This window comes from Phyllostomus discolor, chromosome 4, assembly GCF_004126475.2.
Source record: "Phyllostomus discolor isolate MPI-MPIP mPhyDis1 chromosome 4, mPhyDis1.pri.v3, whole genome shotgun sequence".
NCBI lineage: Eukaryota > Metazoa > Chordata > Mammalia > Chiroptera > Phyllostomidae > Phyllostomus > Phyllostomus discolor.
The window spans coordinates 174396060-174540238 of record NC_040906.2 but is presented as its reverse complement, the minus strand read 5'-3'; the positions used below and the strand labels follow the sequence as shown (position 1 = coordinate 174540238).

Genomic DNA, 144179 nt, shown 5'->3' with positions numbered 1-144179 from the left:
CTGTTCTAGTCACTCTTGCTTAAAATTTTTCCATGGCATCCCATTTGGCTTAAGATAAAAATCCAAAGTCATTAGCATGATTTGTAAGGCTGGCTCCGACATGTACCAACTTAGATCATAATGAACTAATCAGAGTTCTTTGAATGTGCCTTAGTCATTTTTCTTATCATCCTTTCATCATTTTCATCAGATACGTAACCCAAGAAAGCTAAAACCAACTGCTATGCTGCAGCTTCTGAAGCTGTGTCCCTTTGGGCTATACAGATTAGTAATTGATACCAAAGTACTTTAAAAATGTAAAATAAAATAAACCATTAGGGTCATGGTTTATTTGATCTTCTAAATGGGCCATTCGTTCGTTCATGACTTTATGTCTTTTCAAGTATTATTAGATACATCAAATGGAAAAAGAAGATCTTTAGTCCGAGGGCAGAACTTACTTTTGTGCCCATTATCATGTAGATGAAGCCCCTTTAGGCAATGATTTCAGCATGACTCATTTTTATAGCTTATAGAACCACCATCCTTTTATGAGAATCTGAGAGGGCTTTTACACCCCCAGGTAAGATTTTATAAATAAATGTAGATTTTAAAAAGTATATTTACTGACGTAAACTTAAAACAGTGGAATAATTATAATCATTATTACCTTAACATAAGCATTTAAGAGATGCTGTCATAAGTTTTGACAAAACTTAATTCTAAAAATTCATCAAATGTTGCCAGTCAACAAAGGTCGTTGAACTTGTAAGATGAACTTCGATGTTGTAAAGCTTTTTGCAGAGTTAAGATATGTAAAAAGTCTTCAACACAGCGGCTCAGAACTAGAGTGATAGTAACCCTGCCAGAATATAAGTTGTTTTACAGGTCGAATAATTAAACCAAGTGAAATAAAAAGTTTAAAATTTTCTTGGCTATCATCTTTAACTCTATAAACACTGATTAACTAAAACGATGACTAGCCAAGAACATTTTGAATTTATAAAAGAAATAGAGCATTTTCAGCACCCAGTTTACTTATTTATAATCGGTAGCATGGGTCCATAAATAGTGGCTGAGGAGTGAATGTGTGTTGGGACTGTGCTCCACGTTTCTTTCTGAAGATCCGTCTAGACCCACACGGTACACCTGGAATGTAACCCCACGATCAGCAAATGAGTGACTTGAAATTCAAACTAGAGTAAGGAGGAAACAAAAGTTCCCAATGTATTTTTCTGCAGTTTTAAAAAATAACCACCTATATTTAGTTCCTAAATACCTATTTGTCTCCCCAAAGATTCGGTCACCAAGACCTCTATTCATATTGCTTATAGTGTAAACAGCAAGCAGCTTGTCAACCTGTACAGCAGAGGTTAAAAGCAGAACTTGACCTCATTAGACCAGCGATACCTGAGTTCCCTAGAAGCCCTGTTAATGTGAGGCATGCCCTTTGGAAGCCTTTTTCCACTTTCCTCTGGTCACTGAGGCTGGCACCTCACTTTTCAGGGAGGGCTGTCCATCTGGCCCATCTATAAAGATCTGCAACCCTGTACAGAGAGAGTCCTCCTAGGTGATGGGTCAATTAATTCACTCTCAAATTTAAAAGTGCACTGAAAAGTGACAAAGAATTGACTTAGAAAGGATAATAAATTCAGCCAAATTCTATAAGGTACTGCATCACTTTCTTGGCAAAACAGAGTACCGTACTGTTCCATTTCGTTGACAGTTCAGATCTTATGCCTTTTTTTTTTTTTGAGAAATTACTTTGCCTTATTCTCACTCCACTTAGCCTTCTAATCTATTTAGCATGAAGCCAGGTTAAGTGATGCCGGTGATGGGTCAATTTATACTTAAATATCAAATAATCACTCAGCAGAAAGCAAAAATCTTAGAGATCTACACTAGAATGTTGCTGCTGCTAAAACAGGCAAATCCGTAGAGATGGAAATCAGATTACTGGTTGCCAGGGGCTGAAGGAAGCAAGGGAGTGGGCATTGACAACTAATGGGTATGGGGCTGGGGCGGGGGGATGAAACATTCTAACATTAGACAGTGGTGATGCTTGCACAACTGTGTGAATATACTAAAAATCACTGAATTGTGCACTGTAAAAGGATGTTTTAAGGTAGGAGAATTATATGTTAATAAGATTATTATTTTTAAAAAGTAGCAACAACTCCTCCATAAAAGTGTTAAAACTTAAAATGAATTCAGTAAAGTTGCAGGATACAAAATCTATACACAAAATTAGTTGCATTTCTGCACACTAACAAACTACCAAAAAGAGAAATTACGAAAGTAGTCACATTTGCCATATAATCAAAAAGAATGAAATTCTTAGGAATAAATTTAACCAATGTGAAAGATCTTTACACTGAAATATATAAAACATTGGCAAAAACTGGAAGAAGATAGAAATAAATGGAAAGATATTCCAAGTTTATGATTTTTAAGAATTAATATTAAAATATTGCCCTGGCTGGCGTAGCTCAGTGGATTGAGCGCAGGCTGGGAACCAAAGTGTCCCAGGTTCAATTCCCAGCCAGGGTACATGTCTGGGTTGCAGGCCATGACCCCCAGCAACCGCACATTGATGTTTCTCTCTCTCTCTCTCTCTTTCTTCCTCCATTCCCTCTCTAAAAATAAATAAACAAAATCTTTTTTAAAAATCAAAAAAAAAATTTTGCTAAAAAAAAGAATTAATATTAAAATATTCATACTATCCAGAGAGATCTACAGATGTAATTCCTATCAAAATTTTAAAGGCATTTTTTACAGAAATAGAAACAACAATCTTAAAATTTGTATGGATTTGATTCCCAGTCAGGGCACATGCCTGGGTTGCAGGCCACAGCCCCCAGCAACCGCACATTGATGTTTCTCTCTCTCTCTCTCTCCCCCTCTCCCTTCCCTTTCTAGAAATAAATAAATAAATTTTAAAAAATAAATAAATAAATAAATCCCTTCCCTCTCTAAAAATAAATAAAATTCTGACATTTCAGAATTACTTAAAAAAAAGAATAAGCACATTTTTTAAAAAAGATGAGGTATATTTGCATTTAAAAAAATTGTATGGAACCACAAAAGATCTCAAGAGCCAAAGCAATCTTGAGAAAGAACAAAACTGGAGGTATTACACATTTTTATTTCAAACTACTTACAAAGCTACAGTAATCAAAACAGTATAGTATTAGCATTAAAACAGAGACAGAGACCAACAAAACAAAACTGAAAGCTGTTGCACGGGTCACCGGCCAGCAGTGATCACGGAACACTGTGGATGGCTCGTGGAAAAACACGTGAGAAAAAAACATGCACAGAGACAAACTAGTTTCTGTGGGGAAGTAGGGACAAAATGGCCACACCCCCTAGTGGGGAGCGCGCAAATTTACCGTCCAAACCTGCTTTTATTGGGCTCGTTTTGCATAATAATTCAGGTAAAGTACAGTACTCATTAGGGGGAAGTAAGGAACCATAGAAAACAAGGAACTCTGCCGGTCTATTGAGTCGGGGTCAAAGAGCTGTAAGACTTTGAGGAACAAACTAACTTCCTCCTTGGACCCCTCTCATTCAACTGAGAGCATTCTAAACAAAGAAGGTTTCACAGTAATTTACATATTCTTTCTTAGGCCTGATCACCTGGGGAATCCGCCCTTTTCAGCACAGAGCTGCATCACCCTGTCATTGTTTCAGACTTAGGTAGAGCAAGGGAACTAAGGCAACCAAGAGATAAGGAGATTTTCTCCCAGGCGATGAGAACTCAGGCTATGTCAAAGCCGAGGAGCGAGGGTCTCTCACCCCCTTTTGCTGCAGCCCCCCAAGTCCTTTTGGGGGCCTCCCATGTGATCATGCCTGTCTTAGATCGTTCCCCCCTTGGGGAATCTTACCCATCTTTGGCTAACCGACCAAGCTTTTTGGGGTTCAGTTATGAATGAAGCAGCAAAAGCAGCATTCCTGCCAGGGAGATAAGCTTTTGTCTCCTTGCTAGCTTACGGTTGCAAGGGCGTTCCCTTAGCCTTAGCCTAGGTGGGGGTTTCAGCTTCTGATACCAGTCAGGGTGGTTCCCAACAGAAAGCCCAGAAATAAACTCATGGATACACGGTCAACTATTGACAAAGGAGTCAAGAATGGTCAATAAAAAAGATTCTCAATAAATGGTGCAGGGAAAACTGGATATTCACATGCAAAAGCATGAAATGACACCTCTATATTACACCACTCACAGACTCACAGAAGTTAACTCAAAATGGATTAAAGACTTAGATATAAGACCTGAAACCATAAACCTTATAGAAGAAAGCACAGGAAAAAAAGCTCCTTAATGTTGGTCTTGGCAATGGATATGGCACCAAAAGTAAATATAGTGGGACTGTATCAGACTAAAAAGTTTGTGAACAAGAAAAAAAACTATCAACAAAAGGAAAGGCAGTCTTTGGAAGGGGAGAAAATATTTGCAAACCACATATCCAATAAGGGTTTTGTATCCAAAATATACAAGAAATTCATACAACTCAGTGCCAAAAAAAAAAGAAATAATCCCATTAAAAATGGGCAAAGGAACTGAATGGACTTTTTTTCTGAAGAAGATATTCAAATGCCCAATAGGTACATGAAAAGAGGCTAATTATCACATACACGTGTGACATCGCTAATCCTCAGGGAAATGCTGATTGCTGAAGTTCCCTCTTCCTCTGCCTCTACAGATAGGTCCTAAAGGTCTCCTATCCTGTTTTTAATCATACATTAATTACACAAATTAATTATACAATTTTAATTTTTTTTTAAATCCAAGCCCTGTAAAAATAAGTGAAGCTCAGTTATCTGCCAACAGACCACTTCCACTCTTGGGCAGTAGATGTCAACCACACTCACATGAGAGAGGCTGCAGGAAAAAACCATAAGATGACTAAGGGCAGAGACATATATTCTCTCATTTGCATTTTTGGTGCCTGCCAGACCTGCTGGTACAGGGTATAATATTGAATAAACGGTGAACAAATAAGCTGCCTGGAGGAGAATAGCAGCTTCCTGAGCAGGAGAAGCACAAGTTTCTCAGAAAATATCACTGATCATCAGAATCAGATTTTTTAGAGAGGTTTCCAGGAACTTGCTTTAATCCCTTGGCTTAGAAATGCAGCCCACTCTTTTCTTTTGCAGAAATTTCTTTCCCAGATTTTCTCTTCAGTATAGTTAATGTGCAGATGTCTTAAACTCAAGCACTTGCACGATTCTATCATGACTCTCCAAAGAATTCCAGAGGATACATCTATATGAACGCAGGCATGAATATAGGTGTATTTTCAAAGAAATTCTCACTGAAACTAGTATAGCATCATGCTGAAAATGAACAAATTGTCATGGTATGGGTTGCAAAAGGCGATTCCACAGGTCTGAGTCCAGACAGATGACTCTTCAGCAGCTGAACACAACACAGGACACTGTCCACAATGCTGCCCTTCTGCATAGGGGCTCACCGCAGGAATGTGAGGGATTTTCCATTTAAAAAATGTAACAGCATAAAAGGACAGTTAAAGAAAACTTTTACTATATCTGTCACTCTGACAAAACTATTTTCTTTTTTTAATTTATTTATTTATCTTTTTAGAGAGAGAGGTAGGGAAGAAAAAAGAGAGGGAGAGAAACACTAATGTGACAGAGAAACATCAATCAGTTGCCTCTCATTCATGCCCTGACCAGGGATTGAACCTACAACCTAGCCATGTGCCCTGACCAGGAGGCCTTTAGCTTTGCGGGATGATACCAAACCAACTGAGCCACACCAGAGCAACAATCAAACTATTTTCATATTGCATATTATTTTAATTCCTTACCCATATTAATACATATTTCATATTAGAAACTGCACTGTACATTTAATCACATATTAAATTATATTTCACATATACATTATATTAATTACATCATTTATTTTCTCATATCAGGTTATATTAGCCCATTTGTATATATAATCCACACATTTATAATTTTAAGTGATTTATAATATTCTATATATTCATGTATTCTTATTTTCTAATGTTGAACAATTATTGGAAGGGGATGAGGAATGATTACTATTTATGTTATTCTGCTTTGGCTTTCAATTCTATTGCATTGTTTCCATGAATTAGACCTCTTGGCCCAGAGGTATGTTTGAGCAAAATGGGAAATTGTGTCTCTCTTCCACTTAGCCCGTGATTATTTTGATTAGAACCGGGAACTGCCTCACTAATGCACTCAAACCATTCCAAAATAAGTGTCACATCCACAATTCATTGCAGCCACCCCCAAGCTTTCCTCAATCCAATAAGCAGAAGAGAGAAGAGGAGGCAAGGAGAGGATGATGCTGGCTCTGGCCTCAGGGCCTGTGATTCCTCACCTCCTGCTGTTTTACCCTGGGAGGCAGGTGGGAACCATTTCCAACAGGCCTTTCCAAGGACCAGTGACAGGAACCCAGGAGCCAGCCTGGTCAGTCATTTCCTGGTCTGTTTGCTGCTCCTTCCTCCCGAAGGAGGCAGATGTTAATATCCCCATACAGAACTGACAGACTGAGATTAAGGTGGGCAGTCATTTGCTTTTTCCCCACTGTAGAAATCCCCTTCCACCTCTGGGTTCTTGTTACCCTGGTTGAGTTTCATTTACTCAGTAATTATTCACTAAGCACTTATTATACCAGACACTGTACTATTCAGTGGGGATGCAATAGGGAACATAACAGACAGATCCAACTGTCTCATGGATCTTTAATTTCAATAAGCATTATAACAAAACACATAAACTAAAAAAAAAACAGCTGCTATGATGGAAATTAAAGGTGCTATGATGGAGAATACCTGGAGATGTCTACCTTTGGCCACACTGAGGAAATTATGCTTCAGGTAAACACGGAGGGAAGCCCTGGCTGGTGTAGCTCAATGGATTGAGTGCCAGCCTGCAAACCAAAGGGTCACTGGTTCCATTACCAATCAGGGCATGTGACTGGGTTACAGGCCAGGTCCCCAGTTGGGGGTACATGAAAGGCAACCACAGATTGGTGTTTCCCTCTCTTTCTCCCTCCCTTTCTCTAAAAATAAATAAATAAAATCTTTAAAATAAATACTGATGGGAGGCAGCCATGCAAAGAGCTGAGAGAAGGGTGGGGCAGGGTTCTCACGGGTGCTGTCAGACCAGTTTTGCTTCCTTTCTCTCTCTACTGTATCGTGTTAGGATAAAAGATGCCTGGTTGCAAGCCAGGAGGAACGCTCTCAGCAGACACCAGATTGCCAGAGCCTTCATCTTGGAATTCCCAGCCTCCAGACTGTGAGGGAAAAATATATATATAGTTTTTTAATTTAAACTACCCAGTCTATGGCATTCCATTTTAATAGCCTGAGCTGAGACATAGGCATTTCTTTCGTACTTCCTTAGATCCCCTCAGCCTTAGTTGCCGGTCTCCTGAACCCGCTCATAGTGTGACTTGCCTCAACCACCCAGTGGGTTGAAACTGTTCTGCCACTGAGATTGATCAACTAACCACGCACCCAGGGTCTCTGGCTTCTCCTGTCCCTTTGACAATGGGAGATAGGACATAGGAGAAAGTATGCAGATGAATTACCTCTCTCCTGACATTGGCCTATTCCCAGACATGATTTCTCCACCTGCCCAAGAAACTCCACATGGTCAAGTTCTGTGGCCAGGGAAGCAGCAGCATCCCTTCCCATGGCACACTGCTTTGCTTTCCTTTTCCTGCCACCTTATAGCTTAGCATTAAAACTTGCTGCAGGGAAGAATTAGAGTGCAGACAAAATTTAAGAATCCCTTCAGAGTGAGCATACAAAACTATTTTGAGAAGCTTTGATATAAAGTAACAAGGGCATGGGACAATATCTTCAGGAGCAATGACAAGAGAGAAGCTATGAAGTGGTGATCTCAGAGGGCAGGAAAGTCCATTTATGAGGGAAAAGTGGTAGAATTATGGGTGTTTGAATAGTCATATGAGGTTTATCATCATGTTGTCCTTGTCAGCCTGGCTTTCTGATTTTTCTTGAGCAAAACTCTGCTGCTGGGGTGCAAGCACAAAGAGTGGAGTGGGGTTGAATTTGGTTAAGTTAGAGCAATACAGGGAGAGAGGCAGGACATCTGCACTGGACAGAAAGGAAAGTCAAGTCAGGAGACAACCAACAAGTATTGAGAAAGAAATGATGTCAATGAATTCGAGGTCTCAATCAGGTCAAACAAGTGTAATGAAGAAAGTTTCTGCCCTGGCTGGTGTGGCTCAGTGGACTGAGTAACAGCCTGCGAGCAGAAAGATCGCTGGTTTGAATCCCAGTCACAGCATATTCCTAGGTTGCAGCCCAGGTCCCAGGTTGAGGCCCCAGGCCCCAGGTTGAGGGCACATGGGAAGCATCCAACTGATGTTTCCCATGTACATTCATGTTTTCCTCCCTCTCTTCTCCTCTCTCTAAAAACTAAGTAGCAGTAAATAAAATCTTTAACAAAAAAAAAAGAAGAAGAAGTTTCCAGAACAAGTCAGCATTTTCTATAGAGTATTAGATACTAAATATTTAGGCCTTGTAATCCATCTATAGTCTCTGTTACATATTCTTGTTTATAATTTTACTACTCTTTAAAAATGTAACAACTATTCTTAGCTCACAGGCTGCACAAAAACTGTTCTAACCGCATGTGGCCCATGGGCTGTAGTTTTTGCCACCTCCTGCTCTAGAACTCGTAAGCTAAAGACGAAAAGGCAGAAGTAGAAAATGTTTGTTTAAACTAATGTTTGGAGGTGGCAAAGTTTTGAGTGTGACTGTAGAAATGCCTGCTGAAGTGTAGTAGAAAGAAAGATCTTCTGAGGTTAGGAGCCTGGTAACCAAAAGGCCGGTGTTAGTGGGATTATCCATGTGGACAAGGAAACACTGAAACTGATGAGAGGAGTGAGGGAGGGTTGCCAAATTTTTTTAAAAAGTGTGATGTTTGAAAGTCAAATTCAACTGGCCATCCTGTGTTTTTATTTGTTCAAGCTGACAACACTAGGTGGTGAGAAATGCTGAGCTGGAAGCAGAAGTTTTCTGTGACTAAGGGATGACAGCAGCATGTATGGCTGTATAGCATGGGCTTCCCAGGACTGTGATTGGGTGGGAGGTGGAAGGAAGAAGAAAAATGGTTTCAGAAGAGTGACTGGGAAGAGAGGAGGATTCTTAGCCCACACCCTGACCCTGAGGCAGACGGCGCAGAAAGGTCACCAGCCTCCTTGCAGAAATGAAGGGGGAGGATGTTGGGAATCCAGAGAGATTTGGGGAATTTACAGTAGGTTGAACATATGTGAGCATTTGTTTGGAACACAGTTGCAGAATTTCAAAGGCAACAGTGAGAGCATTTAAGAGGGAGAGTTGTGTGAAACAAGCTGAAAGCAAGAGATCTGGGACGCAGGGCTGCTGACGTGGCCTGCAGTGAGGGGGAAAGCAGTCTGGGGCTGGTCCATTCCCCTCGCAGAGGAAGGGCTGACTACGGCATTATTGGCCTGTAGAGAGCTTGGTAAATTGGTGTGTCTACTGGTGTGAAAAGTTAACAGCAAGATGGATGAGATGTGTAATAGATGCATTAGGGGAAGGACTGGTAAAGGTAATGGGGAGAAAGCCGGAGTTGTGGGAGAGAGGCTTCAGAGGGCAGTGCAGGTCCTGCACCTGTGAAAGGAGACTAGCAAAGAAAAAAAAGTTAACCCTAGCTGGTGTGGCTCAGTGGATTGAGTGCAGGCCTACAAACCAAAGAGTTGCTGGTTTGATTCCCAGTCAGGGCACCTGCTTGAGTTGCGGGCCAGGTCCTCGACAGGAGGCACACGACATTTCTCTCCCTCTCTTTCTCCTTCTATTCCCTTCTCTCTAAAAATAAAAAAATAATAAAATCTTTTTAAAAATATTTAAATAATATTAAAAATACTTAGAAATAAATTCAACAAAACTAGAACAGTAGTTAATGCCAAGATTATAAAACATGGTGTTTGTCCTGGTGTAAGGCAGGCAAATATATGAATGTAATGACACTGATAACTAAAGAATTAACAGATTAAAAAAACTGCGTGAGAGTCTCAGAGCCCAGCACAGCTCTCAGGCCTGCCGACCCAAGTGCCCAGGAGAGCTGTGCTGCATCAGGGGTGCCTCTGCTCGGAGATGTCAGGGGCTGGGGGGGCTCTGGGGCCCTCAGCCAACTCTGCTCCCCTCCCTCATGATACTGGCAAGTAAAAGAACTTCCCCCTCTTTTTTTCAAACAGCTGCACTTAGCACTTCCAATAAGGAAATAGTGTTTTAAATGGCCTTTTCTGGCAGCTAGTAATTTCGTTGCTGTTCCCTGCAGAAGCCACTCTTCCTCTTCCCCACACAGACGAACCTCACCCGATGTCCTGGGTGCTGCATCGGCCCTCCTTCCTCGTTTCCAATATTTAAAATACACTTCTCAATTCACTTGCTATCTTTCCTACACCTGTCCTTTTTAAAAAAAAATAGTGTGACTCTCTCAAGCAATGAAACAGGAATGCAGTCAATTTCCTAATTTTATTCCTAAAAGAATAAAATTCAGTTTTTCTTTAGTGATGCCTGTCAGGTGGGCCCCTCTTCAGGGGAGCAGCTTCTTGCAACCTGACTCACCGTTGTGGGGTGGGACCCCATTAAACTGAAAGAGGAAAGGGAATAAGGAGACTGCTATATGTCAAAACCCATTAAATTTTGCATGAACAGAAAAGATATTATCTTAAAAGAGTTTTTAATGATTCAAGCATAACCTGGATGGAAGTCGTTATAGATGGCATGTTCAATTTGAAATATGATCATTCATGAATCCTACATAATAAGCCATTTCATGGGCATAGGAGGCCTCCACGTGCTTTATTTCTAGGAATAAATAAAATTCAGGAATTTTATAGTTTTTAACAGTTAAAATAATATATGCATAGCCATAGTGTTATTTTTGTGCTATGTTCTAAAACTACCAAACAGCCATAGGAAATCTTAAAAATATTTCTAGGGCTGTTAAACAGTCCAAAATCTATTTCTTGTTATGAAAATATTCAGCTCCATATACTAAGAAATGGCTTTTTTAGAGAAATATGAATTGCCCAAATTACTCTATTTGTCTTCTACCCTGAAGTTAATCTGCTGCACTGTTTTTTGTAGGACATTAAACTGCTGCATCCCTGATGCTGCCAAAGCTATTTTCACAGAGATCATTAGTACATGACAGTTTTCTCATCAGCAGGAAGGGACCTGCTATTTCAGGAGTAGAAGGAACCTAAAAGGCAGTGCCAGTCTGTTACTACATGGTGATACAAATTAGAATGTGCCCAGTTTCTGCTTTCCACAAAATCAGCTCACTTACTTCCCTGGAAAACTAATATTTAAAAAAATTATTGCGGTAAAATACAGTAACATAAACCTACCATTTTAACATTTATTTATTTACTTATTTATTTGTTTGTTTATTTTTCAAGAGAGAGGAAGAAAGGGAGAAAGACAGGGAGAGAAACATTGATCCTCTCATACCCCCTCACCAGGGGCTGAACCCACAGCCCAGGCATGTACCCTGGCCAGGAATCAATTGCTTTTGGGGATGATGCACAACCACTGAGTCACACTGGTCAGGGCCATTTTAATCACTTTTAAGTGTACAGTTCTGTGGCATTAAGTCTATGCACACTGTTGTATAACCATCGCCATCCATCTCCAGAACAATTTGCTCTTCCCTCAGCTGAAACTCTGTACACATTAAACGCTAACCCTCCCCCGCCCCCCGCCACCCGTCCCCACCTTCCCCCACCCACTGTTAACCACCCTTCTACTTTCTGTCTCTTTCTATGATGCTGACCATTCTAGGCGTTTCATGTGTTATTCCACAGCATCTGTCCTTTGTGACTGGCTTATTTCACTGAGTGTAGTGTCTTCAAAGACATGCATCTATAGTGTAGCATATGCTAAAATTTCCTTCCTTTTTAAGGTTGAATAATATTCTATGGTATGTATAAACCACGTTTTGTTCATTCATTCATCTGTTGATGGACACCTGGGTTGCTTCCACCATTTGGTTATTGTACAGAATGCTGCCAATAAGCTGGGAGTGCCAACAGGAAATTCAGTTTTGAATACATACATGGCTGTAGCAGTGGCAAGGACTCTTTCTTTGAAGTTTTCCTTTTTTTCACTTCTGGAGTCATTATACTCGTTACCAGTGATGACCAGGATGAATATCAGGTTTAAACAGTAGGTGGCAGCAAATATCAATTAACCAAACATAACAGTGGACTAAAAGCAAGTCTGCTTCCTGCTGTTCAATTTTGCCCTTCATCAGAATCAACAGTTTTCTCTAGGCCTCCTATGTTCAATGAAAGGAACACTTGAGACATTTATTTGGGTTAATTTGAAGTAATCAGTTATAATAAGGAGTACTTTAATTGCAAAATATGAAAGACTAATGATTCAGCGGCAGTATCTGGTTGCTTAAAGTTTGCTCAGGGCTTTCAGTAACCTTGCCTGAAATGTCTCAGCCAAGCACACACACATTATAATCTCCTCTCCACATCCTGGGAGCTTTGAAACTTAGGATTTAGTCATTCATGAATGACTTGTCTCTGTTTTTTCTGTGACAGATGCTGCTAGTTGTATCCAATATCTTTCTCTCCTTCTTTCCTAATAATTAAAAAAAAACATTTTTGTATTGGGCCCACATGTACCCAACCAAAACAAAACAAAACAAAACACTGCATTTCCTGTCTCCATTGCAACCAAAGGGGACCACGTGGCAGACTTCTGTCCTTGGGAAGCACACTGAGGTCTGCTGCGGAGCAAAGGGTTCACTTTCCTGATGTACGCTCTTCCTCCTTCCCTTGTCATTTTGTTGTTGTTTTCTTTGTTGTCCTGTTTCATGTGTTTGATTTGTTTGCTTCTTACCTAAAACTTGGATGGGAAACAAAATATGGGACAGCTTTCTGAAACCATGAGACTACCAGGAAAATAAAAGCTATATGTTCTGTATGGCAAAATAGGAAACGAAGCCTGGAGAAGTTGACTCAGGTTAGGTGCTCATCATCCCTACGCCACCTGGCCACCGGCCTCTTCCTCGGGCTCCTTACTCTCCAGTAGAACTTCCCACTTCCTGCTTTGTGAGAACAGCACTGCCCTATTGGGTTAGACTTACATAGTCGGATTTCTGTCAGATGAAGCAGAACTCAATCCCTAAGTGAGATGGATACTGTCTCAGATGAGTAGAAGAGTTAAAGGTGTATTTAAAGACAGAAATACTAGCCCTAGCCATGTGAACCAGGTGGTTGGAGCACTGTCCTGTACCCCAAAATGTTGCGGGTTAGATTTCTGGTCAAGGCACATTTCTAGGTTGTGGGTTCGATCCCCAGTAGGGTGCTGTATGGGAGACAGCTGATCAATGTTTCTCTGTCACATATCTCTCTCCCTCTCTCTCACTCTCTCTCTCTCTCTCCCCCTCTCCCTCTCTCTCTTCCTCGCTCTCTTAAATCAATAAAAACATACCTTCAGGTGAGGATTAAAAAAATATAAGACAGAAACACTAAGCATATTTGTTTTTTAATTGACAAAATGTGTCTAAAATATAGTGTACAATTACATTGTAATCAGATGTGCATCTAAAAATAATTGACTAAGGCAGATACTGTTTGATATTTAAAGTAACCAGTTAGTAAACCTTCAGGTAAATGAAGGAATGGTGTTTAGGAGTGAAAAAAAAAAAAAACAGAAGAAAATGACTTTTTAAATAATAAAAGTAGATTTAAGTTTCCTAATATTCTCATAAAAATACTCATGAATGGGGAGAGTCCCTATTCATTACAGAGTTCAATTTGTCATATTTTACCACAATGCTATACTAGTTCATTTATGAAATGCCACGCTGTCAAGATAATTCTGCTTCTACCCATATTCTATTTTATGAGAGCATTTGGTGGTTCACATACATAACTAATATATCCATTCTGTAACATGACCATTTATTAACATCCAAAAGAGAGAAAGAGAATGATTCATTTTCAAAAGTAAAATAAGGAAGTCTGGAGAAAATATTCCAGATCAGAGCACCTAATGGGACAGAACTAAACAGGTGGAAGATAGGGGAGTAGAGACAGAGGCTTAAGGACTAAAACCAGTTCTAAGTCTATGACCTTATTTCTTCTCTATACTAACTGCAGGTTTTGTGTTTGTAAAGTGAGAGGTATAGAATGTCTCACGACACTTATACTTGAGTTGGGGAATAAACAAACTAAGACATATTAACACTTTAGCAAATTATGTAGTCCAGTATGTAATTAATAGCTAAATTATGTACTTTGGAGGGTAAATACTATGGAAATTGAGAATAGTTAAGACCAAGAATAGTTGAGAAAGGTTTCATGGAGGAGATGGGAATGGAAAGAACTGATGAAGAAAGAAGGTTAAAAAAAAAAAAAAACTTTACAAGTAGAAAGGAAGGAAAGCCAAAGAGATATGAACACAATTGATTTAATTATGGGACTAGGAGGAATCCTGTTTTGGAAAATTGCAGAGAACAGATTTAGATTGCAGTATTGGGTCAATGTGTGGGTGCTCTCAAGAGCTAGGAAGAAAACGCCTTGAGCTGACTAGGAGAGGTCCATCCTATTTCCTGGAAAGCAGGGATGATTAGTTCCTGCACTCCCAGCTCCACTCCACCCTCTGATGACCGGAAGGCCTCGCAGCATCCCAGGGTGCCCTGGATTTTCCTGCATCTTAGCCCATGGATCAGCAGCTCTCTTCACTCTCCATCAAACTGCCCTATCAAGGCCTGGAGGGCCCCTTCCAGAGAAGGAGCCAACCCAACCTCCAGAGCTAGTCATTTTCAGTCCATGGAGAGGGGCCGGGAAACCAGCTGGTTTCTGCAATTTGAGGAGAAGTATACATGTGATACTGAAAAAAAAAAAATCAAGAAAAATTTTTCAAGAGTTAACAACGCCAAGTGGCTAGAACTTCGGCAGAGGCAAGACTAGCCACCAAGGTGTGCCTCCTCCTTCAGCCCCTGACCCGGAGGGAGCGTGCTGAGGTCCAGAGGAGCACAGTACAGCCTGCATGGGGTATAGGGTATGTGGCGTCGTTTTAGAAGAGAGAAAGGATGCCAGGTCCCTGGAAATGGTTCCACTCTGTTCTAGGCAAGTTCTTCAGTTCCTCACTTCCACCTCCATTGAACAAAAAAGTAACTATTTGGTAAGAGTGCCAATGGGAATTTACCCACCCTACATCAAGGCATCGCTAGGTCTGGATGAGCTACCTATATTAACCACAAATACAAAGAAAAGGAATGTCATGGCAATCATGCGAGAGCTCTACACCCAAAACCATCATCCTTCAGAGTGTTTCTCAGACCTCAGAGTACATAGGAATTATGTGAAGAGCTCATTACAAGAGAGCTCTGGACCTCACCCCCAGAAATCCTGATCCTGCTTTCTGGAGAACCTGGCCTCATGGGCCTTCTAATCCAATTCAGTTGATATTTGTAAAGAATGTTGCTAACTAATAATGAGTATGTCTTAAATTTCCTCAGACTACTAATACGGGGGGGCGGAGGATGATCAATGCCCTTTTTATTTATATCGCCTACTCAGAAGAAGAAAGTTAGGAAATTCTCTGTTCTGTGCTCTTTCCTGATCTGGGCTCTTCAGATTTGCCCTTGTAGCCTGCAGCGATGCAGTGCTCACCCTTTCACGTTCCAGCCCAACGCTTGGGTGAGCCACAAAATTGCTATCAAACCCTCGAAGGAGATACCAGTTCTATCTTCCCCTGGAGAGGTGTATTTACATTTCAAAGGGTAAGAGTAAGAATCTAGGATAATTCTCACAAATGTTTGTGTCCCAACCTTTCAGGAGGAGAGAGGAAACAGCACTCATTTCCTATAAAAACACCCAGTTTTATATTTTGGGGGTTCTTAGCCTACATTACAAATTTCACTACGTGTAGAATGACACAGATCGACCCCTCATAGTGTCATCATAGGGGTAAGAATTGGGGCAAATAGGGGCTGGCCTAGTTATTTCCCATAAGCAAGTAATAATGTGTTCTGCTTCAGAAACCTTGAGTTCATATTTAAGGTACGTTAAGAAATAGAAGTTTTTAAAAACTTTGCAATCCCATGATACCTAGGAAAGCAGTATGAACATAAATACCTATGAAAGAGGTCACTGGCCTTGGCAAACTGAGATCATACAGAAATTATTTCCCAAATGCAGTTTATATGGAAAATGTTTAATGTTTATTATATGTACAGAGGTATTTTCTATGAATTAATTTTATTACAGCTTTAAGATAATAGATTTACTCCCAAATTTTAATATTCTACTGTGAAAGGTATATAAAGAGTACAGAAATGTTTCACAAAGTAACCTGGGTAAATTAGAGTAACAAATAGATATGGTTGGAGAGTTTTATGGGGTTTTGTGGGGTTTTGGGGGGAAAAGTCCCAATTACCAATCCCTCTTTTTGTAGAATCTTTGCTATTCACCATAAGTTCTCAGAGATTGTTTTCAATGAATTCTGTATTTACAAAGAACTTTTAGTACTCTGAAATACACTTTACTTACCAAACACTTTTCATGCCTTATTACTTTACTTATTGTCTTCACAACTTTGTGTCCTATGAGATAACTACTATTTGTCATTTTTAGAAATGAAGAAACTGAGATGCAAAAAGATTAACTAATTTACCAAAGTTCATGCAGTTAATTAGTTTCAAAACTAAGAAAGAGCCAAGCAATTAAGTAGATACAGTTTACTCTGAGTAATTCACAAGACCTCTAATCACAGAAGTTAAATCACTAAAAGAACCTGGTGGCATAGTCTGTTCTTGGCTCACTTTTCTTCAAAATCATGAGGCTGTGAAAACAGATAAAAAGACAAAAGGTCCCACTTTGAGGAATAGCTATATAAATTACTGTTTGATATGTTCCTTCTTTAAATAAATCAGTTTGACTTTTTAATAGCATTTCACTTTTTGGTGATATTCAGTTCACAAATGGCCATTTATAAAAAGCATGCCAACTATCCAAGACAATTATGTGACCTTGAATAATAATACAATTTAAGTGTAGAATGGGTAATTTAATGAGCTATTCATGACTGACATCTTTAAGTTAGATACACATTGTTACTTAAAATTAATGCTTGCCAACTAACTTACTAGTACCTTGGCAATAAATATACTTGATATTTGCTATCAAAGCATAGATTATAATAAATTTATGTCATATGAATCTGTCTTCATGCATATTTCATTATTAAAGGGCAAACCAGCTTCCTTTAGATAGAAATTATTGAAAAAACAGAAAACATAGCTAGAGGTTTTTTAATAATTTTACTTTTGAACAATTTTAGATTTACATGAAAAATGTTAAGATAGGACAGAGGGTTCCCAATATCCCACGCCCGGTTTCCTCTATTGTTAACATTGTATATAAATGCATGATGAATTATAGTTAAATGAAGTCCATACTTCAGTCAGTTTTCCTGAGCTTTTACCCAACATCTTTGTGCTGTCTCAGGACCTCGTCCAGGACACCACATCACTTTTAATAGCCATGTTTCCTTAGGCTTCTCTTGGCTGTGGCAGTTTCCCAGACTTTCCTCAACTTTGATGACTTTCACAATTTTGTAGAGTCCTGAGATTTGCTTTATGTTTTCTCATAATGAAACTGGGTTTATGAGTTTTGGGGAGGAAGGCCACAGAGCTAAACTGCCACTTCATCACATCATATGAAAGGTACCTGCTTTCAAAATGACTTACCACTGTTGATGTTGACCTTGATCACTGGGCTAAGGTAGTGGTTGTCAGTTTCTGTACTCTAAAGCTACTTTCTCTTTCTTTCCATAGTGACCTTTGGAAAGAAGTGAGCTGTTCCCACCTAAGAAGTAGATACCTAAGTACATTTACCTGTAAATAAAATGTACTTATACAAATTATAAATGGAATTTATAATTTTGAAAGCATGCACCATTTAAAAAAATGAAATTCTGAAAGTCCTGATGAGTTTTGGCCTCTTGAAACTTTGCACAGTCAAGATCCTAATCTTGAAATCTTTGTGAGGATACTGTATGTGTTACCAAAGTTTCCCAGTTTTCCAGATTATTTGTTTGACAAATCTTTCTTTGTCAGGCACTATTCTGGATTCTAAGAATATAAATCTAAAACATCATCCTTGCCTTCAAGATTGCCCATCCTAAAGATTCCACATCCTGAAAGCCAAAATTTTCCTCATTTCTCTTGCTATGGTACTGGAATACAATATTTGCAAATTCAAATGTCTTTTAAAACTACCCTCAAATCTCCAGTTACATCATATCCAATGGTGAAATGTTGCAAGCTTTTCCTCTAAGATTAGGAGCAAGGCAAAAATGTGCCCACTATCAACACTTCTATTCAACATAGTACCAGAAGTCCTAGCTAGAACAATCAGGCAAGAAAAAGAAATAAAAATATCTAAATCAGAAATGAAGGAGTAAAATTGTCTGTTTTTACAGATGGCATGACCTTATATGTAGAAAATCCTAAAGACCCCACCAAAAAACAGTTAGACCTAATAAACAAATACAGTAAATTATATGACCGAAAACCAATATACAAAAATCAGTTGTGTTTCTATACACTAACAAGATTACTTAAACAAGAAGTAAAAACAAATTTACAATAGTAGCAAAAATAATAAAACACTTAGGAATAAATTTAACCAAGGAAGTGAAAGATCTGTACATTGAAAACTATACAACATTGATGAAAGAGCTTGAAGAAGACAGAAATAAATGTAAAAATATCCAGGTTCATGATTTGAAAGAATTGATATTGTTTAAAAATGTCCATACTAGATTCAATGCCATCCCTATCAAGCTTTCAATGGTATTTTTAAAAGAAATAGGAAAAGCATTTCTAAATTCACATGGAATCGCAAAAGACCTTAATAGCCAAATTCTGTGAAAGAACAAAGCTGAAGGTATCAAACTTCCCAATTTAAAACTATATTACAAAGCTACAGTAATCAAAGCAGTATGGTATGGGAACCCCCTTTGTGCTTTTGGTGAGATTATAAATTGGTACAGTCAGTATGGAAAACAATATGGAGTTTCCTCAAAAAAATTAAAAATATAACTACCACATGATCTAGTAATCCCACTCTGGTTATATTTTTGAAAGAAATGTAATATCTATTTTGAAGAAATATGTGAACCCCTACATTTATAGCAGCATCATTTACAGCAGCCAAGACATGGAAGCAACCTAAGTGCCCATTGATAGACAAATATAAGGAGGGACCCATAAAAAAAAACAGAAATTATTTATAAAACATTGTGTATTTAAATTTCACTCACCTTCAAAGTACTCTTCATTTGATGCAATACACCTGTCAAGATGTTTTTTACACTCCTCAAAACAGTTTTTGAACTCATCAATTTTCATGCCTTAAAGTGCTCCTGCCATTTTTTCCCTTCCACATCTGCAAAATGTTTCCCTTTGAGGACATTTTTCATCTGAGAAAACAAACAAACAAACAAACAAACAAATAGCTCGTGGTGAAATAGGATGAACAGGGAGGGTGGGGCACAGGAGTCATGCTGTTTTTGGTCAAAAACTGCCGAACCCTTAGCATGGTGTTGGAAGGTGTGCTCATAAATCACACATCATGAAATGGGTAAACGCATTGATAGATCCTTCAAAAAAATTAACTGAAGCCCAATGTAGCCTCTCACAACACCAGCTGGTACACTAATACACATGGGTTCCTAGAACACTCACCTAGTGGGGGAAGCCTGTACTATTGAGTTGGCCAAAAAGTTATTTTCATTTACTCTGTAAAACGGCTCTCGTAGTGCTTAATTGTCTTTACCTGTATTTGAAACAATGTTGTTAGATTGTATTGTGCAGCTGTCATATCAGCATGAATTTTAAAATAACATCAAAATTGGTGAATTTTTGTGTAGCCATTTTAATATTGAAGGTGAAAGAAAATACATAACATTTTTGGCATATTATGCTTTATTATTTCAAGAAAGATAAAAATGCAACTGACAAGCAAAAAAAGATTTGTGCAGTATATTGACATTTTGGCCAAATAATTCTTTGCTGTGGGGATGTCTTATGCACTGGAAGATGTTTGGCAGGACCCCTTCTACTAGAAGCCAATAGCAGGAGATGGCCAACATACTCAAAATATCCAAATCAATAAAGTTATTGGAAAAATGAAAAAAGTGTCTTTTATTTTATGGAAAAAATGTAGCAGACTTTTTGGCCAACCCAATACAAGTAGCTCACCTTCCAGAAAATAATTCTGGTTTTGGGGGTCCCCCATGTAGATAAAGATGTGATACACACGCAGGTATACTCACATATGTTGAAATATTTATTACTCAGCAATAAAAACAAAAGAAATTTTGCCTTTTGTGACAAAATAAATGAAACTTTAGGGCATTATGCAAAGTGATATAAGTCAGAAAGAGAAAGAAAAATCCTGAATGATCTTACTTAAATGTGGAATCTGAAGAAACAAAAATCATAGAAACAGAATAGGTGGGTGATTTGCAGAGGCAGGAGATGGGGGTGGGGAAATGGGTGACAGTGGTCAGAGGGGACAAACTCCCAGTTATAAGGTAAGTCCTGGGGTGCAATGAACAGCAAGGTAACCACAGCTCACAATATCCTATATTAGAAAGTTGCTAAATGAATAGATTTTAAAAATTCTCGCTACACACACAAATTGTAACTTTGTGGTGATAGATGTGTCAACCTTATTGTGGTAAACATTTGCAACATATACATGTACAGATTACTATATTATACACCTTAAAGTTACACCATGTTATATGTCCACTATATCTCAATAATTCTGAGGAAAAAACTACCCTCATTTTCAAATACATGGTACAATGAGTTATTACTGAGGAAAAGAATTATCATTTCTCCCTCTCTTATTAAAATTTTTTTTTCTGCTCTACAGAAACATGGTTGTGATTCCTGGGAAGGAAACTTTCCCTGAACCCTTTCTAATGAATGAACTGGACACGGAATACATTGTGCTGTCCCTAGTTTCATCCTGCTCCTCTTCTGCACTTGGAGGAGCGAGGTCTGCATGCTGGCATGGAAGACCTATCACTGCCGCCCCAGTTTTTACATCAGCTAAGGTGTCTTTGGTTGCAAGTTACAAAAATCCCTCAGTCAAATTGACTTGAATATTAGAAATTCACTAATTCATATCACCAGGGGTCCTGAAGCACTCAGTAAACAGGGTTTCAGGGGACTCACCAAGGTCATCATGGACCCAGCTTCTTTCCATCTCTCCACTTGCCATGATCCAGGCCCTGGCTTCGAGATCAGGCTGGTAACAGGATGCATGTAGCAGCTCCAGGTATCATGTATAGACACAGCAAGGTCCAGTGGCAGAAAGGGGGCTGTGTCTCAGCACAGGGAGCCTTACCCAGAAGCCCTCACCCACTGTTGTCACGATGATAACTGGATCCCTGGACCACACGCTCACAAAACAGTTCCTGGCAAGGGAGTAAGCATATCATCGCTGACTCAGACCCGTCAGGATTGCCCCTGAACTGGGATTACTCTGGAATCGTATGCAGGATAGATGGATATCTGAACAAAACTGGGGTCCTGTGAAGAGACACTAAGGGGGGAATGGATCTTGTGTAGGAAACCAAGGTGCCCTGTACTCTCTTTCCAGTGCTCCCTGGCAAATGAATTGGTTTGAACCTGCTTGTATAGTTCATAGTGTTTTTCTGACTTTGCTACTCTCCACCTTCTCTTAAGAACGTTTGCAAAATCAGTTTTTCTCCAAGCTAATAGCTCTCCATTTTCCTGATACATAGTGAAGCTCACGTTTGGTATAGTTCCTTTTATTTTGTATGCCTGATTCTAAAGATTATTTTAGGCACAGAATTCCTTTCTCATGCCTTCTTGGTATTTAGTTTATAATAAGTTATTGGATAATTTCCCACTTCATCTCAGCTCAAAAACAAGTACCTGCTTTTTAGTCTAAGGAGCCAGGTCCATTGAACTTTCCACAGATGAGACCCACCCCCTCTGTTTCTGTCTTCCACGAAGTCCACTCCTGTGGTCAGAACTGATATATGAAGATGCACTGAGCATTGTCCATCGAGGCTAAGAGAGGCATTCTGGCCATTCAACAGTGAAACATAAAACTCATTGTTACGTACCTTTAAAGACCATTCTGTGTACCTCTTACCTCTTAACTTTATATACTTTCTTAACTTTCCCTTAGTCATTCAGTGCAGTTGAGCCACAGCCATCTTGAGAACGTAGAAATGGCACCACCACCTGGCATCGTCTCCTTGTCCTCAACAGTTCTCACCCCCAGCGTTTCTCTCCCCCGCTTGTTGGTAATACTTGGGGGGATAAGAACTCCACTGACTGCTGGCCTACAGCACGTCCTACGTGGCCAGTATCTTGTGTTTATAATCAACTTGACTCTCCTCATGAAAATCCAGTGTGGGAAGGGAAATGGTCTGCGGCTCCTCTCGTGTGCACTGCCCTAACAACTGTTCCGTGTAGGATGTTGATCAGTTTCTTCCTAGCGTTTCTGTATTTTTAATGGATTTATATCCTTTATTCATGTCTTTATGGTGCCTCCTTGTCTTCTATTATGTATTCCACATGCACCAGCCAGAGACTTGAGTATGAAAGATTCATGTAAAGAACATTAGTCCTGGCTGGTGTGTCTCAGAGAATTGAGTGCTGGTCTGCGAACCAAAGGGTCACTGGTTTGATTCCTGGTCAGGGCACATGCCTGGGTTGTGGGCCAGGTCCCCAGTGGGAGACACATGAGAGGCAACCACACATTGGTGTTTCTTTCCCTCTCTTTCTCTCTCCCTTCTCCTTTCCCTAAAAGTAAATAAATAAAATCTTTTAAAAATATTTTAAAAAGGAACATAAACATGGTTTTTACTTAATATTTAAGCATTATTTGTATATTACATCCCAGACTCATGATCAAGAAATTTGAGCTATGATAGGAGACAAATGTGGACATGGTGTGAAAAGCACTAAGGTCAAAATCAAAAGATCAGGTTTGAGCATTAGCAACTTCCTTGCTGTGTGGCCTTACGGAGGAATATTTAACTTGTCATGGCCATGATTCTTTTATAGTAAAGTGAGGCTAATCATATTCATCTCAAGAACAGTTTTTAAAGTAGGTAAAATCACTGATAATAAAATGCATTGTGAGAAACATGAGACATTATAGGGTATATCTATTATCACAGAGCCTACAAAAACATAATCCAGATATAGAAAATTGTTTTTAATATTTTAAAAAACTAAAACAGTTAATACAGAGAGAAGAAAATTAAATTAGCAGATGGCTTTTTCAGACAAAAATATGCAATTCTGACATCAGTGCCCTGCTCACATCCCCTCAGCCCACCCTGGTGGTCAACTGTGCTTGGGTAGACAATTTGCTTACCTCCAATGACTTTTTACCTTGAGCATCTCTCTGCCTGGGGAGTTAATGCCCTGAGAGCAAACTTCAACCAATAATGGGTAGATATTGGTGGGTAAATGGTCCCACTTCCTTGTCCTTTGTTGGGACTATTTCATATGTGTTTTACAGTCTCTGAGTGTTCACAGTGTTGTGAACCCCAGTTGTTCACACAATAACCTGCACAGTAACGAGGTACCACCTTTTGTTGTCTCTCCCCATTTCTCTTCCCTCACCATGCTTTCTGTGACCACTCTCCTAATAAAGTGCTTGTATCCAAATCCTTGTTGCAGAATCTGCTTTTTAATTCAGTTAAGTGGGTATGTTTGCTATGGCTCACCTATTGTCATTGCTTCTCATTGTCCTTTCTTATGAATGTAACATGAGAAATTGGAGAGTAGGACAGGAAGAAGAAAAGAGGAAAAGAGGTGGAGAATTGAAAGCTAAGCTCTTTTATGTAAGTGAATAAAGATTTCTTAAAAGGGAAGTAACACTTTTCAAGCTGTGAATGGAACCAGTCAGGAGGCAGAGGTGAGGGAGAACAGTGTGAACCACCAGACAGAAAGGATGGAAGGGAGTGCCGTCATTGTTGTGACCCCAACATCCCTTTAGATACAATTTTCCCAAATCTGGACTCTTCTCTTTGTTGACTCTTCTGGCCTCCGCTCTGTGTACTCCCTAAATTCTTCCTTCTTAACCGCACTTCTCATCCTACAGAGTGACACAATCAAATCTTCAAATTAGGAAAGAGAAGGAGCTTCGAGCAGGGCTGTGCCAAAATGCACTGCTTTGTGTCTAAGTTCTAAACTTGGATGGGCTGCCTGGAGACCAGCCCATCATATACCAATGCCAAGGACAGGCTGGGACCTGAGAGGAGCAAGTATGGGGAAGGGGAGGGGAACCAAAGGAGGAATTAGGGGGATAAACACATTCTAAATATTTACCCAAATGCTGTCTCCCTCACACTGAATTTCAGCTTAGCATAAGACAAACAACACTAACAGCTCTTAAGTATTATACTTTTCTTTCTATTCTTTCCACGCTCTGAAGGATAGAAAGGGACCAGAAATTCACAAAAGATTAGACAAACCTGTTTTATCTCTTATCTAGATATTTTAATATCACCTCTGAGAGAGGCTTTCTCAGAGAATAGCATGAAACTTTCTCAGAGTAAAGCAACATTCTGTCTCTTGGGCAACAGGTTTGGGAGCCAGGAGCAAGGGGTTGGACATGGCAACTCAGAGCTCTAGGATCCTGAGGCAAGACCTGCATGCTGCTGCAGAGAACCACCTGCTGTTTGAAAAGCCATTCCTGGGATACTACAGTGTCCTGGTAGAGACTGAGCATTTGACTGCAGGACATCAGGTATGTGCAACTGGAAGTTTATTCTCAAGGTATCTAGTCATACGGTGAGTTTGCATAGCAGCAATCCATCATAGGATGTAAATGATACATATATGATCAGGACTGAGAAAGTCCAGAGACACAAGTAAGTTTCATAAACAGGTGATCAGATTCTTATGTCACCACCCTCTGTTGCATCCGTGTTCTCTATCAGTCCACACCTAAGGAAGGCCTTGTGAGATGTTCCCTGGGACCACCTGACAAAGGAGGGGAAGAAATCCAAGCCTTTTGTAAAGATGACTTGGCTCAATAGGTGGTACAAGTGCAAATGTCCTGCTATCACCCTGGGCTGCATTCTCAGCCAGCCCTAAGAGATAATGGTGAGGAGGAACTTTCACAGCGCTCTCTGAGCTTAGAGCAGGCATTTGGAATAGGGAGGAAGAGCTTGCCTCATATAAGGATATCTATGCTCTCCTGTGCAGTGGTGAATTACTCTATTTTGCCGTGTATAAAATATACTTTTATTCCCCCAAATTTTGAGGGCAAAATAAGGATGTGCATTATGCATGGGTATAATTATTTATACCATGGGTATAATAATCCTGTGTATAATGTGCACCAAAACATGGGTGTGTGTGCATTACACATGGCAAAATACGGGTACTTAGCCTAGAGACCTAGAATGAACGAGATTATATAACTCGCATAAAAAGATCTGGGGAAGAGGCACATGGAAATACATGTGCACATCTTTATGTTTCACACTAATGTGTATTAGAGAGAATCTATCACCAGGGAAGTTCTTACAAACCAGGCAGATAGGATTCTCCTCAGGTCAATGTTAGTGAGCTTCTATTTTTGACACCCCAAAACTAGTGCAATGGACCTGTGAACATAGTAGCCTTGTTGGAAAGTATGGAGGCTATGCATGATCCCAACACCACTGGCTCCTTCTTACTAAGCTAACATAGCTACTACTTCTGCTGAAGTTCTACTTTGTCCATAGCACAGACCTTTACTTAACATTGGAAAGGGCATAGCCAGGCAAATTAATGGCAAGTTGATTATATCAGATCACACACACACATGGGGAGGAAGTGATTCTTCTTTACAGGAAGCATCTTCTAGTCTGCATATGTTCTTGGCTTCCTTGCCCATAGAATGTCTTTTAAGATGATTATCTGAAGGCTCAGTTAGTTCAGGAACAACACTCAGCATGGTTGGGAGTCGTCATATAGGACATGGTATACAGCTGAAAGCTAAGGCAGGGAAGAAGGAATGACACTTCTCACCATCATACACACTGAACCACTTGCAGAATTTGTTTCCAATCCTCATGTCCTTCAGCTCTGTTAGATTGCAGATCTTGGTTACTGCAGAGGGTAGGAGGGGGAAATCACTTCTAGTAAGGGACACAATAAATTTTCACAGAACTAATAGATGTGAAAACCACCTGCTCACACTGGCTGTTCACACCAGAAGACTAATAGATAAAGAACGGCATTTTTAAACATGTTGGCAGGGTAATTCATCAGATCATCATAAACACCTAGGATTGTTGCTTAAAAATGGGGACAAGGAGTATTTGTTTTTTCTTTACTCTTTTTAGATGGAGTATTTCTAGACCTCAAAAGATTCACTGGGATCCGCCTTACTTTTCCACGACTAGTGATAGTATTGAATGAAAAACTGTAGCAATCTCAGCCTGATCCGAGCAAGCAAACCAGGAGCCTAGACTCCTTGAGGATAAAGTCCTGGGTCTCTTCACCAAGCAAATAACTTGGGCCAGGGGAGTGCTTGCCAAGGATGAGGAGACTGTAGAATGGGTGGTGGAGAAGGGACCTGATGCATATCAATTATGGCCTTTAGACAAGTTGCAACAAGGAACATCCGTTTGCTACACTTACTTTCTTGGCTTAAGTCATTTTGATAATTATCAGCTAGCCATCAGCTAAAACAAAACTAGCGACAGAATGGATTTTATGTAGGGCAAAAACAGAACTGAAAATTGGTGTCCCATGCCAGTTCCTTTGATTTCAGCAGCAGAGGTGTTGGACAGTTCCCATACAAGCCACAGTCCCCCTCAGTCCAACTGCATCTCGACCTTCCCATCCCATGACTCTCGCCAAAGCCTTAGTGGTTCCCTAAGTCCATTATGAATGACCAGACATACTAGCGAGCTACCCTTAACTAAGGAATGAATGGAGTCAGTGGATAAATGTACCAGCCTTTTGTCCTTGGGAGGGAAAATTCTGAGATGCATTCTGTGTGGTTCTTTAGAGAATCCCCAGTAGAATTGCATCCCAAATGATCAAAGTGGTAGCCAGCTCAATAAATCAAATCTACTGGCTTTTCTTTCTTATCTCTGTCAGTTTCTGTGCTTCCAAGGTCACCTGCCAAGTAAACTATTTGATTCAGTCTCTGCTTTCAGAGAAACCCAGGGTATATGTATAAAACAGTTAGCTGCTGGTTGATCATAATATTTAGAGAAAGGGCTGGCTTTGCTCATAAAGGAAAAGCAACAAAACCTGGAACCAAAGATTAAACTGTGGATTCACCACTCATGATAACACCCATGAAACACCTCTCACAAGGTAACTTCTGAACCCTTAACTGCTACTCCTTAAAACCCTGCCCTGACTCCTGGTTCAGGAAGACAGATTTGAGTCTTGCCTCCTGTCTTTTGGCCAATCAATGCACAAATAAACTCTTTCTTTTTTCAGAAACTGGTGCCATACCACTGACTTCTGTGCACATCAAGAAGCAAACACTTGTTAGGTAACAACAGTTTTTGATGGAGGAAGTAAAGTATTCCAAAATTTTGAAACAAACCCTTGTTAACACTTTTTATGTATTGAACATTTTAAAAGGTGTTCCATATCATTTTCAATTGACTGTTGTGACAATGAGGAGTTTTCTGAACTCATGGGAAAGAAATACACTAAAAGGAAAAACAAGAAAGGCGCGCATCGGAAGACATCAGTGAGTGACAGTCAGACTCCTCCATACTGATGTACACCAGCTTGCAGCCATCTGGATTTACCATTTAACTGCATAGGTCTACAACCTGACTTAGGATTGTCCTGCATATCAGGCTTTGGGTGTGTTAGGACGTGCAAGTGAAAGTTGGGACATGACTGATTTGTGGTATTTCCAAATAAACACAGCGAAATTACGTTCTAAAATAGGGAGTAATTCTTCATGTCATCCATCAGAAATATAAGAAATCATCAATGGGTGAAGAGTTTACAGGAACAACTGTAAAGGACACATGGACAATAACAAGGGGGGTAGAAACAGGGGAAGGAGTTGGGGGGTTGGGGGGGAGGGCTGGGGGGAAAAGGCAGAAAACTGTACTTGAACAATAATAAATAAATAAATAAATAAATAAATAAATAAAAATCATCAAGATCATTTAGGCCAATATTCTTACTTTACAGATGAAGAACACGAGGTGGCTGAGTGGCACAAACAGGCCTTGATACCAGGCCTGGAAACAACACCAGGATTCTGACGCTCTTTCTGATGCTCATACTTGGAGACTTGCACCAACAGAACGGTTGTCATTTGGAAAATGTTTAATGGAAATATATAATATTTTATGTATTTCTGTGAAGTCTTGAACAGATCTGATACGTGAATACATTAAATCTTAAGTTAAATTCTTGCGTTCAGATACTACTGCCTGGGGTTAATCTAAGTATTCTGAGAGACTTAATAGAAAAAAATGCAACAAATGTGATTTTATAACTTTTTATTAAATTTTGGAACCCATGTTATCCCTTCTTAGGACACCTCCTAGGAGGAGTCATGCAAGCTTTATTGGCTCCATCATTACTGCTTTCTACTTCCCTCTCCCTACCATTATGTTAATTGGTTAATCATTTTTTAACTTATTTTTAAGTATGTTTTTATTGATTATGCTATTACAGTTGTCCCATTTTTTCTCCCCTTTATTCCCCTGGGCCCTGAACCCGCCCTCTCACCAACATTCCTCGTCCCCCACCTTAGTTCATGTCCATGGGCCATACATATAAGTTCTTTGGCTTCTCCATTTCCCATACGATTCTTAACCTCCCCCTGTCTATTTTGTATCTACCAATTATGCTTCTTATTCCCTCAACCTCCCCCCCCCCCATTCTCCTTTCCCCTGCCTCGCTGATAACTCCTTTAACTACCTTATCAGGGATGAACTTTATCTGCCCTTTCATCCTAAATAATAGCTTTGTTGGATAGACTAATCTTGGATGTAGGTTCTTGCCTTTCAAGACTTTGAGCCCTTTCTTGCCTGTAAAGTTTCTTTTGAGAAATCAGCTGACAGTTTCATGGGAACTCCTTTGTAGACAACTGTCTTCTTTTCTCTTGCTGCTTTTAAGATTCTCTCCTTATCTTTAATCTTGGGTAATGTAATTATGATGTGCCTTGGTATATGCTTCCTTGCATCCAACTTCTTTGGGACTCTGAGCTTCCTGAACTTCCTGAAAGTCTATTTCCTTTGTCAGATAGGGGAAGTTCTCCTTCATTATGTTTTCAAATAAGTTTTCAATTTCTTGCTCTTCCTCTTTTCCTTCTGCCACCCCTCTAATTTGGATATTGGAATATTTAAAGTAGCCCCAGAAGTTCCCAAGCCTCTCCTCATTTTTCTGAATTCTTGTTTCTTCATTCTGTTGTGGTTAACTGTTTATTTCTTCCTTCTGTTCCAAATCTTTGATTTGAGTCCTGGTTTCCTTCCCTTCACTGTTGGTTCTCTGTATATTTTTCTTTGTTTCACTTTGAAGAGCCTTCACTTCTTCCTCTATTTTGTGAGTGTACTCAATGATTTTTGTGAGCATCCTGACTACCAGTGTTTTGAACTCTGCACCTGATATGTTATCTCCTTGTTGATTAGTTTTCTCTGCAGTTTTGATCTGTTCTTTCATTTGGGCCATATTTCTTTGTCTTGGCACACCTGTTGTGTTATAAGGGGTGGAGCCTTAGGTATTTGCTAGGGCAGGGTAACCCCCTTCACTACACTGTGGCAGTCTGGATGTATATTTCTTCTTTGACTCCTTGGTTGTTGGACTTCCAATAGTTTGATTTTCTGGCAGTTCTTTTTTTTAAATTTTTTTAAAATTTATTTTTAGAGAAGGGGGAAGGGAAGGAGAAAGAGAGGGAGAGAAACATCAATGTGTGGTTGCCTCTATGGTGCGAGGAGGCAAAGTATGTCTACATATAACTCCATCTTGGCTGGAAGATCCCTGCCCCTACCATTTCTAACAAACCAGAAAGTATATAGGGGACTTGGGAGCCTATGAGACATCACTGCAAATGTAAATCATAATCATAATACATTTTAGTATAAGAAACTGCTAATCAAAGAATTTCAAGACAGTAATTCTACTATGTATAGTCCTTGTCTCAGAGCCCTTGACTTTCTGGCCTTAAGGTCGTCTGTTTTACCCTATGGATGTTTCAGATCCATAATTTCCTCTATTCTCATTGCCATTTCATAAGTCAGTGGTCCATTCTCTTTCACCTGGACAAACACAAGAGCTGCCTAGCTAACTACCGTATTTTTCAGACTATAAGACACAGCCCCTTTCCCTCCCAAATTGGGGGAGTGCCTCTTATAGTCTGAAAAATATGGTAGTCTCCTCATCTATAAAGTTGCTTCTGTAATCCCTTTCCCACAGTCATAATAATTATGTTACTCAAGTGCAAATCTGATTATTTAATTCTCCTGCTTAAAACCCTTCAGTGGCCCATCATTGCCTTAAGAATAGAGTTTTAGCCTCCTTATCAAGGAAAATCAGTCCCCCACTGCCCCCAAATCTTGACATCTGCTCTGTTCTATGTCATATTTTGACATCCCATCAAAATCTTTGTTTCAGTCATACTACTTCACATACAGTTCTCTAAATGGGTTCTATTCTCTTTCATCTCCAGGGCTTTGCACATGCTGTCCTCAGAGCCTGCAGTCCACCTTCCCCAGGCCCCTTTAGGAGTCCATTCAAGCATTACCTTTTTGTGTGTGAGAAGCCTTCTTTGACACCCAAGCCTAGGCTAAGTGCCTCTCTTGTGATTTTTCTTTAACACTTATCACACTGTGTCACACCGTATTGTTTACTTGTCTGTCTTTTCATTGGACTGCTAATTTCTTGAGGACAGAGACTAATTCTTAGTCATCACTGCAGCCTCAGGACTTACCACAGCACCTGACACACAACTGGCATTCATTAAATATTTCCACATAAACCATGAGAGAAATGGGTACTAAAGAAAGATTTCTTGTTTAGTGTCTCCCATTTTTTCCCTGTTACTGGATTTTTAAAATGTAAGATTCTTGGTGATAAGATTCTGGATATGTTATATTATTCTTTATGTCTCTATGCATTACTTATAATTAAATAGAATTCTATATCAGATAACCTGTTTTTATCCTATTGTGATAGGGCAAAATAACAAATTGTTGGAGTGACACTGAATGACTTTTGAAAAAGGCTCCTCTTGAGCTATGCTGTATACCGATGGTGGAAACTCACATGGTAGGGTTCATGGTGAGCTACCAATGGATAAGGGTTGCATCTCACTCCCAAGTTAAAGTGGGAGGTGACTGATATCTCAGGGGAGATATTTAAGGAGGTTAGCAGGTTCATTGACACAGCTCAGATGACATCCTGGTCTCCTTGGTTCTAGTCCTATACTCTTTCCTGAGTGTGTGTGTGTGTGTGTGTGTGTGTGGCGGGTGCTTTTCAGCATACACATCTGCTTAAAATGCACAAGATATGAGAGTGCTAAAATGATTGTGACTCTTCCATGCCTAGAATTTGAAGAACACTAGCTTCTAATTCTCTTTAATTTCATTTAATCATTAGAGCTTAAGAAGCAAGCACAATTTGCCTGGTGTTTGTTTCTGGCCATCTGCTCTGTTCAGAATCTTGGTACTAGACAAGTTTCTGTTTTGGGGGTGGGTGGGGGAGGTCTATTCCAGGTTGGAGGGTTGGGAATGGGCTGAGAACCTAGAACATGGGAAAAGATGGAGCCAATTTCAGGTTTCCTTTGTGAAATTCCCACAGTTTTGGAAAATATTTCAAGATCTTAGTCAATCTTCATCTTGTTGGTATAGATTTTTATCACAACCACTTTGTTTATTTGGGTCCTGTTTGAATTTGTTAATAATCTTAGGTTTATATGATGATTAATTTCATGCTAAAGAGAAATCACATATCATAAATGGGGGAATTCAGTTCTGCAAAACTGCATGGGTAACAGGTATTTTAAAAATAGGCACGATTCTACATTTTTGAAGTTTGTATTATGATTGCCCCAAAATGACCTATTTACTTTAACACGGGGTACACTATAAAAGAAAAATCACTTGACCTTGGAGTAGAGGTTAGGGAAAAAATCAGTAGGAAATAAACACATTTAGGAAGGTGAAAATGCACTTCTAGTGACACGTTTTGGCCCAGTTGACATCTTGTTTCATCTTGTTTTTTCCCTTTACTTTGAGCTAAGTAGATTTTATATATATTGTTTTGGGCTCCATTGGACTGGGGAAAAGCGATGCTATACCAATAGACTCATGAGGCGTGCTCTCTCCACACATGGACACTTGGCTTTGAAAGAAGAGCAATGTGTAGCACCTAATAGGTCAGACTAAGGCATTGTAACAATCATATTTGTGTGAGTTTGGAAAAGTCGGGTCAGGGACTATTTAATTCTCCGTGATTTTAGTGCCCAGGTCTCCCAGGTCTCTAGTCGCAGCCGGGGGGGGGGGCCGGGGGGGGGGGGGGCTCGAGTCTCTTGGGGAAGAGCCAGTCGGGCCCATCGCACGCGATGCTGCACGTGGAAAGGTTAAGTACATCCATGGATCCGCGTTCTGCAAACTGAAGGTGACCACGACCCCATCTTCTCTGGTCCAATTTTTTTTACATAGAGCCGCACGCGCGGCCGCAAGGCCTACCACCCGCCGCGGGCTAGGGAGCTCCCGCAGCAGGAGGAAACACCCGGCGGGAGAGTCCAGGAGGGCCTTCTCGCGGCGCCCGTGCGGACCCTGGACTGCGCAGCTGGGGGGGCCGGGGCGGGGCTTGGCTGTGGGGAAATGACGTCGCCATCCCCGCGCGCTCCGCGGGCTGGGAGCCGCGCGCCCGGGTAACGGCGGCTCCGCGGCTCCCGCGTCCTCTTCCACGTTCCCGCCTCCCTCGCAGCAGCCCGCCCCGCCTCCTCCGCCCCCCGCCCTCCGGCCGCGGGGTCCCGCTGGGTCCCTGGTGCCCGGTGGAAGCGGGACCTGCGGGGACACGCTGCCCACGACGCCCCCGCCAGGCGCGAGCAGAAGAGTGGGCGCGAACGGGCCGGGCCCCGGCTTGTCGCTGCCGGACCCGGGCGTCTGCCCCGCGCTGGTGTCGTCCGCGGCCTCAGGTTGGCGGGTCCGCCCCGTCCCTGGACGGGGGTGACCCGGGGACCCCGGGCGGGAGGGCGCCTGCAGCTGCGGCTGGAGAGCGCCGGCTGTGGGGTCCAGAGGCGGCCGCTCCGGCTGCAGCCTACCAGACGGCGCGGCTCCGCGGGCCGCCGCCCGGGCGCGGGGACAGGTGTCCCGGCCGGGGTCTATCGGGAAGATGGCGACCCCGGGCATGAGCTGGCAGCAGCACTATTACGGCGGCTCGGCGGCCGGGACGGCCAAATTCGTGCCCTCGCCGGCCGCCGCGCAGCAGGCGGGGCACAGCATGGACTACAGCCAGGACCTGCACCTGAAAATGAGCAAGAAAATCGCCCAGCTGACCAAGGTAAGGGCGGCCTGGGGGTTGGCACCGCGGCGACCCGCGGGGGCTGCGCGGGGATCACCTTTTGGGCAGCGAAGCTGTGAGCCCTGCGCCCGGGACCAGTTGATGGGGGCTGTTGCGGGGATGCAACAGCGAGAGACTTATCTTCAAGAAGCATTCAAACTTCAGTAGAATGCTGGCGACATTAATTTAAACGAGACAGCACAGGGGCACGACCCAGTGAATGGGGCTGGCACCTCTGCCATTTACGGGTAAGCAGCACAGAACAACTCAGGATCGAATTCCTTTACCCCACAGTAATCAGTCCTGTTAGTTTTGCTTTCATGCATGTGCCAGGGCTCCACGAGGCATTACTCTACACTTATGAAGTACAGTACCGTATTTACCCAACATGACCCGAAATCTTCGGAATAGTCATTATCTCTTATTGGTTACATCGTTAACGGGAGTTTAAACGTTCTAAGCAGTGTAGGAGGGTGAAACATACCTTGCCTGACATTTTTTGTGATTTAGTAAGTCATTCCTTATCCTGACAGAATGTCAAATAAGGTTTATTAGATGAGTCATATGTCTGTATTTAGTTAACTGTTTTAACCTATCAGTAGATAATTATCAAGAAGCAAATAGCCTGCAAATTTGGCCACCTGTAGTTCAGGATGGTACTTGGATGGTGAGTGTTTATAGGTTTCGTAAATGTTGATATTGAGAAAGAGTTGGTATCTGTGAGGCAGAAGCAATTTAGATGGAGTATTGTGCCCTGTTTGAGATCTCAGGTGCAATCTTTCAATACCCATTAAGTGAGAAGAAGAGATTGGTGGTTTCTGAAAGTTAATTGAGGTAACAAACCTTGTTGCATTAAGCTGATTCAGCTAACCACTTGTTAGGAGTGTTGGTATGCTGAAGTAAGGTGGGCATTGTGGGGTTTATTACTAGGGAACCTCTAAACTGCAGGGGTGTCCGCCCTGCAGCCCTGCCTGCTGCATGCAGCCCTGGGTAGGTATGGATACGGCCCAACACAAAATCATAAATTTACTTAAAACATTGTGAGATATTTATGTGATTATGTGTCACAATGTATTTAATGTGTGGCCCGAAGCAACTCTTTTTCTTCTAGTGTGGTCCAGAAATGCCAGAAGGTTGGACGCCCCTGCCTGAAAGTCTGATTCTTTATCTCTAAAATTCTCATGCAATTCCATTACTGGTTGGCACTTTTGAGAGAGAGAAGTAAGATAGAGTTGGAAGAGAGGAAAAGAAGGAGACGGGAGTGAAAGGGGATGGAGAGGATAAAAAGATTTTGTTGAAGAGATGTGATTGAGGGTAGAAAGACAAATAAAATGAAAGAACTGAAGGACGAGGGGTCAAGAGGAAGAGCACAGGAAAGGATGCATGCAGTCGACCGTGCAGAGCAAGGCAACGTGTGGCAAAGTTTTGTTTTTTTGTTTTATGTCAGCACTGTCTTGTAGGTTGCTTATTGGCCCAGCTTTTACTGTTTCTTCTTATGACAGAGTCCCCAAACCCAGAAAAAGTCAGGCCCAAGAAGAAACGTTACTACACTGTCAGATCACGTGTGCATTTGGGAGCTGAAAGCCAAGCTTCTTGAAATTGTATTGGATCTTCAGAATATTGATGTCCAGAACGAAGCATGTGGCTATTTATTTATTCTGATCTTCTCTTACAGTGTGTCCACAACATCCATTGCTCTTATTTTATTGGACTGTACCCTGCAGAGCTCTGCTCTAAGTCCTAGAAACCCTCAGGAGTTGGTGGTGGAACTGTGTACCGTTCTATAAAAGAAGTTTCTCATCTCTCCAGTAAACTACTTTTCTCTTTACTTATGCTTTTTCAATTTCCTTTTCTTTTATCAGAAAAAAATAACATCGCACAATTGTTTAAGGTGGGAGTGTTGATAGAAGTTGCTGTCACTTTTGCTCTTTCCACTACCTACCTTGATTCTAAGGAAGCAGGCGGCTGCCCCCGTGCCAGGCATCTTGCCTTGAGTGCTGCACCCGATCTTTACTGATTGTGGCGTGGACTCCAGGTTCAGTGTTTATAGTTACAGACGCTACACTGGCACCACCTACCCTGCTATGTGCCTCAGATATTCTGTTACACTGGAGTTTCTCAACTTTGGCACTGTTGGCATTTTGGACTGGATAATCCTGTATTGGAAATGGGCGGGGCTGTCCTGTGCATTATGGGATGTTTAGCAGATGCTACACAGTAGGTTCCAGTAACACCCTCTCCCCACACACAGTCATGACAATAAACATTGTCCAGATATTGCCAGATGTTCCTGCAGTGAGACTGGGGGGGTCATCCCAGACTGAGAAACACTGAGTTGTACTGAAATATCTAGAGTTTCTCCCACCCGGTCTCTTGTCTTTATTTCTAAGATAAGGCGTGAGAATGAAACAGTCTGGTAAAAGGACTCTGTTGCAGCTAACACCCTTCACCTTCTGAAACCTACCGTAAGACCTGCTTCTCTAATGCACCATTTTGGAAACTGTCAAATTTGACAGTTACATACACATTATAAATAAATAGTCTATCATAAGAATGGTAGCTTTAGTATAAATAAATCAGCTGTTAGACTTTACTGGTATTTGCTATATAGGATTTTCACTTGTAATGAATTAATAAATTCACATCAGCATAGGTTTGTTAATAGAACTGTGGTTGGAACTTGACAATAGCTTATGTTTCAAATAACTGCAAACACGATTTTATTTCTTTTGGAATAAGTTGGTAGAACTCAACTCTTCAGCATTATAGTCAGCGTGGCTTGGGAACCTGACAAACTGTCTTGAGTTAAAACTCCTGCTCTGTGACCTTGGGCAGGTCACTAAACTCTGAGCCTCAGTTCCCTAGTCTTTAAAGAGGGGCATTGCTTCTGTAACTCTCTGAGGTAGTAGGCTCTTGATTCAGGCTGTGACTGAGAAGAGATGCCAACAAAGTACAATATTAGTAAAACACTGGATAATATGTTTTTAAACTTTTCTCTCTTTTTAAAATAAGCCATTCTGTATTTAATAGCCTTATGTGAGATTGTATTTCTTTGGAGAATTTTCTGCTACACTTTTAAAAAATATGTATAATAATTTTTTTCTGTTTGAAAGTTTAAATTTTTCATATTAACTTGCTTTGTTGTAGCACAGTACTGAAAAAGACAACATGCATTCTGTGGCAGTTTGGCTGGCTATTTAAGGATAAGGATGAAAACAATGTATATTATAATTTTACACACAGTAGGCTTAATGTATTTTTATCTAAAAAGCAGTCTCGTCTCAGCTGCAGACATATTTGTTGAGATTCTCTTTCCTAAGAACCCAACAGACCCGCTGCCACATGGAAGGGAGAGCAGCAGCTCTTGAAGCACCTTCTATGCCGAAGGCACTTTGCTAAGTGTTAGAGACACAGCAGAGAGCGAGACAGTCTCTTTTTTGAAGCACGTCAGTTATATTTAGGTTGTTCATGTTGAAATTCTTGAATCACGTTGTGTCAGATTTCTGGATTTGTTAATGACTGAAGCATCTCAGGATTGGCAGAGAAGCTGGGTGGAGTGAATTCTGTTTTATAAGATCGCTCATGTACTTTTCTACACTACACTGTTGGCTCGTTAATGCATTCTGTTGAAAAGCAGCCCTTGTGGGATGTAATTATGAAGCAGCTTTATTTTTTGTCACTCACTGTCCCTTTCAGTTTACTCTGTGAGATTGGTTTGTCCCCTTCCCGTGGATCAACCTGACTTTCTGGTTGCTTTTAGATAATGCAACTTGTCCTTGGGTAGGTAAGTTGCAAAGGTCTCAGCTTGATTATTAAGATGTCTAACACCAAGGAATAAACACTGCACAGTAGACTGAGTTGGGGATGAAGCTTCTCCCCTGCCCACTCCCTAGCTCTGCCAGTTGCAAGAGGAAAGCCAGAAATCCGGGAAGGGGGCATCAGTGACTTTTTTCTTCTGACTGGGCATTTCTGCTCCTCCTTTGTCTTGCCATCCTGGGTTCTGACCCCTCCCAAGGTGGGCAGGGAAGAAGGGAAGAGAAGAAAAAGGAGCAGCAGATGTGGTTTCTCTAGTTCCCACCTCAGTTGCTCAAGATTCCTCCCCTCAACTTGCTTGGAAGTGAGAATGTGTCTAAACTCTGTCTGGTTGCTTACTCCTTCCTCAGCCCCTTGGATCTGGCAGGACCTTCACGTTATTTTGCTGAGGTCCATTCAAGCTCCAGGTAACCCTCTGGGTGGACCCAGGTGACTCTATGCCAGCTTGCTCTGTCCCTTTTCCATAGGACCCATGGTGCTCCCTACGTAGCACTCCTTTGCCCAGGCAAACTCTGGAAGTGGTCCCTGCTCAGCCATCTTTCATTTGCCCTCACTTACCTCTTCATCCAGCTCCTCATCTTTAGATTTCCCAGGGATGAATCAGGTCCCAGTTTAGTTTATGTCCCTCATTGTGTGTGAGACACAAATCAGGCTCTTCAAGTGGTTCCATCAAAGCCTCTCCCCCCAGGCTGTAGGTGAAGGACACGCACCCACCTCTACCCGCCCCCTTGAAGGCAACACTTGTTCCCAAAGCACTCCCCAAGGAACCCTTCTCCAGGACCCCCTCTGTGATCTTGACGCTTCCCACTGGTGTTGGGGGTAGAGGGTAACACACCTAAACACTCCTGTCTTTAGACTGCCCTTGGAAAGTTTGAGACTGTTCTGGCACCTGCTTTGGAACATCGGTTGTCTTTGGTTCTCAATAGAAACTTCCTTTTTAATATCCTGTTGTGTTCTCTGCTGACCCGGTGCCTCTTTACTTGACTGCACTTTCAACGTAATTCAGTCCGTTTATCCCTTTCAGGCATAATTAGTATGAGGAGAGTACTGTAAGGTTCCGAACAGCAGCAAGGAGCTTCTTCGTGTTCCCTAAGCTTAGCGTTAGGTCTCCCTCCTCTTTTACTGCCCAGCTTGCGTTCCTCCTCCTGAAGCTGCCCTGACCAAGTAGGCCTTGTAAAGCTTGCCTTACTCTGAATTACTATAACATACATTACCTATATTACTTCTTTGATACTTAATAATACAAATTTGTAAAATACTGTTTATTGTGTTTATAAATATACCTTGTTTCTCTAATTTGACTAACTTCCTCAGCTATAGAGACTGTATCTTATATTTTTCTGTAATTTTAATATGAGTGCTTTGCATATAGTATAAAAGCTTAGTAAACACTCATTGAAGATGATGATGGTGATGCTGCTGATGTTGTATCAAGTAATTTTGTTATGGAGTGGAGAAAGGCAGTAGTAAAGAATTCTGAGGAATTGTGTCTGCTTGTCTACTGGGTTGATGCTAGATCATTTCAGCTGAGTTAAATTACTCTTAAATATTTAAATATGTATTGGCCTCCTCTTAAACTGCTTTCATAATATACTTATATTTTTGGTACAAAAATAAAAATATAAAGTACTCTGTCTAAAATATAAGTATCATTTGTCATTTCAAAAGGTAATTGATATGTCAGATTTTTAACAAATATTCTTATAATAAATTATTTATACTAACTCTTACTCTTTTTACTATATACAAAATCAGAATGTGTTTAGATAATACTAAAACCAGTGAAATTTTCTAATAGTCCCATTTTCTGTACATTAAATACAACTGTTCACTAGTTGGCTTGTTTGAATTATCTGGGTACTGTTTCATAATATATTTAATTCTGGTTATGGCTTGTGTTGTTTTAGTTTAGAACACACTAAATGCGGTATCTTTTTTCTTTCTTTGTTACATTGTAGCTTTGCCATTTTATTATGCCTCAGCTTAAGTGTAATCTTTTAGTCATAGCTGAGTGGTCTGTATTGATTTCTTGTATTTTACTAATGGCACAAAAGCCTGATGTGCTATTTATCAGTTGTCCAAAATTCTTAGAAAAGGACTAACTTGATTTAAAAGGTTTAGAGTTGGAAGAAACCGTAGATTCTGACCAGCCTAACCCTCTCATTTTATTAGGTGTGAAAGCCGGAGGCCCAAAGACATTTGAAGATACACAGCTTGTCACTGGCAGAAACTGAACATGAACCCAGGTCTCTGGATTGGTTTAGGAGAGGGGCAGCTATAACAGCAGGCTTTTTTTCTCTGTGTCTGCCTTCTTTCTGGCTTATATTACTCACCCAGTTCCTAAGAGGCCACAGAGTTGGTGGTGGTGGTTTTTCCCTTCATCTTGGAGCCATGTTTTGTGAACCATCTGAATCACAGATGTCTGATGAGAGTGAAACCATTGTCCCTCTCCCATCATGCATTGCAGGACTTCGGGATTTATAGATAGTAGAGAATGTAACTGTGGCTTTGGTAAACTTGGAACAGAGTTTTTTTATTTGTATTTTCAGATAAATGTCATAATATTTTCATGTTTTTATTAACAGCTTTAGTCATTTCAGACTTAAAATATTTTTAATTGCATTGATTTAGAGACTATCGTACTTGTCAAAATTACTACTGTGTGGTTATTTTAAATGTGTTTCTTTTGACTGCCTGCTTTCTTAATTGGATTTTTGCTTAGGCCCATTCCTGAACTATTCCTGTACTCGGGTCAGTGGGAAGTTTTCCAGTCTCTTTCTCTCTCTCTCTGGTTTCTGGAAATACTTTGTGGTCTTCTAATTGACAACCTTTTAAAAAGTGGAATGAAGGGTAAAGTTTTAGCCAAATACTTGAAGCAATCTGTTCGTTTTAATTGAATTAATAAGTAAATTACTATATATTAATTCTTGAATTATTAGTATTTCTGAAAATTTTATCTATCTTAAATCTGATATAAGAATGAAAAGTAGCCAGGGTCTATAAAGCCAGTTAACTTGGTAAAATATTGATAACCTGCACTTTCAATTTATCTTATGAGATTTAAAAAAGAATTTACTTGTGAACATTTAGATATTGTGCCATGACACAGGATTGATGTGAATCTTGGAAATTCTCAATGCCATACTTGTGTGTGTGTGTTTCTTTTACCACAGAAAGTGCCTGCCCTGCAGGCCACTTTTCAGTGGAAAGGACCCTCAGTGAGGCTTTCAGAATTGGCCTTTCCCTGCCTTCTTGGAAATAAACTCTTGAAGAGACGTGGGAGAAAACTGCCAACTGAATACAGGAATTTTGGGGGAAATAAATATAGTGTTACAAATGTGGGAGAAATATTATTATCAAATTTCTATTTTATGTTTCAAGTGTGGTCCGAGCCATAGAGACTTTTTTAGATTGACGTGGGAACTTACCAGGTCTTTAAAATGTTATTGGAAAGTAGCCTCGTGCCGCCAGTCTGTTAATACCTGACAGTGAGTTTTGGAAACACCATTCTGCACCATTGGGGATTACCAGGTGTAGCCAGTATGTTGGTATACATAACGCTTGAGAGCTGAGCAAATATTTGAGAAAAGAAACCTTTTATTCTTAGTTTCCTGTTAAAACTACAGCAGTGAAAACTGTCATTTGTAGGCCTCAAATTTATTTCACTAACGATTATAATTTTCTTTCCTATCAAAATTTTTACCAGAGTGTATAAAAAAATAGTGAATTTGAATCTGTAAGCTTATTGTCCTGTGTCTTGTACTACTGTCATTGGAGATACAACGGGAGGCTGAACCGCCCAGGACCAACCGATGGGAGATGGAAAAACGGAGACAGAGACCAAGCGAATACTCGGGGTTTGGGTGTTAGACTCAGCTGCTGTTTACCACCTTGCTTATTAGAAGGGAGATAGTCTTTTTGACGACTTAAAAATTACTAATCTGTGTTTTCCTATTGATATGTATCATTTCTATTTTTAGGCTTAAGACAGTTTAAAAATAGAAATTGGACCATGAAGTACACTTAATACTTAAGTTATCAATATAATTGGTCATTTTAATGAAATATTAGGATACATTCCTATTTATTCTAAATTGTTGGAGAACGAGTTAGTTAACTAGAAGTTACTAAAAGGATTAATAATTTTATACCTTCCGAAGCACAGTAACATGCTTATATTGAAACCACACTATTCATGAATTACAGGGAGTCCTTCGTCACCTGCCAGTCATTGTCCTATCAGGGTGCATGCCTGGGAGATGAGGCCACACCCCTGCTAATCCCACGGCAAACACTGAAATCTTATTTCTGAATAAATTCTGTTACTTTTTTTATTTGTGTGTCTCTCTTATAAAATGAAGTACAAAGTTTGAATATTTACATATCCTAGATATTGAACTTTCTGGTTGGAAAGATTTTGTTTATTCTGCTGAGTGTGTCTGTGGGTTCATAGGTGTTTGCATTTTTCATCCTTTCTCCTTCAGCACAGTCTTAACAGAATCTCATTTCTGTTGAAAACATTCATAACCAAAGCACTAAGTAGTAGTTCATTCTTGTTCCTAGATCTTTTGCCTGGTGGAACACTATATAAACAGAATGTGTGTAGTTTTGAGAAGAAGTTGTGCGTGTTTGTGTGTGTGTTCAACTTAATGGTCTGCTCAGAGTAACAAAAGAAGACATACTTAAATATGACCAAAATAGAGTATACTTTTGTTGAATGGCTAGTCCATGAAAGATACTATACAGGTACTGTTAGTTCACAATATTAATTTAATATTCCATTTTTAGTCTATACGTTTTTCTTTTTTTAATAGACTTTTGAGAAAATGTGACTAGAATAAAGCAGGTGAACATTTTAAAAAATTAACTAATGATTATTACATTATTTTTTAATCCTCACCCGGGGATATTTTTATTGATGAGAGAGACACAGAGACAGAGAGAAACTTTGATAGGCCACCTCCATACACACCCCAACCAGGGATGGTACCCTCACCCTTTGGTGCCTGGGACAATGCCCCTACCAACCGAGCTTCCGGGCCAGGACTAAGTAGATTAATTTTATGCAACAAATTTAAACTCTTCAGTTATGAGCAACTTTTTCTGTGTGGTTTATTTTGGATAGAATTTATACATCTGATTTTCTTAGATTAAAAAAAAAAAACTAGGCCAGTGCCTTCCAATTTCTTTAATGAGGGTTTTAAGAATAATTTAAAGAATAGTGTTGACACCTGCTCTGTAACATCTTTGTCTGGGGTCCAGAGGGGAATTCCAGTTTTCTGAACCCCAGCAGGTCACAGGTCTGTGTTAGGTAAGGTCTGTCATGGGCAGTCAGAGCCACTGCCCAGAGCCCCGTGACCCGGTGTGGCGGCAGCGCCCAGTGGACGACGGGCCAGAGGTGTGGTTCGCTGGGTGAGAGACTCTGGTTTGGATTTCAGGCCCCCTTAGTTACCAGCGTGTAATCTTGAGTGTTTTAACCTCTCAGAACCCCAGTTTCCTCATCTGTGAAATGAAGGTAACAAAGCCGATGTCATAGAATTATTGTAAAGATTAAATGAGATAACTTGTGTAGGAGAGGAGGTTGGTAAAGGTTAATTTCTACCTATTCTCCAAGGCCCACCCCCTTGGTTCAGCCTGTGCTGACACAGTCTAACAACTGTGTTTTGTATTGTTTTTCTGTTTTGATGGAGATATAGTCTACAGTGTTAGGGACCACAGCTACCAAAAGTAAATTGGAGCAGCAAATATAAAATACAGTTGATTCTGCCCTGGCTGGTGTAGCTCAGTGGATTGAATGTGGGCTTGCAAACCAAAGGGTCAAGGTTCGATTCCCAGTCAGGGCACATGCCTGGGTTGCAGGCCAGGTACCCAGCAGGGGGCATGTGAGAAGCAACCACACATTGATGTTTCTCTCCCTCTCTCTCCTTCCCTTCCCCTCTCTCTAAAACTAAATAAATAAACTTTTTTAAAAAATACGGTTGATTCTCATTATTTGAGGTAGTTAAATTGTATCAGATTATTTTAGGGAGGTACAGGGTTATGTTTCTGACACTCTCTGGTCACCTCTTCATCAAACAATATGTAACCTTGTTTTAGGTGTGTTTCTGTTTAAAGACACCTTGTTTAATACAGTTTTGATTAACAGTGAACTCACAGCCAACAACACTGTAACTCATGCCAGAATGAAGCTTATCTAACACACTGTGAGTGTTAGATTGTGAGGTTACATATAAATTTTAGCAAGTAAGTGGATTTGGTATAGAATCTGTGAATAATGAGGATCCACTGCATCTAAAAATGGATGCAGAACTATGCACCTGCTGTTTCCGGAGCCCCCACTCTGGCTGTCAGCTGTTGCCACGGCCTGTGTGACTGTGACTCTCATTACCACCTTAAACACTCTCACATGAGTGTGACTGTGACTCTTGTCTCCCTAAAAAAAAGTCAGATGAGAGGGGTGGGAGGGACAGTGGGGGCGGGAATACTCATCTTTTGTGCGAGTTGCCAGTCACCTAGCAGCCACCCTGCAATCATAAGCCTGGGATAAAATTGCGAACAGATTCTCTCCTTGTATGTAAATTGTAATCTTCATAAACTGAACTTGAATCTACCACATTGCCCTAGGTCATACAAAAATAAAGTCTATAAATTATTCCACGGGGTGACATGAAACCTTTAAAAATATAATGTTGACATTTTAATCTTGTTAAAGTTTTTTATGTTTATCATTTGCTTAAAATATGTTTGCAGTTACCTCCTTCCTAGCACACACTGTCAAGTGTGGGAGTTGGTTTTGTTGAAAGTCTTTGTCTAGGTACCTAAGATAACTGTTAGGAATCTTATACTGTCTGAAGCTATATTATAGCACATTCAGTTGGAGGTTCTGGGTTAATTTATGCAACATAAAGACAGCTTTTAAAAAATCTGTTTGAATATAGACTGTCTTTGGCAGATAATTAGTCTTATTGTTTTCTATCCCTACATCTATTGCTGTGTAATAAACCACCCCTAAGTTTAGCAGCTTAAAACAAATATTATTTCCCAGTTTCTGAAGATCAGGTGTCCGTTTAGCTGGTGGCTCTGGCTCAGGGCTTTTCATGAGTTTGCAGTCAAGCCGAAGCTTGACTGGGCCAGAGGTGCCACCTTTGAGCTCACGGGGCTGTTGGGAGGAGACTTTGCACTGCATGGGCTTCTCCACAGCAGGTAATCCAAGGGGGTAGGGGAGAGAGACCAAGGTGGAAGTCGTAGTCTCTCCATAACAGTCTCATAGTGATGTAGCATCACCTTTTTTGTGTTGGTTGCATAGACCACCCATGGTATAATGGAGGAGGCGGTTGTGCAAGGATTTGAATATGAGGAGACAGAGATTGTTGGAGGCCATTTAAAGCTGGTTGCAGCAAAAGAGAAGCAGAATTGATGGGGGAGCTGCAAAGAGCTGAGATTTTGAGATGACCGTGTATATTCAGTTAGAAATATTTAGCAAATATTTGGATATGTGTCTTAAGCTAAAGAGAGAGATCTGTACTAGAAGTAAAAATTTAAAAGTTCTTAGCATGTAGGTGGCGATTAAAATCATCAGTGCTTGAGGCCTTAAGCAGAGTAGAAAACATGAAGAATAATTGCTGGGGGAAGGAGGAGAAAACAGCTGACCAGAGGCAAGATAAAAGATCAGTGAGACGTGTGGTTGTCCCAAGGAAAAATTAGATGTGACATTTGGTATCAATTTGAATGCTTTGCAGTTTTCCGCAAAGTCCTATGCAGTCCTGTGGTGGGGAGCATTGTTCACCAAATGTGGGAGAGGAGGCAGGCCGCTGAAGGACTAGTTCAGAGTCGGAGTTTCGCCTGCCGGATAGAGCAGAAGGTCGAAGAGAGTTAAAGAGCTTTGATAGAGAGTAGTCTGGTTAATTTACCTTTAGTTATGTGCTGCCCGGGAGGAAGCAAGGTTAGAATGGAGCCAGCAGATTGAGGAAAACTGAGGAACTGACAGGACCATTGGTGTGTAGATAGACAGTTCCCAGAGGTCCAGGGATGACAGGGACTAGGTTAAGACTTCTCAGGTGGAATGCTGTATCAGAAAATCCAGGGCACAGTCTTAAGAATGTTTATAGGACAGAGAAGGTTACCAGGCTTATGTATCCCAAAGAACTCAGTCTGGTTTTGCAGATTTCTCACGCATTGTTCGAAACCTCCGAAGACAGTACTGTAGCAGGCTTGGGATCAGAGGGAAGCTCGTGAGTCCCTGCCCAGGCCTACACGGAGTGTGGGCAGTGATGGGGTTATTACTGCGGTGAGTCAGGTCAAGTGACAAAACTAAATAATAGGATGAGCCATCAAGCAAGTGGCATTTTTCATTATGGGGGAAGGATAATGATTTGGAATAATAACAGTAAATACTTTTTAAAGCAACCGTTACATGCTGTTTTCTTACAATACTTAATTTAGTTCTCGTCAGAGCCCTATGAGGTTGATACTAGACTTCGTGAGGAAGCTGGGTATTAGAGAGTTGAAGGGACTCGCTCAAGGCCATGCTGCTGGAAGAGCTGGGACTCGAACCTCAGTGGGTCTGACTGTGCTAGTTGCCCTTGTTAGAAGGCAGCATTGGACATCTAGGTGAATGCCCAGATCAATTCCGAATCCCATAAAGACTTAGGCACAGCATGAAGTACAGCTTCTTTTGGAAGAGAACTCATGTCTTTGGCTGAGACAGGCAGAAATGGGTTTCTGACGATGTAGGGAATCAGTTTCATTTGTGTGTGTGTGTTGTGTTGTGTTATGTAAATACGGGCTCAGGGATTGCAAAGGGCACAGGCATACCTCAGAGATACGGTGAGCTAGGTTCCAGACCATCACAGTAAAACAAACCGTAATGTTTTTGCTAGTGGAGGGTCTTGCCTTCAACTTGTGAAAAACGTCTGTGAAGCGCAGTGAAGTGAACTGCAGTAAAGGGAGATGTGCCTGTGTAGTAGGAGGGGTGTCAGTGGTGGAGGAACCACGTGATGAGGAGGGATCCTGGATTTAACTTGCAGTGTTCTGTGATCAAATGGCCAAATAAGGTGGGATAGATGGTCTTAGAATCCAGAATCTTACTATGCTAAAGTTTTGTCTTTAACGGCAACAAGGACATCATAGGTGTTCAATAAATGTCAAACAAAAACTAGGCAGGGCACATGCCTGGGTTGCAGGCCAGGTCCCCCATAGAGGACACATAAGAGGCAACTTCACATTGACATTCTCTCCCTCCCTTGCCCTCTCTTTAAAAATAAAAAAATATATAATTTTTAAAAAACTAGAATTTTTAAGAAAAATGGGATGTACTTAAGTGAGTTATTTGATCTCTCTTTTCTAACTTCTTTATTAATTTGATAATTTGTTAATACAAAATATCTGCATAGCCTGTCACCCTAAAAATAATGAATAACATACATGAACATTCCAGGATTCTCCTATTCAGTGGGTGCTCCGTATATGGACTTATTTCTTAGGTTGTCACCTTTTTGTTGGTTGATACTTCATCTTCAATCTGGAAATGACATTTTATAAAATCCAGACATCTTTGAGAACACTACCGTAAGCATTTACCAAAAGAAGAGATCCTGGGCTAAATGTAGCCTCTGGAATTGATATTTCTGAGGAGTGGAACTTGGCCCGTTCCGTTTTATCTCTGTGTGGGTAGTCGTGCAGCGGGGATTCTGAGTGTCTAATAAAGACTAAGCCCCGTGGGGAATGGCAGTAAACGGAGGAGCGTGTCCTTCAGGAGCCTGCGGTGTAATAGGTGCACAGGGAAGAAAATACCTGGGACCGAGATGTTCGGTAGACCCCTTACCACCTAGTGCTGACTGAGTGGGACTCAGGCCAGATTAGGAAGAGCATTCTGTGCCCTTTTGTTTCCTCTGCTCAGCTCAGCACCACAGCTTTTACCACAAGGCGAGAGGCGGTGGGACTGACCAGTCTGATCCCCTGGGTACCTGGTCACGATTTCTTGGGAGGACCAGAAAAACAAACCGAAAAGTGTATTGTGGGCTACTCATGTCAGACACTGTACATTGTGTTGTTTCATTATCATAAGTTCTTGATGTATACTTAATTCACTTTATAGAAAAAAACTGAGGCTCAAAGAGATTTAAGGTACTTTTTCACAGTTGCACTATTGGAAGTAAGAAGACTAACCCTGGTCATGACTGTTAACATATTTGGAATCCTGTGTAAAATCCACAGTCTGTCTTGTCCAAAATGGCAAGACCAGAGTGCATCTCAGAAGGTTCCAGCAGGCTCCTGTCTGAATGCAGAATGCAGTCCTCTGCAGTATCTAGCTTATCCTCAGGTGGAGGTGGCTTCCCTTTCCCCAGTGTTCAGGTTTTTATACTTGCTCTCTAAACCTCTTATTCCATGAGGAACAAATGTCTCTGCAGCCACATCTCTTCATGAACTACTCTTATCTCCTTACTTTAATTGAAAACCTGGCTCTCCTCCCAGGATACTGCTTTTTCTGCTGCCTTTCTTTACAGGTGACCACTCTTTTCACACATCTCATTACCCGAGGTCCTAGAGATGACATCTTTCTTCCAGCTCTCATTGCAGCTCCAGGACCGTTGCTCCTGGACTCCTGTGAATATAGCTCTTGAGGCTGAGGCCACTGTCTGTTCCACCTGCACACCTTCTTGTTGCTTCCCACACTCCACGGAGAGTCCCTGTCCTTGCGTGTTCCATCTATCATCCGAGCCTCCCAGTTCTTGACCTCTTCACGCTACTCAAACACTTTTCCTTTTGATCTTAAACTCCAGAATAACCACATCAGAGGTACTCTGCAAATAGTTGATTAAATGAATGACATTCTTAACCTTTTAGCTCTGTCTTCCTCTTTCAAACTTCACCTATCTCCAGTCCTTTTGGTTCTTTGTGCCTTCATTTTTCTCCCTGTTCATCAGCCCCCTCCTTTCTTCACTTCGTTCTCTCTCTGTCCCAGATGCTCAGGCTCTTATGTCAGCTACTGTCTTGCCAGTGCCTGTAGCTTCCTTGCCCCATGATTTTCTGCTACATCTTCCAGAACCAGGCAGAGGACATATTGACCAGGTAGATGTACATCCTGCTCACCCTAAATATGTGCCAGTAAAAAAGCATCCCCAGGCAGCTGCGCTGCCTTCCGTGGGGGGCACAGCTGGGCAGGGTGGAAGCAGTGACCCTAGGAGGGGAGACCTTTGGATGGGGAAGAGCTTAAGAAGGAAGCTTTGAATTATAACTGAGGGGATTATACCTGATTTTAACAAAATATCTTCTGAAAAGACTAAACTTTAATGCAGAAGTGGCTTAACACTTAGAAACAACAGGCTAAGTTTTTCTGCCAACTAGTTACAAAACTGCAAAGAAAACAAATCAGGAAAATGAAGAGCTTGATTTTTTACACTGTTATTTGCGAGTGGCCAATTTGTACCTAGTAAATACAGTAGCAAGTTATAAAATAGGCTATATTTATGAAAATACAATGGTTCAAAGAGTTTATATAAAGATTATATATCAGTCCTGGCTGGTATGGCTCAGTGGCTTGAGTGCTGGCCTGAGAACCAAAGGGTTGCTGGTTCAATTCCCATTCAGGGCACATGTCTAGGTTGCAGGCCAGGTCCCCAGTAGGGGGCATGTGAGAGGCAACCACACATTGATGTTTCTCTTCCTCTCTTTCTCCTTCCTTTCCCCTCTCTCAAAATAAATAAATAAATTTTAAAAAGATTATCAAACAATAGAATTTTTGTTAAAAACATTAAAATATGTGCTCTGTCCAGCAAAGCTATCATTTAGAGTGGAGGAGCAGATAAAGTGCTTTCCAGATAAGGTCAAATTAAAGGAGTTCATCATCACCAAGCCCTTATTACATGAAATGTTAAAGGGACTGATCTAAGAAAAAGATGATAAAAATATGAACAGTAAAATGACAACAAACTCACAGTTATTAACAACTGAACCTAAAACAAAAACAAACTAAGCAAACAACTAGAACAGGAACAGAATCACAGAAATGGAAATCACATGGAGGGTTATCAGTGGGGGCGTGGGTGGGGAGAGAGGGGGAAGAGGTACAGAGAATAAGTAGCATAAGTGGTAGGTAGAAAATAGACAGGTAGAAGTTAAGAATAGTGTAGGAAATGGAGAAGCCAAAGAACTTATATGTATGGCCCATGAACATGAACTAAAGGCAGGGAATGTGGGTGGGAGGGGGTGTGCAGGGTGGAGGGGAATAGAGGAAAGAAACTAGGACAACTGTAATAGTATAATCAATAAAATATATTAAAAATGTGCTTTCTTGGTGCTTTGGTTGTGTATGTGCTGAGTAATTTGTGTAGCCAACAGAGTGTTCACGTATCATGGGAGTTCAGTGCACGGCATCTTGCTCCAAGTCCTGTCTTTAGATGTGACCTAATTCAAACACAGATTGGAATAAAAGGGTGAAAAAACTGAAATAACTCCCATAAGTAAAGAGGATGTTAGAAAGAAGGTTTTAAAGCAAATAAGCCAGAGACCAAACCCTAGGAAATGTTTTATTGGATATGATGGTTTCTAAAGTTGAATGTTCAGAATAAATGGGGAAATTAACAGTGGACATTTATCCTTGGCAAAAAATTTTGTTTGGGGATGAGAGTTTCAGTCAAGAGAAAGGAAAAGGTAGACTCTTGTCAATAGAGAAAAAGGATGGCCACGTTAGCTAACACAAAAATTCCAGATATCAATGCTTTTACACCCCCAGAAAGCTAGCATAAAACAACCACCATTTTATTCTCACAAATGCTTGGGTCCAGAATTTAAAGACACAGGAGAGGGTGCTTTTTCTGCTCCACAGTATCTGGAGTCTCAGATGAGACGACTAGATAGAGTTGGCGGGGCGTGACTTGAGCAGTTGGGAGCTGAAATAGCTGGGGTTGGAGAATCCACTTCCAAGATGACTTTTTAATCATCTGGTGCCTGGACTGAGACGGCTTGCTCTCTCCATGTACTTGGGCTTTTCACCCCATCGTGGCATCTGCAGACTGAGTCTTCCAGAGACTGAGAAAGAAGCCCTGAGGTCTCTACCAATCTAGACTCAAGAGTCATTTGTTATCACTTTATTGCATGCTACTGTTACAAGTGAATCAGTGAGTCCAGCCTAGATTTGGGAGCAGGAGAATTGGACCTTACTTCTTGTTGGGGGAGTGGCAGGGTCACATATTAGAAATGCATGTGGGGTGGGAAACACTGTGACCACTTTTGGAAAATACAGCCTAAGTCTGCCAAAATGTATATGTCCTGGGGACAGGTAAAAATTTAACCCTCATTTACATCTTTTTCAATAATTAGCCACAGAATTTTAAGGGAGTAAAATAATAATAATAAAAAAATAGATGATAGCCTAATATATATTGTCAGGAAGGAATTCTGTCATTTTGAACACAAATTTAGAATCTCCAGATTAGTACAGACACTTTCCCTCAGCGTTTAACAAAGGTATTAATAGGTATATGGTGATATATCGTACTAAGAAGGCTTTTTTATTATAAACTTAGCGGGTGTTAGAGCTTACCCTGTGCAATGGTGTGCCCTGTGGCTATATCACTGCTGAGCCACTTGCCGGTGTTTTACCTGTTAGGACCAATAAGCAAAGGATCATACTATCGAGGCCTTTGGAGATTAATTCTAAGATGTTGGATCTTTGCTTGAATGGTTAATAGTGTTTATGTGAGTATTTGGGCAACAGCCTTTATTGGTTTCAAGTTACACTGCATTAATTTTTAACCATATTGTGGAAGAAAATTTTCAATCTGATTAAGCTCTTATTTCTATCCTCTTAGCCCCTCTGAAAGAGAGGCAGGTGGCTACAGAAGTGGTGGTTTTGTGGTGAAGGAAGAAACCCCAGTCTTTAGCACATTGGCGAGTTGTACACCAGACCAGGCTTGTCAGGACGTAGTCCCACCTAGGGGGATTTTGAGAGGGTAATGATCTTGTAGTTCCAGTGCTGAATGTTTGCCATAGTTGGGCTCTTCTGTTTTTGTCTCTTGGCATCATTTTACCACAGTGTAAAGGCTCAGGATATGTGAGTGCCCAAATTTTTATCGCTTCGGAAAGGAAGGAAGTTCTCAGTAGATTATCTGAATAGCTTTAGTGTGGGAGGTACCTTGTATTTGAAGATTTTAGTGATGGAGCTAATAAACTAACTGTACGGTAGAACCGTGGTTTAGTGGCCAGTTACTTTGGTGCCCAATGTCAAGTGATGCCCTTGAATAAGACAAGACATATTCTGGTGAGCATAAAAGGTCACCATGGGATGGTAGAACTCTAAATTAATTTTAGGAAACTTCTGTCCACTTCATCTTTGAAGACGGTCATCTGTACCTGGATATCTGCCATCACCTCAAATGCCACATGTCCAAAATTGAATTAATCTTCTTCTCCATCAGACATCTCCCACATGCCAAAGAATTAAGAGATACCGCCCCCCCCAGAACCTACTTTCCTTTCTCAATTCTATCATTTCCATCTGACTCTACCCTCCTTTTACAGTAGAACGCTGGAATTAAATTTTCCTCTTTGTTTTTCTGCCTTTCAAGTAGCTTGCCTCCTGCCTCCCTCCCTCCCTCCCTTCCTTCCTTCCTTCCTCTCTTTCTCTCTTTCTCTCTCTCTCCCTCCCTCCCTTCCTTATCCTTTAGGTTTTCATTTTCATTCTCCCAGGGAGGATCACTGTAGACCTTGCTTTTGTAGTCTCTTTACTTTCATGCTCCCTCATTTCAGTTTGTCTTGCTTAGTGCCATGGTGCTCTCAGTAAGTATGTAATCCCCTGCGTAAGTGCTCATTTGTCTTTGTTGTCCACTAGACCAGGGGTGTCAGACTCATTTTCACCAGGGGCCACAGGAACCTCACAGTTGCCTTCAAAGGGCCAAATGTAATTTTAGGACTGATAAATGTAAACCACCCCTTAATTGTTAAGCAAGAGCTGGTGATGCCACCGGGTAGAAACCAGGTGCCGGGTTGGATAAAACAAGAAGGAGGGCAGGATTTGGCCCTTGGGCCTTGTGTGTGTCACCATGCACTAGACCAAGTCTAAACTCCTCTGTGTGTTTTTTGCTTGCTTGCCTGTTTGTGGGGTGAGGGGCTTCCAGGGCTTTAGCACCTGTGTTAGAGTTCTCCGCAGAAAGAGAGCCAGTAGCAGAGAGAGAGATTGATTAATTGCAATTGTTAAGTTAATTAAGCAGGGTGGCCATTAGCCTGAGCTGGCTCTGACACCATGGTACCCTGTGTAAGCAAACCAAAATCTAAAGCTTAAAATGCCTCAAGGTTACAAAATCTAAACCTAAGGACACCCAGTCACAAACAGCCAATTAGGCATTACGCTGTAGACAGTCAAATAATTTCCTTGTTTTGCTTCCCCCTCTCCTCTGTGACAGTCTTTCCCCTCGCTCCTGTCAACCACTTTGGGTGGTGCTGCCAGATTCTAATCAGTTTTTGCTCAAATAACTCTTAAAATTTTAAATATGCCTCAGTTTTTCTTTTAGCAATACATCGCAGGATATATAAATATGCCTTATTGTAAGAGATTGGCTCATGTGATGGTGGAGGCCGGAAATCCTGAGGTCTGTAGTTGGGTAGCTGGAGACCCAGGAGCGCTGATGGTGTAGCTTCAGTCAGGACAGGAGACCCATATTCCAGCTTGAAGGGACAAAGAACTTCCCTCCTAACTCAGCCTTATTTGTTCTATTTAGGTCTTCACTTCAATGGATGAGGCCCCCCCACATTAGGGAGAGCAATCTGCTTTACTCAGTCTACCAGTTCAGACATTAATCTCATCTCCTGTTAGACATGAAGTCTGGGTACCGCACTACCTAGTTGGGCAAACATACCTTAGCCATCACAGCGCTTCAGTTGGAAACAGTTTTCTTCCATCATTGCTTCTACTCACAAATCGAAGGGCAGACAGAATTCAGACCATGTTGGGAAATGGAGGAGTAGACGAAGTGAATGGGATAACATGTAAGGGTGCTAAGGAGAAAGGACATGCTAGGGACAAGGCCTGTAGTGTGTGTAGCCTCAGACATACTAGGAGGAAGTAGCATGGAGAGGACTTGAGGGGCAGGACGAGTCTGGGGTCAAGGGGAGAGGTGGTTTGGCATGTGGAAAAGCTAGAAAGGACGTAGGAAATGTGGAAATGAGACTGAGAAACAGAAAAGAGAACTGAGAAGAAGGGGAAAGTTGAAGTCTGCAGAGGTAAGGCTGTCAGAGGGAGGCTCCTGGGGTGAGGGCAGGGCTGTGTGAGAACGAGCTGGGTAGGTAATCTCAGGATGGGAGCAGGGACATGATCAAGGCCAGACCTCAGAGAAGTAGGGACCGCAGGCTCTGTTGGAGGAAGAAGAAAGGAGTCTTAATAGTCAAAGTGCATGGCTGTTGGGGAGGTAACTGAGGCAGAGGCTGAAATGGGTGGGAGGAACCTATAATAAACCACACCCATCGCAGAGAGTAGCAGTGGGTTAAAAAGGCACGTAATGCCCAAAGAAATGAAGTATATGAGATTGGACACAGGAGATATATATTATCTGCATTGTGAATACTTTCAAAGAATTAGGTAGCCATTACTAGTTATTAGGGAAATGCAGTTATTAGGTGAAAACTGCATGAAATACCACTTTACATCCACTAGGATGGCAATAATAACAAATAATAATAATAATATAAAAGGATAACAAAAGCATTGGTGAAAATATGGAGAAATTGGATCCTCAGGCAGTTCTGGTGGGATTCTACAATGATACAGCCATATTGGAAAACTGTGTTTCAGTGTCTCTGTCGGCTAACACACATAAATGTACCAAATGATTCGTCAAGTCTACTCTTCAGTATATACACAAGAAAACTGAAAATATGTCCGTGTAAAAACTTGTGCAGAAACATTTATAATGGAATTACTTATAATAGCTATCACTTCAAATACCCATTCAGCTGATGAATGGGGAACAAAATGTGCCATGTTCATGCAACGGAATCTCGTGGGCTCTGAAAGGGAGCGGAGCAGTGACGTGTGCTGAAACGTGGAGGCACCTTGGAAACATGGCAAGGGAAAGGAGCCCAACACTAAAGGCTACCGATGTGATATGATTCAGTTCCTCTTGAATGTCCAGGATAGGCAGATCTGTAGACAGAAAGTGGATTAGCGATTGCCAGAGGCTAGGGAGAGAAGGGATTGGGAGTAACAACTAATAATTAGTAACTACTAATGGGTTGCTTTTTAAGGTAGTGAAGATGTTCTAGAATTACAGGTAGCTGCTGTACAACCTTTTGAGTATACTCAGACCACTGAATTGTACACTTAAAAGGGTAAATGTTATGATATGTGAGTTATGTCGGAAAGTTATTACTTAATTTATTACTTAATTAAAAAAATGGTTGCAAGGGTCAGTTACCCAAGGCTCAAAGCCAAGAGTATTCCTGAGTGTAGGGTCTATAAGACAAGAAGTCTCTGAACTCCTCTGCCTGCTTTAATCTTATCTTCAGCAGTAATAAGTAATTCACAGATGTGGTGACTTACTTGTGTTACCTCTAGTGACCATTGAAGTAAACGTATTGGTTACTTAAAGTCATCTCCATGCCACACTTTGGGAAACTATGAATTATTTTATATAACCGCCAAGCTAGCATACTCTATTTTTTATTGTAATTCCTCCTCTACCTTAACTTCCCTTTCAAGGTTATATACAATATTTTCTTTAAAATTTTCTGTAAAAAAGTGGAGATGGGATAGTAGAAAGAGGAATATGTATTTTTTTGGCCATTAAATATGATATTTATTTCTCTAAAGAATTTGAATATTGACAGCATTAAAGCTCTTCCCTACAATTTCACTACCTTAACTTTGGGTTCTTACAGAATGGCACTGAGGTTTTCTCGGTAGGGAGCACATCATAATATTTATCTCATTAAACTATATGTAGTTCCTGCTGAGAAGTAGATTGAGACCTGAAAATGTTTATCACCGTAGGAAACAGCAGAAAAACATTTCAAAAGCACAGAGTAACTTCTCTTAGAATTCAATATGGGATACCACTGTATAATTTAGAATTCTTATTTGTATAAAGTAGGTTGGCAAAGTATTTCTTCTTTTTCTTTGCTGAATTAATTTTATAGGCCCTTATTTTCGTATTTAAGTAAAGCAGTGGGTGGTTCTCAACCTTTTTTCCGCTCACTGAATCCTCTTGGTGCTTGTGTGGGTGGCCATCATAATGGAGGGAGCTGAACATGTAGTTTTTATAAAAGGCCACTTGGTGAGTCTTGTATCACCTCCTACCCCACATCAAATTGAGGTTGGCTGCCACAGTATCGGAAGTTATTAGTGTAGTGTAAACCCCCTTGTTTGTTGGGCAGAAAAATGGCTAAGCACGATTAGCCTTGGAGAAGACTTGTGAAATTTGGGGTGATGTGTTTTTAGAAGTGTCTGATCTGCTGGATGAGATAGGAGTGAAGAACAGAACAGTAGACCTGGAAGTCAAAGGCTCCTGAGTTACATCTGTCCATCCCAAGTCTGTTTGAAACAGCAGTCACCGTGGGGATTGCGGGGATGTCAGTAGCATGTGAGTAATCTCAGTTAGTGGGTGCTATAAAACCCCCCTGTGACTCATAGGTACGAGCCCTGGTTGAAGACTGAATGAAATTGGTAGAGATACATGACCTCCTTGAGAGGCTGAACAGCTGGGAGAGGGTATCTCTTCTGCTTTTGGTTCTCAAGCTGGTGCACAATCCACTGAGCCACACCAGCCAGAGCAGTATCTCTTCTGCTTTGAATCAACCACCAGATTCCCTTGGCCATGACTGACCTCCTAAATATCTCTTCACTCATGTGTCCTCTGTCCCTGCCAAGGTTTGTGTTAGGAACCTCAGGACTGCTTCCTGAGTTATTTCAGTGCCTTTTCACTATTCTTTATAGTTTTACCTCATCCAACATATCCTCTATAGTGCAACCAGAATTTTCATTCTAAAGTGCAAGTAGAATTAAGTTACTTCTCTGCTTAAAATCCTCCACTCATTCTCATTACCTACAAAGAAAGGCATATTTGTTGATTTCAGTAGAAGATGCTGTTATGATGCTACCTTGACTTTTGATTGATTTATTATATATTGTATTACGCTTATTTATTGTATGGAGAAAATTCAATGTATACAAATTCAGCTTACCCATGGGTTTTGCACAAAGCCCCTCTCAACACAGCCTGTGTGGTGCTGGTCTCTCTCAGCTGGTGCTGCTTCCATCCTGCCTGTGATGGTATGGTTGTTGGTTTATTCTGCGAAAGTCCCTTTAGGCTTTGTACGGGGGGGGGGTGGGGGGGGCAGATCAGGTACAACTCTGAAGGCCACAAAAAGGGTCTTAGCTTTTCTGCCCCCTGTATGCATATGATCGAAACTATTGTAGGGTTGTAAGCAAGAGTTAATGTTGTGATTTATATTTTGAGGTGGCCACTTTGGCTGTTAAGTGAGGAATGAATTGCAACACAGCTCAAATGGAAGCAGGGTGGTGGGTAAGATCTCCACTGCAGGGGCCCTGGCCCTGCAGCCAGAGACACTGGTGACTTTGCACTAGGGTGGTTGCAGTGGAGACGGAGAGATGTACGAAGGTTCACGACATGTTTTTTGGAAGTATAACTGATAGGACCTAAAAGGGTGAGGGAAACAGAAGGAAGAACTCTTAGGCGACACATTTGTATATTTTCATTCTTTAACAGCACATGTAGGTGTGAAAGGAGGAAATGAGAAAATTAAAATATAGGTGTCTGTCCAAAAGAGATAATTAAAGTTATTTTAAGTCTTTGAATTACGCTTCAGTTAGGTAGCAGGCCTCAGGGACTGGAAGGGAATGTGTGACTTGGAGAACATGAGGGCTAGTCAAAGGCTGACATAGTAGAGGCTGCTACGGTCTGACGGACTGTCTCAGGAGCTGTCCAGGGAGTCTGGACCTCAGCTCGGGGCCTGAGTCTTGTGGGCTGATACTGGTGTCTGGGAACCTGGGCCTCTGATGCCCACGGGCTCTGAAGGCTCTGGCTTTCCAAGGAGGGTAAATCACCAAATTCACCAGACTATATTATATATGTTGCACAGAATAATCTTATCCAGATCCTACCCTACTTAGCTTGGTAAATTTTGCTGACATCCAGGCACTTATCCTTGCAGTATAATGAGGTAACACATTTTAGCCCTCCCGTTCTGACTTCACCTCTCAGCCTAACGGCAGGATGTTCTCACCAATAAAGATTCTACAGTCTTGTGGATCCTGTGATGTACCAGGTAACCGTTGCAGTGGCATTTGTTCCTCTTAGTGCCCGTTCTGCATTACTGGCTGTCCAGAGGCACAGTATCAGGATGTGTAAGGGCAGGGCTGGCGTCCGAGATGGCCTCCCCCAAACACTGTAGAAATTCCAGGCATAGTGGCTTCCCTCACTTGGTCTGTGGTTGCACACGGAATTCATGCTTTGTTGCACTGCCTCTTGAAGCCAGAGGCAGGAAAGTCACAGAAGAATTGGCTCCCTGCCTGGCTTCCCAAAAGGAAGGTGCCAGTCAGCTGTTGGAACCTTACATTGGCTTCATCTTCCTCCCTCCTGACTGAGGACCCTTTACTCTCCATCTTGTTTCAGTGGCATAGGAATTCTGGAATGTTAGTGTCCTCTTGTTTTGTTTATCCAGTATAGAACCTTGCAGGGGTGTCCGGGCTTTTGGCATCTCTGGGCCACACTGGAAGAAGAGAAGTTGTCTTGGACCACACATTAAATACACAAACATTAACAAAAACTGATGAGCAAAAAAAGTTTTTAAGTAAATTCATGATTTTGTGTGGGCTGCATTCATAGCCATCCTAGGCTGCATGTGGCCCGTGGGCCGTGGGTTGGACGCCCCCAATCTAAGCCTTGTGTAAAGTGTTGGCTGACAATTCGCTAATACTGCCCAATACATATTTATATCTACAATATCCTGTTACTGCAAAGACACCAAATATAGAATAAAAATAGATGCATATGGGGATGGAATATGTTATAGCTTGTTAAATATGTACCATAGGTAGAGATGTGTTCAAAGTATTATAGGAACCCACATATTGTGGGTCTCCCCAGACTTCAAATGCTGGTTGGAACATAGATGATGTTACAGATTTTAAAAAAATATTTTTACATCATCTTACAGTTTAGACAGTATTGATTGGTATAATTATATATTATCACCTTTCTGAATTTCCTTTGAAAAGAAAAATAGAAGTGGGCAATAGCAATAATACTGTCAGGGAATTGGATGAGTAGGATAAAAATTATGGTGCATATTTGGTTATAACAATTACTTCAAAATTGTTCATCTGAGGATCAACTTGGTGCAATTATGTAACTTTCCAAAGCACACCTTTTTCATCATGGACACAACTGTTTTGCTAACTTTTCAGATCACAGATATTGGTGTGACTTTTAATTCTTTTTATTTTGTTCCCTATGTCCAATCTCATTAAGTTGTCTTATAAGGAGAGAGATGCAAAGAAAAAAGGAAAACAGTGGTAATAAGACAGATGGTGACAAATATTTTTTCCTTTTTTTGTTGTTTTTATCTATTTTCCAAAGTTTCTACAATGAACATCAATTAGTAATCAGAAAATACATAGAACATATAACTTTTTAAAAAGTAGTTTTAGCCCTGGCTAGTGTAGCTCATTAGATTGAGTGCAGGCTGCAAACTAAAGCACCACTGGTTCGATTCCCAGTCAGGGCACATGCCTGGGTTGCCAGCCAGGTCCCCAGTGGGGCCACATGAGGGGCAACCACACATTGATATTTCTCTCCCTCTCTTTCTCCCTTCCCTTCTCTCAAATAAATAAATAAATAAAATCTTTTAAAAATTTTTATTAAAAAAAGGTAGTTTTAGATAACTGGATATAATAAAAGGAGGACATTTCAGGGAGAACACTAGTATTGGCATAATTGGTTATAAAATACTTTCCTTCTTTCCTAATCCATATTTTTTCAGTATAAATTTTTTTTTACTTTATTGCATTTGAGAAGATAATTTGACTTGAGCATGGAAATAGGGGAAATCTTTGTTATTGCAGCTTTGAATATTTCTACTCTCGTTACTAAATTCATTGTGGTAATGATGCATCAACTGTTTGCGAATGAGGATGGCGGGCAGTCTGGTCTCTCCTGCCACTGCCATTTCTGTAGCCTGCGCCACACTCTCTCTCTGCTTACTACTCTTCTGCCTCCTCCTACTCTGAGACACAACACCAAGAACAGAAGTCTCCTGTTGTAAGTCACTGTGTCACTGTTGCTTTGGAGATGATCCCTCTCCTGGAGAAATCGGGCCTGATAGGGCATACAGTAATGCCAGAGTGGCTTTTTACGGGATCTGCATGTGACCTGAGCCAAAGCCAGTTCCAGCAGTTGCTCTGGTAAGTTGCTTAGCAGCTAGGAGGAGGAGGGACAATGCCAGTAAGTGTTTAAAAACAAAACAAATGTAGCTCCTATTAGGGTCCCTTTCCTTGACTTAATGAGAAGAATAGAACAATAAAAAAGCAAAGGGGTTTTGGGAAACTGATAGCATAGCATTTTGTTCTGGTGGGTGGAAGTGAAGAACAAGCCCTCCTTTTTGCTTAATCTGGTTTTTTTGGTGTTTTGTTTTGCCAATATGGCAGGGATTTCTCAACTTCTTTGTAATTAGTGGGTAATTTTCTTTTGCATAGTTCTTTGATATCACCATATAGCCATGGACTGACTACGTAAGTAGATGAACAAAGGAATGCCATTTCTGGGTTCACTTCTCTCCCACCTTAGATCAGAAGTCCTAGAAATGGTTGGAGGAGCAATAATCAGTTGGGAAATTATATAGCTTTGAAAGCAGACAGAGGTTGTTAAAATAGTCTGGATTAGAAGAGTTCATAGAATTATGGTCCTTGTCGATCTCTTTTCTGTCTCCACATGCATGATGGATGCTGTTCAATAGACAGGGCCAGGTTCAGATCAACCCTGTAAAATTTTGAGAGAAAATAAAGCACTCTAATTTCTAATCACCATGCACATTAATGATATAAGTAAATATCATTCTTTACAAATTGCAACATAGATGAGATAAACTAAGAGTTATGTGCAGTTCCCAAAGCATTGTCCAAAAGGCTTTCTTTTTCTTTACTTTTGTAAACATCATACTCTTAACAATTAATATTAAATTATTTGGGGCATGCAAGTCACATCTATAGAACCAGTGCAAAGGGAACTGTTTCCTTAATTTCCTTTGAATATTGTTCATTGTTGGTTCACAGCTGATTTTGTATGTTAACCTTGTTTTCTCCAAATTTGCTCAATTCATTTATTAACTCTAAAATTTTTTTGTGGATTCTTTGGGATTTTCTACATATATAAATAATGATAGTTTTACTTCTTCCTTTTTAATTTGGATGCTTTATTTATTTATTTATTTTTTGCCTAATTACTCTGGCTAGGACTTCTAGTATAATGTTGACTAGCAATGGTGAAATGGACTTCCCTGAGGCAGATCAATTTTGTTGACCATTTCAAAGAGCCATCTTTTGGTTTCATTGATCCTATCGTTTTCAGTTCTCTATTTCATTAATCTCCACTCTAATCTTTATTATATTTTCTTCCTTCTGCTAGCTTTGAGTTTAGTTTGCTCTTCTTTCTCTGGATCTTTGAGTTGTAAATTTAAGTTATTTATTTGAAATCTTTTTTTAATGTAGCAACTACTCATTTCTACCATTACCGTGGAAAGCAGTTAGTAGATAATACAGTATGTAGATAAATGGTTATAGCTGTGTTATAAGTAGGTGCAATTCCTTGTTTGTGCAGCATCCATGGGTTCTGTATTCTCATGCTTGCCCGCGGTTGTGACTTTGTCAAATTAACATTTGTTAAGTAGAGCCCTGGAGTGTCCAATGGTGAGCCTTAGCTCAACAAAATGTTGCTCGCAGGCTCTGAAGTACCTTGGCAGGCTGCTCAGGGAGGTTAAGGCAGGGTACAGGCAGAGGCAGCAGGGTAGGACTTGGGGCACATGCCTTTATTGGGGTTCATGGGTAGAATGTTTTGGAGTGCCTTGGCTAAGTCCACATAGGTCCATTCAAACTAAAAGGAGCTGAGGTTTGGTAGGCTTTGTGGGGTTTTAATCTAAGCACTATGCACAAGCACAAGGCCTTGGGAGATGGGGAGTGTGCTTATCACAAGGGCAGCTGGGGTAGTCCTAACAGGCTTCGATCCTCTTTGGAGTGATCTTCGATCACTCTTTGGACTGTTATGTAGGACATGAGCACTTGAGGGAGGGGCTGGCGTCATTTTAAGGCCCCTTGGCTACACAGAATGGCTGTCAAGGCAGCAATATGGAGTAGTTTCGCTCAACTCTCAAAACAACCATGATTTATTTACCTTTAACAATTTGTCATAAATTTTAGTTGAATTCTTCTTAGCCACTTGTATGAGAGACTCATCTTCCTTCTGTGCTCTGCCATAGTGGAGCCAGTGCTTATAAACCACCTGACCTTGGAGGCCTGTCCTAGATTTAAAGCCAGGAGGTTGCGTTGTGATCTCAGCTCTCAAATGGGTCCAAGAAAACTCAAGATTGTGTAGGTTGTTGGATATTATTTTTTGTTATTGTAGAGCATTGCTACCTTCATCCTTCTACATTCTAGGTGGAAACTGGAAGTCCGTCAGAGTTTTTCTTTTTAATTCAGTACACCTAAATGTCAATATGAATAGGTCTTTTCTTTAATTTGCCACCTGGAACCAATAAGCCTGACCCCTGGTGTTTGGAATCTGGGCGGTTGAGAAGGACTGGGGACTCATTTTTCAGGATGCAGGTTTTTAAAGACTTTATATTTTAGAGCACTTTTAGGTTCACAGAAACATTGGACAGACAGTACAAGCTTCCCATATACCGCTCTCCCCCAACAAACATGAGTTCCTCCACTATCACGGTTCTATGCTAGATAGGTACATTTGTTACACTGGTGAATGCATAGTGACACATCATAATTACTCTAAGCCCGTAGTTTATTTTACATTAAGGTTCAATCTTGGTTTGGACATTCTGTGGATTTCGACAAATGTACAACGTGTATCAACTTACAGTCACAAAATACTGTCACTGACCTAAAACTCATCTGTGCTCCACCTATTCATTCTTTTTTCATCCTTGGCAACCACTGATTATTTTACTGTTTCTATAGTTTGGCCTTTTCCACAATGCATATGCCTACAGTATGAATCCCTTTCAGATTAGCTTCTTTTACTTAGGTTCCTCCATGTCTTTTCCCAGTCTGATAGTTTATTTCCTTTTAGCACTAAATAGTATTGTATTGTCTGGATATACCACAGTTTATCATTTCACTTAAGGACATCTTGGCTGCTTGTAAATTTTGGCAATTATGAGTAAAGCTGCTATAAACATCCATTTGCAGATTTTTGTGTGGACATAACGTTTTCAAGTCATTTAGGTAAAAACCAAACATTATGCTGGATCACATGGTAGGAATGTGTTTAGTGTATTAAGAAACTGCTAAACTGTCTTACAAAGTAGCAGTTTTGACCATTCTGACGGGTGCACAGTGGTATCGCATTGTTTAATTTGTGGTGGTATCTCATGTTCCCTCAAGATGTGTGATGTTAAGCGTCTTTTTATATGCTTGTTTACCATCTGCATGTGTTCTTTGTTGAGGTGTCTGTTCAACTCTTGCCCATTTTGCAGTCAGGTTATTCATTTTCTTGTTGTTGAGCTTTAAGAGGTGTTTGTATGTTTTGAGTAATAGTCCTTTATCATATGTGTCTTTTGCAGATGTTTTCTCTCAGTCTGTGTCTTGTTAGATTTTTTTCACTGAATCCTCTGCTCTTTGTCCCTTGACTCATTCCTGCCCCCTCTGTGCCCACTGTCCTCAAGCCTAGAGCTCTTCCTGGTCACTTTTCTCAATTCACTTCCCTTCCATTTCTTACCAGGAAAGAGGACAGTTAATTGTCTGCCTGCTCGAACTGATAACCTGGGGGCTTAACTGCTCTTGACAAACTTGGAAACAACCTCATCAGGCCCAGATTTTACCCCATGCTTTCCAGCATTTGGCTAGTCAAATCAGCTTTCGTATTGTCAATGGCATTTCTCCCTCTGTACACAGGTTTTGTTTCCCAGCTTCTCTACTCCTGGCAAACTGTTTACTGTTTCCGCATCTTCTGGTCTCTCTGGCTTGAACTCTTTGCTTTGTATAAGGACTCAGTTTACATGTTCCTTCTCCTTCCTGCTCTACGGATCTGGTCTCTTCTATTCCTTGTGAGTGAGAAATTGAGGCAATTTTTTTGTAGAGTTCAGAATCATCCTCTTCCTTAATTGTAAAAACACTCTACGTATCCATTCTTTCTAATGGTTTCATAGTGCTTTGTATTCATAATAGCAATTGATTTTCAAGATGCATCTTTATTTTATAATTTTATGTCCCACTAAGGGAGAAAAAAGGCTGTCAAACTATAATACACCATTGATTATAAGATGCATTTAATTTAAGAGATGTTTAAATGTGATAAAATATATCTTAGAATCATTCAGTATTCAGCACCATTGTGATCATACAAACAGAAAAAATATATATAGGTTCTAATCTCCTAAAATTCCTAGAGAGATATATTTCTCAATTAAGTTGCAGGGACAAAATGTGTCTCCAGGAACTTTTTAACTTCCACTGGCTTTCCCTGGCACTCATCCTTCAGGATTATGTGACCACACCAGCCACTAAAATCATTCTTGTCCCGTGCCTGAACTCGGGTTGCTTTCCTCACAGTTCTCCACAACACCCTTCTGCTCACAGCAGTCTGCATCCAGTCGTCTCCACTGAAAACTTCTGGTGCTTGGTACAGTATTCTGTACTCTACAGTTTGACGCTTAACGTATATTCTCTGATATTGTCTGCTGTTGTTTTGTGTTTTACTTGAAGTGGTTATAATATTTAAGTAAGTTCTATTTAAGTGAGAATATTTATACTTTTTTTTTCTTTTGGCCATACTGCATTTTGAAAAGTACTGAGCACATTATAAGGCATTCACTACAAGTTTGTTGATTGATTTTTTTTTATGTTTGGTAGCCAAATCCCATTGCATTCTTATAAGCCTTATAAGAAGACTTCTGTTTGCTATTTTAGAAGTTAAATTAAATTTTCTGGCGAAACAGATATATTCTACATTACCATAGAGGGCAATACCTATCTCCAATAAGAAAAAGTTTCTGCTAAAAAGTTTCATTAAACTCTTTTAATTGGCTTTATTGTATTTGAGAAGATAATTTGTTTCAGTTGAACATGGAAATATAGGAAATATTATTATTGCAACTTCGATGTATTTTTCAGTAAGACTTTTCCAATAATTATTATAGAAACTCAGAAAGAGCAAACATATCTTTAAAGGTAATGTCCAAAGCAATTGGATTTTTAAGCTCTTTTTAAATTAGAGTTTTATAGTGCCCTTGGCTTAAATAAATCCAAATGAGCATTTTGTTTTGTTGTTAACTGCCTTGTAAATGTTTCATTTGGATGTAAGTCTGTAGCTGGAATTAATTTGATTACGTAATGTGTGAAAAACAGCCCTTTTTTTTCCTTTTTCAACTTAAAACAAGAGAACTAGACCGAGATATAAAGAAAAATGGCAGTAGTTCGTTGCCAGGACTATGGGTATCACATGTTCCCCTCCAATTCTCCTTGAACTTTAGATGTCCGGCACATCTCCCTAATAGATCTAATTTTGTTTCATTAGTGCCAAATAAATGTGTGGTGAGTGTTTTGTAAGAATATGGGTTCAGGGGTTCGTTTCTCACATCACAGTATAAAAGACTGTTAAAGTGCTCTTTAGATATTCAGCCTGCCAGTTGCCTTATTCCCCCCCCCCCCACTACTTTCACAGCCTCTTAAAAATTCTGTCTGTAGTTAGAAACAGTCCATACCTGGTCTTTGGCTTACAAACTCTACTCAGAAAAATAAAGGATGATTCTGTCACCTCTAAAAGAAGTTTTAACGTGTCCTTACATAGTACTAAGGCACAGGTTCTAAAAGGCGAACCATTCCATAGAAACATTAGCTTCCCGACTTCCGGCAAGATGGAGGAATAGGTAGACGCACCGTACCTCCTCGCACAACCAAGATTAGAACAACAATAATTTACAACAATAATTTACAGATAGAATAACGCCCAGAACCGACAAAGGATTTATCTGAATGGAAGTCGGACAGCCAAGAAGTTGAAGTAGACCCGTTCATCTGGACTGGTAGGAGACGACGAGCCGGGCGGGCGTGGGGCTGGCGTGGGTCGGCGGCGCGCGGAGGTCAGGGAAAGTTTGGCACGAAATCGGCGCGACAGCCATCCGGGGCGCAAGAAGGCAGCGGTGATCCCTGAGTACGCAAGCTGCGGCTGGGGTAACCAGTGGGGCAGCGATTGTGGACCAGGGCAGAACTCACGGTCCAGGATCCCAAGAAGGGTCTGGGCCCAGGAGAACAGAACTGCTGCCATTGTTTCCTCGGGTCCCCGCTCCCGCCCCCACATATAACGTCACAATCTAGTGACTGGGGTGCCCAGCCCCGGTGAACATCTAAGGCTGCACCCCCCACTGTAACAAGAGCGACCAGATCAGAAAAAAAAAAAAGGAGATACAGGGAAAAATATGTTTCCAACAGAGCAGATCAGTCCCCCAGGACTCATCCTTTTGAGCGACCAAGAAATAGCCAACCCCCAGGACTCATCCTTTTGAGCGACCAAGAAATAGCCAATCTATCAGATGCACAGTTCAAAACACTGGTGATCAGAAAGCTCACAGAATTGATTGATTTTAGGTGCAATCTAGATGAAAGGATGCAGGTTACCATAAAAGAGATGCAGGAAGATATGCAGAGGAGAGCCAATAGTGAAAGGAAGGAATCTGAGTCTCAAAACAATACAGTGGACCAGAAGGAAGATAGAATCAACCAAGCAGGAAAGCATGATGAAATAAGAATTCAAAAAATTGAGGAAAAGCTTAAGAGCATCCAGGACACCTTTAAACGTTCCAATATCCGAATTATAGGGGTACCAGAACTGGAAGGGGAAAAGCAACAGATTGAGCACGTATTTGAACAAATAATAAAGGAGAACTTCCCCAATCTGGCAAAGGGAACAGTCTTCCAAGAAATCCAAGAAGCTCAGAGAGCCCCAAAGAAGTTGGACCCAAGAAGAAACACACCAAGGCACATCATAATTACATTAGCCAAGGTAAAAATGAAGGAGAGAATCCTAGAAGCAGCAAGAGATAAGGGGACAGTAACCTACAAAGGAGTTCCCATCAGACTGTCAGCTGATTTCTCCAAAGAGACCTTACAGGCAAGAAGGGGCTGGAAAGAAATATTCTAAGTCATGAAAGACAAGGACCTACATCCCAGATTGCTCTATCCAGCAAAGCTCTTATTTAGATTGGAAGGGCAGATAAAGTGCTTCTCAGATAAGGTCAAGTTAAAGGAGTTCATCATCACCAAGCCCTTATTTTATGAAATGCTAAAGGGACTTATCTAAGAAAAGAAGATAAAGAAAAGACATGTATAGTAAAAGGACAGCAAACTCACAAATATTAACAACCACACCTAAAGCAAAACCAAAAGAAACTAAGTAAACAATTAGAACAGGAACAGAACCACAGAAATGGAGGGCACATGGAGGGTTAGCAGCAGCGGGGTGGGAGGAGGAGAAAGGGGAAAAGGTATAGAGAATAAGCATAGAATGTAGGTTGAAAATAGATAGGGGAAGGGCAAGAATAGTACGGGAAATGTAGAAGCTAAAGAACTCATAAGTATGATACATGGACATGAACTAAAGGGGGGAAATGTGGGTGGGAGGGGGGCACAGGGTGGAGGGGAGAGAAGGGGGAAATGGGACAACTGTAATAGCATAATCAATAAAATATATTAAAAAAAAAGATTTTCAAACTGAAAAAAAAAAAAGAAACATTAGTTTCCCTAAGCAAGCTGTTTACAGTTCATCAGTAAAGTTCGATAATTTGTGAACATTCTATTTACAAGATCGGCCTGGAAGTGCCATATAAACCGCGGTCCACAGCTGTGGACTGTGCTGCTGCTCTAGGGCAGGCAGGACGGAGCCTGCCTGGCAGAGGTCTGTGGGCCATTGTTGCTGAGTGAGAGGTCCAAGAGCCTCTTTTCAATGTTCTCTAACTTTGGTGCCTTAAAACCCAACTAATTTTTTGGTGACTAGCTCAGCTAGTAGAACCGAGGGTTTATAATAGAAAGAGAATTATGAAAATATATCCTTTCTTTGTTTAAAATGTACCAGGTCTTTTTTTAAAAATAGTGTCTGAGACTTCCCCTTTACTACTTCGTAAGTTCCCTTGTGTCTCAGTGTAGTACCTGTGCACTGCAAGGGGGAGTGCCTATCTGTCTGTCTGTCTCTCTCTGCACTTGGCCTGTTTGTCTGTCACTGACATTGATCAGACAGGGAAAAGTAAATAAGCATCCTGAGTTTTCAAACACAAAAAGCAAAGATTGGGTTAAGAATCTTTACTATTTGTACTCTTTACTATTACAAAATTACAACAATATACTGTAATAAAAAGTAAAAGTAAAGGTAGCTTCCCTTTGATTCTCTGTTTTGATGGTATGGCCTAATGTAGTAGGTGTCCTATAGGTCCAGTGACACAGCCACCCCTATCACTCAAGCTGGGTACTTGAGGTGCACCCTTCATGTGGGCTGAGTGCACCATCCTCTTGTAATTGAACCTTGATTGCTGTTGGCAGATCAATGGGATGGATTTACCCAGGCCACCCAGCTGCAATGATTGGCTGTGACCACTTACACCAACCTCTGCCCTCTGTGGAGGATCAGCGGTGCAGGGGCAGGGTGGTGGTGCTCTGATATGTTCTGTAGCTGTCTGCTGGCTGCACAGGCTCTGGGGTTTCTCATGTGGTGCAGGCCAGGGTCAGCCCTGACCCGTGTTTTGACTGGGGCCATGCTACCTGACCTATAAAGCAACCTGAGATGGCTGCTACTTGTACTGAGCTTGGAGATTCCCAGGCAATCCAAGCTGTGAATATAAGCTGGCTGCTGCTAGTGCTGTGCCTGGGGCCACTCAGCAGGAGGTATGGGTCTGGGGCTCACTGAGGCTGACTGTTGCTTCTCGAGAGCATTTAGGAAGCTGTGAAGCATGAGCCAAGACCAGCCATTCATATGGAGAAGTCACTGTTAACAGTTTGGATGTTCCTATACGTTGGGTGGGACAGGGTCTCTGGGGATCTCTATGGTGCAGCAAGCTGTATTAGCCAGGTTGATGGAATCTTTGACATGGCACCTGCCTGCTGGCTTTGAGGCTCTGTGGAGGCACTTCCAACCTTTCTGTCTTGGGGAAAGCGGTCCCTCAGCTCCTGCCTTGATGCCACATGCTTCAGTTTCTCCCTGTATGCCACTGGTGCTTTTCAAGCTGCTCCCCTGAGGCTGGAGCACAGAGGGAGTGAGTCCGAGTAAGTCCATGTGTGGGTTCTTTAAGAGGATCTGCTTGGGACTCCAGGAGTTTCTTCCACCAACTCAATCCCCACTGGGTTTTGCAGCCAGAACTTATGGGCGTTTATCTTCCTGGCACTGGAACCCTGGGTGGGGGACCCTGGTGTGAGACTAGGACTCCTCACTCTCAAGGTATCCCTCCTGAATTTTACCCACCACATGTCTCTGACCCTCCTACCAGTCTGGATGCATGTGGTTTCTTTAATTCCATAGTTGTTGGACTTCCATTCTGCTCATTTTCTGATGGTTCTGAGTGATGGTTGTTCTCTATTGTAGTTGTAATTTTGATGTGGTTGTGTAAGGAGGCAAGCCATGTTTACCTAGGCCATCATCTTGACCTGAAGTCGCTCTCTTCTTATGAAGGCACTAATCCCACCACAAAGGCCCACCCTCGTGACCTTGCCTAAACTTAATTATCTCCCAAAGGCTCCATCTCCAAATATCATTATATTGGGGATTAGGGCTTCAACACATGAATTTTGTGGTTTTGTGGGAGGTTTGAGGGAGGGGACACAATTCAGTCCATAACAGCCAAGAATAAGAACTTATTCGGAAACAATTTTTTTTTTACCTAAGTGACATTTTAAAAACTAAGATCTAGAATTGTTCTCATTTTATCTGTGGGTAAGATTATCTAAAAATCTTCATAGAAAAAGTTAAAATTACTCACTATTGCTTATTCATCTTGGAATATATAGCTAAATTATGCATTATTGGAATAAAGTAGAACTGTGAAATTGTATGAAATTGCTGAGATGATTGTACTATCTATCCCATTACATAAATGTTCATAGTTTGAGAAGACCTGTAAATGGCTCTTCGTGTCTGTTAAAATAGCTTATAAAAAGAGATATTGGAGAGTTTTCTTTTCCTATGTGGAAAATAATATCCAATTTTATGGGTAATTATGATCATTTACTGAAGCTTCTTTTGAAATTAGTCTCCTTCTCTCCATAAATGGATGATGCAGTGACAAGGAAGCCTTACCATCTTACAGTGCTTTATATTTTTTGACAAAACTTTATGTAACATTATTCTAAAAATGTCAAAGATAGGTTGATCTTATATCAACAATACCCCTAGGGTAGAATAAGTATGATCTTCCTTTAACATTGAGAAACTTGAAACTTGAAGAAGATATTTGACTTAAGGTCATAATCCAATTTGGATCAGTTCTGCTACTTCAAGTCATATATGCTATGTGTTTAAAGAACATAGAATATTTATATTACCTTGGTCTGAGAAATAGTAATTAATCAGAGAAAGATACTAATAAATGTTTACTCTTATAATTATGTAGAAAGGTGAATAGAGAATACTACCTCTAGTTAAAGTGTACTTGAAAATTTATATATATTATTCTTATTCTAAAATAATAGAATTAAATAGCAATGTATTTCAAAAGAAATACATTTCTTTTGAAGTGAACTGAATACATTTCTTCTTCATTTACAAGAGCACTATTTGATGTATTAAGTTTGGTATCCTTTTAGTACTACATTTTAAGTTTTTAGAAACTTTAACATTTCTTTCCTGGAAGAAATACTAATATATAATTACTATGATAATGAATTTCTTTTATATAATATATCAATACTTTCAAATCAGATAATAGGGTTTTTTGTAGTGGTAAAATCCCTGGATTATTCAGCAGAAAGTAAAGAAAGTTGGTGTAAATTGAAATTTTTAAAAAGTTTTTGGTGTCCTGGCTGGTATGGCTCAGTGGTTGAATACCAGCCTGCAAATCAAAGGGTCACTGGTTCAAATCCCAGTTTAGGGCACATGCCTGGGTTGGGGGCCAGGTCCCAGTAGGGGGCATCCAAGAGGCAACCACACATGAATGTTTCTCTCCCTCTCTTTTTCCCTCCTTTCCCCTTTGTCTAAAAATAAACAAATAAAATCTTTAAAAAATGTTCTGGCTACCCGTTTTATCTGGTTGGATGGCTTGCTTACATACAGATCAGAAGTCAGTAATAACATCTTTTCCACAACTAACTCCATTCTGCTGTTATAGCAGGAAAGCAGCTGCAGGCAACATAGTAGTGTCCCCTTTTCCGGTTTCACTTCCTGCGATTTCAGTTACCTGTGGTCAGCCATGGTCTGAAAATATTAAATAGAAAATTCTGGAAATAAATAATTCATATTTTTCAAATTGTGTGCCATGGTGAGTTGCGCCATGTGCTGCAGTCTTGTGTCGCCCACCCCGTGCTGTCCAGGGTGTGACTCACCCCTTGTCCAGTGTTTCCGTGCTGTGCCTGCGGTGCAGTAAATTATTTTGAGAGACCATACTCACATAACTTTTATTACAGCATATTGTTATAATTGTTTTATGTTATTAGTTACTGTTAATCTCTCACTGTGCGAATTTACAAACTGAACTTTATCATGGTAAGTATGTGTGGGGAAAAAAACAGAGTACGTATAGGGTTCGATACTCCCTGCAGTTCCCAGCATCCTCTGGGGTCTTGGAACGCATTTCCTGTGGACAAGCGAGCACTCCTGTACATGAGCAAACGGCAAAGCTGTGCCCCACTGAAACTTTGCCTCAGAGAAGCAGCAGCCGTGTATTGCCTGCAGGCTGTCGTTTACTGACCTCCAGATTAGAATATAAAGTGAAACAGAGCTCCTTCCCTATTATTTGTCAGATGTTTTGGTTACTTTTCTTAAAATCTCTTCTTTCTAACTTAATGCTGTAATTCATACTTTTGTCCTTTTTAATTTCACCTTTTATTAATTTTATTCACACTCGTGCTGCTGTACTTCTTTAATACCTTCAACAACTTTTCCAGGCTCTTTAATATCCTCACACAGCTTCCCAAGCTGTTGTGGAGACCCCCACATTAAATTATTCTCACATGTACCGAGTGCCAGGAGTGAGTGGTGGTAAAGAAGTGGAAGTGCTGGACAAAAAGACTAGACTCCCACAGGTTTGGGTGGTCTCGCAAGACTCATTAAAGGAGGCAGGACTTGAACTGACTCTTGAAAGACTGGAAGAAAATTAAATATTTTAAAAAAGAAACAATAAAAATATTTAAAAAGGAAGGAAATGTTGTCATTTGCTTCAACACGAGTGGACCTTGAGGGTATAATGCTAAAGGAAACAAGAGAGAGAAAAAAATACTATATGACCTCAATTATATGTGGAATCTAAAAAAAAAAAAAAAAAAAGCCCCAACAGATAGGCGAACGAAAATCCTGAGCTCATAGATGTGGAGAACAGACTAGTAGTTGCCAGAGGCGGGCGAGACGACGGGTGGAGGTGGTCAGGATGTACAGACTTCTCGTTGTAAAGGAAAAACGTCGTGGGGATGTAATGGACAGCACGGTGACTATTGTTAACAGTACTGTATTGTATATTTGAAAGTTGCTAAGAGATTAAATCTTAAAATTCTCATCACATAAAAAATTAAAAAATAAATACAAGATGGGAATGTTTCAGTAAATTACTGACAAGGAGACGCTCACATTGCTTCCCTCCCTCATTTCATCCCCAGTTAGATGGAGTCCCACCAGGGACTGATCCTTTTCAGGATCATTACCTCGAGCAAAGTGCTAACAGTGGGACTTGTTTTTCTCTGGAGATTCTGCCTTTTGGAGTATCTCTTTTCCTTCCATGTGCTTACTGAGGTTTGTAGGAGACACAGACCTACCTTGAGGAGGCCTGAGACCTGTGACTGTGACCATCTCTGCTACAGGCATTCTGTCCAGTGGACTTCTGTTGGGTGGGCTGGCTGGCATGTTTTTTCTTGGTGTCCCAGTCCTAGGACCCTGGGGAAGGGAGTAGCAGGCTCTGCTGGATTTACAAATATATAAAGGAAAGGAGTCCTCCGTGGGATCCTGTGTTAGCTCATTAGGGACGTAACTTGGGATTTGGAAGGAATTAGGGTAATTAAAAAAATAGAAAGACTATAAGTAATGATTTATTTCCCTTCTGTGCATCTATTTTCCTGTGGACCTTGGAGGACAAAGGTAGCTATGTTAAGAAAGGTTGGGGCCTTTACACCTTTGCTATAAGCAGATGTTATAAAATAGTTGTAGCAGACCCAGCTATAGCAGACTAAGGGAGGATATGGCAGGAGGACTGGGTCTGCAAAACGAAGCCCTGTGTGAGAGAGTGAAGTCCCCTTGTAGGTGAGGCCCCCATTGTGTCTTCTTTCCACAAGTGCAGCTGCAGGCGCAGCAGGTGACAGCCCCGATGTAGCAGTGGGATCTAGAGCTGCCAGGATGGTGTGAGGAGCCAGGTAGTCTCTCTTAATTGCCCCAGGTTACATAAACAAGTTCTTTGCAAAAATGGCAGTACTTCTGCATCTTAAATGCAGTGTCTGCTGTTGGGTACTGAAACTCAAAGTAAGGTCACATTAAAACAAGCAAAGTTTTAGGACAAGCAGTTCTAAGACACTGCTTTTTTGCATCTGGATTGTTGGATTGTATAGTGCTCACTTCTTTTTACTTTAGAAGAAGGTGGGCGCGTCTTGAAGCCTTAAGTAATAGTCATGAACAGTGCACTGTTGGGCCACAGTGTGTGATGGAAGGTGTTCGGGAACATAGAAGGATGGGAGTGCTGCTATAAAGGGAACGTGTCATTTGGAATTAAGGTTGGGAAGATCTCAACGGAATCATTAAAACTCAAGGACTAAAATGAAAATGAAGACCTGTGCCCAGAACACTCTGGCTGTAGGGAAGCTCCTTGCTTGGAGGCAGAGGGAAAATGAGGGAGTGAGTCAAACTATAGCACTTGATATGCAAGCATTAAAATACTTACTGGAAGTTTTAAGACCACTTGGGAGAGAAGAGGATCAACTTTAAAAGCCACAGAGGAATTAGAAAAGGAAATTTCTAAATTTAAAATGTTGATTCATAAAATAAATGACATTAAACCAGTGAAAGAGGCCTTTGGGAATTCTCAGGGTGTAGAGCTTACACGCATGAGAAGTCTCCCCACCTCTAGGACGCCTGTGCAGGGCAGAGACTTTTCTGTGAGGTTTTCTCCAGGTCCCCACCGCCGCCCCCAGGAAGCCAGACTCCTTTCTCCGAGGTCAGGTGGCCTCCTTTCTTTGTCTCTCTCCTCCTCACTGTTTTATTTGTAGTAAAACATTCTTAATTTTGAATGCTTTAAAATCCTAATTAAAAAGTCTGCGAGTGTACACTTTAAGATTGTTACAAGGTAACGGCTTGCTAAGTGAATCATTCTAGGAGTTCAGAAATGATACATGGTGTTTCAATATTGCTTATCAGTCAATATTAAGTGTGTAGAAAAATATCAATTCAAATGAAAGAATTAACTTTCAGGTTGGAAAAATAAATAAATAAAAGTGAGATAAGCAAAAAATTAAAAAAGAGTAATGTTAACTGAATTTTTCTCCTTCTTTAAAACCATGCAGGTCATATATGCTTTGAACACTAAAAACGATGAGCATGAATCTGCAATTCAAGCCCTCAAAGATGCTCACGAAGAAGAAATCCAACAAATTCTTGCAGACACAAGGGAAAAAATATTACAATATAAAAGCAGAGTAACAGAGGAGTTAGACCTTAAGAGAAAGATTCAGGTTTTAGAAGCCTCGTTAGAAGACCACAAGAAAATGAAGCAGCAGGCTTTGACAGAGTTTGAAGCCTACAAGCACAGAGTCGAGGACATGCAACTCTGTGCCGAAGCGCAGCATGTCCAACGCATAGTGACCATGTCAAGAGAGGTGGAAGAGATTAGAAGGAAGTTTGAGGAAAAATTACGGAGTTTTGGACAACTGCAAGTACAGTTTGAAAAAGACAAAAGGCTGGCGCTGGAAGATTTGAGGACGGCTCACAAACGGGAGGTCCAGGAGCTGTTGAAGTCCCAGCAGGATCAGAGCGCCTGTGTGCACAAGGGGCAGAAAACAGAGGAACTGCACAGAGTGGAGGTGGAGGCCTTAAACAAAACCCTCGAGGAGCTAAGACTTGAGCGAAAAAAGCTAATTGAGGATTATGAGGGCAAGTTGAATAAAGCTCAGTCCTTTTATGAACGTGAGCTGGATACTTTGAAGAGATCACAGCTTTTTACAGCGGAAAGCCTACAGGCTAGCAAAGAAAAGGAAGCTGATCTTAGAAAGGAATTTCAGGCACAAGAAGCAATTTTACGAAAAACCATAGGGAAATTGAAGACAGAGTTACAGATGGTTCAGGATGAAGCTGGAAGTCTCCGTGACAAATGCCAAAAGCTTCAGGTAGCCCTCGTTACGGCAGAGAGCAATGTTCAGGTGAGTAAAGAATATTACATCCAACACATGGATTTCTTTTTCTCATTTTCCTCTTTTTAATGAAACCACTTTCACTATTTTTTTCTCCATTTAGCTTTTTTTGTACTCCTTTGTGGAAAATCAGTGAAGGGGTATTTTTTTGCTACTCTTTAGTTATTGCTATTTTCTACTAGAATTTTAGGCTCAAAAGGCCTGAAAAGATATTAAAGGCCTCCAAAACTGCTTAAAATCTTGCTGAGTGTTTTCTATGAAAGGGTTTTATTTAAATAACATGTTAATAATTTCCATAAGCACTTTGGGAGAATTAAAATACTGGACTTTGGATTTACTTATGTGTTTTCTTTTCTCTTCATTAAAATGGTTTTAAGAGTTACCTATCAAAAGAGATTTGAAACGAGGCCCTGTTACGTGTGACCTTTGAATAAGAAATTTTTGATGCTTATAATTTAATTATTTAGCTTAGCATCATTCTTGCATGTTAGTAATGGCTATTTGGTCTTTCTTAGGGTCTTCAAAAACAGCTTGATGATGCCAAGGAGGGAGAGATGGCCTTACTAAGCAAGCACAAGGAGGTGGAAAGCGAGCTAGCGGCAGCCAGAGAGCGTTTGCTGCAGCAGGCCTCGGACCTTGTCCTCAAAGCCAGTACGTCTGATGTAGATCTCGGTGCATCCCTCAGCTACAACCAACACTTAAGCGTTAATTCACGACAAATTAGTCTTTTCTAACAGTCGAAGATTATTTAGACTCAAGTGTGTTAAAGGACTCTAATGTCTTACTCATTAATCATAAATAGGCAAATGATAACTTATTTTTAGAAATGTTTCTATAGAAAAATTAAGTTAGCAGTTATTAAAACACCAGTAAGCCAGTCACTAAAATAAAAATGCACTCCAAGAGGCTCTGCCTATTAAAAACATGCATTGTAAAGTATGTAAATTAGTGGAACGATATATACATTAGAATGCCCTTGTTTCATTTGGCTTATTAATGAGGATTACTTTATATACCAAAGCTGAGTTGCCTGTCCTGATACGGTTGTCTTGCTAATTTCCTAATTCTTACTAGAGGGTGTGGGTGACCATGCTGGGTCTGAAGTTTTGTTTTGCCTAAGGGTTTACTGGCCAGGGGAAGCCATTTGAACTAGTTCTTTGAAGACATCACCTGATTTGATGGTTTATCAGTGCATCCCAAATATTCCCTAAAGTAATATTTTTTCCACCCGAGCATGTAGGAGAATCGCCAGGAAGGCATGCACAGCCACAGACGCTGGGGTGTAGCCCCCGAGTCTCTGGTTCAGTAGGTCTTGGGTGAGTGTCATTTCGAACTAGAGTTCCTAGGTGCTGCTGTTGTATGGGGACTTTGAGAGCTGCCCTAGCACTTGCTTTTTCATACCTTTATCTCACACTACTTTAAAAAAATTATTAAATTTATTGGGGTGACATTGGTTAATAACATTACATAAGTTTTAAGTGTGTAGTTCTATAATACATCACCTGAATATTGCATTGTGTGCTCACAACCCAAAGTCTGCCTCTGTCGCCATATATTTGACCCCCTTTACCCTCTTCTCCCTTGCCCTCCACCTACTCCCCTTCTGGGAACCACCATACTGTTGTCTGTGTCTGCAAGTTTGTTTAATCAGTACCTTTCTAACAAGCTGTGTGCAAATTGTGCTCAAACAGTCACACTCGCTTTTCATCTTTCTCTTCATTCCCTATCTCCTTTTTAAAAATTTGCTGTTGTTACTTATTTTTTCATAACATTGCTGGCCTTATCTTTTACTCTGCTTTAGTTCTTTAGCAGGTCTCTTGTCTCAAACCAGTTCAGTTTCCACCAAACTGCTGCTTGCCACCTTCACTCCCTGCATGCAGATTTCTTCCTTTCTATGGTAGAATTTGAAAAGAGATTAGAAAAAAACAAATTCCTCATTTTGGTGCCATCATATTAGTCGGTGCATCTTCATTCACTTTGATTTACTCCTAATCCTTTTATTTGCACCCCGAGGGGATGCTTCTACTTCAGCTTGTATAGCTTGAAATCTTTAGAAAATAAGTTGCATGGTCTTGGGTGCAGGGAGCAACATCAGCGCACTTCTTTCTAATTTAAGTTATTCTACCTGGTACGAAGTATTCCCGTGATAAATATTTCCATTTTACACAGTAGAGAATTCAAAGAACTATTTGTACATGCAGACCGTTTATTTCACTTAGGTATTAAGTACAATTTAAGTACAATTGTGTTAATAAATAAAGACTGTTTTATCTCAACAGTGCAACAGATTTTAAATTGGAGGGGTTTTTCTTTTGGGGGAGTAGGTCATATTGGAATGCTTCAAGCAACTCAAATGACCCAGGAAGTTACAATTAAAGATCTAGAATCAGAAAAATCAAGGGCCAATGAGAGATTGTCTCAGCTTGAAGAAGAAAGAGCTTTTTTGCAAAGCAAAACTCAGAGTCTGGATGAAGAGCAGAAACAGCAGATTCTGGAACTGGAGAAGGTAAAAATGGATGGAGGATCCCTCCCCCTCCAAGAAAGGAGAGGAAGAAAAGTTCGGTTTTTCTCTTTTCAGTCTATTACTTAACCCTGGTTGTTTTTGTATTAGGAAAAAAGGTATATAAATCTGACCTATCCCATTTTGTATATATGTTCAATGTATTGTCAGTAACTATTTATAGTATAAAACTTAAGGCAGTTCAACCTATTTCAAATCGAATAAACTCCTGTTTGAGTGGACTGTACATTTGTGATTAATTGTATTTGGTTTCTTATGGATGAAATATATTATCATATATATATCTATATATATATCTATATATATATAGATATATATATATATATATCTAGGAAACTTTTACAAAACCAGAAAGGATAACAAACCTCAAGCTCTGAAAATTCACTTACCAGCATATTGAATTTCTAGATTAAACAAGTAAGACATAGCATTCATAGAGTAATTCTGAATATCTATTCCAATTTTTCAGATATCTGCAATACCAAGTGGGAGTTCTGGACACTCTTTCTCCTTCCCTCAGCAACCAAGCATACTGAAAAGTGTCTGTTCTCCTTGCCCCTTGCTCACCTCCCATTCAGTCCTTGCTCGGGTGCAGTCTGGTTTCTCTTACCGCCACTCCACAGACTCGGCGTTTGCCTCAGCCTCCAGTGACATCCTGGTTACTGGATTTGGCGGATCTTGTGTTACTGTGGTACTTACTCTGTTCCTCTCTGACTTACATTGTCCTCTTGTGGTATTTCACATTCTCTCACCTTTTCCTCCTATCTTCTGCTTTTTCAGGCTTGTTTGTGAGCTTCCCCTCTCCATTTGTTCCCTTACCATTGATGTTCCCCATCATTTTCATCTCATTCCACATGTTCATTGATTTCAGTCACATCAGCTGTCACTTGTTCAGTGGTAGCTCCCAAATCTGTTGGTCTAGATCAGATCTTTTCCCTGAACTTGAATCCTGTGTATCTGACACCCACTATATCTCACAAACATCAAATCAGCATGCCTAGAACTTTGTCCCCTCAATAGGACAAATAGCACTCCAGTCTCTCTGATTTGGTAAATCAGAACCCTGGGAGTCCTTCCTGATTACTATTTCCTTATCTGTTACAAGTCGCACTGGGTCTAGTTCCCTAATGTATTTTTATTCCGTCCTCTCCTCCTCATTACCCATTCACAGATTCTAGATTTATGCACCTGTCCTTTCTTGCCTGGATCACGATTACAACCTCCTAACTGCTCTCCTTGCCTTGAGTCAGCTCACCAGCCTACTGCCAAGATGATTGGTTTTTAAAATGTCATTTAATTAAATTTCCGGGATTTTTCATTCCTGTCAGAATATTATCCAGAGTTCTTAGCATAAAAGACCCCCTATCATTTGACTCCTGCCTCTGTCATTTGATTCCTGACCGCTCCCAGCCTTGTATTGTATGTTCTATCCACACCTAAACTTCGCCACCTGGTTAAACACCTCTCATCTTTCAAAATGCCATACCTGGCTATGAATGCCAGCTTTTGACACCTGATCTACGTTTGAAAATTTCTCGTCTCTAGTTTCCTGATGGGCCTATATAAGAATTTAAATGACAGAACATGTCACCATCATCAGCTCAGAAGTTTTCTCTTCTGAAAAGCCTTCCTGATCTCTCTCTCTCTCTCTATTTCTCTCTGCCTCTCTACCCCTTCTGTCCCCCCTCTCTCCTCTCCTTCCTTCCCCTTCCTCCCCCTTCCTCCCCCATCCTCTTTCCCACCCTGTCCAGATTAGGCTCCTTTCCTATACTCTCACAACATGCTGTGCACACTTCTTTCGTAGAGCTTACACAATTATATTGCCACTCTTTCACTTTTTTGCCATTAGATTGTGAATGCTTAAAAGGCATATAATTGGAACTCAATAAAATTGTATTGAGTAATATCATTTGAGTGGGTAAGTTGGTAAGCCATTTTAGTATAGTTTTGACATATAGGAAGCCTTTCTGTCTTCCGTTTGTAGATGTGCTAATTCACTTTTAGTTCTAACCTAATAATATTCTGTTTTATCACTTGCTTTAAAATTATTTATTTGCCTGCACCACCCTGTCATTTTCTGAAGCACCAGTGATGTATTATTTTCATGTTCCATAGTCTAAATCTTGTGGCACTCAGTTCAATCAAGTTTATGTATTCAAAATACTAATAGTACTAATGAAAAAAGCAGGTGCCAATTATTGATCTTCATTTGTTTTAATTTTAGAAAGTAAATGAAGCAAAGAAAGCTCAGCAAGAATATTATGAGTTGGAGCTAAAAAACCTGCAAAATAGATTGGAAGGGGAGGTGGCTCAATTAAATGAGGCCCATTCTAAAACTTTGGAAGAATTGGCTTGGAAGCACCACATGGCAATTGAGGCTGTCCACAGCAATGCAGTTAGGGATAAGAAAAAACTGCAAATGGTAAGTAAAAATGCAATTTAGGATTGCATTTAAATTGGTGGAGTTCCTCCTGTAATGATCCAGTATAACCTAATTGTGGAGTAATGAGTTGCTTCATTTTGATGGCTGCTGTCTTGTGATCACTCCGTAAATCTTGGTTCAAAGAGAAATGTACATAGACGCTCTTGATATGAGATGTAGTATGTTAGGCTGAATGAGGCATTTCCATTTTGTATAAGCCATAATAGGAACACTCCCTCGATCTTGGCTGTCTGTTCATGTGACAGCAGCATAGGTCTGCTCCTCCGGAAGCCTCAGGTAGATGAAGTGCTGACTCTCTTATCTGCGGTTTTCTTCCCTGGGAAGAGGATTTGTTTTGTTTCTGCTCAATTAAATCATCAACGTCTGATAGTAATACAATGACAATATCACATAGTAGAAAAAGCAAGATGTCTGACAGATTTTGGGTCATAACACTGAGCCTCTTTGCTTCCTAACTGCTTAATCTTGGGCCCCAAATGCTATTATGCTTTGGGCTCCTCATCTGACAGACAAAGATAAGACCCATCTTATAATGTTCCTGAGATGGTTAAGTGAGATAAAGTGTTAAGAACCCAGACATGTCCTAGCATGTAGTGATAAATAAATGTTAAGTATTAGTATTTCTCACTGTGTGCCAGACACTGAAATGATGTTTTGCATTTAATCTTTTTCATTTAATCCTTGTAACAACACTGCAATACCCATTTTACAGAAGAGGAGATGGGGCACAGAGAGGTTACACGTTTGCTCAGGCTCATGTAACAAGGAAGAATCAGTCAGACCTTCAACTCAGATCTCAGGTATCAGATCCTGAGGCATTTAACCGCCACATCTCGTCTTGGGGACTCCCGACAAAGAACCCTAATTTTTACTCTTCCCACCTTCTCTAAAGTATTAAACTACTTGGAACCTACCGTGCTCTTTTGTGCCTCCATGGGTTGTTGCACATGCTTTTCCTTCTACCTAGAACGTTATATTTCCCTCTTGCTTGGTGCACTCCTTCGGAATGTACTTAGCAATTGCTTCTCTATGAAGGTTTCTCCACTAAGAGAGAACTTACCTACATCACATTTTAATTGCATATCCTTTAATTGCTTGATACCATGAGCTTATTAAAAACAGGCACCATGTCTTGTTGCGTTTGTATCACAGGTATTAAATACATGCCTGGCAAATAGGTGTTCTTGAGGAAGTATCAGTTTTACTGGTATTGCTCTTCAGATGTCTCGATTCTATACTGATTAATTCTTCACTATATTCCAGTTTAGCACTTAGTTTAAGAACATTACTGAACTTTTTTCAAAATGTAAATTAAAAAATTATGAATTTAAAAGACAGAATTTTTTCTTTATCTCATCAAATTATCATTTATATTACATACTTCTGGTTTTTTGACTGCAACTTTATCTGGACAAATTTGTTTGTATTTGTTATTCTATTACAGTTGTCCCAGTTTTGCCCCTTTGCCCTCCTCTGTCCAGCCCACCCACTGCTCCCACAGTCAAACCCCACACTATTGTCCATGTCCATGGGTTATTCCTGCATGTTCTTTGACTAGACCCTTCCTTTTCTTTCTATCATTGTCCCCATCCCCCCTCTGGCTGCTGTCAGTTCGTTCCATGTTTTCATGCCTCTGGTTCTATTTTCCTTGTTAGTATATTTTCTTCATTAAATTCTTCTTATAACTGAAATCATATAGTATTTGTCTTTCACTCATTGGCTTATTTCACTTAGCATAATAGTCTCCAGTTCAAACTATGCTGTCACAAAAGGTAGGAATTCTTCTTTCTGCTGCATAGTATTCCATTGTATAAATGTACTACAGTCTTTTGATCCACCATCTACTGATGGGCACATAGATGGTTGTAAATAGCACTGCTATGAACACTGGGTATAAAAGAACTTATGCATAAGTTCTTTTGAATTTATTAGGACTCTTAGGGTATATTCCCAGCAGCGGAATCACTGAGTCAAAAGACAGTTCCATTTTTAATTTTTTGAGGAAATTCCATACTCTTTTCCAAAGTGGCTACACCAGTCTGCATTCCCACCAACAATGCACTAGGGCTCCCTTTTCTCCACATCCTCACCGGCACTTGTTATTTGTTACAGGTTTATTAATGGTAACCATTCTGACAGGTGTGTGGTGGTAGCTCATTATGGTTTTATTTGTGTGCCTCTGATGGCTAGTGATGTTGAGTATTTTTTCATATGTCTGTGAGCCCTCTGTATGTCCTCCTTGGAAAAGTGTCTGTTCAGATCCTTTGCACATTTTTAATTGCTTTATTTGTTTTCTTGCTATTGAGTTGTATGAGTTCATTATATATTTTAGAGATTAAACCCTTGTCTGATGTATCATAGGCAAATATGTTCTCCTATGCGGTGGGTTCCCTTTTCATCTTGATGATGGTTTCTTTAGCTGTGCAGAAGCTTTTAAATTTGACATAGTCCCATTTGTCTATTTTTTCACTTATTTCCCTTACCCTAAGAGGTATATCAGCAAATATATTGTTATGTTGAATATCTGAAATTTTACTGCCTATGTTTTCCACTAGGACTTTCATGGTATCATGACTTATATTTAAGTCTTTTATCCATTTTGAATTTATTCTGGTGTATGGTGTAGGTTGGTAGTCTAGATTTGTTTTTTTTGCATGTACCAGTCCAGTTCAAGAGACTATTTTTACTCCATTGTATGCTCATGCCACCTTTGTCAAATATTAATTGACCATAGAGACATGGATTTATTTCTGGGCTCTCTATTCTGTTCTGTTGATCTATGTGTCTATTCTTGTGTCAGTACCATGCTGTTTTGATTACAGTGGTCTTGTAGTATAGTTTTAGGTATTGTGATCCCTCTAACTTTGTTCTTCATTCTCAAGATTACTGAGGCTATTTGGGGTCTTTTTGGTTCTATGTAAATTTTTGGAATATTTGCTGTATATCAATAAAATATGCCATTGGTATTTTAATAGGAATTATGTTGAACCTATAGATTGCTTTGGATAGTATGGACATTTTAATGATGTTAATTCTTCCAATCCATGAGCATTGTGTATGTCTCCATTTATTTGTATCTTACTCAGTTTTTTTCTTCAGTGTTCTCTAGTTTTCTGAGTACAAGTCTTTTACCACCTTAGTTAAACTTATGCCTAGTTATTTTTCTTGTTGCTGTAGTAAATGGGATTTTTCCCTCTAGTTTTTTGTTTCTTATAGTACATTGTTGGTGTGCAAACATGCTATCAATTTCTGAAAATTGACTTCGTATGCTGCTATTTTGCCAAATTGACTTACTAGGTTGAGTAGTTTTTTGTTGGAGACTACAGGGTTTTCTATGTACATTATCATGTCATCTGCAAATAATGACAGTTTTACTTCTTTCCAGTTAGGGTACCTTTTATTTCTTTTTCTTGTCTGATTGCTGTGCTAGAACTTTTAGTACTATATTGAGTAAGAGTGGTGAAAGTGGACATTCTTGTCTTATTCCTGATCTTAAGAGAAAAGCTTTTAGTTTTTGTCCATTGAGTATGATGTTGGCAGTAGGATTCTCGTGTATGGTTTTTATTATTTTGAGGTGTGCTCCCTCTACTCCCACTTTGTTGAATGTTTTTTGTCATAAATGGGTGCAGGATTTTACCAAATGCTTTTCTACATCCATTGATATGATCATGTGGCTTTTGCCCTTCATATTGTTTATGTGGTGTATTACATTTATTGATTTGCAAATATTGTATCATCCTGGCATCCCTGGGATATATCCCACTTGATCATGGTGTATGATCTTTGTAACGTATTGCTGGATGCAGTTTGCCAATATTTTGTTGAGGATTTTAGCATCTGTGTTCATCAGAGATATTGCCCTGTGATTTTCTTTCTTTGTTATGTCTTTATCTGGTTTTGGAATTAGGATAATACTGGCCTCGTAAATACAGATTAGGAGTCTTCACTCTTCTTGAATTTTTTGGAATATTTTGAGAAGGATAGGAGTTAGCTCTTCCATAGACGTTTGGTAAAATTCTCCTGTGAAGCCGTCTGGTCCAGGGCTTTTGTGTGCCAGGAGTTTTTTGATTACTGCTTCAATTTCACTAGTTGTTATTGGTCTATTCAGGCTTTCTGCTGCTTCTTGATTAGTTTTGGAAGGTTATACATTTTTAGAAATTATCCACTTCACCCAGGTTGTCCAATTTCTGGCGTATAGTTGTTCATAGTAATTTCTTATTATCCTTTGCATTTCTGTGGTATCAGTTGTTACTTTTCTTTTATTCCTGATTTTATTAGTTGGGTCCTCTCTATTTTTTGCTTGATGAGTCTGGTCAAAGGTTTGTCAATTTTGTTTATCTTTTTGAAGAACCAGCTCCTGTGCTCATTGATCCTTTGAATTGTTTTTCTAGTCTTTATATTATTTAACTCTGCTCTGATCTTGATTATTTCCTTCTGTCTACTCGTTCTGGGGTTTGTTGTTGTCACTCTAGTTTTTTAGATGTAGGGTTAGGTTGTTTACTTGAAACTTTTCTGTCTTCCTTAGGGTAGGCATGTTTGCTTTGAACTTCCGTCTCAGGACTGCCTTTGCTGTGTCACATAGGTTTTGGACTGTTGTGTGTTCATTTTCATTTGTTCCCAGGTATTTTTTGATTTCTTCCTTGATCTCATTGTTGACCCATTCATTATTTAATTACATGTTATTCAGTCTTCATATATTTGAATGTTTTTGAGTTTTTTCCGTAAGGTTAGTTTCTAGTTTCAAGCCATTTTGATCCCAGAAGATGCTTGATATGATTTCAGTTTTCTTGAATTTGTTGAGGCTTGTTTTGTGTCCTACCGTGTTGTGTATCTTTGAAGACCCATGTGCATTTGAAAGGAATGTGTATTTTGCTTCTTTGGTGTGAAATGCTCTGTAAATATCAATTAACTCCATTTGATATAGGGTATCATTCGGTGCCACAGTATCCTTGTTGATTAGACAAAATATTCTTACCATTAAAAACATTATTTAACTGCTATATCATTAATTATTCAGAATGATAACATTTAAGCTTCTCAGATTAATTAGATTTACTATTAACTTTGATACTATTAATTATGGGTAAGGTCAATTTGGAGAATAAATCGCCAAATATAAACAGAATAGTCTTTTTCTTAGAGCCTATGAAGTATACAATATTTGAAATTTAAAAGATTTTTTAAACATTCTTCTTCTTCTTCTTAAGGAATTGGAGGAACAATATAAAAAGGAGAAACTAAACCTGGAAGAGGATAAAAGTCAGCTTCAACAAGAGCTAGAAAACCTGAAGAGAGAACTGGAAGACAAGCTGAATACAGCCAATCAAGAGGCAAGAACTCCTTAGGCCTATCACCTATGTTATGTTTTAGAGATAAAGTCTTACCTGATAATATTATGTAAGTAGGTGAGCCTCAGTGAAAGTAATAACTAGGGTAAAGTAATCAAAAAATGATGCTGAATTATCCACAGTACTAGGTTGTATCTCACCAGGAAAAAATTTACTACCAGAAACGTGAGAACCAAGGTGCTGTTGGAAGGAAAACAAAACAAAGGAGAATATCACTGTATAGGAAAGAAAAGATGCAAAACATTGACTTAATGTTCTCTACCGTCTCCATTTAAAAAAGACTTTCTATGTTCTAGATAATGACATCTAAAGTAATTTTAAAATTGTATATGAAATTAGTATTATCCTAGCAAAGTCTAAGAATAAAATATTATACAATGTTATAAATCAAAAAGTTGCAAAAAATAAATGTAAAGACAAATTTAAATCATAATATCTATATTTCGTCCCATTCTCCCTTAATTGCCCTGCGCCAGCTATGCCCTAGCACAGCCTCGTAATACTGTCCTCTTTTCCTTCTGCTGCAGTTCACCCTTCCTGCAGTTTCCTGCAACAAGTTCTTGTCTTGACACTTCTTGTTAGCTGTATCTACCTCACCAGAGTCTCCTTCCCCAGCTATCTTTAAGTCCTGATTTCTTGTCACTCTGCTCGTGCTTACAGTAACCACACGGAAATATACACACAAGTGCCCATGGTCAGGCAAATAATTTGTACTCAGTATTTAATTGCACAAGTATTTAAACATTTGTCTGGAGAAGGTATCATGGGAATTGGTATTATCAGTACAGCCTCTCTTCTGTTGTCCCAGTTAATCCACCACAGGCTGCACATTTGCACACATCTCCTGGCAGAGCACAGTCTTTGTAATTATGGTGTTCTGTCCTCATTAGAAAGCAGTTTAGTTACAATTGTGTTTCTCATAAAGGTCCCCTGGACTTCTCTCAGTTCTAAATGGCTTTTAAGTATTCTTCAAGTGCATATACTCTAATCTCACTGAAAAGAGTTCTAATAAATTTGTAATTGATTTTCCTTCTTAATGCATTTGCAGTTCTATTTTAGCATTCTGACAATGTTTTGGTGCCATGTTGGAATGGCTCCTCAGGAATATGCTGGCTCATTTCTTCATGTGCACCTACCTGCCTTTTCTTCAGCCTGGGACATCTTTTTGTTGTTGTTTGTTCTTCTTTCCTAACTAGGCTCTCCAGAGATAGTAAGCATTCTTTTATTTATTTTTAAATTTTATTTATTTATTTTTAGAGAGGGGGGAAGGGAAGGGAAAAGGGAGAGAAACAGCAATGTATGGTTGCCTCTCGCATGCCTCCTACTGGGCACCTGGTCAGCAACCCAGGCATGTGCCCTGACTGGGAATCGAACCGATGACCCTTTGGTTTGCAGGCTGGCACTCAGTCCACTGAGCCACACCAGCCAGGGTAGCATTCTTGTTTTGTTTCCTGCTCTTAAAAAAGAATATCAACATTTCACAGTTGATTATGATGCTTCTTTAAAGTTTTGTTTTGTAAATGATCTTTAACAGGTTTAGAAAATTCTCTTGCAATTCTAGTTTCTTAATTTAAAAGATACCACAAATTGATGTTGATTTTTCTGCATATATTGAGATTATATTTTTTTATTTAATTTCTTAATGTGGTACCTTACATTAATCAATTTTCTAATATTATACCAGTGTTGGACTTCTAGAATAAATCCTAATTAGTCATGAAATATATCCTTTTATATTATTATAGATTGAGTTTGCTAATATTAATTTTAGGATTTTTGAGCCTAGGTTTGAGTAACGTTGTACTTTTTCTTTTCTACACCATCCTTTTCTGGTTTTGGAATCAAGTAGTACTAGCCTCATAAAATGAATTAGGTCTTATTCACTTTTCTCTCTGAAAGAGTTGTGTGAGATTGAAATGCTTTTTAAATCTTAATTGCTTTGTGGTTAGAAATTGGACAAAAACAATTTTTGAAACTTCTTAAGGCTGCTCGCCTTGTGCCCCAGCACACAAAGGAACCGTGCTGCTCCGGGTGCGTCCAGTTTAATACGCCGCAGTCTGTGTGCCTGTTCATTAAACCAGGATTTCGAGGTGTTCACTTAAAAAATTCTTCCTTCTTTTTGACTTTTATCTTCTCTATTAATTTCTAAAACTGATACTATGGTGGTAGATTTGTTTATTTCATTTTATATTCTGTCAATTTTGTCAATTCTGTCACCTTTACCGTAGTTGCTTAAACATTTTCTTTGTTATTTACTATTATACATTTTTAAATTATGGATAGTGACCAATTTAAGGAGGTTTCCTCTTATGTCAGTAAAAGGATTATCATACGAAGGCCCTGGCCAGACTTGCAAGATGGGGTTTTCCAAAGGCCAGCTCTTTGTCCTGATTACCAACCAAGGCATGTTTTATGGGCCTGGAACCCTGGTTGGCCATTTCTCAACCCTGGTTATCAGAGTTTTGTTTTTGCTGCTAAATGGATAAATTATTAGATTTGTAAATACTTTTGTCTTTTAAATTTTTTTTACTTTTTGTCTAGCTGTTGCCCTAAATTAAATTACTGGACCAAAGAGTAGGAGTAATTTCATAGTTCTCACTACTTATCACTAGATTGTTCTCCAGAAAAATTGGAACTAGAGTTCAGTAACACCAGTAATATTCCATATTTTTAAGATTTAGGAAACATTTATTGACCTCATGTCTCCTAGGTGGTAGGGATACTTTGACAAAATGTCAAGGAGCTCATAATTTCAAGTGGCTTTTAAGATTCATTGATAAATATAATACATTTTTAGAGTACAGAGGAAGATCTCTAAAAGGTTTCATAAAAGCTCTACAGAATGTGATATTGGAGAATTTAAAAATTCGATATGGAAGATGTTTTTTAAAGGAGGATGTAAATATGCCAAATATAGGAATGATGAAATACAGTATGGGTGTGAGGAATAATGTAAGTACAGTCATATCAGTATGCAAATTATAATGTCTCAGTGAATCAGTTTCAGCGCACCAGGGTGTCTCAGCATCAGCACTGCTGACAGTTTTCAGCCAGGTAATTCTTTAGGATATTTAGTAGTATCCCTGGCCTCTGCACGCTAGATACCAGCAGCATGCACCCCTCTCCCCTCAAGTCATAACAACCAAAAGTGTCTCCAGACACTGTCTTTGGAGGCACAATGGACCACAGCTGAGAACTACTATACTTGACCACAGGATGGAGATAGGGCTTGTCAAAAGATACAGTAGAAAAGAAAGTTGAAGCTAAATTGTGAGGGACACTTGTGCCAAGACAAAGACTTTAGAATTTATCTTAATGAAGAAGTGATAGCAAGAGAGTAGCAGCAACCACACAATCAGATGATTGTGGGAAGAGAGCTCTGGTGGCAGCAAGAGGATGAATTGTGTGGGAAGGGCTTGGTGGTCTGAGTTGGCTAGATGACTTAAGATGCTGTTACATTGGCCCAGGCAAGAAATTATTGGCATCCTGACTAGGAAAGTAAAACTGGGACTAGAGGGTATTATTCAAAAATAAAATTTATGGAACTTGATATGGTGATTGATAGAAAGTGACTCAAGTATCTAGCTCAAGTATTTGGACAGATGCTGATAGTACTATTGGAAGGTAAGAATTACAGGAGGAAAAAGGTCTTGCCATTCATTGGAATGGCAAGACCTCGAGTTGGTTGTATATGCTAACTTTGAGGGGACTGCAAGACATCTAGGCTGGAACTAAGTGGACAGTTCAGGCTTGGCACTGAAGCTGAGACGACCCTTGAAGCCACTGGAGTAGATCTTACCCAACGGTAACTGATGAGAAGACTGCAATAACAAAGAGGAGCACCAGTATTGGTTTCATAGGCCAAGGAAAGAGACCGAGAAGGCGAAATCAGAAGCATGAGAACAAAGATTGGTGGATATCAGAAAACCAGGAAAGCAAAAAATGCTACTTCTATCCTCTTATGAGGATACTCGTAAGAAGTAGCAAATGCTACTTCTGCCTCTCAGTGTCACACAGTGCTTGGCAGTCAGAGTGTGAGGCCTGAAAGGGCTGTGCAGCAGGATCTCTTGGACACCCATTCTACAGTTTCAGGAGAAAAGTAGGACAGAAGCTCGAGTTGTTAGGTCTGATTTGAGTCATAATGGATAAGAGGGCTCTTTTAAGACTCTGTGTGTGTGTGTGTGTGTGTGTGTGTGTGTGTGTACGTGTACTTATAGCAAAAAAGTTCCAGATGGGCAAAGGATTGAATTGTAATAGCAAATCCTGACTATGAGTATAAATAAAATATGAAAATACAGGTGACAAACCTTAAGACAATTAAGGCCTTTTGAAACATGATAGCAAAGCCATGAATTAAAAACATGGACTATTTGTACAGATTTCCATATATTAAAACACATCAAAGAAAAATTACGAGAGAGGAAAAACTGGGAGGATGGAATAAAGTGGTCGGCAAATTGCATGAGTAACAAAAATTCATGTCCTTAATACCTTAAGAATTTTTTAAACAGTAAGAAAAAAAGACACACTTTTAGTGGGCTAAAAAAATAAAAATAATTTAACATCAGTACAATTTCAGAACTGGAAATTAAATCAGTGAGATGTTATTTTCATTACCATCAAATTAATAATGATTAAAAAAATTACATTAGGCCATCTAGTGTTGATGAGGGTAAAGAAATAAGCACTTAAAAGCTACTGATGAGAATATAAAATCATACAATTTTCTGTTTTTAGATTTTATTTACTTATTTTTAGATAGAAGAGAGGGAGAGAAACACTGAAGTGAGAGGGAAACATTGATGGGTGCCTCTCGCACACGCCCAGAGGGGGACCGGGCCCGCAACCCAGGCATGTGCCCTGGCCAGGAATCGAACCTGTGACCCCTCGGGTCATAGGCAGGTGCCCTATCCACTGAGCTCCACCAGCCAGAGCACATACAATTTTCTTGGAAAGGAATTTAGCAGAATATGTAAAACCCTTAAAAATGGGCATGTACTTTGACTCAGCAGTTTCATTTCTGTGTATTTAACCAAAGCAATTAATTTAAGGATTACTGACATAATCTCAGCACTGTTTATTGTGGAAGAAATTTTGAAACAACCTAAATTTCTGTAGAATTCTGTCTTCTAGAGGAATAGGAATCCTTTCCTAATCCACACAGAAGCATCTTTGCTCTTCTTTCCATTCCCTGGGGCTGCTACCAGAGTTGAGGGGATTGCTTTTTTCTGCTCATACAGTACAAGGTCAAGAAACTTAAGGCACTAAAGGTTTTTTTAGGAGTTAAATATTTACAGATTGAGATGAAAAAAGATTTAATTGTTAGTAAAATATACAAACTTTCTGTTATTGTCTTATTTGTTTAATAAATATTGAGTGGTATTAGGTACCAAAGCACTGCATTGCACACTGTGGTTACAGTGGTGAATAAGTCAGATACGGTCTGTGCTGTATGGAGAGAGACATATGTGGAAACAAGTAATTACAAGTCTGACACATATTACAAAACAGTGATAAGTGATTAACATGGGGCTCACCAGAAGAATAAACCGAGGAAAGCTTATACAAAGGCCCTGAAGCACAAGGGGTTTCTAGGAATTGGAGGGATGCCTGTATAGATGGAGTGTGATAGCAACTATAATAATAATAAATTTTTGTTTAGTTCTTACTATGCCCCAAGCATTGTTTTATATAGTTTTTCCTAAGTCCCCAAAATTTATGTAACTTGCCAAAGTCACGTAGTAAGTGGATAAAACCAGAATCCCAGGCAGTCTGGTGGGAGCCCTGCCGAGGCTGCATGGACCCCAGGGAGCAGAGTGGGTTTTCCGAACAACGAAGGGAGGTTTGGGTATCAGGAGACAGAAGACGTGTTCCACATGTGTTCATTTTCACTGCATTTTAGAAAACAAACTTTAGTCAGTTATGCTCATCGCATTATTTGCTTATTATATTTAATTATGCATAATTTAAAAAATTTTTGCCTGTTTAAACAAACATTTGTTCTGCCTCTAAAGTCTTAGTTTCTTGAATAGCTCTTCTATTTAATTACTTATGTAGTAACTACAACACTGTTCTCTGTAAGTTTTTTCATCTATTTCATTCATACATGTAATTCTTATCTGAAAATTTTCTGGTTTGTGGAAGAAAAAACTCTCTGTGTTGAGAAATTTGAGTGTTTCTTCCTTATTGGCGGTACCCAATATTTGTATGTTTTCTAGTTAGAGAATTTTTTCCCATGTATCTGTAAATTTAATTATGATAACTCTCTAAGGTAGGTATTATTGCTTCTATTTTATGGTGACCAACCCAGAACTTGAAACTAGAGTTTCTGCTAAGGTCAGTACTCTGTCAAGTCTGTTACAGCCATCTCTCCTTACATTCTTTCATCCAGTCACTGCTGTGATACACTTTCATGGCAAGCAAGATCAACACAAAAAGTAGAGAAGATACAAGTTAGCGATAGAGAATAGAGAAAGGAGTCATAAAACAGTGACAGATAACATTTAAAACATGTACATGAAATGAATACTATATAGGGATAAGCCATGCATTTTAAAAATTAGGAAAAAGATATATACATATGAAAATTTAAATTTCTAAAGTAACTCAAATTAGTTGAACAACCTGGACAACCCAGTTATAACTATAAAAGAAATTAAATAGTCCAACATGTATCTAGAGAGAGACTAGGCCCAGAGGAGTTGAATGGATGAATTTTACTAAATTTTGAAGAAACAGGTAAATCTTCGCTATGAATGTATTTCAAAGCACAGAGAAAATGGGGAACTTCCCACCTCATTTACTGAGGTTGGCCCCCATATGGATATTAACAAGGTCAAATGCTGCCATCACCAGCATTATTCAGGATAGCATATGGAGTGTTGGCGCTTGTCTGCAGGGAGAGGAGACAGGAGGGCCTCGTGCAAGCGGGAGGGAGCTGTGGATCAGAGAGGGCTGGAGGAGAATGTTCATAGTTTTCTTTGTGATGTCTTTATTTACCACGAATAATATTCAGCTGCTTTTAAATTATTGGTGTTCATTTTTATAGTTTTGATGGGCTTGGCAGTTATATAAAAATGAAATTTTTACTTCATAGTATTTTCCTAGATAATTCAGAGTATTTCATTTATTGATTTTAGTTTTTATAATTTGAGGGTATTTGATCTGCTTATTTAACAAATTGTCTATTAGATCCTAATTTCAAGAGTATATCAGTTCAGCTATTAACAGTTTCATGAGACAAATTTTTTTTAAGATTTTATTTATTTATTTATTTTTAGAGAGGGAAGGGAGGGAGAAAGAGAGAGAGAGAGAGACATCAATGTGGGGTTGCTGGGGGCTGTGGCCTGCAACCCAGGTATGTGGCCTGACTGGGAATCGAACCTGCAACACTTTGGTTCGCAGCCCACACTCAATCCACTGAGCTATGCCAGCCGGGGCTTCATGAGACAAATTTTGTATGAAATCGTAAGTTACTGTAATTAATGATACATTTAACCAGCTTATCAATATTGACCTAAGCTTATCAACTTTATGAATAGCAGGTGAACTGAGCTCAAATGAAGTATGTTATTGAATTTTATAAATCAGTTTTAAAAAATATTTTTATCAAAAAGTACCTTTTTTTCTCAACTTCAAAAATAGTCTTAATCTTGCTTTAATTCTTTTTTATAGGTATTTGGTTATATAATAGGACCAGGATTTCCCCTTTTTAAACCAAGAGCTTGAGGTATATGCATTTATTTCTATGGTTGTCACGAAAGGGGGAAATCATAAATAGGAAGGTCTTTTCAAAAATCAGCACTCGAAGGCCATAATGATTATTCGAGTGCTTCTTCTAAATTCATCAAGAAAGATCCATTCAGTAAAATTACAGCTAAAGAGAAGACTTTAGGAAAACAAATGAAGGGTTTTGCTAGTGGAATACAATGCAGTGTATTGAAAGTACTCTATTAACTTGCAGATCGGCCGCCTCCAAGATCTGGTGAGGAAAAGCGAACAAGGTCTGGGCTCCGCCGAAGGACTCATTGCCAGTCTCCAGGACTCCCAGGAAAGACTTCAAAGTGAGCTTGACTCGACTAAAGGCAGGCTGAAGGAGACCAAGGAGGCTCTGTTAAATGTCGAGGTAATTTCATAATCCTGCTGTAACCTAGACATCAGCAAGGTAAAAATACAATTTAGTCACTTCGAGGTTATTGTAAACATCCCATTGCATATAATTTAGTGTATTAGTTTCCTAGGGCTGCAGTAACCAAGTACCCCAAGTCTGGGTGGCTTAACACAACAGGAAGCAGTTCTGGAAGCTGAAAGTATAAATCAAGATGTTGTCCAGGCCCTTCTTCCTCTTAAACCTCTAAGGGAAGATCCTTCCTTGCGTTTTGCAGCTCATGGTAGCCCAAGGCTTTCCTTGTCTTATGGCAGCATCACTTTACTCTCTTCTGTCTTCACATGCTGTCCTCCGTGTCCTCACATCTTGTAAGGACACCAGTCTTACTGAATGAAGGGCTCACCCTGCTCCAGTATGTCTTCATCTTAACTAACTACGTCTGTACTGGCACTGTTTCCAAATATGGTCACATTCTCAGTACTGAGGGGTTAGCACATCTCCATATATTTTGGAGGCACAGTCCAACCCGTAACAACTAGTATGCAGAGTTCTTTTACTGGTATGAGTTGGGATCCTGTGTAGCAACTGAGTGATTCTCTGTGACATCCTGTTTCAGAAAGTTCTGTCCTTCCCCTTCCATTCTCATGGAGCAGAGCGAATATTTAGACTGCCTTAGGAGAGAAAAGAATCCATAAAGCCACGGGAATAATAGGGAGATCTTCTTACTTTTTCATTCAGAGAGGTAAATTAGAGTGTGGACTCTGAAGTCATTGGATATGAATTCGGGACCCACAACTTAGTGTGTAACATTTGGCATGTTATTTATTCTAAGCCTCAATTTCCTCATCAGATCAATGCTGGAGATGCGGGTGGCAGGGAATAATACACTTCACATCACTCTGGTAGTAATTAAATGAGATAAAACATTTATAGAACAGTGCTTAGCAAAACAGTAAGCCCACAGGAAATGTTGTCTTTTATTTAATATTTCATTTTTTTCTTTAGCTTAAAATTGATTCCACTTCAAAAGCATATAAACACACCGACTGGTGTAACTCAGTTGCTTGGGTGTTGTCCTGCAAAGTGAAAAGTCGTTGGTTCAATTTGCAGTCACAGCACAGGCCTGGGTTGTGGGTTAGGTCCCCAGGAGGGGCATGTACAAACGTTACCGATCAATGTTTCTCACATCGATGTTTCTCTTCCTCTCTCTCTAAAAATAAATAAATAAAATCCAAAGCAAAAAAAATGCATAGAAACAAGAAACTTTGGTAGATATAGCTTGTGTGTGGTGTATATTTATAATTTTACTTATATTTCATCTGAGATATAATTATATTTTATATATGCTTTGAATACTAATTAAGTTCTATTTTTAAATTCTATGGCAAAATAATCAGACTATTTGATTCTTTTTGAATCTTTTATTCCTTCTGTTTACGTGTCCCTAGAGGCTATGTGAATATGTAACAGGGCATTAATACATAACAGGGAGGAGGCTGGATTTTAGAGCTAGTACAATATACAACTTCATATATTTGTGATGGCAAATGTATTAACTGTAATCTCAGTGTTAGCATTCTTTGGCATAAAACGGACTAAACTGTGCTGAGATGTTTTATCCGTCGTCAAAAAATAACACGAGGATGGTATCTTAAAGTAGCAAATATGGTGACGGGTACTTACCTAGATCACGATGATCATTTTGTAAGGTACATAAATGTTGAGTCACTCTGTGGTATACCTGAGACTGGTACAATATTGGATGTCAACAATACTTAATTAAAAATCCAAAATAGTAAAAATGTGTTTAAAAATAAAGAGTTGAGATATTTCTAACGCATGTTGACAGAATATAAAATTTCTTAATAAGATACCGTGGAGGGTCTAGGTCCCTCACTTTGCTTCACACCCATTTCCTGCCTTCAGGGCATTTTACCCTGGCTGTCTGTTCCCCTCCCGCTCCTGTCCTGGCACTGAGAATTAGATGTGGGGATTCAGTTTCAGCTCTTTAAGGTCCTTGCTCATATTTTCATTGTTCTTCTGTCAAGTATTGGAACATAATACAAATTTTAAGCAAAGCTCTCAACTATTTGCTGATCTGCTGGACAGTTTTAATTGAGAAAATATAGGTGCTGCATCACAGTTTACCACAACTTTTGGGAAATTTCCTTAAGAGCGAGTGTTTTGGTTTTGGTTTTGGTTTTTCCCCCTCTTTTTCCACCCCAGTAATGCCTGATAAAGTACTGGGTATTCGGAGAAAGAAATACACTTTAAGTAATTCTGCTCCATTTGATGTTACTTGTAGAAAAAAATAGTTCCCAAAGGCAGAGTACTTAGTGAAAAGGACAGTTGGCTACCATGGCAGAATTCAGTTTTCAGTACTTACTGCTTAAGAGGCAGGTCAGCAATATGGAATGGGAGTTTCTACATTGACTTGCTTCTTTCCCACTAATTTAGGATATACCCCTTAACACTGCAGTTAGCAAGTGGGTGACCCACAAAGGGTCATCGTGATAACAGAAAGATGGACCATCATCTGTTCTTCCCTTGTACCCTAAGAATAGCTATACTGCTGGCAGGGACCGATGGTTGCCAGTGTTGTCCGAAAAAGGTCACCGCCAGCCCCAGGCTCCAGAGAGCCCCTTGATTTATGCTAATCTAGAGGGATTTCATATAGATGGTATCATATTACCATAACACTAAACACATGTCTCACTGGTTTGAAGTTATATAATAGAAAATACTCAGTAGCCTACATTTCTCATAATTATTTTAATCATGTCAGTGGGGCACAGCTATAATGCTTAAGCTTTGAATAAATAGCATACTTTTGAATATGAATTAATTTGAATAACTTATCTATGTAATGTGTGTACATGTAAAGATAATTGTCTAATAGTCACATACCCATGATATGGAAGATTTAGTTAAGATTTTTAATTATGCTGATTTTAAACTATTTAAAATAATTTTTAAATAGATGGAAAACAGGATGACAGCCAGTGGCGAGGTGAGGGGTTCAGGGATTGAGCAAAAAGGGGAAAGGACTCATGGACATGGACAGCAGTGTGGTGATCACTGGGGGAGTGAGGTATAAGGGGACTAAATAGCAATGTAAAAAAATACACTAAAGATTAAATTAAAAATAAAATATAATAGTTTTAAAATTATAAACCTTAATAAAAGTTTACATGGGGACATTTAAATTATAAAATGTGTACCATATGTTTTACTGTCATAATATCTCAAGTAATTATTCATCAATAGCACTATCAATTATTATGCTATAAGAACTTAAAAGTTACGATGGATGCACTCTGCTGATTTAAAGTAACCAGCAGTGACTGTGCTTTTGAAGATTAGTCTTTACTGAGAAGTTTTTATTCTTCAGAGTGAGCTAGAACAAGAAAGGCAACAACATGAAGAGGCACTTGCCGCCGTGAAAGGAGAGGAGAAGCTCAGAGTGGACAGAATGGCCCATGACTTAGAAATAAAATGGACTGAAAATCTCAGGTACAATTTTTACTCTGTAACGTAATCTCTTCAATGCAGATGTGCAGAAAATGTTTTTCTCTGTGGCTTATACTGTATTACTGTTAAAGACGTAGTAGCAGCATTTTTAATGAATTTTTTCCTGTGATTAGATGCAAAGAAATTGGAATTCTTTGTTTTTGCCCTCAAATGCAGACTGCTTTTTTTCTGATTTCATTTCCTTGAATATAAAATAGGTAGAGTATAACCTGAAATCAGAACACATATTTGTTCTAGTATCTATTCTGCCATTAATAAAATTGATAAATCCATGATCTTGGGTAAATTACCAATTTACTTCATAGTCCGTAACTATAAAGTAATTAACTCCTTTCTGAGTTGACTCTTGAGGAGGATTAATTATTAAATACTTAGGAAACATGTGAACAAATATACTTCAGTTATTGAGAAAAAAATTATCTTTACAAAGGAAATGCATTTGTTTTATTTTAGACAAGAGTGCTCTAAACTTCGTGAAGAGCTAAGACTTCAACACGAAGAGGATAAAAAGTCAGCAATGTCTCAACTTCTGCAGTTAAAAGAGCGTGAGAAAAATGCAGCCAGGGACTCATGGCAGAAGAAAGTAGAAGATCTGTTAAACCAGGTAATAAGAGTCTGGACATTATGAAGTTTCATTTTCCTTGACATTCTCTAGCTAGGGAAATATTATACAACATTTTGTGTTAATTCATTTTGTTCTTTTTCTCTTAAATTTTATTTTTCAATTATAGTTTATAGTTGTTACTATTTTTAGTTTCAGGTGTACAGCACAGTGATTAGACAGTCATACACTTTACAGAGTAGTACCCCTGATATTTCATGGACCCACTTGACAACATACATAGTTACTTAAAATGTTCATCATTAGCCAAGTGGATAGGAAGTTGTGGTACATATATCCAATGGAATATTAATCAGCCATAAAAAAGAATGAACTCTTTCAATTTGCTACAGGATGGATGGACCTAGAAGGTATTATACTAAGTGAAATTAATCAGACGGAGAATGACAAACATATGTTTTCGCTTATATGTAGAATTTAAAAACAAAATAAATGAACAAATGAAATAGAACAGACTCACACATACAGAGGTCAGACTGATGGTGACAGAGAGAGGGAAGGGGGATGGGGAGCTGAGTGAAAAATGTGAAGGAATTAAAAAGTATAAATTGGTAATTATTTTGTTGTTTTCCATGAGGCAGATTTAAAATTTTTTGAAGCTCTAATTTGCTTTAATTTTGCTTTAATTAAGTGATTCATGAATTAGGCAGCATCTCATCTAACAACTAGAAGGGTGTTCCCCCAAAGTTTTACATGTATAAAATCAAGGAGACATATTTATAAATTTATGAGTTGTACTAATTATGTTACACATAGAGTTCTAAATACTGAGAAACATTTACAGTTTTTAAATCTGAATTTGAACATGTTAGAGGTTTTAAATGAATAAGTCACTTATTTTTTGAAAGTATAAAATCTTTTTTTCAGAACATTAGATACCATTTGGACAGTGGAAGGTAGAATTTATTTATTGTACTCTGATTGCCTAAAACCACGTACCAGAAGTGAGCTGTTTACTTCTTTCTTACCAACAGGATGTTGCCAGTTGCACTTCAAAATCACTTAAAACATAGTGGTATTCTTAAATCTGTCTTCTTATGTCATGCTTGCTTATTTCCAGAGCATTTATATCTATTCTCAAAAGAATTCTCACTCATTTACACAACTTCTGAATTTATGAATTCTTAGCATTCTCCTGCCAAGCCAGTAATTAAATAGGACTGACTGCATGAGTCACTAGTTGAAAAGCCAGCACAGAACTTGGAGAAGCAGCAGCTCAATAATTTAGTGCTAGGAATCCACTATTATCTTTCTATTTGTGATCCTGATGGATTTCAAAATAAACAGGATAGACTTTTTGTAAGTTATTTTGTTACATAAGTACATACATTCAGTGTCCTTCAAAGTACTAGGGGCTTGCTAGTTTGTGTCTAGAATTCTATAGTCATAATGATATATATACGTGTGTATATGGGTATATGTGTATATGAGCTTTTGTGAATAAACCTGAAACCTTTGAAACTCACAAAAATAAGAACAATGGAACAAGAATTCTCACTAGAAATTGGGCACCACTTAGGGACCTAGAAGGACAGATTTTACTGGGTAGAGTGGTGTTCCTCCTTTGTAATATTCTATTAGGAAGATTTAACAATTTCAATTACATCATAAAACTGAAAAACACCCCTAAAAGTCTGCCTTGGTTTTCAGTCAGGACATATTGAACATAGACATTTTTTGGCTGAATTTTACACTGTAAAGAGAGCCCACCACTTCTTCTACCTATTTTCTATTAAGTCATTTTATTCATTATTCATTTAACCTTTCTTGTCAGATTTCATCCATGCTTCTCTTTTCTTTCTTTTTTATTTTTTTATGTTGGTTCTGCATTGTTCATTTGTAAGAGCACATCATGCTTTGCATCTTGTTCTGTTTTCATGTATTATAAAATAATCTATTGCATATTGGCCCCAGTTTTTGCCAGTTTTACAGAATTTTTTAGTCAGTCTTCAATGCAGATGAATCATAAATATGAAGATAACCAGGAATTAATTACTTCCACAGTAATAAGTAACACTATCTTGGGCCACTGTGTGCCATTAGGCCATTTCTACAAAAACAATATCTTTATTCCTCCCACTTCTCCAATATGTAGGGCATACACTTCACCATAAATAAACTGGAAATAACTTTTACACTCCATAATTGTCTACTCTTAAAGAAAGTTAAGAAAAAAACTAAAAAAAAGATTCCACATTTAAATGAAAGTGGCTATTATGTTAGCAAGGTTTTACTCTTTCTAGACATATGAGACGACAAAAAATTGTACCAGGACCAGCAGCCTTTTTAATGGAACTTTGTAATGGACAATGGACTCCTCCTTCTTGGCCCTTTGGATATTGTTCTCATGACTCTTTCAGATGGATTCCTGGAGCCTGTGCTACCACTTGCCTGACTCCTGCTAAGCCCTGGTTTTCGTGCCCACCACTCCCAGCCAGGACCCCATGATCATTTCACTGTTTTCACGGCTGCTGGCCTCACCCATCCCCCTGACCCCAGCACTGGCAACACACCTCTGCACTTGGGGAAGGCATATGTGGTTTGGGGGTTGAGATACTTGGAAGATTGAGAGTAGGGAATAGAATTGTAGTGGCCAGGGTTTAGGCAGAAGCATATGTTATAAAAGGCATCAGAAGATCTGCACTTTTATATATTTTAACTATTTCCGTGAACTGAGTCCAGTTAGCGCATTAGCTTACTTGTATTTCATCTCACTTAGAACAAAGAAGAAGTAAAATAATTTCTTTCATGTGAATTTTAAACTCTTAAGAATTAAATTTGCTTTAAACCAGGGATGTCTTTGGCATCTCTGGGTCACACTGGAAGAAGAGTTGTCTTAGGCCACACATGAAATATGCCAACACTAACAAAAACTGACGAGCACAAAAAGGGTTTTAAGTGAATTCACAGTTTTTGTTGGGCCGCATTCATAGCCATTCTGGACCACAGGTTGGACACCCCTGATCTAAACTAACCTTCATGGCCTACCTACCAAAAACCAGTCAAAGAAAAGCACAAGAATTTTACTTCTCTTGAATCAGATGTTTTTCTGAACACTATTATTTTCTTTCTGTGCTTAAATTGGATTGTAATTTATTATCTTTTTGTTTCCTTTTAATATTTTATTGTGTTCATTTTTTCTTTCCAGTAATTACACTTTAGTCTAAGCCTAATTATGCTTCCTAGGTTTATTGTTGTGAACATTAGAATTCCCTTAAAGCAAAAGAACTACATTCTTATTCTTCAAATTGTCTAAAGAAAAGCAACTATGTAGAGTCCTTTGTGATCATATTTTCTGTTTGTGATCCTCTAATACCATTATATATTCCTTTATTTCACCTTTGTTAAGGCTGATTTTATTTTGGTTGCAATATGATGACCTTATATTCCAGTGCTCTCATTCAGGGCAGTGGACTGAGAAATTTGGATGACACACAGATTATTCAGACACAGAAATGGAATTTTAGTTTGGATCTGACCCTCCATTTTTAACTTTGAGACCCAAGGTCATTTAGGTGGCGATAGCTATGTATCTACTATAGTTTATCCTCCATGAATTCACAGTCGAGTGGGAAGAAGATATATATACAGATACCTGTAGTGAAAGTTACTATGCCTAAGTGACTTGATAAATGACCTGGACAGTCTGTGCTGTGGGAGCAATGGTGTGCTGGAACTGGCTCCTCCCAGATCACAATAGCTGATTGTGTGCATGTCTTCCCAGCTCTGTATTCAGGGACATCCTGTTGATGGTTTGCAGTCATCTGTGGTGTGGGTGTTTTCAGCACATACATTAGCAAGTTCTACAAATCAGGGCTTTGCTTTTCTGAGAGCTGTTTAACATTCATCAACATACCACTGGGAAGGAGTACAGAGTAGAGAAAGAGTAATATAGTCCATGTGATTGGGAAAGACTTCATTGAGAAGATCAGCTTGAGTGTGATTATTGAGTAGAATGAAGGATGAACACAAATATTTGTAGTCAGTCAACAAACATTTTGTTGAATACATTCTTATTTCCCAGGCATATGAGGAATAGTAAAACAAGAAATGGGGATAGTTGAGGAGAGAAGTCATAGTGAAAAACTGACTTCTAGGCTTACGAGTGCAAAGTTTACTCAAACTATAAAACTCTGTTAAAGGTTTATGGATATGGGGCTGACTGAAATTTTTATTTTAGGAAGTTGAATATGGCTGTGATATTAAAGTGAGGATGAAATGGAGACCTCTCAATATAAATATCTGAATCCCAGTGTCTGAGATAGAATGCACACCATGCACCCCGCCTTCCCCGCTCAGCCTAGGACTGCTCCTCCTAGACGCAGCCATCACTTCCTGCTTGGCCATCTCTGACTCTCTGTCTCCCCCTGGACTGCCAGTCCATCAGCATGTCCTACTACTCTCCTTTCAGAGCACATCCAGGAGATGCCCATTTCTCACCACCGCCTCCACTGCTACCCTAGGCCAGGCCACTTGCAGTTCTTTCCTGCACTGCAACTGGAGTCTGCATTTGGTCTCTCTGTTTCTACTCACCTGCCTACAGATTATTTTCTAGCCAGCCAAAGTGAGGCTCTTAAAGTACTGAGTTGGATCATGCTACTCTCCTGCTTCAAACCTTCCAGAGGCTTCTTACCTCCTTTAAAATACAACCCACACTCTTCCTATGGCTGCAGTAGCCTCAGGGTTTGGACTCTGGCAGCATTGCCAACATTACCTCCTGCCCTCTCTCCTGTCCTTTGCTGCAGTCATCCTGGACCAGTCAGTGTTCCCGGAACACACACCATGCCTAATTCGTCCCAGGGCCTTGGCATCTGCCAGTCCTTCCACATGGAACCCACTTTCTACAGATCGGCAGGACTTGTTCTTTCACTTTGTTCAAATCTGTGCTCATATCTTAGCTTTCAAAAGGAGCTTCCTTGACCACTTTCCCTAAAATAGCACCCTCCACCACTTTGTCCCCACATTCTGCTTTGTGTGTCCTCGAAACATTGATTGCTGCATGGCATCATATTGATTCTCTTCTCTATTAAAATATAGTTCAATGAGAACTTGATCTTTAACTGCATTGTTTACTCTTAGATCCCCAGCAGCTTAAACTGTGCCTGGCACATAGTAAGCACTGTTGAATGGAGTGAACAAAAACCAAGGCACAGCTACCAAAGAGGAAGTTGTCAAACATGTGAAGTCCAAATCATTCTAGCCAAAGAGGACCCGAATTAAGAGAATAATTCAAAGAGGCACTGAGAATACAAGAGAAACCAGAAAGGAACAAATCATGTAATTTCATGAAAAGCAGAAGGAAGGATTAAAGTTGACTCTGGATTTGAAACTAGAATAATGGAGAGAAGATCATTATTTGAAACCAGAAAGTCATAATAAGCTGCACTTGAAGGGATTGAGATGGTAAATTTAATTTTAGATGTATTGATTTTATAATCACAGGCTATTTTAGAATTTTTTGCACAAAGTAGGAAAGAATAATGACACAAGTAGGAACTAGAGCAGTAAAACAAATGCTCATGATCCAGAGCAATCAAAAAGCCAGTTTCTTATTAAGAATTGTTGCAGACTTCCCCCTCATCTCTAGACCAGTGCTGTCTCATATGGTAGCTGTCAGCCACCTGTGGCGGTCAGGCACTTGAAATGAGGTTCATCAGTGTAAAGTATATACTAGGTTTCAAAAACTTACTATGAAAAATAACATGGAATGTCTCACTGGTATTTTTTGTAAAATTACATGTTGAGATGATAATGTTTTGGCTATATTGGGTTAAATAATTTTATCTATATAGTATTATATATTAAATATTGAATTTTGAAATGTTTTATTAAGCTTTAATGTTTTATTTGAGTTATAATGTAAGATTAGTGTAGGTATTTTTTCAAGGAAGTTACTAATTAGTAAGTGGCACTTCCTTTCTTAATAAAGAAAATTTTATTCTTTCTGTTGACATTTGATGACACTTTGACATCTATCAAAAATTTAGTGCTTCTGGTGTGCCTGGCACTGTGCCAGACTAGTAGTGAGGTCACAGTGATCTCTGCCTTCTCAGGGCCACAGTCCAGAAAGGGAGGCAAATGGAAGTAACAGTGACCCATCGATTCGTTACAACCATGGCACACAAGGATGTGTACCTTGTGGACCTACCCTAGTCTGGGAGCTTGGGCAGGGCTTCTCTGAGTGTGGGGCCCTGTACCCGAGACCTGGAAGAGAAGCAGGAGTCGGGCCTGGGGAAGGAGAACAGCATTCTGAACAGAGAGGGAAGTAAGTGCAAAGGCCCTCAGGCAGCCCACAGACACCTGTGTTCTGGAGAGGAGAGGGTTAGAAGGCCGGGGAGGTAGGCAGGGTCTGGTGGAGCAGGACCTTTTTGCCTTGTTGGGACTTCATCCAAAGAGCAATGAGAAGCTATTGAAAGCTTTTAATTGGTGGTGGGAAATTTCTAGGTATTGTAATTTCAGATCTCTTGTTGCAGTATGGAAAATAGAGATGAGCAGGACAAGATAGGTTCCATTCAATGAATATTGGTCCCTCTTGGCAGTCTTTATTTTTCAGACTAATATTTTCTGTACAAAATATTTAGTATATTCATTAGTTCATTTGTTAGAAGATACAGTTCTAAGTCTTAGGATCTTTGTAGTTATCTAGAATTTTCTCTGCTGCTTCTATTATTATGGGGGAGGGGAGAAATAAGGTGGGGAGAAATAAGGTAGAGAGTAGTGAAAACTAACTCCATCATTTAAGTCCATATCATTTATTGATAAACATTTATATAATAAACATTTGTTGAGCATTATTTACTCTGTGCCAGCTACCAAGTTTGTTACTTTGGATGCAGAATATAAATGAGACAGTGTCTCTGTCCTCTAAAAGATTGTTATTCAGTGGATTTCAATATTTATAAGCCAATACATTCGCAAATTGTAAACATGGAAAACTTCATTCTAGTTTCTAAATGATTAAAGTTTAGCACAATGGATTACACCTAAGGGCATAGTTTCTTATGTACAAAGCTCTAAATTTATAATTAAGTATAGTAACTTTTTAAGTTATATTTAACTTCCTTCCTTACTTATCAAAAAGTATGATTATATTCATCTTTCAAGAATAAAAATCCTGCCCTGACTGGTGTGGTTCAGTGGATTGAGCACCAGCCTGTAAACCAAACGGTTCCTGGTTGGATTCCCAGTTAGGGCACGTGCATGGGTTGCAGACCAGGTCCCTGGTTGGGGGCACACGAGAGGCAACCGCACATTGATGTTTCTCTCCCTCTCTTTCTCTCTCCCTTCCCCTTTCTCTAAAAATAAATAAATAAATTCTTTTAAAAAATTTTTTTAAAAAGAAGAAAAATCCTGAAACAAGTACAGCAAACCTTCTGTGTTAAGTGTCTGAGTGCTGTCAGTTGAAGAGGATCTCTTGAGGCCCTTTTCACTCATCTCAGAAATTAACAAGAAAAGCTTAAGATGCTTTAGATCAAATTATTATATAGGACATCGCTTCTTACTAATGTGGGTCTTGCTTATGTACAGTGCTTGCCAAATAATATTTTTGCATATAGATTTTTAGCTCATCCATTATTTCAAGCAGTCCCTCCCTTGGGGTGATCTCATCCTGTCATATGGCTTAAATACTATCTATATGTCAGTGACTCATAACATTAAATCTCCAACCTTGACCTCTTACCCCGAACTCACGATCACTTGGTTGACTAATGGGCATCTCAAACTTAGCATGTCTGACTCAGAAGTATTGATTCCCACACTCCATCTATCATCCCAACATCTTCACTTCCTGGCACTGCTTGATTGCCTCAAACAAAAAAGGAAGATTTGTCCTTGATTGTTGTCTCTCTTTCTTTTACCCATTCCATAATCTGTCAGTCCTGTTTTACTCCACCTCCAAAACATACCCAGCTCCATCCACTTCCATTTCCCCTAGTAAACACTAGTCCAGGCCATTGTTACAATGGCCTCCAACCTGACCTCCCCAATTTCACTTTTCTTCACAGCATTCCAAGTGGTCTTTAATGATGTAAGTCAGATCAGCCCATTCCCTGCTTAAAATTCTCTCAGTACCCCATTGAATCATTCTTACTTCTTCGTTGTCCAGCAAGACCTTAAACCATCTTACCCCTGCAGGTATCTCCCACCTCATTTCCGCCTCACAGACAGCACCCTACACACACGCACACATGTGTGCAGTCACTCAGCTCACGTCCACCTCACGGTGTTTGTACTGACCCATTTCCCTGCATGCTCTTCCCCCAAGGCCATCTAATTTTGTGGCTGGCTGCTGCATTCATTCTGAGTTAAATGTCACTTCCTTCAAAACATCTGGTCTTTCCAGCAGTGCAGTATCACCTTCAGTCATTTCCTGTCACAGCAATTTTTCTCTTTTTATAATGTTATTTATTGTGAACTTTTTTCTTATTTGTGTCTATGTATGTGTTTCTTTTACTACCTTATTCAACTTCTTACCTCACTCTGCTTATAATATTTCCTGGAATATAGTAGTACCGTAATAAATATTTTAAGTAAAAAAATAAATCTTCATTTATGTATTAACCAACAATGGCGTTGCCACCCAACAGCACTAGTTGTGCCTTTCCTGATTGCCACAGCCAGGTCTGTGGAGTAAGTCACCCCACGTCACAGCTGAGGGACTATGCCTTTCGGTTCAGGGGTGTTCAACCATTTGGTGTCTCTGGGCCACACTGGAAGAAGAGTTGTCTGGGGCCACACATTAAATACACAAACACTAATGAAATGGATGAGCAAAAAAAGGTTGTAAGTAAATTGACGATTTTGTGTTGGGCCATGTTCACAGACATCCTGGACTGCGTGCGGCCTGCGGGCTGCAGGTTGAACATCCCAGATCATGGCTGCAGTAGCATGGTGACAGAGGTAGTGACCATTTGAGTTTAGATTCAGATATACTTCTGTTGTGTAAAGTCTAAATTCCCTAAGGAAAGACCTGGCATACCACTCTGATTTGTCATATTGGTTACTTTTTCAGTTTGTTCAGGAATCTTCATATATATATTTTTATATTATGGTACCTTAAGAGTGAAAAATAAAATCTTCTTCATAAGCCAGTGCCATACATTTTATATTAATTTCTAGTACTAGGACATCAGTTCTGAGAACTACAAAGAGGTAAAAAACCATAACTAAAAGTTCTTCAGATTTTCTTTAGTTTTATGAAATCTGGAGAAGTTAAGTATATCATTACTACATGAAGAATATTACTAGTATGAGAAAGAATAAGAAAAAGTAAAAATATAGAGTTAATATGTATAAAAGTATGAGTAAGTTTAGATTGAGAAGTTATAGAGTAATCAAATAGAAAGTTAATCTTTTTTCTCAACTTTTTTTCTTTTTTCTTAAAGATTTTATTTATTCATTTTAGAGAAGGGAAGAGAGGGAGAAAGAGAGGAAGAGAAACATCAGTGTGTGGTTACCTATCACATGCCCCTACTAGGGACCTGGCCCACAACCCAGGCATGTCCCCTAGGCTGGGAATGGAACCAGCAACTCTTTGATTTGCAGGCTGGCACTCAATCCACTGAGCCTCACCAGCTACGGCTCAGCTTATTTTTTTCAACTCTAGTAAACTCTATCATAGAATATGTTAGTCTAAGTTATTAGTAAAAAATTGTTCACCCAATAAAAACTGTCTTTAGTTTGCAACACACCAAGGAATAATCACATTATGTAAAAAAAAAAAAAGGTAATTATGTTCTGTCTGAAAAGTTGATATATTTGTCCAAAGTAAATACCACTTTATAGGAACTTTTTTATTTATATTAGTAATAAAACTTTTTATGTTTTGTACTTTTGGAGGGCAAAGAAAAGTAAAGCAGTTGAAACAGATCACATTGTTTTTTATATTTGGGGAGAAAGAGTGCTTAGTGGTTTTTCCAGTGGTTTATCATGAGAAATTCCAGTGAACTTCTGAAAAATGAATTCAGATCATGAATAAATTTTCCAGTTATGCCCTAGAAAATAGGATAAAAAAGATAGGAAGGCATCTCTTTTTTTTCTTTCCCCTAGTACGAAACCAGATTATTATTAAATCTTCATATTTTTGGTGATTATCTCTTATTTTCTGGCTCCAAACTTATGTAGTCAATCAAGTTAGTGTTTCAGTTCTCATCCGCTCATCTCTCTTAAGAGAAATCCTTCAAAAACCAACATCAGTACTGGGTGTAAAACTTTGAAGCATATATTGTGGATTTCTGGAAGGAATTTAGAGCAGCCATATGCCTTCTAGGTCCTTCAGTAATGATCACTCTTTAAACTGCACTCTGGTTTACATGCACTGGCCTTTGGCATTGTGCATAGGTAAGTCTGCCAGCCCACATGCGCAAGACACTGTTTTAAGAGACTGCAGATAATTTAGACTGTAAGTCTTAAAGTTCTTTTTGTCTAATTACATTCTCAGAATTGTTTTCACCTTTTTTTCTTGAGTATATTATAATTAATGTTCTGTGTTTACTCTCCCTTTTATTCTCTCTTTCTTTCACTTAGTTGATTTCTGAATATTTTCCTTTATTCCTGTGATCTTTTCTTCGTAGCGGCACTCTCTGGGTGAAGCTTTGCATAAATCTATCAACAATGTAAGTGAACGGCACTTACAGTTTATACACAAGGGCATGTTGCACTTTTGATTTTGCATAAGCATCATCACTGCTTTAAAGCTTAAACATATAATAAATATACTTTGGCATTCAGTAAGACATGTGTTGTATATGGGTAATTAAAGCTTCTTTCTTTCAGCCATCATTCGTGTATGTGCATACATCTACCATATTGTATTACTAAGCATATATTTCATTATAACACCAAGCAAGGTTTTACATCTCACACATAAAATTCATTACTGTTTGCTTTGTAAGATACATGAACGGTTTTGAAGAACTGCTAACTAGTTGACTATCATAGAATTGAAAATAAATATAAATGTACTTCTTTTGTTAACTAGTTTTTTGGAAAAACTAGTATCAGTAGACTTCTTTATTTAAAAGGATTAGATAGTTGTGAAAGTTCATTAGATTCAGAGCATGTTTTAGATTTTAATGTTACAATTATTGAAAGATTTAAAGTGAAATGGAGTAAAACCCTTTTCCTAAGAATTAGCAAAACTATTATTGTTTTTTACTTATGCACACCTCAGGTAAGCAGAAATTTAGCTTCAAAACAATGTTTATTTAACCACTCATTAAAATTTTTTTCTTTATATATGAAGAGAAAAAAAATGAGATTTTTCATATCAAATCCATTCCCAACTTGTTCTTTAAAATAGGAACAGAGAGTTAAACATTATTGAATATTTTTCTTGGTATCTAAGGAAATAGGTGAACAAATTTTCTGAAAGGAGCCAGCTAGTAAATAACTTAGACATTGTGGATCATACAGGGGGTTTTTTGTTTAAGATTTTATTTATTTATTTTTGGAGAGGGAGAGAAATATTGACATGAGAGAAACATTAACTGCTGCCTCTCCCATGCCTGCAACTAGGGACCTGGCCTGTAACCCAGGCATGTGCCCTGACAGGGAATTGAACTGGTATCCTTTGTGTTAGCAGGATGACACCAGTCAGGATGGGCCATGCAGTTTCCGTGGCAGCCACTGGAGTCTGATGCAACTGTGTGAAAGCCACCACAGCCACAGGCAGTATGCAAATGAAGCCATGTGGCTGTGTCCCAGTACCACTTAATTTATACAAACAGGCTATAGTTGGCCAGTTCCTGTCCTGGAGGAGTCAAACCTTTGAATCTAGAGATGTCCTATGACACTTGAGACTTCCAGACTGAAACTGTTTCCTCACACTGCCCTTCTTTCTGCTATGCAAGGAAAGAAAAATTTTACCTATCTTTTATATTCAGCTTTGCTTTCTATGTTAAAAAAATAATTAGAAGTACACAAATACATTTAACACCATTTTCTTTAATATCCTTAAAAATAACCAACAAAGATATTTACCTCAATATTGGTGAAATAAGGCTGCATTTACAAATTCTTTTTAGCAGAACATGGAGAACCTTGTAAGAATTTGGGCATAATTGTTACATTAATCCTTTTTGACCTATGTGCTAACTGGGATAGAAATAACCCAAATAAGGTATAATTATTGTCAAAAAATTCATTGAATTGTACTTCAGAATACTTGTAACAACATAGTCACTTTTTCCTTAATAATTACAAGTAAAAAGGTGTTCATTAAACTAAAAACTACCTTGGTGAAGTTAAATCTGTTGGTAACTGGAACGGGATGCCTTGATTCATCTACAGAAAAAGTAGAAGGGATCAGTAACACGGGGAAGTCTCCATTAATTAATTCTCTTTTGTGACATCATCATCATGGAGGATCGGTTCTTTCCTCTGTCATTATCCAAACAAGTGTGACCCTTTCAGAGCATTGTTCAGCACGGTAGCATCTGCCCACCCCTTCGCACATCGTCCCCATCCAGCCTTCCCTGCAAGAAGTTTCCACTACATACCCTGGCTTGTTCTAAAAACCAAATGATGATTGACACCTCTGTTCTTTCTGAAACCTTTCTAACTTTTTTCAACTAAGAATGAGGGGATAATTGGGAACATATTCCAAAAATATCTTAGGGACATCAAGTAGGCATTATTGTATGGCTATTAATTGATGGACTCAGTTTATAGGTGTTCTTAGAAAATACTAAAAAATTATGAACAATTCAGAATTTTTTCAGGATCGTTATTATAATTTTACAAGCTTAAATTTACTTTTCTTAGCTAGACTCTTCAAACATAGCAAATTATTGGTTTAAAAAAACTAGGAAGAATTAAAATATTCAGGCACCTTCAAACATTTTATGTGAGCATTCATGTAAGTTGTTTCATAGTAGTAAATTATCCTTGCTGTCCTCTACTAAGCCTATATTAGCAGTTTTTAATGTTGCTCTATATATTTGAGAGTATTAAACTAAATATTAATATATCATATGCTTTAAACTTTATAATAATTTTTTACTTTCCTTGTCAAAATTGGTAAGTATTCCAGTTCAACACGATCTCATACTTAAAATTTATTGAAAAACAGTTATACATCTTATTTTTCAAAAATTTTTTCTTACTCATTCTCTTGTTTACAAAAATGAATGAACCTCTCATCCCAAACCCCTGCCATAAAAAAATCATTTTTGAAAAATCATGATTTTTATATATATATACCTTCTTCAGAAAATACACAGATAAACAGTTGACCAATATCTTGATAAATTGATAAAAGCTACAGTAGAGGCCATAGGTAATATTACTTGAGGAAAATAATATTTTGTTTTGTTTTCCTCCTTCATCTCATACAATGAACTGAAAGCAGAGGATATGTGAACAGCCAAGGCTTCAGTGACTTCTCTAGACATTGCCTTAAGGTTATCATAAAAGAAGCAGCCAAAATTTTTAGTTTCATGAATTCTAGGACAATGGTTCTCAACTGTGACTGCATTAAAGTCATCTATCTGTGAGCCTTAAAAAAGAGAGAGATGTGCAGCCTTCCAGTAGACTCATATGCGTACATGTTCAGACCGTTTGGTTTTTGATTTGGGGGGAATTTTGTGGGTGTGTGCACATAATATTTATAATAGTGAAACTAGGTGAGACAATCGAAATTTCCATCAGGAAGGAAAGGGATTTGTAGTGGACAAGATTCTGGAACTGTGTTTATTAGGATGCATAAACAGCAGAACACCAAGTGAACAGTAGCTTAAGCTGTCAAGATAACTAAGAACTAGGTATTTTCTGTACTTCTGCTTTGCCATGCTCAGTGTGTTAACTTTTTGACCTTCAGTTTGTCATGTCGTAGTTGCGACTTGGCTGCTCCAGCTCCAACTATTAAGTTCTCAAACAACTATGATAATGCAAGAAGCTCTCCTTAAGTGCTTTTTAACTTTTGTTAGGAAATAAAATTGTTCCCCGAAGTTCCCCACATACTTTCTTTTAGTTTATTAACCAAAACAGGATGACACATCCCTATAATTAGATTTCTGTGATTTGCTCATCTTAATCATAATCCATCCCTTGGTGTTAGGAGACAGGCTTTTTAAGAGCCTGTCTTACCTTTTTGCCTTACCTTTTTTAAGACAGGGATTTCCATTCCATCCCTGAACAAACTCAAGAGTTCAGCTAACTGAGAAGGAAGGAAAGGGGGAAATTAGCTGTTGGGGAGGCAACAAATAGTGCCGGCAGTAGAAAGTCTGTGTTGTCCTGGAAAAGAATGGGGTATACCTAATTATCATGGATATGCGTACTTTATCAGTACCACTGTGAAGGGAAAAACAAACCTATAAAAACACAAATGCATTGGCCTCCCTAGTGGAAAGTTCATTAACCGCCATTAACTAAATCCATGGGTTTCCTCATCTTGGAGGAAGCTGTGTAGAGTGGAGTGTATGAAAAGCCACTCCATTACATTCAACACCTGCGGGTCAGTCAGGGCACCTCACGGTTTTACATTTGAAGGGGTGTTTATTGCTCCATGCAGAGTATATGGAAGGCCTACCCAATCAGCAGTCCCAGGGGTCTGTTGCAGCAACTTTGCATGTTAAGCACCGGCTGGCCTCTTGAGGTGTGCCCTGGGGCTGCAAAGTAACTTGTGAGTGTAAGACATGTAGTCACTGTTCTGTCAGATCAGGGCAGGTGTGCTCTCTACATTTGGTGAAAATGTCCCGCCACTCACACATGGTGTAGTAGAAATAACCAAAGAAAACTAAATAGGCAATTATATGTATCAAAAAACGTGAGTCATTATATCTATAGAGATACCAAAATGTTAACACTGGTTACCCTTAGGGACTGGGACTTGGCAAGGCAAGGGAGTGAAGGAGACTTCCCTTTTATTCTATAACTGCTATATTAAAGCTTTTTTACAATGAATATTCACTACATTGCTAATTTGGAATAATAATATGTTAGGGGGCCTGGGCCCAATTCTAGACCTACTAAATCAGAATATCAAGGGATTGGGTCCCGGGCAAGGGTATTTATTAAAATCTACATAGATGATGCTGATCCACAGCCAGGTTTGTTCTGAGGACAAATTCTTGGTCTGCTTTATGTGTTCTTTACTTTCTGTGACAACACTGATGTTTTGGGGGACAGAACACACCACAGTGCGTCAGAACCCGAAGGCTGTAGGTAGCTGTTGGCATGCCCCACGTTGACATCCTGTCACACCGCACCTCAGATTTGACATTGCAGCCTCTGCGCTGAGGGAGCTCTTTTTCAGGCCCCATTGGTGAGGCCCTGAGTCTTTGTGAAACTGCTCTGTAGGAAGCAGGTAAAGCTTTCCTTCCTTCAGAGAAGGGTACTCTCATATTTTAATTTGAATTTTCGTCCTTTTGAAATTATTATGACACTTTATTTTTTTTAAAACAGTATTTTAAGTGGTAGAGATCAGAAGGTAGTACTTGATGTCAATGCAGTTTGGCCTTTAAAATTGTTCTCAAAGTATCTGGTACCCATCACTCAAGCCCATATGTTACAGAATTCATATCTAAACTGCTGTGGGTGTGGTAAGAATTGTTAAAATGAGGACTGAAATTTTTTCTGAAATAAGGATTTTTTGCGTTTATCTAAAACCAACAAGATAAAAAGCATTAAAATTTAAAATTACAACATGTGTAGAAACCAGTGCCATATACTCCATAATTTAAATATGTAATTTGAAGCAACTACTGTTTCTCATTCATTTATTGAACACCATTCTATAATTCTGTCATAAACCTACTGATCAAAATTGCCCAAACTATTGAAAGTGAAATCTATGTTCTCTTTTATTTTGAATTATTGAAGTTTTATATTAATATGTATTTCCATAAAGTATACTATACTCAGCTGTGAAACGTTAGTTCACTTTACATTGCTTTGCTCATGATTTGTTTTTTAAAGCTCATGTCATTTTCATGCTGAATAGAGGCTGTCAATTCAGTGCAATTGGACTATTTATAAAAGGAGCAAAATAAGTTTCGATGCTGCATTGCATGATAAAGGCTTTCTGCATGGATCCAAAGATTTTAGATAGGCTTAATATTACTTTGGTGTGCTTTAAAAGTTAATGTAAAATACCTAAACTAAGTATATTTAAACACTAAATTGCATGATAATGTCTTTTTGTACATACTTTATATTTTCTTGAGTATAGAGACAAAGATTAATCTTAGATCCTAAAATGAAAAATATTGCTTTGGAGTCCTTTCAAGGTAAAGTATATTTTTGATGTGAAATATTGAAGTATATTTAAGCTGGTGAGATTTGAAAGAGTGCTAGACTTTAAACATATAACTCTTACATTACTGTGGTACTTCCTTCACTTTAAATGTTATATTTCTTCATAAGTTTCATCCTTAAATAGTTCAACTGTGAGTCAAATTGTAGTCACATTAACATAGGAACTCTTTTCGATGCAGCAAATTTTGGAAGTAGATATTGCGGAATGTCAGATCCACAGCTGTGAACTGATTAGCTTCTTGTTAACCTGAGTGCACACTCAGTTGGAGGGCGGGACCCAGGGCTGCTGCTGGCCCATGCAGTGCCTGGGCACAAACCACAAATACATGCCCATTTTCTTTGGGCGCACGCGATGCATGCCAGGGCAGATGGCTTGGTGAGCAGTTTGTTCACTGGGTGGGTTTTAGTCCTCACTTGGCCAGGGACCAGGTAATAGCTTGAACTCTCAGTCATTTTGTACATGTAACACAGTCTTTTCCTAACCTTCCTACATGTATTCTAACAAGTTGTCATATGGCAGTTCCCCAAGTCCCCGTGCTAGGTCTGGAACTAGATTTAATTTTGGGAAGAGAGTGGTTTGGTTCTTTATTTCAAGAACCAGCTAGCTGGGAAGGAAATGACTCTTACCAGTCACATATGGTTGTTTACAAACACACGTTTTTGTTGCCTTTACCCTTTTTTGATTTATTTTTTCTCTCTGGGTTGTCGTTAATGCTATTTCATCCTGATTTTCTTGGCATAAAATGGTGAGAAGTCAGAGTATAATATGTCTTGGTCCTTGTAATTCACAAATGTGTCCTTAGCTGTTGCTGTGACATTCTCCTGCACTTCTCACACTTGCAGGGTTTATTTTGGCTTGTGAGTCACGGGTGCTGCTGCCATTTAAAGGTGTCAGGGTGGCAGTCAAAAGTGTCGGTGGCAGTTCCACTTGACTCCAGTCCTATGAAGTACCCTCTGAAACCTTAGGTTTGTGTAGAAATCATTAAGTAGAATCCATATAACTTTCAGGAGGTGGAGTCCGTTCTTTGGAAATACATAAAAACAGCTGAACATCTAGATCAGTTCTGTCGTTTTTCCCAAGTGCTTGACTATCTCCATAAAGGCAGGTGCTAACCTTTACAACTAATCCAGATTTAAAATTTGGTCCAAAACCCTTCCAGACATCAAGTCACCTAACAGTCACTATAGGCTTGGACTGTTTCCTGTTGCTTGCCTCTGACCTTCTCTGTCTTCCAGTTCCTCCTTTTTTCCCTTTCTTATGTTGCAATTATATAGTGATTCTCTACCCTTTCTCTTTCTTTCCCGGTACCCCCCCCCCCCTTTGTGAGACATGTGTGGCAGCCTTTATTTGCTTTTCATCACTCAAATGAATGTCTTTTCCCATTTATAAAAACTCACTTTAAATTTTCCTGTTTCCATTGGCTTTCTTGGCCACAGAAGCTGTTATACTTGTATATGAACACATACAGTGTCTTAAGTCACTTAATGGAACACATTTCACAACTTTTTATCTCATTCCCCTAAGTTCCCTTAGATTCAGACTTCCATTAAAATATGGACCTCTAGTATCAAGTTACCATTTCCTGTGTAGGGGAAGAGAAATAGACCAAACTAAATGGCTTCATCCAACATACATATACTTATACGCGCATATGTATAAGTATATGTATACTTATACACATACATGTATTAATATGTGTATTAATGTATACACATTTTATATATTAGTTCTTTAAAAAGGGCTTAATTTTAAGTATTTTAGGACACCCAGAAGCCATGCAGACATTAATGGTGATACTTGTTTTCAAAAGGAGTGACAAATCAATTTTCAATAGTGAAATAAAGCACCTATCATTATAAGGATGTAACTGGCAGATTGTGGGATGCTTATGACTTTTCAAAAGCTTGAAGATTTGCAAATCCTTTGAATTAAGTCAGAATTCAAAATAAAAATCATTTTTAACACAAGGATTCTAAATTATGAACTGATAAATTTTTTAAAGAATAGCTTTCCATTCATCAAATAATCTTAGCTGACACTGAGCACTTACTACACACCAGGGGCTGTCCTAAGGGAACCGTGCCTAGTAACACACTTCATTCTCACACAGCCTGGTGAGGTGTTGGTCATAGCAGGTGCAGAACTCGGATTTTAACTCAGAACCTGCAGTCCTAACCACTCAACATTACTGCCTCACAAATAAGTAGTTTAATTTTTCATACTGTTTCTTTGAAGTAATCTACTAAATACACATTGTTTTTTTTTATTTCATGTTGTGAATATTTACTGCAGTACAGCATAGTTCATTGTATTTTTAAATGTGGGCTGCAGTGTTCTTTAGAGTCTATAAACTTCAGTGCCACTAAAACAGTCTCTTTTTAGGGTAACTACTAAAAATAGAATTGAAAGTGGTAATACCTAAAGATTAAATATCTATGATGTATTGTAAACATTTTCTTACAGCAATTATTTTACTAAATTATCTTTGAAATGCCTTCTTTCTCTTAGATTGGCAATTTGTGAAATATGCCTTGTATTTATTCTTCATTGTGTACCATTCTGTGGCATAGATCTCCTTGCTGAAACAGAATCTGGAGATGCAGCTTTCCCAGTCTCAGACTTCTTTGCAGCAACTGCAAGCCCAGTTTACACAAGAACGACAACGACTCACACAAGAGCTTGAAGAGTTGGAGGAACAACATCAGCAGAGACATAAATCTTTAAAAGAAGCACATGTCCTTGCATTTCAATCGATGGAAGAAGAGAAGGAAAAGGAACAAAGAGTAAGTTTAATGTGACATGTATTCAATGGAATCCAATAACCTAATCATACTTAGCCTTCCATTTCTTAAGAATTCATTTTTTAACTCCCATAAATTGGGTATGGCTTTATTTCAGTGTGTTTTCCAGCGTTTAAACTTATACACTAGTTACACACTATCGCAGACAACTTAGACTGGGGACACCATTTTGCATCTGTTTTCCATTATATGGCCAAGTTCATGATGAGAATAGTCCATCTGGTTTGTCATATACTTAACAGTGATTAAATAAATTTAGCATGGTCCTACCAAGCTGTAGCCACTATAATCACTTAATACTATCTTGAATTTATACTTATTTTTCATCAAAGTTTAATTTTTCTATTTCAGGCTAGATCTACAAAAGGCATGTATCCAAAGAATTTATATATTTTTCAACCCAGATTTTTTTCTCACCTTTAAAAAAAAATGTACAAAATTCTCAGTGAAATTATAAACATTTTAAAATAGTGCAATCCCCTATATATAGCTCAAAGCCTATTTGAAAAGTAGTGATACAAACAAATCACTCAGAAGAGATTTAAATCAAATAGGTATATTATTAGATTAATCATATATGCCGGAATCTCCCCATATGCATTACTCAGTTCTATCAAAAGTTAATTTGACAGTCTTAGTGTGATTAATTTTGGTATAGTTTATTTTTTAACAGTACATTTTTCCAGTTTCTTCTAAGGACCTTGTGGTAATCATGATAAAGATTGGTAGAAAAATACAGTTTTACTAACAATAATTTTCAGTATCTATAGCCATTATAGATATCAGTTGTTTCTTAATTCTTTATGTGAGAGCAGGCACTGTTTTAAGGAGTGGTATGTTATAAATCAGTTCAACCAAGGAAGCCTTATCCTTTTTTTTTTTTTTAAGATTTTTATTTTTTAGAGAGGGGAACGGAGGAAGAAAGAGATGGAGAGAAACATCAATGTGTGGTTGCCTCTCTCACTTCCCCTACTAGGGACCTAGTCTGCAACCCATGCATATGCCCTGACTGGGAATCGAACCAGCAATCCTTTGGTTCACAGGCCAGCGCTCAATTCACTGAGCCACACCAGCCAGGGTGAAAGTCTTATCCTTTTAAAAACAGTTAACTTACCAACCAATACAGTAAGTTGAAGTCTATTGGTCTGGTCAAGGAAGTTCCTTTGGTTAAAAGTTAGGCTGATTATATTGCTAAGTAGTAAATTTATTGGATACCATTTGTGAATTATTATAGCACATAAGCTATAATATCAGTATTTTAATTTTACACATTCAGTCTTTTCAAAACTTTAATCGTTTTTAAAAAGAAATCAGAATCTGCCATTTTATTGCCTGTCATTTGGTAGCCAAGCTATCTAGGTAATGTTGTCTTGTGGGGGGGGGGGCTCTGCCCGCAGGGTCCTCCTGACTGCCACAAATGAGAATGAGTCTACCAAGACGTGATCTGCTTGGGGAGGAAAGGTGCCCGATTTCTCAAAGGAGAAGGGCCAGGAACCTGTTCCTCAATGGGCTTTTATTGGGTTTAATTTGCATAGGAATACAGGGCATATATACGTAAAGCTCATCAATCATTGTCAGGCAGTACTGATCAAACAATAGATAACATTCAGAGAACTATGAGGGTCTTATTTTGAGTTAGGGTCAGATAGCTTAAGGGGCATAAACTTTGGGAAACAAACCATTTCATGCTTAGACCCTTATTTAAATTGAGGGTATTAGCAAAGTAGGTTCACAACATTTTATGCATTCTTTCTTAGGCCTGATTGCCCCAGGGAACCCACCCTTTCCAGAACAGGGCCACACCCACCTCCGACAGTGTTTCAGGCTTAAATCAGGTAGGGGAACTAAGGCAGCCAAGAGATTAGGAGACTTCTGGCAGACAGAATGAGGACTCAGGCTATGTCAAAGCTGAGGGGTGAGGGTCCATCACCCCCTTTTTCTATAGCCTCCCAAATCCTTCCCTGAGGGCCCCTTTGCAACCATGCCTGTCTTAGGTAGTCCCTCCTTTGAGGAGTCTTTCCTGTCATTGGCTAACCAGTCATCCGGCCAGGGCCAAGCAGGATGAAGTGAAAGGGGCAGAGGCAACTCTCCCGCCAGGAAGATAAGTTTTGTCTCCTAAGCGGCCTATGGTTCCAGGATCATTTTACTCAGCCTTAGCCATGGGATTACAGCTTCTGAAACCAGGCAAGGTGGTTCCCAACATTGTCTAAACTAAAAGTCCTGCATTTTACCTATATTCAAATAAATGTATGCTTTATATTTAAGAAATCAAACACTTTTAAAACAGTGAACATAAGTAGCCAAATACTAATTTTTAAAAACAGCATTTTAGATAATGATTAAAGAACTGCTACCCTATTTACAGTACAGAATCGTTTTTCAAGAACCTTTCATGTTATAGGTCACAGTAAAACAAACCCTTCCCGAAACAGTTCAGTCTCTCTAAACTTGAAGTACCCTGAGTTCTGTTTTTTTTTCTCCTGCGGCCATATATCTTCTCAGTCTTAGCCACATGCAGTCTGTTCTCTCTGGCCGGGCTTTTAAAACTAATCACACGAAAGGCTTTAGTTTACTTTTTCAGCTACCCACTCTCAGCTTTTTTTAAAGTATATTTTATTGATTATGCTATTACAGTTATACAGTTGTCCCAGTTTTTCCCCTGTGCCCCGCTCTGCCTGCTACCCCTCTTCCCTCCAGCATTCCCCCCACCTCAGTTCATGTCAGTGGGTCGTGTATAAGTTCTTTAGTTTCTCCATTTCCTGTGCAATTCTTAACCTCCTCCTGTCCATTTTTTACCTACCAATTATGCTCCTTAATCCTTGTACCTTTACCCCCATTCTCCTCCTTCCCTCTCCCAGCTTATAACCCTCTGAATAATCTCCATCTCTATGGTGCTGTTTCTGTTCCAGTTGTTTGCTTGTTTGTGTTTGATTTTTTTAGATTCAGTTGGTGGCAGTTGAGTTTGTTGTCATTTTGATGTTCATAGTTTTGAACTTCTTTATGTTAAATGAGTCCCTTTAACATTTTATGTAATAAATGACTTGGTGCTGATGAACTCCTTTAGCATTACCTTGTCTGAGAAGCACTTTATCTGTCCTTCCATTCTAAATGAAAGCTTTGCTGTATGGAGTAATCTTGGATGTAGGTCCTTGCTTTTCATGGTTTTGAATACTTCTTTCCAGCCCATTCTTGCCTGTAAGGTCTCTTTTGAGAAATCAGCTGACAGTCTTATGGGAACTCCTTTGTAGGTAACTGTCTCCTTTTCTCTTGATGTTTTTAAGATTTTGTTTATCTTTAATCTTGGGTAATTTAATTATGATCTGTCTTAGTGTGTTTCTCCTTGGGTCCAACTTCTTTGCAGTTCTCTGAGCTTCCTGGACCTGCATGTCTATTTTTTTTTTCACCAGATTGGGGAAGATTTCTTTCATTATTTTTTTCAAATAAGTTTTCAATTTCTTGCTCTTCTTCTCCTTCTGGCACCCAAGCAAGCAACCAGAACAAGAACAGAATCACAGAAATGGAGATCACATGGAGGGTTATTCTCAGGAAGTGGGAGGGGAGAGAATAGGAGAAAAGGTATAGGGAATAAAAAGCATAATTGGTAGTACAAAATAGACAGGGGAGGTTAAGAATAGTATAGGAAATGGAGAAGCCCTTCCATTCTAAATGATAGCTTCGCTGGATAGAGTAATCTTGGATGTAGGTCCTTGCTTTTCATCATTTTGAAACTTCTTGCCAATTTCTTCTTGCCTGCAAAGTTTCTTTTGAGAAATCAGGAGATAATCTTATGGGAATTCCTTTGTAGGTAACTCTCTGATTTTTCTTGCTACTTTTAAGATTCTTTCTTTATCTTTAACATTTGGTTTTTTAATTGTGATGTGTTTGGTGTAGTCCTCTTTGGTTCCAACTTGTTTGGGACTTTCTGTGCTTCGTGAACTTGTATGTCTATTTCCTTTGCCAAATTAGGGAAGTTTTCCTTCATTATTTTTTCAAGTAAACTTTCAATTTCTTGCTCTTTCTCTTCTCCTTCTGGCACCCATATGATTCAGAAATTGGCACTTTTGGAGATGTCCCAGAGTCTTCTCATACTCTCTTTGGTTTTTTGAATTCTTGTTTCTTCATTCTGTTCTGGTCGAATGTTTATTTCTCCCTTATGTTCCAAATTGTTGATTTGAATCCCGGCTTCCTTCCCTTCACTGTTGGTTCCAACCTGTGGATTTTTCTTTATTTCAGTTAGCGTAGCCTTTATTTCTTCCCTTATGCTTTTGCAGTACGCAATGATTTCTATTTATCACCGTATTCTTAAGCCAGTGTTTTATCCTTATCCTTATCACCAGTGTTTTGAACTCTGCATCTGGTATGTTGGCTATCTCCATTTTCCTTAGTTCTTTTTCTGGGGTTTTGTTCTATTCTTTCATTCAGGCCATATTTCTTGGTCTCCCCAGCTTGGCAGCCTCCCTGTGCTTGAATCTGTGTATTAGGTAGAGCTGCTTTGACTTTGTGTCTTAGTACACCAGTTAAGCTGTAAAGGGTGAAGCCTTAGATATTCACCAAGGTGGGGCAACCGCTTCACCATTCACTACTTTCTGGTTCTGTGTGGAAAGCAGGGGTCGGAGAGAGGACAGTTCCACTGCCTGGCCTCTGGAGGCTTGCCTGGCACTTACCCATTTCCAGTCACTTTACCCATTTCCCGTATGTGACCGGCACCCTTCCAGCTGCTGCACTGTTGATGATTCCCAGAGTGTGGGTGAGTTTGCATATAATCTTGGACCTTGTGGGCTCTTTAAAGGGACTCTCCTGAGAAACCAGCAGTTGCTTTTGCTGCCCCAGCCCCCACTGGTTTTTACAGCCTGCAGCTACGAAGCTCTATCTTCCCGTAGCTAGAACACTGGGCTGTGTGATCTGGCCTAGGGCTGGGATTGTTCACTCCCAAGATATCCCTCCTGACTTTTATCCACCACACATGAATGTGGGACTGCACATTCAGCACATGCTGCCACCTCTCCATGACACACCGTGTCCTCTCTGCTCTGGCTCCCCATCTCCACCTCTCCTCCCGTCTGGATAAATGTGGCAGCTTTAAATCCTTGGTTGTTGGACTTACAGTTCAGTTTTATGGCAGTTCTGGGTGTTTTTTGTTTTGACATTAGTTGTGATTCTTCTTGTGGTTGTGCAAGGAGGTGAAGCATGCTTACCCACGCCTCCGTGCTGAACGGAAGTCAAGGCCTCAAAGCTTTTGCTTCTGTTCACAAATGCAGTCAAAAAGAGTGACTCTAGAAAGTAGCTACAAAATATTCGATGAGGTTGAAATTATAAACGCCTCCTTCTCTGATTCCCTGATCAGAAGATTTTTTCATGTTAATCTCCTCCTCCTGTTTTTCCTAAGTCTATGTCTGTGTACACAGAAGAATTATTCATTAATGTTAGTTTGTTCACACTTGTTAGCATCTTTAGAAAATAACTTTATTGAAAACTGCTTTCAGGCAAGAGTCCATATTCCAATTCAAAAACAACATATTGAGTCATTTTGGTTTCATGACTATTAGTTTATTATTTGGTAGTGACTCTAGTAATTTATTTGCTAATGGTGATTATCTTATATTTAATTTTCCTTTTTTATTTTTTTATTTTATTTTTTATCCTCACCCAAGGACATATCCATTGATTTTAGAGAGAGGGGAAGGGGAGGGAGAGAGAAATGTCTACGTGAGAAATATTGATGGGTTGGTTGCCTCTCATATGCTCCCGGGGGGACACACCCATAGCCTAGGCATGTGCCCCATCCATCCATCCTAGGACCCTTCAGTTTATGGGACAATGCTCCAACCAACTGAACCACACTGGCCAGGGCTTATCTTTAATTTTCTTGTAAATGAATTAAAAATGCCTTCTTTTTCCTGACCAGACTTGCTCGGTTTTCTGGGCATTCTCCTGCAAAGCTAAAGGTTGTGTGTTCTATTTCCAGTGAGGGCACATGCCTGGGTTGCAGGTTCGGTCCCCAGTCTGGGTGCGTGCGAGAGGCAACTGATTGATGTTTCTCACATCAGTGTTTCTCACCCTCTCTTTCTCCCTCCCTTCCTCTATCTCTAAGTAAAATCTTTTCAAAAATGCTTTGTTTTTCTTAAATAATGACTAAGTTTCATTAATTATTTTATTTGTGTTTTCCTTTCTGTATTATAACATAATAATTTGAATGTGTTTCTCCTATTCTAGGCTCTCGAAAATCATTTACAACAGAAACATTCTGCAGAGCTTCAGTCACTAAAAGATGCACACAGAGAGTCCATGGAGGGCTTCCGGGTAGAAATGGAACAGGAGCTTCAGACTCTGCGGTTTGAATTAGAAGACGAAGGAAAGGCTATGCTCGGTATTTTGTGTGGATTATAATATTATCATATTTACTTGAACATTGTTCTACTTTAAAAATCAAAATGAAATCAGAATGTTTATTTTCAAGTTTTAAAATATCACAATGAGTATCTGCGTGTTCTGCTTATTTTATTTGAAGCTACCAGATGAAGAGGCAAGTGTGGTTGAATAGCATGGATAGAACACAGACTTTCTCCACTCACTGGCTGTGTAAGCAGCACTCACTGGTGCTTCTGTCTTGTTAACCCACTAAACGGAGTCAGGACATTCAGGCTTCCGACTGTGCAGTGACGAAATGGAGAGTTGGGCGTGGTGCCGCATACCCGTAAACTAGATAGTCGTACTGGTTTATTCCATTTCAGGGCTTGTCTTTTTAATGTGAAAAGTCATGTTTAGATCTGACTTTTTGTTCTGTTTTTCAGATATATTTTTAAAATCTTTATTGTATTTTTTCCATTACCATTTAGTACCCTTTACACTCTTCTTCCACAGCCATCACTATCCCTGTCGCCAATGTCCATAAATCCTTTTTCGTTTTGCTCAACCCTTCCACCCCCGCTACGCCTCTGCTAGCTGTCATCCAAAAATATAGACAGATACTTTTAATGGGATTTTTATCTTTGAGGTGTTCATATCACAACCTTTCTTATAAGGAGATATGTTTTGAAGAAAAAGATATACATTAAAAATTTTTTAGTTTGTTTTTTAGTGTCATTCAATAACTTTTCACTCCTACCATCTCATTTTTTTTCTGATTTTTTTCCAAATTCTCCTAATATTTTTAATGTGTGTTGTCACACGTCAGCAGCACCCTTGTGCCAAAGCAGAAACTAGGAACAAGGAAGACCAAAGTGTTGTGAATATCGTGGGCTTCAAGGAGAAAGTCCTTTGATCCTGCTGATTCTCTCTACTGTGCTGGGAGCCCTAGGCCAAGTCGCTAGAGCTTTCTCCTCTTCCTCGTTCAAAAACCATTGCTATAGCTAAGAAGAAAATCATTTTAAGTGCAAACAGTGGAATATCTGTTATGTGGTAGAGACTCTGCTAATCAAGGAGGATTCAGAAATGAACTGCTCTATCTTTGCCTTCAAGTGGCTTCTAGTTAAATGCAGAGGCAGCCTCTGTAGAATGTGGCCCAAGGGAGAACACTTTCCGCAGCCGCTGGAGGAAAGAGAAAAACAGGCCAGCTGGAGGCACTGTTGTTGTGTAGTCCATTCAGACATGATTCAAATGTCCCTTTGTTGACAAAAAGGTTTTTTCTTACATTTTTAAATTAAACTTTTTATTTTGAGATCATTATGATTCACATACTGTTGTAAGAAATAATATGAAGAATGCTTTGAACCCTTTACCCTGTGTTTCCCAATGGTTTTCAAAACCAACATCTTTTAAAATTATAGTACATACCTGAAACTAATATAAAATAGTATTGAGTGTAAACAAAAATGAAAAAATGTATTTAAAAAACGACAGTACATATCACAACCAGGGTATTGATACTGTCGAGACACTGAACAATCCCATCACCTTGAGGATCCCTGTTGCCCATTTATAGCTACACTTCTCTTCTTCTCCCCCACCTTTAACTCCTGGAAGCCATTTTTATAATTTTGTCATTTGAGAATGTTAGGAATGTTATCAATGGAATCATATGAAATGTAACCTCTGGGATTTGGCTTTCTTGCACTCAGTGTAAGTCTCTAGATTCATTCAGGTTGTTGCATCAATACTTTGTCCCTTTTTATTGCTGAGCAGTATTCTGTGGTATTAACCTACCACATTTGTCCTTCACCCACTGAAGGATGCCTGGGTTTTTTCATTTTTGTGTAAACTAAGTTTTCAGTTGTCTGGGATAAATGCCCAGGAGTACAGGTGCTGGGTCATATGATAATTATATATTTAGTTTTTGAAGAAACTGCCAGACTGTTTTTTAAAGTGGTTGTACCCTTTTATACTCCCTCCAGCAATGTATGAGTGACACAGTTTTTCACCTCCTCCCTAGCATATGATGTTGTTACTTTGTATTTTACGTATATCAATATAATGATATTTCATGGTGAACTTTACTTAGCATTTCCCTAGTGGCTAATAATGTGGACCATTTTTTCACATATTCATTTCCATCTGTGTATCTTTTAGTTGGATCGTTTGCATTTTTACTGTTGAGTTTTCAGAGTTCTTTATATATTCTAGATACTTGGCAGGAACTTTTAGGTCTACATTTCAGACATGTGCACCAGCCACCCTCCTGCCCCGTTCCATTATTCCATTGAAATTACTCTTCCTGAGGTCACGATTGTACTTTGAAAATCCAAAGTATTCTTACTAGCACTCATTTGTTGGCCTTGTCTGCATCATTTGACCCCTTTGACTTTCTTGAATTCTTTTTCCCTGTGGTTTCCATGAAAGTTGACTGTCCTTGCTCTACTCATACCTTTCTGACCTCTCTGTTAAGTATTGCTGTTTCCCAGTGTTCTGATCTGTTTTTTTATCTTCAGGCTTTTTCCGATTGATTGGACTCATATCCATGTGTTCGACTACCATCTATTGTGCTGGTGACTCCAAATACATGTTTCTAGACCATACTGCTTTATTTGCAGATTAGGTTTATATTTGTTACAGCATATTAGATATTCTAATACTCTACATTTAGATGTCAGTTCACTGTCTCCTTCAAGGTCCAAAATGTGTTTCTATTTCTGTACCCACTTTAATTAATGGTATCACCATTTACCCATTTGCCCAAACCAGGTTCCTGGGAGATGCATTAAGCTTTTTATTCTTTCACTTTTACATCCTACTAGTTCCTCTCTTTAAATATTCCCTATGTCTGACTGATTACCTTTCTGCCATACCTAGTTTGTGGTCATATCATTTGTCACCTGGATTATTACCATAACCTCCTTCCTGATCTCCCTTCTTACAGTTCCTCCTCCAAACTCCAGTGAGGTTAATCTGTGCAAGACTCAAATCTCACTATGTGACTTCCCAACTTTCAATCCTTCAGTGATTCCACATGTCCTTTCTCAGTGTCTGTCATGTTTTTCCACTGAAGAAACCCTTAACACCAGGAGACTGAACTTACGCCCTACATGAAGGTCTCAGGAGGAGCCTGAACTGACTAGCTACAAACACAACATTTCTTTGAAGATTCCTGTTTTAGCTTTAGAATTTATAATTTGTATTTTACTCACTTATATCTCTTTTGCGTTCATATAAAAATAATGGGTTTCCCAAAACTCTTCACGTAAATTCATGGTTCCAAAGACGATCATGTGTACTCTACAGGTTCCCTCAGCTGTGCTCACACACATTGCAGCCTGAGAACCACGATCCTAAACACAGAGTAACAAACATTTTGTACTGCAAAAAAACTTTCTCAGACTGGGCTCCATTTTCCTTCCAGTATGACTGCATGCCATGTGGGCTGCTGCCACACCAAACCTGTCATAGGCTGCCTGGGAGCTCAGGTTCTTTCTGCTTCTGCGTGTTATCTCTTCTTCCACTTAGAGAACACTACTCATTCTTTTAGTGACTGTAAGTTCCTTTGTGATAGCAACCTCAGTTTTCCTCTCTTAGGAGATTCGGGTACTTCCACCATTGTGCTTTCATTATAACTAATATTCATCTCTAATATTTCTCTTAATTCCCTAGCAAGATGCTCTCCCTTGTAGCCTGGGCAGTTATAAGGACAAGGTCACATTTTCTTCTCCCTTAGTATAGTACTTGACTTTCAGTAAATATAGCTTATATGAAATAATCTCAAAATCAAATGAAGATGCTGACTTCCAAATCACTAAAAGCATTCACTACCTAGTGGTTAACATCTTTTAGGGATATTATGGAAGAATTCTTACCTGGGTGGGAAGTTGCCTCCTAAATATGTTATGGTGCTGCCCAACTATAAAATGTTATTCCAGTGGTGAATGAGAAGAGTTAAAAAATTTCATTAACGTCTTACTTGCACACTGAAAACAATATAGAAATATCTCGATTAATTTGAGCAGCTAGAAATTATTATCAAAGCTAGATGACCTCAAAATTCATAATATTCTATGATAGTCTGTAATATTTTTTTATGTTTTTAAGGATTTTATTTACTTCTTAGAGGGAAAGATCAATGTGCGGGAGATACATCAGTTGGTTGCCTTTTGCACACTCCCAACTGGAGAACCTGGCCTGCAACCCAGGCTTGTGCCCTGACTGGGAATCGAACCTATGACCTTTTCATTTGCAGGCCAGCACTTAATCCACTGAACCATACCAGCCAGGGTAGTCTTTAATATTTTAAGAGGCATACACAAGTCCATGATATTTTAACGGGCATACTACAAATGTCCTGATTTTAAATATATTCTGTGACACATATAATTTTTATTTATATACCTAAAATATTTTTAAATATGCTAAACCTCTTTTAATTCTTGGATTCCAGCTTCTTTACGCTCAGAACTAAACCATCAGCATGCAGCTGCAATTGATTTGTTACGGCATAATCACCATCAAGAGTTGGCAGCTGCTAAAATGGAATTAGAGAGAAGCATGGACATCAGTAGAAGACAGGTAGGGAAGAGCATTTTGTTCTGTGATCATTTCCTAAATGTGAATAGATTTGAATGTTCACAATTTTCTGAAAATACTTTCTAGGAACTAGTATTTTCACTAGTTATTATTTACTACCTATATTAGAGAGTTTTATTTTTAAGGGTAAATAGGTAACTTAACTAATATTGGTCATAAAATTTACATTTTATTTTATGACCTTTTAACTGAATATTTTGAATTTTACTTGCATCCTGAGAAAGTAAACAATAAAATATAAACAACACAAAGAGTGAACACAGAATACTATAAAACAGCACTGTCCTGCAAAACTTTCAGGATGTTTTTAACTCTGCTGTCCGCTGGCCACATGGACCAAGGATGTCTAGTGTGACTGAAGACCAGAGTTTTCAATTTAATTTAAATTAAGTTAAAGGGGAAGGAAGGGAAAGGGAAAAGGAAAGGAAGTTAAATTTGAATTTAAACAGCCATGTTGGATAGCATAGCTATAGAAGTAGCAGGTCCTGAAGAAGAAAAAAAGAAAACTTTTATTTCCATGTCACTCTAGCACCATTACTATTTATACTTCTTAAACTTTGCTCTTTGGCCACGTGTACTTCCTTTAATTCTATAGTTTGTGATTTTGAATGTATATAGATCTAGATGGATGGATTTTATAGACATAGTGCAATGAAGACTATTGTTGGTTTATTAGACTTATAACTTACTTTGTTAGTCTTCAGCTGTGTAAAATGATCAGCCCAAATTTTCTCTGCATTACTAGGAAATTTTAAATGAGCTACCTTACAATAATGGACAGAAGTTTTGTTTTCTTCAGGTAGGCTGACACTGACATTGACAATGTCTAGGACTGCAGAACTTGTAGAAAACAATGACTTCTATGAAAATATAAGGAAACTTAGCTTTCAGACAAGCAAAGTCTGCTTTCTAAGCCATGGGACGTGTGTGTGTATTCCTGTGTGTGGGGGGATAGCCTCCACATGTGTGGGGCCTTTTTAGATTGAAGGGTAATGGTACCAGCATTTCATGTAACCTTTATGTTATTTATGTTATTAATGTAATTTATGTAACATAATATTCTTTATGTTACACAATAGAGTATGTAACTTCTTGAGTATGAGAGCCCTGTGTGCTAACTCAGCTCTGCCACTTATTATAACTCATCCTTGGTAAAATCATCTCTTGGGTTTTAGTCCCCTAATCTGTAAAATGAGGGAGATGTGCTTTTATGGTCTTTTGGGTCCCTTGTAGCTCTGACACTGTTGAAACTGTATCCATGTAAACATTTCTTACATACATGGAAAGAGAAGAGGCCTTGAGCGTTTCTCATATCAGCAGTTCGCTTTTGAAGTAATGGCAGATTTGTTGCATTCGACATTCCAGGCTGCCATTTTCTTTCCCTCAGATAAACACAGAGAGCAAATATGTAGAAAGCTTTTAAGAATTGTTTGCATTTTGCAGAGTAAGGAGCACATGTGCAGAATAACAGATCTACAAGAGGAATTAAGGCACAGAGAGCGTCACATCACTGACCTGGATAAGGAGATACAGCACCTTCACGAAAATATTAGTGCTCTAACCAAAGAATTGGAATTTAAAGGGCAGGAAATTCTCAGGGTACGAAGTGAATCTAACCAACAGATGAGGTATGCCGTTAATTACAACAGAAGGAATCTGCACTGTTACCTGAAAGACTGTTGTGATGGTTTTTAGCAATACATGCCTACTTACGTAACTAGACTGCCTTGTGGTAAGATATTGAGGACCACTTTTTACTTTTTGGACTATGTTATGATCTAGAACATAGATGAAATGTTATATTTTGAATGGTATATATGCATTCATCCACTTTGGAAATGTGGATGATTAATTTTAATTAATAAAATTAATTAAAATCTTAAAAAATGTTATTTTAAAAAGCATTAAAGGAGACAACTTGAACAAGCTGGAAGATTAAAGTAAGTACCTTGCTTTGGGCTGTTTCCATTAATTTTCTATATATTATACCTAAAACCATTTCAAATCTGGTAGAATGTAGAAAGTTTTGAAAGCTTGACTTCAGAATGACATTTTCTTAACTAAAATAAATTAAACAGGTTGCATGAACAAGATTTAAACAAGAGACTTGAAAAAGAGCTGGATGTCATGACAGCAGACCATCTCAGAGAGAAAAATATCATGCGGGCAGATTTTAATAAGACTAACGAACTACTCAAGGAAATAAATGCAGCTTTACAAGTGTCGTAAGTCACATTATATTAAAGAAAATTAATATGCAGATAATAAATTGAGGAGTACTGTGTCTAACCTCAGATTAGCTACTCTTTTGAACTAATGAACTTTAAAAAGAAAACAAGTACATATTACACATGGTCATTGTAGTATATTTTAAAATTAGGATAAGTTGAATGATGTGTTCAGTAGGTGCTACTGCTACAGTTTTACTATAGGACAAATACTTGTCTAAAGACTGTCCCTCAGGGTCATGAACTGGCATGCCATGGTGAAAACTCAAAAGATGTCCCCTATGTAATGTTAAGTAGAAGGGGCATATTGTGACCAGTGGGTCTCACTAATAATATATATATTTTATAAAAATATCAAATGATCTTTAAAAACAAATACAACATTTTAATGATAGTGTTCCCTTTAGGGAATGAAGAGGTATTGGGGGTGGGGAAGAGCAAAGACTTGCCTTTTATTTTATATACTCTGCTATTGTTTGAATTTCTATAACAAGCATTTGTTTTATGATTTTAAAAATCCATAAAGGTGAAACATCACAAATAAAGTTACTACTCATACAAAGTAACTCTAATACTGTTAAAACCCAAATTTCTAATTATTGCTTAATGTTTAAAAAATATTTAATAATCTCTGCCTTTTCTAGGCAATTATAAACTGCCATAGACAATGCATTCACTTCGTGTCTCTGGCAAACCCTGGTCCAACTTAAGTTATCTCAGAATGAACCTTCTCTGAGTTGCTGCAGATGATTTATTCATCTTCAGTCTCTCTTCTTCCAATCCATTAAAAACAAAAAAAGGTCCATAAAGTCCACACACTTCAGTGAAGTCAAAATAGTCACTAGTCCCATCACCCTCGGTCTCTGACTTAAACTCGCACCTTCAGTGTGCCTTGTCCTGCCTCATCCTGTAGTCACCTCGTGCCATGTCCACCACCGTGTCTCAGCCACCCTGACCTTCTTGGGTGGCTTCTAAGCGTCTCCTGTGTTGCCCTCTACAGTCCAGAATCGTTTCCTGTGTCATTACCACCTAACTGCCTTTGTCCAGTCTGAAAATCATCTCCTCACATTTCACTCACTTAACTGATCAAGCCTCACGGTAAATATTGTTGTGCATGCAGCACACAGACCCGCATTCACTCCAACTGAAACAGACTGCAGACTTCCAGTCCTCGGCATTTACTTCAGAGGCCTCTGAGGTGAGATGCTCTAATGGGTATATGCAGAATTTTTTCATCAGTAGGCACTCAGTGACTGCTTGATGAATGACTTTTTGAGGATTTCCTATAATATTTACCACTTCATGAATTTACCTTTGAAATAATGAGGAGACTCATGAGATAATTCCCCCAGTTGCAGTGATTTTTGCTGCTTGATACCTGCTGTGTACCAAGAGCTCAGATCCTCAGGCTTTTTGCAGAAATGAATCACAGTAAAAACCAGGGCCCCGGCTTTCCCTGCCCCTGGTCTCAGCACTACTCCTCAGACAGAGGCCGAGAGCCTGTCGTCCTCTGCTGTGTACTCTGAACAAGCCTGCTTACCACAAGTAACCTCCGTCCTGTGTCCTGTCTCCTTAGGAATGTGAATTTACAAAAAGTAAAGGTTATGTCTTTGTTTTCACTTTATCCTGTGTTATATGGCTTTGCACATTATGGATTTTCAGTAGTAAATAATAACTTAGTTTTTCTATTATCATTTTGATTAAGTGTATTACTCATAAGTCAAATATTTTATCACTTTTCTAGATGCCCTATACCATTTGTTTTAAGCTTCAGCTAGGTTTATGCTAATCAATCATACTTCCTTTTTCCCCAGAAACCTGCTGCCATCATATAGTTAGCCTCTTTCTTTAGATATTTACTCTTTTTGTTAAAAACAAATATATTTTCAGTCAGCACTGTCCAGATTTTCCTATAATAATAAAAATGTCCTGTGTTTGCTGTATGTAATACAGTTGCTACGATGGCAGTTGAGCATTTGAACTGTGGCTAGCAAGATGGAGGAATTGAATTTTTAATATCCGTTCATTTTACTTAATTTAAATCTAAATACCCACATGTGGGCTAGTAGCTGCTATATTGGAAAACACGGTTTTAAAACTAAGACTATTGGATATTTCTGACCCATATTCTTAAATGAAGCCTGCTCGGATCTGCTGAATGTTTTGGATTTAGACAGAGGTGGTGAGCAGGAAGTGCCCATTCAGCTTTAGGAGCTGGGGGAACAGCATTGGACTATTCTCATCCTGTTCCAAAGGACTGAGGGTACACTGTTGAAGTTCCTACCAAATGCATGCTGGCTTTCAAGCTTCAGAATCAGAAAACCTCTGGATTCTTGGAAGTGGGCAGTAGTGGAGGACTGGAGGAACATGGGACAGTCTCCCAGGCTGCAGCCCAGAGCAAGGAAGGGGCCTCTGGAGCAGCAGGAAGCTGCTTCTGTTTCTGTCCCAAAGCCTGCTGGACTCCAGGGAAGAGGGGGCAAAAAATTCAACGAATGGAAAGTGCCCTCTGAACATTGTAGAAATAGTGGTAAAAGAGTTCTGTATCTTATGGAATGATTATGAGAAGTCCTCTTCTCTCGAGCTGGATGTTAAAATCTTACATTTTCAGACATTCTATAGAAACATTTTATTTTCTTGAGTGATATAGTATCTTAGAAAAAACCTTAATCTATTAAAGTGTCATGATTTTTGTTTGTATTAGAAGCAAATGAGAGAATGGGCTGTTTTTAAGAACTTTATTTAAGCTCACTGTAAACACACACTTAAAATGGCAGATCTTTATTATGCAAAAAAAGATTTGGTGATTATTGATTGTTTAGGTCTACTTTACATTAATTTCTCACTATACTGAAACAAAAAGATAATTTCTTCTTGGAGGAAATACTGAGTTTCTGCACTTGGATTTTAAGTAGGTCAGAATCCCTAATTGAAAAGAAGTACTTAACCACAGCAGAATTACTTATTTTTAAAAAAAGTTGCTTGAGTTTTTTTATCTGTAATACCCTAATTGCTATTTGTTGTTGTCATTCGATTTTTAAATTACCGTTCAGGTTATTTTCATAAACTTTGCAAGATAAGGATGTAGTCGTCCTGTTGGCACAGGTCATCTGTGTTCACAATTTATTGGGGAAAATGCTTGCCATTAAACTGCTTCATTACTACTCTTCCTTCAGGCTGTAGAGAAGGGTGGCATAACAGAGTTGTTTTGTCTTTATACAATTAAAATTCTAAAATATATGTGTGCCTAGTAATACTGTTGTTTGGCTTTAACTTTCAATTTACTGATATTTTTATCAATTATTTATTTTAAAAATAGCAAGGGAGGACTTTCAACTTGGAAACTTCTTAAGATACAGTTTTATACAGATTTTTAGGAGTTAATATTTTAGGTTTCTGTTGTCCATACACATTGACCTATATATTCTCAGAGCCAAAAAAAAAAAAAAAATCAGAACATGAATGCCTGAGGGAGAATCCAACAGTGACCCTAATTAGTAATTTTGCATGTTCTACTTCTGTCTGTTCTCTCTTTATAGTACTTTTGATGGGACTCTGTGTTTCAAGTAAAAAGGCTTTATATACTTGTATGGTTACCTCAAGGTAGTGCTTCCCAGGCTGTAATCATTCCTATGAAGCCTTTTAGAATTTGGTCATTTCTGACTACTTACAGTATTATTTTCTTAATATTTTAATTGACTCATTTTACTTAAAAATTTAACAGAAAAACTCGGTTATCTTCTACAGTAAAATCATTATCACCACTGAAAATATACCCATTATCCTAAATAAGGTTCAGTTATAATTATTTAAACATAAATTCTGTGAAAATAAAATAACGTTTTTAGTTTCTAGCTAGCACTGGAGTTCACAGCCTGCCTGAGTGTTGTGAAGTAGGGTAAGAAGCATATATTACCAAGGCTATTTAAGATATATGGAACCAAACAGACTTTCTCCTTCTCGTGGTTAGAAAGATTAAAGGAGAACAAATCAAAACTCATCTCCTCTGTCTCCGGCCGTTCACCTCTAGGCCCTGGGTAGTGAGGCTGGCTTAGCATGCTCCATGGGGCAACCGAGAACGGCAGACTGTTGACTAGCGTTGGCCTGAAGTGGGTATCGAAAGAGGGCCAAGTGTTCTTTCTGTTAGAATTTCCAAAGAGTAGTCATTCTGGAAATATGTTCACAAGTTAAATCTGTGTTATATTCCTTACTTGTTTGCTCCTTTAATGCTTTCCCATTTGTGTTTATGTGGATTCTGTTCCTCCAGTTTAATGAATGTGTTTTCCTGTAATAACCAGGTGTCTTTTAAATTTTTTGATGATGTAAAGGTATTTTGTGGAGATTAACTGATAACTTTGTAGGTAAAGGTTGTTTAAGCTAAATTAAAACACATTAGAATCAAGTTTCAGAGCAGACCTTTATTATGCAAAAAGGAGGTTCAGGGATTGTAACTGATTTTAGATTCACTTTATGTTAAATTCTCACTCTACTAGAACAGAGATTTTCAACGTAGGTGCCACAGGAATTTTTAAAAATGCAAAACCTGACTATTTGGTCAGGGACACTGGCCTCTTTTCCCTTAAATTGTCAAATTTAAAAAATGACAACAACCAACACAACAATAGCCGTCTGGTGTGAATGAATCAAAATTATACCTATTTCTTATTTGTCAGAGAAAAAAAATTGGGGGTATGCTGCAGAATTTTAGTAATTAGTTTATGTGTGCGATGAGATGAAAAAGATTGAAAATTGCTGTATAGAACAAAAGGTAGACAATAACAGTTTTAAATAAGGTTTTAAATTTAGTTTTTTAAGCAACCATTAACAACCAACTATTCTTGTTCAGCTGCAAGTAGTTCAAAAATCTTGTACCTTCCTTTTAGTGATAAAGAAAGTACTCCAGTGACATCTTGTGGCTACTCCACTGTCAAACCCAAATGCCTTTTTCCTTGACTGCATCACTGTTTCTCAAGCTATTTAGAACCTTGCCCATAAAAATATATAAAATTTTGCCCATAAAATGTCATATTGTGATAAAATGCAGGGTCACTTTATCTGAACTTAGTGAATTACATTTTTCACTCATTCTGCATTGTCACAAAAGTACAAAAGTAGAGAGAGTGAAACATCACACTGAACTGACAAAGTCCCAACTGATCTTGAGGCAGTCACTCCTTAACCTCACACTTCTGTCACCCTCATCCCTCCCCACTCCCAGGTTAGAACTTCAGCCTGGAGCTGGGTGGGGAGCCAAATGTGTTATCCCCACATCTTCAGCCTAGGCTGAGTTAGTGGAAGAATTTACTGAAATTAGATTCTGGTACCCCTCTGGACTAGCGGATGGGCATGGACCACTAATTCCTGGAAGATCATCTGCAAGTTACACAGTATTTGTTGAGTGAATAATATTTTCTGTGAGTCGTCATTAGCTGTAATTTTATTGAGCTTAAGTTCTATTTTTATTTTAAAAACAGTGATTCTAATTGTTCTAATTATTTAAATTTTCTAAAATTTGAAGGTGCTTTTTTCAAAGTAAGCCATCAGTTTCCATTGTAGAATTGTATTCTCTTAATTCTACCCTGTTCTGTATTTTTAGACCTTTCTGGGCCTGTATCTTCTCTGCTTATAAAATGTGGCTTCTATTCTAGAGTCTTCACTGGCCTTTAAGTCCTGTTACCTTAGCATTTCATTCAAGGCAGAATACGCCTACAGAGAAATACTTGATGAACCCTTTTTACAGTTTACATGGATGAGCTGATAATACAGAATTTTTAAAGCAAATTTCTTATAAACCAGGAAAGAATGATTCTATATGTGTGTCCTTTGTTTCTCTTTTCTCTGTACTTTTTTACTTGTCTCTTTTGTGTATGTTACCAAGCCTTATGTCATAATGTAATATTGTATTTGTGGTAAGTTCTAATAGTAAGCCCACATTTCCAGCATCAAAGCTGCATTTGCTAGGTTAGTATCATTCTGCATATCATTTCTTCTACAAAGCTTACCTCACCTCAACCACGTATATTCTTGGAGTGACATAAAATGAGTGAATTATTCAAAAAAGGAAACTGCAAAGCCTTTAATACCATCTATTCTTGGAGAATTTTTAATAACACTGTAGCTCTTAAGACAGTCATGCCATTACCATCAAAATTTTAAGGAAAAAGTTTGGTTTTAAGTTTTTATATGTATTCAACTAGACTAATATGAAAAATGTAGTTATGACAAAAGAATGTGTCTGAGTCATATTAATGAGCTAAAGATTTTCTTATTTTTAGATTAGAAGAAATGGAAGAAAAATATCTAATGAGAGAATCAAAACCAGAAGATGTACAGATGATTACAGAATTAAAAGCCATGCTTACAGAAAGAGACCATGTCATAAAGAAGCTAATTGTAAGATATTCTGTTTTTGGTGTAACCATGTAGTGGATTGTTGATTGGCAGAACATGGGGAAATATTTTTAAGTAATGCTAAATGAAAATTTAAAGTATGAAACATGATTGTGATTGAAAGTTTATTAAGATGTTACGAATGAGGGAAAGAAATACTAAGTAATTTTAAAATTTATATTTGATATTAGGATAAGGGGTTAATACCTCTTTTTACAGTATTTTAGTACATGTCAAGTGTTTAATTACATGTCATTGTCAATGTACAGTTAATATATTGTTGAAGTGTCTGTATTGTACATGTAGAATTAGAATTGGATAGGAAAGAACAGTGAACACATTCATGCATTTGTCTGCATTGTACACTGTACGTTTGTCCACTTAGTTTCCTGAAGTGTGTTCCACTGAATCCTGATTCCAGGAGATAGCCCGTGAAGAAAGGTACCATGACGTAGCCTAAGCCATGGGCTGGCACTTGAAGAGTCTCAGTCCACATTGAAGTATTAGGGGTTCTGAGAAATCCATCAGAAGGAAAAATACAGACTTAACAAATACACTGCTTTTGTTAAAGCCACTATTCCTTAAGAATAAAAAGTACCCAAATATTTTAAGATTCATAAAACATTTCAGAGTCTTCTAAAATTATGTGTTTTGATCAGTAATTAAAATATTGCTTTTTACTGCCACTGACAAATGAGAAATCTTTCAGAGTAAAACTAGAAATAGAAAGCTAATTATTCTGTTTGCTCATTGATCCATTCAGCTAAAAACTTTGGACATGAGCATGCAAAAAGAGCCTAAGACCGTTTATGTCTAAAGTCCTTTTACCTTAACATATCCCTTTCAGCATTTAGGAAAGCAAGTCTGTTGTCTAGGTCTAGAAGTTCCTGCCAAAAGCAACCGGGTGTCACCTGGGGTTTGTAGGTGAACCCAGGAGCAGGCACTGGGAAGACAGAGAGTATGTCATGCTGCTCCCCACTAAGCACCTCGTCCTCAAGGCCCTGTGAACATGAGACAGGCCTCACAGGGGGTTGTGTCGGATCGCAGTGAGATTTGTGGAAAATTACCTTACATTCCATGCATGAAATTAGCAAATGCATTACGTGTATTTCATCTGTGGCCCCTATTTAATAGCTATTGATTTTCTAGTTCTTACTGGGCAGGTATAATTGGATTTTTTCCTCGAGACAGGATAGGTATTAGATTTCAAAGGAGAAGTAACTTTCCAAAATAACACAGTTGGTGATAGAGCCAGGAATCTAACCAAGGGTTGTTCCACATTCTTTCCCTTACACCCTGAATTTGTGGACTGGGAGGCACATGGGCTGAAATAAGTGATGCAAATGATAGTGGGAACTAAGAGGGGGGTGAAGAATCTAGTTCTACTAGAGCACAACCCTACATTTCACACACTTCCATTCACTTATGTTTACTTCCTCCCATCTGGTTATTCAGCAAGCACATGTTGTTGTCTGTCTATGTGGGCCACACGCTTTTTCTCTGTTCTGTGGTTTCCTCCACTGTCATACACTGATGTCTCCGAGAGGAGATTCGACAAGATCAAATACCTTTCCAGTATTCAAGAATACCGAATATCCTAGTGCCATCCATATATGGCGACACAACCACGCGCACAGCTGCATGAATGCAAGTTAAGCCTGCTCAAACTGCACAGTCAGCCCTTTGGAACAGGGGTGGGACCACACAAAACACTCAGATCTGGCCTTAAGGAAAAGGTGTTGAGGGGTTGAGAAGAGCATGGGGTTTGAAACCTGTTGAAAACTTACTCCCAGCAGTCTTAATGACACTGGCAGTCAGTGAGAAATCTTTGAGCAAGGTATATGAATCTTCATTTCAGTTTTTATTAAATTTTGAATGAAATGGCATTTATACAATTATGTTTTAAAATATTCAATAGAAAATGTTTAAGAGATGTTTGTAATTCTTTTGCATAGGATGATAATAAATTTTATCAGCTGGAATTAGTCAATCGAGAAACTAACTTCAACAAAATGTTTAATTCAAGTCCTACTGTTGGTGTTATTAATCCATTGACTAAGGTATGTGCTGTACACACTATAAAATAGGGCTGTGGTTTAAAGCTTGATTAAGATTTTATAAAATATAGAGCAACATAGGTTAAAGCTTCTAAAAGAGGTTTCTTAAATTTAATAATCTAGGACTAAAATCTCTGAAATCTTTATGGATTCATTTTCAGAATGAGGTTCCCATAGTATTCATTTATTTGTTGATAACACTCCTTAAAATAATATTTTATTAATATTATAAAACTTTGTTTTTCATACCTCTAAAGGAAACTAATTCCAAGTCTCCTCAAGATAACCTCTTGTCATTTCCTTAATGTTCACTAGCCTCTGCCGGGTCCAAAAAGGCACACCAGCACTGTGTCCCCAATAGCTCTTTCCCCCTGCCATCTTAACAGGTATGGGGTTGGGCGTGTATTTTGTTGCTGACCAACTGTGAGAGAAAGGCTTCACTTTTCTCAGTCTTTATGACCTTTCCTTAACAATGAAAACTGAACATGACCTATCCTGATACTTTATTACTCTTAGGACAGAAGTGTATTTTACCTTATAGACAAATGAAATGGACATGGCTAAGTCTTAAATATCTTTGTACCCTAGCTTCCTGTGGCTCCTCTCATAGTGCTTTGGGTATAGTGGGTATTCACAAATATTGGTCCAGTTGCAGTTTTCATCACATTTCCTATAAGGCACCAGAATTCTAGTGATGAAAGCAAGTAATAAGGAATAGTTATGTTTATTGACTTCATAGCGTTACACATATTTTGGCAGAAATCAGTAGGAGAAATAAAGTGCTAGTGCTAAAGATTTTTGTTTTAAGTTTGGACCAGATTTTTTTTTAAAGATTTTTTATTTACTTTTAGAGAGAGCAGAAGGGAGGGAGAGAGGGAGACATCTGTGTGCGAGTCTCACACACCCTCTACTGTAGACCTGGCCCGCAGCCCAGGCATGTGCCCTGACGTGAACTCTTGGTTTGACGGCTGGCGCTCAGTCCACTAAGCCACACCAGCCAAGGCTAAAGATTTTTTTTTTTAAATTCAGATTTTATAGATTTGTACATCATGCCTAATTTCTTTTAGGCCCTTGGTCAGAAATTTTTGCTTTCAAAGATCATAAAGCTTCTCTGTTAAGAACATGGAGTATGTCCTTCTTTCACAAATTAAAGCACTCCAAACTTTAAACTTAAATGTTTTATTAAATAGAATGAGTGAAGTAAGGAGGCCTATAGCTGTATCTCCAGAGCTAAAATACTGCCCAGCATGTAGAAAGCTTTCAATAACTAATTGTTGAACAATTAGCTAAATGAACATATTTAGGTTCAGTTTTAAGTTCATAATTTAGGGTGAAACTAAGCTTTTAATTATAAAGCAAGATTGTGAGACAAGTTAAAACAAGATATACTAAAAATATTTTCCTTTATTTTATTGGAATTAGAATTTTAGCTACAAAACCATTAGTATAGAACTTTATCAAAGATACCTTTGATTTCTTAAAATAAAAACCTTAAGTGGGTATAATTATGCCCTCTGGTGACTAGAGCAAGAAAATGCAAAAGATACATCTCTCAGAACTTTTAACTATTTTTGCCTCCTAAGAATGATTTCAATTTTCACAAATAGTTCTGAAGAAAAAATTCTTTTTTTTTACTTACGTTGAAATAGGCTCCTTATCAGACACTCCATCATTACAGTCTATGATATAGAGGACAATGTCTAGATAGTGAAATTATTACTTTGTAAGTAAAGAGCCATTTTATCTATTAATTGTATTTCTCCAGCCTCTGGAGTCATTTTCTAAAGATTATTTAATAAATTTAATTAGCATACATTTAATTAGTAAAATATATTCATGTTGTAAACAGCATGTTAACTTTTATTCTGCATAGTAAGATGATGCTCATTGATTCTAGAGGTGTGAATAAAATAGACTAAAGTTAACAATTTGCAAGATATAGTTTGCTCATCTGCAACTATATTCTCCTTTTCATCTGTTAATTTTAAAGAACAATTTAAAATTTAAAAAATTGATTTATTTTTAAACTTTAAATTTTTTAAAAGATGTGAGCCAATTAATGATACTACTAATTAATTTGGAAATGAGACTTAATTATGCAGATTTAATTTTCTCTTTTCAGAAAGATGGTACAGTAAATTTAAAACCAAATTGTTTCTGTAAGTCAACTTTAGGTTTTATTACGTTGCCAAGCATTTTCTCATTCCTTTTTTTTTCCAGGCAAGGACTGCCTCGCTTTGACAGCTGGCTAAAGTTCACAGGACTCTCTTTTAAAATTATGTTTAACTTTACATCTTCTCCTAATTTTAGCCTAAATCCTTGTGGTATCTGGAAGACCTACTCTTCTCCCCTCTTTTTCCCCTTTTCCTCTCAGTTTTCTTTACCCCTTGACAGTCTTTCCACCTCCTCCTCTCCTCCCCATGAACCACTCCTAAATGTTTCGTCCTCATTCTCTCTGTCCTAGCAGCATGCATTTCTGCTTGTGAGGATTCCATATTGATAAAGAACACCTCCAAAGATCCCCAGACCACACTTTGGGTAACACTGGTTCATTTTAACATCCCAGTTTAACAGAAAGCTTCCAAAATTTTCCTATGACAAATTTTCATCCTCTACTATTCCTATTTTCTCATTTGTCCTTATGCAGGGACTATCCTCACATGTACTATTTTTAATGCAGCAAAAGAAGAAGAATGACAAATCACCAACAAACAGGTTTGTGAGTGTTCCCAATCTAAGTGCTCTGGAATCTGGTGGAGTGGGCAATGGACATCCTAACCGCCTGGATCCCATTCCTAATTCTCCAGCCCACGACATTGAGTTCAACAGCAGCAAGCCACTTCCACAGCCAGTGCCATCCAAAGAGCCCAAGACATTTTTGAGGTGAGCCCCGTCTCACCAGTGACTTTTTTCTTTACTTTTTTAGCGAGAAATTTATCTTCTTACATTGCAGAAATCTACTTTACGAACAGTCTAGGAAAATACTGTGGAATATTTTTAATATATATTTATCACTTCCCCAGAGAACTTTTTTTTGACTATTAAAAAGATTTTTCCAGTTTGTTAGTCAATTCTCTAAATGTCTAAATAGGTAATGTAATTCACATGCTTGGAACTTGGAACTTGAATTTATAGACTCTTCATTTTTAGTATGGTCACCAATTTTTCATTAATAATCTATCAGTACAAAATTTAAAGAATTCATTTTAAATTAAAAGGATTTAAATTTTATTTGGCTTTTATTTGTTTCTGTTTCTTATGTTGTTTATTTTTTCCCTTTCTTGTTTACCAGACTTACTTATAAATATATGTTTATTGCCAAAATAAAAAATATGTAAGTTCTAGGAATTTAATGATATACATAAGCAAAAAATATATTTAGAAAAGAGTTTTTATAATTAACATTCTGTTATCTCAGAGTTGTTGATTAAATGTATTAACAAATAAAATTTAAACAAAATCCAGTGCTTTATCCATTCAAAATTAAAGTCAAAAAGTACTATCATTTTATGCTTAATTTTAATATTACTGATTTTGTCCTGCTTTAAGTTTATTTACTTTTAATTTATTTTTATCAAATCTCAGCAGTGTCACTAGCAATAGTCTGATAGGCAGACTATCTTTTTCTAGGTTAAGTGATTAATAACAATAACTATAATTAATGACTAATTATTTTAAATAAAAAATGGCAAGAATTTAAAACTACTCAAATACACCTTTGAACGTGTCTCCTGCTAAATATTTTGTGTTGCTTATTTTCCCCCGTGCATGGGCATGTTTAGGTATCAGTAAGATGCATGTGCATGCGCTCAAGGAACATGGCTGCTGGAGTTTCCATTACACATTGTTGCGTGCCTTGTAATTTCCCCCAAAGACGGTAGGGACCCTTTTATTCTCTCAACTACAAAGACTCTGTAGTTTGACTTAAGATAGGTATAAATTATATAACTTTGAAAATAGAGGGGAAATCGGCTTTTTAATGTACCCCTCTAGACTATTTGCTTAAGGAATTATGAAAGTTTAATGTAAATATACCTATAGTAAAAATACTATACCATGGTTTAGTTATTTAACTTACTCACATTTAAGGATACATCTGTAAGAATCAACTGCTTGTGTCAGATTCTGAAATTAACTAAAAGAGAAAAGGTGCTGAAAGAGGAATGTCCTCTTGTTCTCTCTTACTCCCCACCCATTCCTCCTGAATTTTTTTTTTTGTATTCAAAGAAGATGACATTATTTTTCTCAACTGTTTTTTTTTTTGTGAGTTGTTGTGGGTTGTTGTTTTGTTTTGTATTTGTTATGACATGGCTCCTTAACTGACTCCATCTGAGCTGCTGATGCACTCTCGGGCCCTCATGGAGTGGAGAACTGAATCTAGTGTAAAGGAGTAGCACATCTTCTGACATAGCCAACCACCTGTGATCATCTACACTGATGTTTTATGTGCTTTACCCTTCGTTTTGCAAAACAGCTTAATGCTGGGTTACATGTCTCTCTTTTTATGAATTCAGTCCTCCTCAGAGTGAAGCTTCCCCGGCGGCTTCTCCAGATCCCCAGCGCCAGGAGTGGTTTGCCCGGTACTTCACGTTCTGAAAGAACTGTGTTGGCACAGCTCTGTGTGGACTGTTACTAAGAGCATGACCTTACAGATCATTATGTGAACAGGCTTTCCTATGTCAAACACTGTGAATGAGAAAGTATTTGTCTCTAATTTGAAAATGCACTGTATTTCCTGTGGTATTTATTGGAATCATTCTTATAAGGTACTATGTTATGTGTGTAATTACAATAGTTATTTTTTTTGAAATGAAAGAGCCTTTAACCTTTGTAATTACTACATAATAAATTTTGCTAGAACAAACAGTAATGCTTCTCATTTTTTTCAAGTAAGTGTATTTAATTGTTAAATATGTTTTAGTTCCAGATAAAACTTGCTAAAAAGTTTTACTGCATAATAATTATAAAATATTAAATTATTTGGTATCAGTAATCATAACAAAATCAGGATAGGAAATTTGTTTGCTTAATTTGTCCCATTACTTTGTACAGCTATAACTAAATTGTGTTCTCTAAACTTGCAAAGCTAGAATGAAAACACATATGAAAATTGTGGACTTTCAGGTATATAAAATGCTGCTGATAGTCAAGAATCTAGAACTTTTAGTACAGTTAGTACCTAAATATGATTTATGGCCAAATTCATTGGGTAAAGAGACAGTCAATTAATTCTTTCTTAATTTGCCTTAAAAGCCAGTTTGTTAGTTTTCTAAATAGGCAATGTAGTATTGACCCATGATCGTGGACTTAACCAACCACTGTCACATGTTAAAGAGACCTTTTCTTCCTCTAAGCTTTCAGTCCATTTTGGCAGAATACTCTATTTTGTGCTGTGGCCTAAAAGAGTACATCAGTTTCTAGGAGTGCCAAATTTAGTTGACTCGGTAATAGAGATTTTAAAAATTCTGGGTGAACAAGATAAATGCAAATACATGACCTGCAAAGATTATAGTAATGTTAAAGACAGACTTTTTAAATGGTTATTATGTGTCAGGCACTGTACTTAAGGGGATGGTAGAAAGAATATCTCATTTAATCCTCACAAAATTTTCAAGGGATAAACCATTGCATATGAGTAGGCACAGTGGTATTTATTTAACTTATCCTATAAAAACGTTTCTACAGAATACTTGCTCTGAAATTTTTTCTTAAACTAAGAGATTGAATTTTTCCAAGGAAAATGGTTAATGCTTCAGAAATTATTTCAGAAAATAAATATAAGCATACATTCTTCTCCTAGTT

The 144179-nt window shown here is 38.8% G+C and overlaps 1 protein-coding gene across 8 annotated transcripts; it reads left to right on the top strand.

Moving 5' to 3' along the window:
* The first annotated feature begins 33262 nt into the window (after positions 1-33262).
* FAM184A (family with sequence similarity 184 member A) lies at positions 33263-143247 on the top strand. Of its 8 annotated transcripts, none has more exons than XM_036024628.1 (20): positions 33263-33564; positions 74285-75136; positions 75643-75778; positions 77452-77633; positions 78118-78339; positions 79873-80070; positions 85299-85421; positions 93403-93564; positions 96938-97059; positions 97531-97681; positions 108274-108315; positions 116528-116740; positions 122972-123125; positions 127560-127687; positions 129149-129333; positions 129784-129930; positions 136206-136323; positions 138276-138380; positions 141058-141260; positions 142892-143247. In XM_036024628.1, the coding sequence occupies exons 1-20, from the start codon at positions 33397-33399 to the stop codon at positions 142971-142973; spliced, it is 3693 nt and encodes a 1230-aa protein (XP_035880521.1). In that variant the 5' UTR covers positions 33263-33396; the 3' UTR covers positions 142974-143247. The 8 variants fall into 8 exon arrangements, with proteins under 8 accessions (XP_035880521.1, XP_035880520.1, XP_035880524.1 ...); XM_036024627.1 differs by having other exon boundaries at positions 141025-141260; XM_036024631.1 differs by lacking the exon at positions 142892-143247 and having other exon boundaries at positions 140598-141155.
* The last annotated feature ends 932 nt before the right edge of the window (positions 143248-144179 follow it).

Excerpts from the sequence above, each read along its gene's own strand:
- FAM184A (XM_036024627.1), top strand. The coding sequence starts at position 33,397 with ATGGCGACCCCGGGCATGAGCTGGCAGCAGCACTATTACGGCGGCTCG. Across the intron at positions 75,137-75,642 it reads CGGCAGAGAGCAATGTTCAG|GGTCTTCAAAAACAGCTTGA; the intron begins GTGAGTAAAGAA and ends GGTCTTTCTTAG. Across the intron at positions 138,381-141,024 it reads TTATTAATCCATTGACTAAG|GGACTATCCTCACATGTACT; the intron begins GTATGTGCTGTA and ends GTCCTTATGCAG.